General features: G+C 31.6%; 13 protein-coding genes and 1 long non-coding RNA gene across 25 annotated transcripts in view; 8 read left to right on the top strand and 6 right to left on the bottom strand.

The window, feature by feature from the left end:
- Positions 1-4,138: 4,138 nt before the first annotated feature.
- On the bottom strand, positions 4,139-6,395 carry LOC140841704 (putative late blight resistance protein homolog R1B-23). 2 transcript variants are annotated; one of them, XM_073209331.1, is made up of 2 exons: positions 5,454-6,395; positions 4,139-5,377 (listed from the first exon to the last, which is right to left on the bottom strand). In XM_073209331.1, exon 2 carries the CDS (start codon positions 5,087-5,089, stop codon positions 4,283-4,285), a length of 807 nt encoding a protein of 268 aa, XP_073065432.1. In that variant the 5' UTR covers positions 5,090-5,377; positions 5,454-6,395; the 3' UTR covers positions 4,139-4,282. The 2 variants fall into 2 exon arrangements, with proteins under 2 accessions (XP_073065432.1, XP_073065433.1); XM_073209332.1 differs by having other exon boundaries at positions 4,139-5,374.
- A 10,804-nt stretch (positions 6,396-17,199) lies between these two features.
- Positions 17,200-22,628, top strand: LOC140841702 (protein PSK SIMULATOR 1-like). Of its 3 annotated transcripts, none has more exons than XM_073209328.1 (13): positions 17,200-17,444; positions 17,642-17,892; positions 18,468-18,793; positions 18,880-18,972; positions 19,065-19,155; positions 20,023-20,116; positions 20,917-21,023; positions 21,133-21,202; positions 21,369-21,481; positions 21,562-21,678; positions 21,753-21,829; positions 21,920-21,964; positions 22,053-22,628. In XM_073209328.1, exons 2-13 carry the CDS (start codon positions 17,650-17,652, stop codon positions 22,429-22,431), a joined length of 1,755 nt encoding a protein of 584 aa, XP_073065429.1. In that variant the 5' UTR covers positions 17,200-17,444; positions 17,642-17,649; the 3' UTR covers positions 22,432-22,628. The 3 variants fall into 3 exon arrangements, with proteins under 3 accessions (XP_073065429.1, XP_073065430.1, XP_073065431.1); XM_073209329.1 differs by having other exon boundaries at positions 17,202-17,359; positions 21,372-21,481; XM_073209330.1 differs by having other exon boundaries at positions 17,205-17,359.
- Positions 22,629-25,451: 2,823 nt separating this feature from the next.
- On the top strand, positions 25,452-105,517 carry LOC140841701 (tubby-like F-box protein 5). 4 transcript variants are annotated; one of them, XM_073209326.1, is made up of 5 exons: positions 102,738-102,835; positions 103,505-103,879; positions 103,983-104,070; positions 104,379-104,508; positions 104,588-105,517. In XM_073209326.1, the coding sequence occupies exons 2-5, from the start codon at positions 103,532-103,534 to the stop codon at positions 105,258-105,260; spliced, it is 1,239 nt and encodes a 412-aa protein (XP_073065427.1). In that variant the 5' UTR covers positions 102,738-102,835; positions 103,505-103,531; the 3' UTR covers positions 105,261-105,517. The 4 variants fall into 4 exon arrangements, with proteins under 4 accessions (XP_073065428.1, XP_073065427.1, XP_073065425.1 ...); XM_073209324.1 differs by having other exon boundaries at positions 102,738-102,998; XM_073209325.1 differs by having other exon boundaries at positions 102,738-103,011; positions 103,521-103,879.
- Positions 39,739-41,024, top strand: LOC140840571 (uncharacterized). Of its 2 annotated transcripts, none has more exons than XR_012120022.1 (2): positions 39,739-40,467; positions 40,805-41,024. It is a non-coding gene; the product is annotated as an uncharacterized lncRNA (long non-coding RNA). The 2 variants fall into 2 exon arrangements; XR_012120021.1 differs by having other exon boundaries at positions 40,766-41,024.
- LOC140840570 (uncharacterized) lies at positions 41,575-50,167 on the top strand. 2 transcript variants are annotated; one of them, XM_073207750.1, is made up of 5 exons: positions 41,575-41,643; positions 48,708-49,053; positions 49,232-49,264; positions 49,485-49,566; positions 49,692-50,167. In XM_073207750.1, the coding sequence occupies exons 2-5, from the start codon at positions 48,719-48,721 to the stop codon at positions 50,028-50,030; spliced, it is 789 nt and encodes a 262-aa protein (XP_073063851.1). In that variant the 5' UTR covers positions 41,575-41,643; positions 48,708-48,718; the 3' UTR covers positions 50,031-50,167. The 2 variants fall into 2 exon arrangements, with proteins under 2 accessions (XP_073063851.1, XP_073063852.1); XM_073207751.1 differs by lacking the exon at positions 41,575-41,643 and adding an exon at positions 48,059-48,127.
- On the top strand, positions 57,104-59,095 carry LOC140840569 (uncharacterized). The gene is made up of 5 exons (XM_073207749.1): positions 57,104-57,172; positions 57,752-58,097; positions 58,276-58,308; positions 58,529-58,610; positions 58,736-59,095. Exons 2-5 carry the CDS (start codon positions 57,763-57,765, stop codon positions 59,072-59,074), a joined length of 789 nt encoding a protein of 262 aa, XP_073063850.1. The 5' UTR covers positions 57,104-57,172; positions 57,752-57,762; the 3' UTR covers positions 59,075-59,095.
- On the top strand, positions 67,035-68,250 carry LOC140840568 (uncharacterized). The gene is made up of 4 exons (XM_073207748.1): positions 67,035-67,133; positions 67,312-67,344; positions 67,566-67,647; positions 67,772-68,250. Exon 4 carries the CDS (start codon positions 67,775-67,777, stop codon positions 68,108-68,110), a length of 336 nt encoding a protein of 111 aa, XP_073063849.1. The 5' UTR covers positions 67,035-67,133; positions 67,312-67,344; positions 67,566-67,647; positions 67,772-67,774; the 3' UTR covers positions 68,111-68,250.
- Positions 75,206-77,138, top strand: LOC140842082 (uncharacterized). Its single transcript, XM_073209901.1, has 5 exons — positions 75,206-75,253; positions 75,835-76,177; positions 76,364-76,396; positions 76,587-76,668; positions 76,800-77,138. The coding sequence occupies exons 2-5, from the start codon at positions 75,846-75,848 to the stop codon at positions 77,136-77,138; spliced, it is 786 nt and encodes a 261-aa protein (XP_073066002.1). The 5' UTR covers positions 75,206-75,253; positions 75,835-75,845.
- On the top strand, positions 87,450-89,488 carry LOC140840567 (uncharacterized). The gene is made up of 5 exons (XM_073207746.1): positions 87,450-87,515; positions 88,096-88,441; positions 88,567-88,599; positions 88,820-88,901; positions 89,028-89,488. Exons 2-5 carry the CDS (start codon positions 88,107-88,109, stop codon positions 89,364-89,366), a joined length of 789 nt encoding a protein of 262 aa, XP_073063847.1. The 5' UTR covers positions 87,450-87,515; positions 88,096-88,106; the 3' UTR covers positions 89,367-89,488.
- Positions 105,518-106,882: 1,365 nt separating the features above from the next.
- On the bottom strand, positions 106,883-108,421 carry LOC140840566 (transcription factor bHLH63-like). Of its 3 annotated transcripts, XM_073207745.1 has the most exons (5): positions 108,123-108,421; positions 107,847-108,035; positions 107,614-107,748; positions 107,310-107,513; positions 106,883-107,188 (listed from the first exon to the last, which is right to left on the bottom strand). In XM_073207745.1, the coding sequence occupies exons 1-5, from the start codon at positions 108,327-108,329 to the stop codon at positions 107,123-107,125; spliced, it is 801 nt and encodes a 266-aa protein (XP_073063846.1). In that variant the 5' UTR covers positions 108,330-108,421; the 3' UTR covers positions 106,883-107,122. The 3 variants fall into 3 exon arrangements, with proteins under 3 accessions (XP_073063846.1, XP_073063844.1, XP_073063845.1); XM_073207743.1 differs by lacking the exon at positions 106,883-107,188 and having other exon boundaries at positions 107,216-107,513; XM_073207744.1 differs by lacking the exon at positions 106,883-107,188 and having other exon boundaries at positions 107,216-107,513; positions 107,847-108,029.
- Positions 108,422-116,207: 7,786 nt separating this feature from the next.
- LOC140840564 (zinc-finger homeodomain protein 2-like) lies at positions 116,208-117,566 on the bottom strand. Of its 2 annotated transcripts, none has more exons than XM_073207741.1 (2): positions 116,632-117,566; positions 116,208-116,456 (listed from the first exon to the last, which is right to left on the bottom strand). In XM_073207741.1, the coding sequence occupies exons 1-2, from the start codon at positions 117,520-117,522 to the stop codon at positions 116,406-116,408; spliced, it is 942 nt and encodes a 313-aa protein (XP_073063842.1). In that variant the 5' UTR covers positions 117,523-117,566; the 3' UTR covers positions 116,208-116,405. The 2 variants fall into 2 exon arrangements, with proteins under 2 accessions (XP_073063842.1, XP_073063843.1); XM_073207742.1 differs by having other exon boundaries at positions 116,371-116,456; positions 116,595-117,566.
- A 3,850-nt stretch (positions 117,567-121,416) lies between these two features.
- LOC140841700 (alkylbase DNA glycosidase-like protein mag2) lies at positions 121,417-125,052 on the bottom strand. Its single transcript, XM_073209323.1, has 2 exons — positions 123,675-125,052; positions 121,417-121,932 (listed from the first exon to the last, which is right to left on the bottom strand). The coding sequence occupies exons 1-2, from the start codon at positions 124,832-124,834 to the stop codon at positions 121,911-121,913; spliced, it is 1,182 nt and encodes a 393-aa protein (XP_073065424.1). The 5' UTR covers positions 124,835-125,052; the 3' UTR covers positions 121,417-121,910.
- Positions 125,053-126,234: 1,182 nt separating this feature from the next.
- Positions 126,235-132,660, bottom strand: LOC140841699 (uncharacterized). Its single transcript, XM_073209321.1, has 16 exons — positions 132,364-132,660; positions 132,106-132,267; positions 131,448-131,627; positions 131,222-131,279; positions 130,846-130,896; positions 130,404-130,486; positions 129,992-130,079; positions 129,482-129,523; positions 129,319-129,393; positions 129,132-129,200; positions 128,539-128,654; positions 127,942-128,054; positions 127,409-127,488; positions 127,108-127,228; positions 126,560-126,626; positions 126,235-126,464 (listed from the first exon to the last, which is right to left on the bottom strand). Exons 1-16 carry the CDS (start codon positions 132,615-132,617, stop codon positions 126,332-126,334), a joined length of 1,692 nt encoding a protein of 563 aa, XP_073065422.1. The 5' UTR covers positions 132,618-132,660; the 3' UTR covers positions 126,235-126,331.
- A 901-nt stretch (positions 132,661-133,561) lies between these two features.
- Position 133,562, bottom strand: part of LOC140841698 (succinate dehydrogenase [ubiquinone] flavoprotein subunit 1, mitochondrial-like) — a 5,430-nt gene continuing 5,429 nt past the window's right edge. The window contains exon 16 of the mRNA XM_073209320.1: position 133,562. This exon is cut by the window's right edge and continues 388 nt beyond it. The gene's annotated coding sequence lies outside the window, so the exon portion shown is untranslated.

Raw genomic sequence — 133,562 nt, 5'->3', positions numbered from 1 at the left:
AGAATTAAAGTTACAAATATCTTATTTAAAAAATAGACTTGATAGTTGATAAAATATATCAAAATAATTTTAAACTCGAGTTTAATAATTTAAAAAATAAATCATCTTAAAACGATAAATCTATCAATCAAAAAAAAAATGCATCTTTTAATTTTTTAAAAGAATGTTTAATTTATTTTAATATGCATTAGATTAGTTTTTGAAAAGAATAAAGTAAATATGTTGTCGGTCTACTTGTTTTTTACTTTATTTTTACTAGTAATATGGTTAATAAATGCTCATAATAATATTAATAAAGATTTTTTTTTACAAAAAAAAAAGAAAAAGCACAAATTCAAGAATTTTGCTTATGAAAATTTAAAAAAAATCATATTCCAAATATTACTTTTAAATTAATAATATTAATAGTAAAAATAATAATAATAAGTGGACCGATACGCACGCAGCTTTTTTAAAAAAAAACTAAAGCAATCCATATTTAAATAAACAAAGATTTTTTTTAATAATAAAAAATACAATTTCTTCTTAAAGATAAATTACATAATATTTTACAAATAATATTTTTTTTTTGAAAAAAAATTGGCTGCTCGGTTCATTATTATCGATGGTCTATCTTTTAAATTATTGATCTTCAACTCTTATTTTTTGTATATGATCTCGATTCTCGAGTCACTTTTTTTAAATAAGAGATTTGCCAAGTTCTAAAATGAAAAATTTATTTTTTTAAAAAAAATAATAAAAATGAGATGCTAAAAATTGTAAAATGTTAAAAATTATCAGATTGAATATAATGTTAGAAATTATCGGATTTATTGTTACTTCTTACAAATTTTAAAATGTTAAAAATTAACGCAAATAAAGCCAAAGATAGAGTGAATGTTGGCGAATATATAATTTTTTTTTAAAATATTAGATATGTATCTAAATGACATTTAGGGATCGGTACAGAATGAAAGCCATGGCAAGACAAATTTGAAGAGGAGTCACGTGGGATACTGGTAAATAGCAACGTTCTGAAAAGCTAGACACACGTCTGGAAGAGCGGATGTCGCGCTCCAAGTATTTCAATTTTAAGCGACATTAACACATATTTAAGTGTGATTTTTTTTTAATCTTTGGTGTACTTGTAATTATTTCAAAATAATAAATAAATAAAATAATACGTAAATATGATAAATTTAATTTTGATGCATTAATTCTTATATTTAAAAAGCATAAAAATCTCAAAATTACTTTATTTGTTTTTGCAACTAGACCACATTAAAAGATGTTAAATATTTGCCAAATCATTATTAGACATGTTTAATCATAATTAAAATTTAAAAATAAATATCTAAATTATAAACATAATTTATTATTCTAAAATAAAAAGACATACCTTCAAAATAAAAAAAATTAAAAATTATAGAAGTGATTAATTGTATTTAAGTACACTTAATTAAACGTCTTAATTACACTTAGTTCGATCAAATTACAGCTTAACCGTTTTTTTTCACTTTTCTCGAAGCGGGGCGTTTTTGTCGAGTTTCAAGCTTAAGCACGAGAACGTCGGTAAATAGTAATAAATAGATAACGCAATGTGCAACAATCTTTTGGGACTTTTGAGCCCAAGAATATTCAATGCATGTATTACATAACATAATTATGATTTATAACAAAGTTTTCTTTAAAAAAAAATTGAAACAATTTACATAACAAAATGATTTTACGTAAGAACAATAATTTTACGGTCCTTTGAAAAAAGACAAAAATTTGTGTGAGACGGTCTCACAGGTCGTATTTTATGAGACTTATCTCTTATTTGAGTCATCCATGAAAAAATATCACTTTTTATGCTAAGAGTATTACTTTTTATTGTGAATATTGGTAAGGTTCACATATCGATCCTATGTCTCTCTCACGTAAGGGTAGATATGACAAATACTTGGGTTCTGGACGGTTTTGTCAAACCCGAGACCTGATATGACCCTGAGAACCCGACGAGTTCGATTAGAGATAACAAATGATCGGTTTCGGAATGATTTTGTCAAACTCGACACTTGATCTGATCTGACCTGACCCAACAATCTGATGCGTTCAATTCGGGTTGGAGCCGTGGATCCGTCAAATTTATTTATTTTATATATTTTTTCAAATACAAAATAAAAAGTTTAAAAATTAATTAATCATTAAAATTATTTTTAAAATTTATACTAATAATAAAATATTATCAGTTAAATCTATCCATTTTATTCAATTAAAAATTAATTATCAATTTTTATTTAATTAATAATTAATAAAAATGTACAACGGGAAAACAATTAAACTTAAAACGATTATAAATTAAATTAACTTATTCGTTGTTTCGTCCATCATCATCCCCAAAACTAATCTTGCTTCTCTCCCTCTATCTGATTTTCGAACTTATTGAGAAATGAGAGTACAAAATAAGTGATATGGTCGTCACTCATTAAGTGAGAACCGTCCAATCACATAAATAGCAAATTCACATGATTTTCAAAAATAAAATAAACATATCATGCATAACAAAATTCATATCACTTGCATAAACGTAAGCATATCTTGGTCTAGACACTGAGATTCCTCCATTTTCCATAGCGTATCAGTCCTTAATTTTTCTTCTTACAAGGGGGCGATGCCATGTAACAATTACAAGCCTACAGTGTAAGAGCCATAAACATATCTCATATTGGGATTCCTACTCATATACAGTTGATTCCTCACAGTGCCAAAACATAAAACATACGACAATCATATCAAGAAAGAGTAGAATAAGAATTTCACTCGACTGTAACTTTCAAAAAACAAAGCAATGCATAATCGAAATTTATACTTTTAAGCTCATTTACCTTATATCTGGATGAAAATGTGAAGAACGATTTCGTTGCTTGGATTTTCAAATCTTCCTTGGATTTAGACAACAGCAAAACTTCGATACTCGGTAGAACTTGGGGAGAAAACTCGAAATCTTGAGAGCACTTTGAGAGTAAATTCTCGAAATTATGACTGAATTTTGGGTGTGAATTTTCGAATGTGATAAGGTGGTATTTATTGGCGACGAGGTGAAAATCTTACTATAATTCAGTTAATATTTATTCCAAAATTTTGAGATAATTCTCCCATAATTCAAGATGTTTCTTCCATACATAATATCATATAGTGCTTGGAATAACATTTCACCAATTAATTTTCGAATTTTGATGTTGGACTGGATGGTTGAATGTAGACTGCTTTCTTGCACATAGTCATAATATACATAGACTGCAATGAAATTTGCTAGCTTGCTTGTTGAAAAAAATCGCACTATATGTAATATTTTCTTCCATATTTGATAGATATCTCAGCCTTGATTTTCGAGATTAATACATGTATTCTACTGTATTTCAAATTTCATGTATTTATTGGTGTGAAAATTTTGAATATCATGTATTATTTAATATTTTCAAATTTCTTATTATTTAACATAATTAGAAGATTTCGAAAATATAATCTTATACGTGTCTGTGATTAAATAAATAATTACATCTACAAAAATTTGATTTCTCACAATTTCGCACACAAGATAGATCGAATTCGGATCGGAAATGAGCTAAAACTAGAGTTACTAATAGAGGGATGCGAGAAATAAGGATATATTTATGAATTAGAGAAAAACTTATGTGAGACGGTCTCACGGGTCATATTTATGAGACAGATCTCTTATTTTCGTCATCCATGAAAAAATATTACTTTTTATGTTAAGAATATTACTTTTTATTGTGAATATCTGTAGGGTTGACCGTCTCACCGATAAAGATTCGTGAGACCGTCTCACAAGAGACCTACTCTATTAATTATCCCTCCAAGCTGAAAAAGAGATACTAGAGGAACTAGTCTTAATTTATCTGCACAAACTCACAATCCACCCTCCAACATGTAACATCTCGAAATTATCAAACACGATGTATTTTAACTTTTGGATTCAAGTTTAAGATTCAAACAGTCCGCGAGAACACGATCACCTGGAAGCAAGTCGCAATGGAAAGTATGAGATTGCGAAAATGATTTACGCGATAAAATAACGTAACGTAACTCTTCGAAAATAAAGGGTTCTTGGACAGTGAATATCAGAGCAAAGACACTCAAAGTTGTTCAAGGTTGGTTCTTTTCCAAATCTAATTATTTGTCCAGCTTTATCTCTTTCTTGGATGCAGTTGCTTTGCTTGTCACAAAATGTTACAGTATGTTAATAAATTGTTTCATGGTTTAGCCATTCCAAACTTTAGTGCCCTTGAAACCACGTTTACCAGCAAGAACCAGAAATATTGAGCTTAAGCTCTTCATTTCCCATCTCCAGTTGTTCTTTTTGGATTTGAAGAGCTGAATCTGCTACAAATTTTCTGCACGAATGTATGTCGATGCTCTGTAGTGTTGAAATATCTCCTAAGCTGGATGGGAATTTCTTAAGTTTCCAGCACTTCTGTATAACCAGTTGTTCAAGCTTGGGAAAATGCTCGCTCAACATGTTCCATCTATGAATTTGTAGCGCTTCTAGCTTCAAGAATTTGAGCTCCTGGAACTCATCCTCATTGGTCTTCCATTCTTTTCCATCAAACCAAGTATACAGCAATTTCAGAACCTCAAGTCTCGGTAATCTCCCTATCATTGACATCTCTATTGAAGACAATTTGAATTCACGTAGAGTCAGTTTCTTAAGACTTGCAGGAAAGTTGATAGTGTCCGGATACTTGAACTCGCTATCTAAGCCGGATATATGGAGTGATTCAAGCCGAGTAAGGTAATCTAGCACAAGATATCTACGACACCTCTCTATAGAATCCCACAAAGGTCTAGTTTCACATTTCAGCCTGCAAAGGGAGGGTAAGCATTTCAAGATTTTCTCATCATTCTCATGAACAATTCGAAGATTAGAAATGCTTTCCAGGCTACTCATTTGCACGTCCTTTTCCACAATTACGCATCTAATGAAAGATTCACTGAATTGTGCATGCTTTCTGATGCGAAGATTTCTCAATTTCAGAAGCGTCTCTGGGATTTCTATGGTTCCATGGCCATCAAGAACAAGAAACTCTAGTTTTGAAGGCTCCATATTGATGGAGTTATGTAGTTTACCATCAATTTCACTTCCATGTATCTCAAATGAACCAGCTGCTCGACTCCAGTTAGATCAAGATCTTCTGCTTTTCGCAAGTCCTCAGGACCTTCTGGTGTGGACAAATCCAGGACCCTCAAAAGTTTTAGCCGGGAAGAAATTAATGTAACATCTGGCCAATAACCAAACCAAGAGCGGACGTGATGACCAAAAGGTCTTGATTCGGTATGTATGGAGTCATGGTGGATAGAAAGGCGGTGATGCCGCTCATATATTGAAAATCTACTGCAAAATTACAATTATTCATCAGCAACCCTCAGTATAGTATGCTAAAGTTGAAAAGAAAGTGAAAGAAGCTTACTGTTTGATCAAGTTTAGAAAGTTATCTTCTTTTGCTTTTCTCAAGCACATCTCACGCAATAAATCATGAATGTTACATGATTTGATTCTACCATCTGGTCGTCTTCGGGATACTAGCAATAGACCTCTATTCCTTATCTCCATCAGATAATATTCTGCTACCTCATATAAGCTCTTCTGTCCTTGTTTTTGAACAAACCCTTCTGCAATCCACAGCGATATTAACTTCCAACTGTAGGATCATCATACAGTTTCTTGGCTAAAGTGGTCTTGCCAAGTCCAGGCATTCCGAATATGGAGATGATTTGTAGCTGTTTCGGTCCTCAAGTTAATTGATCAGCAATTTTTATTATCTCATCTTTGAATCCTATGATGTAATCAACTCCAGTTAAGTTTTTTATTTGTGGTTCTGTCTCTACCTTGGGATCTCTAGAATTTCTTGGAGCTGCAACAGCATAATTATTCTTGATTTTAGGGGAGAGATACCAGATAGGAATATCTCCAACCAAAACTGAGTTGATAATATATCTGGAATCAGCTATCTTCATGATTTCTTCTAACCCGATTGAGGCAAGCTTAATCTTTGCAATGATATCAGAAATCCTCAGGGTAAAATACCAGATGGGGATATCTCTGGCAAGAAATGAGTGGATGAGGTATTCGGCTTCATATGTCATATCTCTGACTCGTTTCTTAAACTCTATATGCTGCTGCTGTCACGCCCCGAGATCGGGGTTAGTCGACACCGGCGTTATCTCGCAATCACATAATTGCAAAAACAACTAGCCTCGTAGTACAGCATATACCAAACCAGTTTATTATCATAAATTTCCCAAAAGTTCAACGTCTTTACAACTCAGAAAGAAATAGAAACATGCGGAAGCGTAAATACGAAATACTGAAAACATAAGACTGAATAATCAATCGGTCACGAATTAGACTGCTTCTTCACCATCTCCAAAAGTATTCTTGCTCCTCATCCTCAATTTGATTCTCATCCTTATCTGGGTGGGAAAGTAAGGGGTGAGTATTTCGGGGAAAATACTCAGTAAATGGGGGCCCAATCGGGCATGAAAAATATCGAGATTATACATATACACGAATTATCACAATTTCAATATTTAGCATGTCGAATCAGATACAAGAAAAAAAAACGGATACAGCACTGAAATCATCTCATTTTCTATGGTTTTTAACTGATCAGTCCCCTATATGTTACTCCTCTAAGGGGCGAGGCCAAAGGAACGGTTATTATAACCCACCGCATCAGGGCCTAAACAAAGATTTCAAAGTTCGGAATTTCCTTTACCATTTCTAAATCGAATCATTGTAGTGCTTTTACAAATACTCAACATGCTTTCAATAAACGAAAATTCAAAAAAAAAGGTTACATACGAAGCAGAACGAATATATCATGCCGATATAATTTTCAAAGTCATAGCTATTTTCGAAATATATTATGCCAAATGAAGTAGTAGCAAAAACCCACTTACAGTAATCTGACTGCTCAAGGAAACGTAAACGTGAACGGTGAGATTGCGGCAGAGCTTTGTTACTAGAGGGCGAAGAGCTTCGAGAATACGGTGCTGCTAGAGAGGATTTCGAGAATTTGAGTGTGTAAGTTTCGAATGAGGAGCCCTCCTTTTTATAGGCGCAAATAATCTTCTACAAGGTAAGCTCTGAAGTCGCTCCACGAATGACGCTGCGTTGATGGCTCCACGAATGACGCTGATGGCTTAATCAATGGTGATTGCACTAACCTCTCCCGGATGAATGTGGCCACTTTTTGGTTCAAGGTGCTCACTCGAGATTTATGCTGAAATGGAGTGATTTTGGCTGTCTTTAAATTGCAATTGGTGCATGTTGCATGGTCATCACAGCTGCTCCTTCAATATTTCGAGGAATGATCTCAAGAGCGTTAACACCTTTTGCAGATTATTGATTTCATCCCAAACATCAATAATCAGATCACTCTTCTGACCCACCAAATGCTCAAGGTCATCGAGTAAAGTATCCACGATAAAGAGAGAATCGATTGCAGTGTTTGAAGCAGCACAATTTGGCTTCTTGAAGACTGCGATGCAATATCCTTTGATCTTCGTTTTCAATAATTGAAACTTTTTGATCAATCTAGGGAGAGATATATCAATCCGGCTATGAATCACCTTCATCTGTAAAAAAATACAGATAAAAGAAAATTCCAACCTCGTTAGCCACAGCCTCAATATCCTTCATTAAACATCTGGTTTCCTTAAGCTCAGAGCACCGAAAAGGTTCATCTCCAAGAACTGAAATGAGAAACTTCAGTTCCTTCTGCAGAACTTCTATTTGATCTTCAGCATGTTCAATCAAATTTGAATGAGAGATACAACCTGCTCCACAATGTCCAGGAGAAAGTCGAGAAAGCTAGCCAGAAGTTCACTTGTTGTTCTGCAGTTGTCAGCCGACTCCATCTCTGGAACTGTGAAGAATTCCCTCAGCCTTTCAGTGAAAGACAAAACCATTTTGGGAAAGCGAGAGGTGTCTCTTGATTCTTCAATACGGTTCAGTAGACCCGTCGACCCATGGTCACTGGAGCGAGTCTTCAGTACGTAGCGAAGGACAGCATTGATATGGGATCCGTTCCACCTAAAGGTATTAAACTTCTTGAAATCATTAATGCTCAGACGCCGCAAAATATGGGGGAGTTTTGAACTGTCAAGAAGATCCATTCTTCCCCTGGCTCTTTCTTGCTACAAAATATTTGACGTCAGTTGGCAAAGTTGACCGGAATAATCATGGCTGGTTTTGGTGGTTGAAGTCCCATAAAAAGTTCATAAAAAAAACTTTTAACAGCATCAACTGGTGTGGAAGAGCTGAAAAGGAGAGTAGATTTGAATGTATTATTTCCATCTGCCACCCCTATAAAATACATTAAACCAACCCACCCAAATTGCTGTAGAGACATTGAATATGAGCGAACCCAAGTTTGACTCTCAAATCTATATCTATCTAAATATATGAATGTGAATTGTGAATTTACAAAAATGTCCTTACCTTCATTTACACACTTCATATTTAATTTTTTGTTGTTTTCCATGTTTTTCATCTATTAATTAAAAAAATTTAAAATAAATTAAAATAAAATCAATTTACATAAATGTCCTTACCTTCATTTACACATTCCATAATAATTTTTTTTGTTGTTTTAATTAATAAAATTTAAAATAAATTAATATAAAATAAATTTACATAAATGTCCTTACCTTCATTTACACACTCCATATTTAATTTTTTTGTTGTTTTTCATGTTCTTCATCTATTAATTAATGAAATTTAAAATAAATTAAAATTAAAATAAAATTAAATATGGAGTGTGTAAATGTGAATTGTGAATTTACATAAATTGAAGAAAAATGAAATTAAAATAAATTGAAGAGAATGAATTTTAGTCTTTTCTAATCTATTAATTAATTGAATCTAAACTAAATTAAAGAAAATAAAAAAAAATAAAATTTAGCATCAGCCTTCATTCTTCAGTAATACATGTTTATTTTTTGTTTTTTTTCCATATATTAATTAATTAATAAAATTTATAATAAATTGAAGAAAAATGAAATTTAGCCTTCATTTTATTGATGAAATTTGCACTCCATTATTATTATTATTTTTGATTTTATATGTTTTTCATCTATTAATTAATGTAATTTAAAATATATTGAAGATAAATGAATTTAGTCTTCATTTTTTGTGATGAAATTTGTACTCCATTTATATGAGACATTTATATAATCCTGAGAGGGGCTGACCCAGTTATTTCAGGAGTGAAAAAATACTTTTTTTTTCACGATTCAAGTCAGATATGAGGCATGTTTCACAAAATTCACTCGTAAACAACCTCATAGGAGTTTCTGAGTCCATTTTATTTTTAACTTAAATAAATTAACATCTATGAATAACGTAAATAATAATAATTAATATACTTCTCTTCGCTTTTTTTTTTTCCATATATTAGTTAATATATTCTAAAATAAATTGAAGAAAAATAAATTTTAACCACCAGTTTTTAGAATGAAATTTAAATTAAGCCTTCATTTTTTGGAATGAAATTTACACATCATTTTTAAAAAATAATATCTTTAATAAAATTTGAAATAATAATAATAAATACATATTCTATTGTTTGTTTTTTTCCCAACTATCAATTAATTCTAAATAAAATTGAACAAAATTACATTTAGCCACCATTTTTTGAAATGAAATTTATACTTTATTTGTTTTAAAAAATATATCTTTAATATAATTTAAAATGAATAGAAGAATAATAAAATTTACAATATATTTTCACAGAATGAATTATATCCTTATTTTAAAAATAATTCTTTTTGTTTGACTTCTCTTTTTTTTTTTTATGAATTTTTATAGTTCTCCAATTTTTGAATTGGTTTTATGTGTGCCGGTCTCAAGGATATATCCTTCAGATGGGTCACAGGTCAATTTTTTGAGTGAAAAACAATGATTTTTCATGATTAGGGTAGGATATGAGACATGTTCCTGTGAAACAGCCTCGTAGGAGTTTTTATGCAATTTTTATTTTAAACTTGAGTAAATTAATATCCATTAATAACTTAAATAAACACGACTAATAAAATTGAAAACTATAATAAAATTGTGTCAGTTTACATTTATGTCGTTATTTTCGTTAAATAATATTAATAAATAAATGTCTTTTTTTGTTCGTTTTCAGGTATTAATGAATTTTATAATAATTGAAGAAAAATGAAATTTTATTTTTGGAATGAAATTTACAGTTTTTTTTTAAAAAAATTATATCTTTAATGAAATTTAAAATAAGCGACACAATGTCAGCAGCGTAACTCACGAAAACTTCACAGGAGTTCACTCATCCCAATGCTACTCTCACTCTTGCACGCTTCACCTAACAAAACTGAATGATAGTGAAAGATTTATCTTTTAGTTCGAAAATAGCTTAATATTTATGTCAAAAGTTATATTTGTTACCCACGACGCAATATTAATTTATTATAATTGTGATTTATCGTGCAAAGCCCTATACTAAGCAAATGGTGAACATAATGAAGATTGCATTGACGTGCCTGTCAATTTGCCAAATTGTAAAACCCTATGCATGACAAATACAAATAATTGTTTTGTACAATAAGAAAACACTTCAAAAGAATCAAAATGATTTTAAATTATTTTATGTGTAATAATTACTCTTATATACATCAAATGAATAGAAAAAGAGAAATAAAAATGAATTCAAATCGTTTTTATGTAAAACAAATTACCAATACACAACCCAAGTTTTAGATCACAATAAAAAAAATGTGATCATTACTTTACTTCTTTATGTTACATGTATAGAATAACAATTACAATTGAAGATGAGAATGAGATCGCAATAATAACATTATTTGGAAAAGTTGCGGCGTCTTTTGTTGGATGTTCTATTGAAGATTTCATTCAAATTCATGACCATATATAAGATAAAACAAACAAATGATTTTATATCTACATAAATATTGCATCTAACAATAAAAATTTTCAATGCAGAATTTACCAAATAACCCATATAAAGATTCGCTAAATCAACCAAGCTCCAAGCTCCACACATTCTTGTTCAAGTTGGATAATTCAGTAGAAAAACGTGATGAAATGTTAAAAATTGTGGCAGAAGCTATTGAGATACATGACAATTATTCAACAACATATGTCAATATCAAGAAACGGAGATCTCGGAAGATTATCAAGACAACTAAATAAGGCAATGTAGTACCAAAGGTAGAAAAATCAAATGAAATAAACATCAACAAAAACATGAAGATCCATGAAGACGAAGATGAAATAGAGATTCGAGATGAAGAACCAATTGCCGAGTACAAAAAAAAGAGATAAGAAGATAAAACGACGGACACAAAAAGATTTCAAGAAGTCTTCAAATCAAAGACAAGAAAATGTGATGATTTCGATTGTAACCAAATAATTACTTATTTATCTATTAAAAGTTATTCTTATTTCAAAAATAATTTAAACATATTTATATAAAATTATCATATAAAATTATTCTATTTCTCAACGTGCAACGCACGTGCATTTATCTAGTCTAATCTAAATATATGAATTGAATTGTAAATTTACATAAATATCCTTACTTTCATTTAATATTAATCATTAATACATATTTTCATATTAATCATTAATACATATTTTCTTTTTAATTTTCTATTTCATAAAATTAAAATTAATTAATTAAAATCTATCTATATCTATATCTATACTATACTAATATAAATATGTGAATTGAATACATGTTTTCTTTTTCATTTTCTATTTCATAAAATTAAAATTAATTAATTAAAATTTAAAATTATCATTTAATATTAATCATTAATACATATTTTCTTTTTCTTTTTCTATTTCATAAAATTAAAATTAATTAATTAAAATCTATCTATATCTATATCTATACTATACTAATATAAATATGTGAATTGAATACATGTTTTCTTTTTCATTTTCTATTTCATAAAATTAAAATTAATTAATTAAAATTTAAAATTAATTAAAATTAAATTAATCTATCTATTATATGAATTGAATTGTGAATTTACATAAATATCCTTACTTTCATTTAATATTAATCATTAATACATATTTTTTTTTTCATTTTCTATTTCATAAAATTAAAATTAATTAATTAAAATCTATCTATATCTATATCTATACTATACTAATATAAATATGTGAATTGAATACATATTTTCTTTTTCATTTTCTATTCATAAAATTAAAATTAATTATTTAAAATTTAAAATTATCATTTAATATTAATCATTAATACATATTTTCATATTAATCATTAATACATATTTTCTTTTTCATTTTCTATTTCATAAAATTAAAATTAATTAATTAAATCTATCTATATCTATATCTATACTATACTAATATAAATATGTGAATTGAATACATGTTTTCTTTTCATTTTCTATTTCATAAAATTAAAATTAATTAATTAAAATTTTAAATTAATTAAAATTAAATTAATCTATCTATCTATACTAATCTATACTAATATCTATATATGAATGTGAATTGTGATTACATTGACATCAAATTCACACAAAATCACTTTATTTTTTTTTTCAAATTCACAGAAAATCACTTTATTTTTTTATATTACAATTTGTCATATTAATGGTGTTATTTAAGTCATTTTTTATTTTAGTTTAATAAGATCATTAATAGTGTATTTAACTCAATCAAACTAACTATTATTTTAATTTACTTTAAATTTAATTTTAAATACTTAAATTTATACATTGCCGTCAAATAATAATAGGAAGACAAAAGAGATGAGTCGGATTGAATAAAAATAAAGTATTAATAAATATTAAGGTCATACAAAATTTCTTTCTCTCATTTAGAATAAAAATATTTTCAGACTCCTCATGTGTCAATAGAAATATACGATTGAGAGAAATATTTTTCTGTAATAGATTTCAAACACTGTTTTTAAGTTATTTAATCAATTTTTTTATAAATGCTGCTAAATAAATATTATTAAATAATATGCTATATTTGATCATTTTTTGTTCTTGCAATGAGAGGAGTTTTTTTACCCTAGCGTTAACATGTTTGATTGTTATATGTCATTTGTATTGATCATGTAATTGTGTTTGCAACATAAATGGTTATTTTTCAATTTTTTATTATTAAGATATTTTGTTATTTTTTTAAACACATAATGCATGTTTTCTGTTTGCTTAGATTACTTAGTTTAAAGTGAGTTAGAAAATATTAAAAAATTGAAATATTTCTTCGTTTTTACCTTATGTCTCAAAATATCAAGGAATAATATTTTTTATTTATTGGGACAAATATATTTCTAAACTTCTGTCTATAAATCAATATTTAAATTTTTTACGACATTATTATATTATCTAATCAATTTTTTTTACTTAGATTGATAGAAGGCATTTTAATTTGAGTTTTTATGTTCTTGTTTATATTATTTTTGTAATATTATTTATTATGAAAATAATAGGTGAACTACAAAAATTGGTAGGTCTAAGAGTCCTCAGGTAACGACAAATATGGATAAATTATTAAAATATATAATATCCAGTAGATTTTTGGCATGCGCTTTTGTTCTAATTCAATGATTATGCATGATTCTAAATTTTCATTATATCACAAGTTAACGCATGTTTTGTTGTTGCTACATATATTTTGTCAATAGTCTAATATTTTTCTATGGTTTAAGAAAAATTGTGTGACTTTGTATTATATTTTTACAGCTGCTTTTCTAAATAGTTTTATTATGATTTCAAGGCACCATTTTTCATTTGTGTTTTTTAAAGAAGTTGAATGAATATCTATAAAACGATGACATTAATAAGACGTCTTCTCTTTATTTTAAAAAAATATTGGAAAATTTATACAAATTGTAAATAATATGGGTTAATATTTAATTTGAGAGTGATTTATGCTTTTTATTGTTCGTATATACTTCAATTTCTTTGTTATTGTACTAAATAAATTATTTTTAAACTTTGAGTTATCATTTTTTTTTTCTTATCGAGATTGTTTGTGTTATGATTTTTTTATTCGTTTTGGTTAGTATTGTTGGCGGTAATTGATTTTTCTGATATTATATGATGTGTCTTGTTGTTTATATAAAAATAAGTATGAGAGTACACCAATCAAACCACGTATTTTGGGTCTTCTATTCTATGAAGAGAATAATAAATGGTTTCTGTGAATAATATAATTTCTTGGTTTTTCATATATATAGTCTACGAAATGCGTCAAATTTTGAACAAAAAAGTTTCGACAAACATAGGATGAAAAAAAAAAGACATGTTAAATAAAAAAAATATGTTGTGTATTGCTATGTTGGGTGCGATAATTGTCCCTGTTTGGTAGAGCGGTCGAACCGTGATGCTTGAGCTGCTGTGCAGTTTAACAGATTTGAGTTGCACAATTACTACTAGCTATAGTTTTTGGTAAAGCGACAAACGCTCAGTCTTACAATCGGTATCAGAGCCAAGGCCACGGGTTCGATTCCCATTGATTGCAATGAGTGCAATTATAGGAGGAAGATTGTTGGGTGCAATAATTGTCCCTACTTGGTTGAGCGGCCGAACCGTGGTGCTTGAGCTGCTGCACGGTTTAAAAGATTTTAGTTGTACCATTACTACTAGCTATAACTTTTGGTAAAACGGCAAGTGCTCAGTCCTACACACTATGTCCTAATTTCTGTATGATATAATTCAAACACATTTTTTTATAGATATTTGAAATTAGGTCCAACTAAGTAACATGAAACAAATACATATATATTAAATCATATTTAAAGCAAAATTTTAAGATCAAGAATGATTCAGATTTAAATTTCAACGAAGCACAATGAAGAAGAAATTGAAGAATTGTATGTGTACATTAAGTGTTATATAATGATTATGTTGCTACTTCATGGTTGTGCGACATATAAATGTCAATATTTCTCAATAAAATAGTTTTTCAAAAAGAAAAAATTCTTCAGAAAAAAAAATACATGAAAAACAAATTGTACGTAATTTTCATTTTATTTATAATGGTATGAGAACAATTCTAAAGCTTTGTTGACACAATATAATAGATGAATTCTGTGCATTTCATTGAGACATCGAGCCAGTTTCACTTTATTTCCTCCAATATTATCTCAATATATTTCGAGGTGATACGAGATTGTTTTTGTCTCTTTTTTTAGTCAAAGTGTCTAACCAGCTAATTCATAACATATATGATGTAGCATAGAAAACTCCTTGTCAAGTAAATTCACTTAGCCAAATATTGAAATTCAAATAAAATTCTACAATATTTCATCAAATTAATTTTGACTATCGTAAAATGCTCATGAAATCTAAATGATTATATTATTAGATGAGATATTGAATAAAACAAATACTTTGACATATATTAGAATGATATCTCATATGCATATTTTAATTACATTATTCGTATCTATTCTCAAGATTTTTAAAATACAATAAATAATTTTGTATGTCGTTCTACAAGATAAAATATTATAAAACAAAATATAAACTCGCTAGAATAAAATTTGTTTTGTTTCAATGAATAATATAATATTATGTTCTAAACGCAACAAATGAGATTGAAACTATATCATCCTCATGACATGATACACGCAATCATTATTGCAAAGCTTCCAAAAAATGACGATCAAAGATGATTTTCTTGAATTGTGTCAAATTAAATGAGGACACAATTCTAAGATATAGTCATTTGAAGAGATTTCAAGTAATTTTTCTCACAGTGATTGAGAAATAGTTGTTGAAAATTTATTAATCTTATAGCTATAGAAGATCAGATATTTGCTGAGCATATCAAAATAGTTATATGCATATTATAACAAACTACGACAAAGACAGGGGCGGATCCACTGTAGGGCCGGAGGGGGCCACGGCCCCCCTGAATTTTTTTTATTTTTTTTACTATGTAAGATATATTTTATTATTTAGTATATATATTATTTGACCCATCAAAATTTTAAGTATCTATAATTAGTCTAATGGTTAAAGACTTTCGAGGTTTACACATATGGTCCATGTTTAATTCTTTTTATACGCTGTTTTTTGACATTGTTCTGCAATTTTTTTTTTTGAAAACCTAAATAACGGGCTTTTACAAAGTCCCAACTTAAAACCTTTATAGTTGGTTAATACAAACACAATCAAGAAAGCCATTTGAAATAATAACCTTTTGCAAAACATCTGCTATATTGTCGACTGACGAGTGAAATATTGTGGGACGCGAGTTCGGAGACACATCAGAAGGAAAGACAAGGATTCTTGGAATTTTTTCTACATTCAGGAATTGAGGTAGACCGGGCCCCCCAAACATATCATTCTGGATCCGCCCCTGGACAAAGAGTTGTTGAGTTGTCAAAATCAACCAAGAAGTATATTGGAAAGTGTGTCAAGTGGATAAGATAATTTCTCTGATTCATATACCGTCTATATGGTCATGATTTTTTATTTTTTATGGCTTAGTTTGTTTTATTTGATAAATGTTATTAACCATGTTTTAATTCATTTAAATATTATCAAAATTTCGTACATATATTTTCAGCAGTTTAAGTTTTTACGTGCAACGCACGTGCATTTTTCTAGTTCTTATAAATATAAAGATGGATTAAGCAGCTCATTTTGCTCTCCACCTAACTTCTATAAGATAATGCCTCTTCTCGTCTCGTTTGAGTGTGATGAATAAAATATAGACAAGATGCCAGCTTTCACCTGATGAAGAAATCTATTCTTAAATAAAATGGATAGAAGCTACAGGTCTGCCTCCTGCTTATTGAACATGTAAGTTATGAACTTTAAAAAAACATCCAAAATAAACGCAACTCCTAAACGCTATTATGTATTTCTTGGCTTCTTTCTTACATGCTATAATATATGTGAATAACTTTGGACAAAAATCTTCATGAACTAGTAACCTTCCATTTATAGTGGAGAACATCCTGTTTTAATAACCTTAATCTCATCACTTACGAACCTACATCGACAACCACTTATATTCTAAACATGTGTACGAACCCGTAAAAGCGAAAAAACCATATTTTAATAAAAAAATGGTTATAAATAGAAATGAAGAACAATAGTTTAATGTTGTCCGTGTCAAACGTTTTTATTACTTTTAACAATGATTCAAACGTTCCAAGTCAAAGCAAGTAGGTAGCATGGTTGGCTGCCGGTTTCCTATTCTTCATTACCATTTACCACTCCCATATCTCAGAGATATCGCTTAAATTTAATAGAGAAAATACAACACCAGCACTCATCTTTTCAATAGCAAATTCTTTCTCTTCCTCGTTGTACAGCACAAGGTTCTTGCGTAAGTATTTGTGATATATTTGCTGGTGTTAGTTTTTTTGGCAGTTCTTGGCTTGGGGTGGACTTTTGACGCGGTCTGTTTCAGGGTATTTTCTCAATTTTCAACTGCTAAATTATAAACCCGTCTTCCCAATATCGTCATTTCTCATTGGGAATCAACAAAATAATTTTGGCAATTTTGTTTTCCCTTGTGAGTTTTTCCTGTAGTTTTCATGAAATCTTTTGCTGTGGTTTTTGTGGTGATATATGAAGTATAATTGTATTGGGTTTTGCTTCAAGACAGAAGTAAAGATGGGAGGGCGGAGTTCGAAGCAGTCTTCAACAAAGAATCCTTATGCTGGCAGGAGCACAGGTCAAGAGAAGCAGTATTCTCAGAGGCAGAAACGGCGAAATACAATGGAGGAGGGTCAAATATTAGTGAAAGAATCCCAGAAATTGCCAGCTCCATATGGAAATGTCAGTAATGACGAATTTTATGATGGGATTCCGCAGTATAGGAGGAGTAGTTTATCCCTGAAATCAAGATCATTAAGGGTAAATAATTTCTTCTGCTTTCTGTTACTATGAGTTGGATCAGAGTGGATAAATTAAGCTTTTCTTACTTTGTTTCCCATTATAGTGATTAGGGTCGATGTTAAATTGCCGCTCTACGCGATAAAGCTTTCGAACCTGAGACCTATGCTTGCTCTGAGTTGATTGGTTCTAAGTATGTTTTGATGTCTAACATTAGCATTCTGGAAATAAGCTGCCTGTTGAAACTTCTTGTTAGCTACCTGCATATGTGTATGCCGTTGCGATGATTGTATAAATCTCTTAGTCATTTTAGTTTGTCCTGTGCAATGAATGAATCGTTCAAAGGATCCTACTTTTACTAAGCTATCCATAAGAAAGTAGGCGAAGATGGTGTTTGTTCATTAAATTATTGAGTTTAAAAGAGGAGGATTCAAACTCACCATTCCTGTGGTTCGAGATTTTTAGAGCAATTTAAATTCTTTCAGAAATGAACAAAATTTTGCAATTTTTTGAAATGAGAGGATAAATTGGTTTTAAAATGGCCCTATTTTGTAATATCTCCTCTATTGAGAATATCAATATTCCAAATGTCGCAGGTTTCGGAAGTGAGTTCTCTTTTGGGGAGAGCAGGCAGTGTTGGCCTTGGAAGGGCTGTTGAAGTTTTAGACACACTAGGAAGTAGTATGACCAATCTTAACTCGAGCCGGGGTTTTGTTTCTGGAGCATCAACCCAAAACAACGAACTCTCAATCCTGGCATTCGAGGTTGCCAATACGATTGTTAAGGGATCAAACCTTATGCATTCGCTTTCAAAACGAAGCATACGAAAACTAAAAGACGTGGTGCTTCCAGCAGAGAGTGTTCAACAATTAATATCAACAGACGAGGATAAACTTTTGAAGATTGTTGCCGCAGACAAGAGGTTGGCAATAATGAAACATGATTGTTATTTGTTAATTTTGTCTTCTTCGATAAAAAGAGAACGCGTTTAAGTTTACTTTTACACAGGGAGGAGCTGAAAGTTTTCTTGGAAGAAGTTGTTCGCTTTGGAAATCGGTGTAAAGATCCACAGTGGCATAATTTGGACCGCTTCTTTGAGAAGTAACTTATCTGTATTTATCTACGTCTCAGAATCTTATGTTGGTCGTTCGTTTTGAATTTTTTTAATGAGTGGACGCTAATTACTTTGTCAGGCGTAGTAGCGATCGTAATCCTCAGAAGCACTCGAGAGAAGTAGCAGAATCCGTGATGCAGCAACTGATGACTTCGGTTCAACTGACAGCCGTTAGTATTATCTTTCTCCGCACCATATCTGGCATGGCAACTTCTAGTTTCACTAGATTTCTACCCTCAGTTGCTATTAAGTTTCTTGTGATTTTTCTTCGAACTTGAAGTCCTAAAGTAGCATCCCACAGCTAGCCACTTGGGACACATGCTTACGTCTCCAAGAATTATTAAGGATTCATGGACAACTATATATCAAAATTCCTTCTTTCTATATAAAGAAAATCATGTGAACACTTCCGTTTTGCAACCCGTAACAATGTCATACTTCCCGGTTTCTTAATTTTCAGTCATGATATTTGAACAAAATTTCAGTGTACGAACGTTTTCGTTCCTTGATATATTCCTAGTAAAATGCCTTGGCAGACATATTTTTGGTCATGAATGGATATTTGAGAAATTAACAATCAAAACTTGTGTTCATGTCTGACGATTCTCAAAAGATTTTATATTTTTCTTTATCTTGAAAAGAAAGACTTCATAACGTTGACGTGAATTGTTTACTGGAGTCTGGATAAAAAATTTTATGCTCACATAGACTGTTCCCCCCCCACTTGAATACGTATTTTTGTGATATTTGACCGAATAGACTACGTTGGTGTTCAGGAACAAACTCAAGATCTTTGTCCAGGTGGAGTGAGATTCAATGTTTTTTTTTTTTTGGGTCTGTGAGACTTCAAATTTTGTTAAAAATCACATAAACTTTGAAATTTTTGTTATTTGAGAGGAGCAATTGCCTGTATTCTTCCCCTCTTTAGTCTGTCTCTGTTGGTGTTTTGGTCACCACTGACGATAATATAAGAATATGCTTCATTCGTTTGAGTTGCCACCGGAAAGATTGAACAAAGCACTTCTTTTTGTCATCAGGAGCTATACCAGGAACAGCACGGATTAGAAAGGTTTGAACAAGATTTTCTTCTCAGGCGTCTGGAAGAATTTAAAAACAATGCTTCACAAAAAGGTCACTCCTTGATCTTCAGTGCATAATCCTTGTACATGTTCTTTTATTCTAGTTTTACTTTTTTTATTCTAATTTTACTTTTTTTCTCAATTTACGTGGATGAGGAATTGTCATTTCTTATATGTAGTGATGACCGAGTGAGATGAACCCCGTCTATATAGCCTTGACTATTGAGAACAAAACATGTTAGTAGTCATTCTAACATTCAAGTCAGTCAAGTGAATACACAAAAGAAAGAGAGTACGATATAGATGAAAGTATAATGAGTGCCCACTGATCATGACTCATTTTTTCTTTTTATTTTTTATTTTTTTATTTTACCTCTGGTGGGAGTATCTATGAGTTGCTGAGATCGTGAATCATCTCGAGATGCTCGGGTAGTGGCCACCGTGTGGGAATGTTGTCAATGTTATGATTTCCACACGAGCTGCGAACATTGGGTGAGAATGGATCTTTGGATTTTAGGTGGACAAGGTCAAAGATCATTTTGATTCAGTCCTGTTACGTTGCCCTGGCTCGGCCCGGGCTGATAGGAACAGAGTAATCTTTCCTTACCTGCACGGGTTTTCCGGGTGGCTATGTGACCAGGGTAGCGCTTGTGATCTTGGGTAAGCATTGACATTATCAGAGCTAACTCCCACCCCAAGACACCTCGAATTTCGGGCTGACCTTGACTTGGTCTTTACTCCTATGTCGGAGTCCAAGGATGACCCATATCAATAATGGTTTTCATTCTTTCATCACATTTATGTCAAAACAGTGAAAACTTCGAGCTTACACGGTTATCATGTACATTACAGGGGATAGGGACCACAACCTAATCATTATGGCAGCAGAATTGAAAAGCCAAAAGAAGCTTGTGAAAAGTTTGAAAAAGAAATCGCTTTGGTCCAGAAGAATGGAAGACGTAATTAATCCTGATCTTTGGCTCAGAAAAAAATAGTCAGTTTAAGGGAACCAAGATTAAGACTAGAAATGTAAAATTTTTCCCACAGGTTATCTTTATTTGATGGCAGGTAATGGGGCAGCTTGTAGATATTGTGCTATTCTTGAACCAGGAAATAAACAATACGCTGGGCAATCCAGGTAAACTCCAGTCTTGAAGGAGGTAGTATTATTCAGTATGAGACGAGTATCTAAGATTTACATAAAATTAGCCCTTCCGGGGCGTCCGGATGATGAAACTTTGTGATAAGTTAAATGGTCTTTCCGCCTCTCGTTTCTTCTTGTCAACATGTCTTCTTTTGATCAGCAGTAGTAGAAGGAAGACGACCAGAAAATGGATCGCACAGTAGCCAGCAGACATTGGGGGATGCTGGACTTGCCTTGCATTATGCTAACATCATTCTTCAAATTGATTCGATTGTATGCTACTACTATTGTTATTTATCTTTTCCACATTTTTCGTGTATCAGCATTTCTTAGCTCGCGTCTTGCATGATCAGGTAGCTCGTTCTAGTTCTGTGTCTCCAAAAGCCAGGGACACTTTGTATCAGAGCTTGCCACCAAATGTCAAAGCTTCTTTGCGATCCAAAATGCAGTCTTTCAAAATCGAGAAGGAGGTATTCGTTGGAAAACTAATGACTGGAAACGAAGTTTCTATACATATTTAAATTCTTTAATGTCTTCTCCGCAGCTCACTGTGACAGAAATCAAAGATGAGATGGAAAAGACTTTGAGTTGGCTCGTTCCTACTGCTACGAACACTGCTAAGTAAGATTCTAAACCTTGTAAAAATAATTCTTCCTCGTTTTGCCCATTTCCCACAGTTCTTAACAATGCCTCATTGATTTTGTATCATAGAGATCATCATGGATTTGGTTGGGTTGGAGAGTGGGCCAACACAGGGTGAGTATTTTGATGCTGTTTCAAATATAACGTCAAGTATTGTCTTTGTCATCGAAATGGAAAAAAATTACGGCGATTTTGAATGCAGGTCAGAACAGAATCGCAGGACAGCTGCTGCTCCAATTGATGTTATGAAAATTGAGACGCTACAGCATGCAGACAGGCAGAAAACAGAAACTTACATTCTTGATCTCTTGTTATGGCTAAATTATTTGGTTAGCCGATCCAAATCTAGGCCCAAGGCCATTGGCATCGCAAAGATAACCCCTCTCAAGGAATCTGAAGAACAACCAATTGACATGAAAAACGATTCAGTTTCATCACCATCTTTGTGCAAGGACGATCAAGAGCTGATACTTGACAAAACTGACACTAGACTTGGTGATGATACACCGTTGGATGTGATTGATAGGGTTGAGATTGAGTTATCACTAGCAGATGTTGATTATGGCGGTTCTTGGTCATAACTGATGGATGATACCTATCTTTGGAACAACTAATGCTTGATTGAGTGGTACCATTCAGTTTCATGCAATGACTTTGCAGCAAGAATTGGTTATGTTGTGGTTTGTGCAGCATTGAATCTTGTAAAGAAGATACTCTGTGAATAGAAGGATTCTTTTTGTATATTTTTATCAATGTTGATACGTCTTTTGTATGTTTTCTTGACTATCGTTCACTTTTCTTCAATATCCTAGACCAACTTTTCTACAAATCCGATAAAACTGAATAACTACAAACGCTAATATTCAAAACAAATTAATCAATCAAATCTCAACATCAACCTAAACAACAAATAACAGCAAAGGAAAAATTAATAATAAGTTCAGAACGTAAAGAATTCCCGCCACCAGAAGTTCATAAAGACTCGGCAACATCCTTTAGTCTCAATAATTTTTCAACCATTTTCCCCTTCTCAACTGAGCTATCAACAACTCTATTCAGTTTCTTCAAGCAAACATCGTAGTCGACCTTATATGGTGTCCCCCACAGATTATCCACATAATCTGTAAATGCCTTCAACAGAGACGAAACCTAGCTTAGTTTCTGCTGAAATATACGTTTTCACCAGCATTTCTGCCGCCATTTCAGAGCTGATTTTATAAAATCTTTCTGTGGCATGGCTCCACCGGAAACAAAGTAAATAGGTAAACGAGGCTCTCCACATCAGAGGTGGGGCAAAGCTTACCATGCTGGAGTGCATGACTAGAAGAAAACTGCGAGTTCAATGAAGGGCTATCTTTATCCTCCAACACGGCACGTCTACAGAATCTTTCTAAATCAGCTCGAGCCACATGTCATCTTAAAATAAAACTTTATTTTTTCTTTGAGTTGTTGAAGGTGGTACATGTTTGTATGGTGAAAGGCAGTTGAGAGAACTACGGTATTTTGGATTTTTTTTTCTTTTGTACTGAATATAATGACCATAATTTGTCGATGTGTGAAATTAGAGTGTCTTGAATTAGGCTGAATTTCTCCCACCAGTTGATACTTAGTTTTATGCATGTGTATATTCTGACAGAAACTAATTGCATTTGGCGGGGATCATGCTGGTGGCAACGACAAGATAAAGCAGTTGGTGCCCGATATCAAGATATATTGTGGCTCTGTTGATAATGTACAAGGATGTACTAACAAAGTTGAAAATGAAGATAAACTATATAAACCTTGGGGCTGATATCAATATGTTGTCTCTTCATACTCCAAGGTATTTTTTGCAGAGCTTTCTTTACTGAACTTTAATGGCGGTTCCTTCGACGTTGCGAAATTTATGGAACTGTTCAGTTATGAATTGATGAGAAACATTCATAACATTACCACATACTGTCAATTGATTACTTATCTTGCAACTTAGTTTTGTTCTATTCATACCAAGACTACATTAAAGTATTCATTCTGATCTCATCACTGTTAAATGATTTTTTCCATGTGACTTCTTCTTACGATGGAAACTTGTATCTGAAAGCTTGTGCTCTCTTTTATTTATGGCTTTGATTGAGTATGTAAGGGCGCTGTGTTTCCGCTAATGCCAATCCTTGTCTTATCATTGTGACTCTATTGATCCCTTTAGCCATTGTGTCTTAAAACAGACACGGATTATCCAAATTCAGTTTGTGTTTTGAGAGACTCAGTGACTTTAAAAAAATCATCTTTATGCATGAAACTTCTTAAGGATCGCTCATCCCATATCTGTCCTAAGTCAATCACGTTTAACTTTAAATTTTTTATGTAATAAGTCCGAAAAAGAAAATGCAATATATTATTGATATGACTATTACTGATCAAATCTTTTAAATCTTAGTCGACAATATAATTTCATGTCTACACAATCTTAAAATCTGTTTCATTCTTGAAGGAGAATCACAACCGGTCATCCGGTCATCCGATCATACCTTAGCTTTAACTGCTACAAACTTTAGCAATATTTTATTAATTTGGCCTTAAAATAAAAAATTTTTCTGTTAACTTTAGTAATATTTTTATTAATTTAACCATGATAGATACGTACATACAGCTAAACAAAAGCGTGCAAGCGCTGTCGAGAACACTCTGTGCTTCACTCTCTTGAAAAGGAGCTGTTGTCTTCTATCGACTCCCACATCCTGGCCATCGCTTGCTCTCCCCTCCGGCAAGAAGACGTCGAATAAGGCAGTGGGTGGCGGTGATTTTTTTGTCGGGTTGTGAGAAATGTAGATAAATTTGTGAAGCCAATCTGGAGTTGCATTTACCCATTTGCCTCCGATCTGTTTCTGCCCTTCTCTGATCTTTGTATTTTCAAGACTCCGTCTTTGGTTCTTTGTTTTTTCCTCGAGGTTAGTAGTGAGTTTCTTGGATATTCTTTATGGGGTTTTGAGAAAAATTGGATCTTTTTGTGTTTCTTGGACATTTGAAAGCTTGTTTCTCTTTTCCTTAGTGTACGGTTCTTATTTGGATGTTTGTGGTGATCTACCTTTGATGTTGATTAATGAATGAAATGATGAAAGTTCGCAATGTTGTGTGATTATTTTTGTGTGATAATATTCAAGATTTTCATTTGTCCTTTTCTGGGATTATATTATCATCAGTTTTCAAGTAGTTAGCATTTGATCTGTTTTTAGGTAGTTATATATATGTGATTTTCTTGGTTATTTGAAGAGGTAGAAATAACTTAATGGGATCAGTTGTTTTGGAATTGCAAATCAGCTGCCAAAATGGAAGAAAATAATGATTGATTGATTATTTCTTTTATCTGCCCCATACCCCAAAAGCAAGAACGCCGTTTTTTTTTTATCACTTTCATTCAATTTGTTGTAAATAAATTATAAATTAAAGTCCGGTACTATCTGCTTAATTGAACGGTATAGTGAAGTAAATGATTAAAATGCCGCTCAAGAGCATTGTGCGGGAGCTAAAGGAGATGAAAGATGGGATTGGTGGCATATCAAGGAGAGGGATTGAGGCGAAGCATTGGTGCAGCCGTACCTGATCATTTATAGCTCCTGATGCGATGCAGGAAGGACAGTGGGCAAATTTACCGCCTGAGTTACTTTTGGATATCATTCAAAGGGTTGAAGAGAATGAGACATCTTGGCCTGCTAGGGCTGTCGTCATTTTTTGTGCATCGGTTTGTCGATCATGGAGGGATATTACAAAGGAAAATGTGAAAACTCCTGAAGAATGTGAGAGGCTCACCTTTCCCATTTCCTTAAAGCAGGTTTTTTTGAACATCTGTTTAGTTTTTGTTTGATTTGGTTTATTATGGTTATGATGATCATTTTATCTTATTATGAATTTTCCCATTCTTTTTTTTTTTTTTTTTGCATTTAGCCGGGGGCCACACGATGCTCCAATACAATGCTTTATCGAGAGGTTATTATACCTTATACGTCATGCTTATATATATATACAGTTTTGATATGCTGCACACCTACCGTGCACACCTCATTGGTGCTCACATAGGTGTGCACGGTAGGTGTGCAGCATATCAAAACTGTATATATATATAAGCATCACGTATAAGGTATAATAACCTAAAAAGCAACCATAATTTATATAAGTGAAGCACACTAAGGACAAATAATTATCAATATAAAATATTTGTGACTAATTCATCAAAACTAATGAAATAATAATACTGATAATAAAAAATAACCTATAATATTCAATTTAAATATTATTTAACCTCCTAGAGAACTTTTTTATCTTTTGTACTATTTCATATATAATTATTTATTTTCTTATATCTTCTTGTGATACTATAATTTATTACTTAATTAGAAACTACAATAAAATATAATTACGAAATTGCATTAAAATCATAAAATAACATTTAGAAAGAAAATTAGAAAGGATAAAATATTTAAGGTTAGTATAAAGATGGATTATTCGAGAAAATTAATATAGGAGTTATATTTTATTTTTGAAGTGATATAAATTATTACAATCAAGAATAAAATGTAACTCCTATTGATATAAATTATTACAATCAATTTATATTGTAGAGATAATTCATTAGCATTTGTTAGATTATATATTATGTGGAATAATTAGGCTACTAATTAATTATATATTAGGTGAAATAAACTAAAAAATTTGATATTTCATTTTTACACTTATAACAATTAGAAATTTACAAATATATCTTTATTGAATATTTGGATTTGTATTGATAAGGAGATCATTTTTATCTTTTGAAAATTGAAAAAAACATGACCAATTATCTACACTTTTGTATGTATATAGATAAAAATATATATATTTATTATCAAACATATATTCATTTTTAATGAATAGATTTCTCATAAATTGTGTAGAAAATTTCTATGCAATTAATTTAACAACACACAATTTAAAGGAATAATAGAAAATTTACAATGAAAAACTTCGTTATTCTTTTACACTTTTTTAAGTATAATAGTTAAATATATATTATTTTAATATTTTTAATGACTTTTTTAATTAAATCTATTCTTTTAATATTTTTTTCTAAGAATTATGTATCAAGAAAATGTTATTTCTCTAATGTATTTTTATTATCAAATATCTATTCAATTTTTATGTAATATTATTTTCAAAGTTTCTTATGTTGCAATTTTTTATTAAAAAATAAAAACACTATTATCATCTTCATGTATTTAATGATTGTGTACAAAATTTTCATGAAATTAATCTAACAACACACAATTTGTAGGAGAGTGAGTCTCATATGAGACCGTCTCACGGATCTTAATATGTGAGACGGGTCAACCGTACCCATATTCTTAATAAAAAGTAATACTTTTAGCATAAAAAGTAATATTTTTTCATTGATGACCCAAATAAGAGATTCGTCTCACAATTACGACCCGTGAGACCGTCTCACACAAATTTTTGCATTTATAGGAATAATAAAAATTTACGATGAAAAACTTTGTTATTCTTTTTTACATTTTTATAAGTATAATAGTTAAATATATATTCTTTTAATATTTTTAATGAAAAATATATTTTTTATTAAAAGATCTATTCTTTTTTTAAAAAATTAAGAATTATATATGAAAAAAATATTATTTTTCTAATGTATTTTTATTATCGAATATCTATTCAATTTTTTATGTAATATCATTTTCAAAATTTTTTATTTTACAATTTCTATTAAAATAAAATATTATGATCCTCATGTGTTTAATGAGTTCAAGACAATAAACGCATCAATTAAATAAATAATCAATACATTACAAATTCAATAACCCCAATTTGTCCCTGAATTTTATATAGATTTTCCAACAATGTTCATGCAATTAATACAAACAATGCATAGTTCTTGGACAATGTAGTAAAATCACAATGCAAAAACATTTGCCCATCATTTATACTTTTATAGGTATAGGTATATAGATATAGATTTATAAGTATATAGATACATTATAATAATGCTCTAAAGTCAATTAATTATTAGTAATGATGAGACATTTATGTCCTATTATTTTTATCTTTACATTACAATAATAATAAGTTTTATTTAATTGAAGTTTGCACGAAGGATATTTTTGTCAAAGCACAATCGAAAAACAATTTCAATTATACACACTTTTATAGGTACTAGGAAAAAACACGTGCAAAGCACGTGAGAACTGAGAACACACCTCTATTGTTGATAAAGTTGCTAAAAAAATGAGTTAAGAAGAGATTAGTAGTTTTAAACTAATTAATGATTTTCATATATTTTATTTGGTCAAACAATAAAATGTAATATAATTTATACAACATGTATTATAAAGTGAAAATGTTATTTGTTCAAAAGTGTTTTGAAATTGTTAAAAAATATATTAGTAATCAATCGTAAAAATATAACATAGAATTGATGTCAAATAAATATGAGTTAAAAAAAATAGAATCCATACTGTTGATCACGTTGTTTTACCACTATTTATTTAATTTAAGAAAAATAAAAATGTAATGTAGATAATGCATTTTATACCTTAAACAATCTCTTCTTAACTCATATTTTACCACTATTTATTTAATTGAAGAAAAATAAAAATGTAAGGTAGATCATGCATTTTATACCTCAAACAATCTCTTCTTAATGTGTCAATCTTATCTTATTGTATATTTTTGACTTTTCTCTCTCTCACGATTTTTTCCTTTGTCATTCGTCTTTTTTTCTTCGTGAAAGAAGCAATATCATCATCATCTTCAATAACAATTCTTGTGAGATTGTCGCCATCAATAATTTACATTTTCATATCTTTATTTTTTGATGATTCTTTTCTTGGACGACTTCTCTTTTTTTGTATTTTTTTATGTCGAAAATCTTTTCTTGCGAGAGAAGCAATAATTTTATCATCCTTAATCTTCATTTTTGTATTGTCGTCGTCTTCTATTATTTGTTTGTCAATATCGTTAATGATATTTGTTGGATATCCTCTTTTATTTATAATTTCTTCTTGCTCAAAATCTATTGATCTCTTTTTGCTTGGATTGTTGTTGTTGTTGAAATTTGTACTTGGATTTTGAATGCCTTCAATTACAAATGCTAATGTTGCATCTTTGATTTCAACCGACTTGTCCATTTTGAGAAGAAATGTATCTTCTTTCTCTATTTAGTGTCTCTAAATGCTTGTAGTAGTATATTAATGAAGTGTTGTCATCCTATAGATAAAGAATATTTTATTAGTAATTGATAAATATATATATTCTTTGTAAAAAAAATCATTATTTGTATACCTTAGTAATGGAATCGATATAATCTTCAACGTTGCAGCCAATAAAAACATTTGCGACATTTCCGAACAATGTAACCCTTGCAGTGTCAGTGTCAGTGCCATCATTTACGCTCGTCGTTATTCTATATCTACAACAACAATTTAATGTAAGGCATTCTTATCAACTCCAGTAAACTTATATATATAATATTTAAATGTAAATTTACCTTGACACCATATTGATATTGAAGTCTATGCAGTTATTTACAGCTCCGAGTTTTCATTGTTTTGTTGACTGATTTTGAACAATTACTACATGCTTCGTACCATGGATTCGCCTTATTTTCTATCTCATGTATGTATGCCTTGAAGCAATATAATTTGTTATGCATTTACTAATAAGTGAGATACATTAAGTCAAATTAAATATCAAATTGTGATTCCCTATCTAATGTTTTATAAATATCATTTATAAAATATTTTCTCCATTGAATAAATATAAAAAAAATCGTGAAGTAATAAAAATAAATTGAATAATAAATGATACGTAACCTTTGGCAGGATATTAATCTGATTGCGAATTTGCCTCAAAGTAATTTTTTCAGGTTCGTTAATTTGATGTGTCATCCATCATTCTTCTAGACCTCTATCTTTGAAGTTGTTACCTAACCTGTAGTAGAATGATTAACATAAATATATTTACAAATTTTTGAATCGTAAAAAGAATAAATATCAATATTATAGTTTTGTTAAAAACAATCGAAAATAATCATACCATATATTTATTGTTTCTTTTTCTATGCAAGATGGATTTGTGAACATTGTTGTTGTTGATTTGAGTTGAAATTTTCCTATTATAAGTCATAAGGAGAAGTGGCGAGTAATGCTAATGAATAATTTTTGGAAATATGTATTATGAAATTTTAAAAAAATTTACCTTCAAATATATCTCTTTTCAAATTACAGAAAGTTATAACCAGTTTATTCATCTCTATCTCTTATAGAAATAGTCCTTCGTTAATAGCAAGATCATCCCATAAAGTAATTGTTATAGTATCTAGCCTATAAGAAGAGGAAAAAATAGTTAAAATCAGTAAAACCATATTTATTAAATCATATATCGTAAAATTTTAATACTAAAATAATGCTTTGAATAATATTAGTTTGCATTTTTTATAAAGACATATAGATAGAATAAATACTCACGAAAGATTTATAAGTACTATCTCTCTTCTATATCCGCTGATGTTCATATTTTTTTGTGAAATTTATTAAGCTGACGAACTTCCTTCAGAACACCAATTATATTTGCAAAATTTTTACATCATTTGATAAATTCATTACATAAATCTAGAAAATTTTTATTGTTCGCATAAATCGATACATATATCTTCATTAGTATGTGATTCTCTCCTCGCATCATTGAACAATGTAAATCCAGAAGTCACATTGGAACAAGTGAATTGAGTTTGTAGTTCGTCAATTGTCGTCTTTGTTTGAAAAATCAGTTCTATCCGTTTGTTGACATTCCAAATCAGTTCTATCCATTTGTTGACATTCGGATAGTTATTGTTGACTTCTTGAATAATCAGATCGGAGATGATGTAATTTTTGTTTATCTTCAATTGATCTTGAAAAAAATCTATTGTGTTCGAGAACATTATTCCATGTATTTTTGTTCCCTTCAATGAAAACGGAAAATGTTTTTTTTTTATTATTTTAACAAAAATTTAAAATATACATGAATATGGAAGAAATTACCTCTTCGTCCACAAAGATCAGTTTTTTAATAGGCTTCGAATTTGATTTGGCGGATATTTGGTTTCCATGTCGTACTACTTTAACTTATATGGAAGCATTGTTTTGACTCGGTTGCAACGAGATGATAAGACATATGTGCAAGGTGTCCATTCGAGATATATGATTTTGTACTCTATAATTGGCATGTCACAAAAAATTTTGAGAAAGAAATATATTAAACAATAATAATAATTTAAATAAATTTTAAGTATATTGTAAATAATAGAAATTGATAGGTATTTGTCTACCACGTTGTGATTGAAATATAATATATTGGCATGGTACAAAAATCGAATTCAAAATGTTTGGAAAATGAAATAAGTACAAATATTTAAAAACAATGGAACCTTGGGTTACAAAATTCGATGCTTTAATTTCTCCAAGTTTGTCATCCAATTCATCGACTCTATTCAACAAAAATACATTTAATAGAACGCACGAAGAGGAAAGACTACCTGGCAAATTTTGATTTAAGGAGTTTCAACTTTGAATGAATATCCACCCTATTATATTGTACCTCCAAATCCCCAACCTTCTCCAATGTGGTGTTATTTTGAAACGCTTTTGGGCAAGCTTGTAGAGAAAATTACTATGTATTTTTGTGGAATTCTTTTGAAAGCATTACACTATTTATATAATTATTAATATAATATTAGAGTTTTATTAGAATCCTTCTTATCTTGTGTTTAAAAAATCCTTCTTATCTAGAATTCTTCTTATCTTGTATTAAAAAGAAGAGTTAGTATCATGTGAGACTGTCTCACGGATCATAATCTGTGAGACGGGTCAACCCTACCCATATTCACAATAAAAAATAATACTCTTAGCATAAAAAGTAATACTTTTTCATGAGTGACCCAAATAAAAGATCCGTCTCACAAATACGACCCGTGAGACCGTCTCACATAAGTTTTTGCCTAAAAAGAATCCTTCGTATATATCTAGAGTTCTACTGAAATACAAAATCAATTAATAAAGATAATATAATTTTATTTAAAATTACATCTAGAGTTCTTATCTTGTGTTAAAAATAAAAAGAATCCTTCTTATCTACGTGAGTTCTACCGAAATAGAAACTCAATTAATAGAGATAATATAATTTTATTTAAAAATATTTAATAAATTGTTATAATCATGTTAAAATAAGTTTATGTTTTTCAGAAATTTTAACGCTTATTTAAAAATATATATTAAAATTGTAGCTGGTGAAATTTTATTATTATACAAATTACATAAGTAGTCCTACTTCAATTAGTAGTTCGTTTATTAAGTTTTAAGTAGATATATTATAGCTATGACGTATCAAATCTAAGATCAATCAAATCAATTTTGCTAATCTCTTTTTAATACACTTCTATACTATATTATCTTAGAAAACTTCTCAATTTAAAAAAAAAACTTTACGGTTAGTATTTAAAACTTCTCAATTTAAAAAAAACTTTAAGGTTAGTATTTTTAACGCATAAAACATTTCTTTTTTCTACCATAATATTATTATTATTGTTATTTTTATTGAAATTAAGTTTAATAGAAAAATTGATTTTTTGTCATAAACAACAATGTGTGCAAACATTATTAATTGTTATGTTACACGCAACGCGTGTGCCTCAGCTGCTAGTATATATTAAATTTTAATGACTTATAATAACTAAATTTGATACATATAATATTTTTGATAAATAAAAAATACTGTTTATCTCGAATTACAAAATTGTATCTTTTTATTTACAACAAATTATCATTATGTGTTTTTATAAACTAAAAATACTTTTTTCTCGAATTACAAAATATTCTCTTTTTATTTAATACAAAATATTATCAAACCAATCTTAGTACAGATTGTGAAAGCATGCCCTCCAAACATACCTTGGGCCAAGAATTTTTTTGCGGCCTCCGTCAAGTGTAAACCATCCCAACCAATGAATAAAGAAGGATATTCGCAAATTTTTTCTAGAGGATGTCAATGGGTCCGGGTTTTACCCAAACCCGCAATGGACTCGTATGTATGGGGTGGGTTTGGACATACTAAATGGGTCATGGGGTGGGTCTCGGGTCCAATTTTTCAGACCCGTCCGGATATGGGGCGGGTCATGGGTTTTATAATACCCGCCCCATACCCGCCCCATATATGTAGATATAAATATTCTAGGGTTTTAGTTTTGTTAATTTTTATTTTTTTAGTAGCTCACCTCAACCATAACGATCTTAGCTATTCCTATGTCAACTGTTGCATTTGAATCTGCTTTTAGCAATAATGGAAGAATAGTTGGTCATCATCTTATTAGACTTAAATATTGCATACTCGTTGATTTTATATTGATATGTTTAAATTATGTTATGACTTATTTTTGAGGATGTTAAGATTTTTTTGAGAGCTAATAACTCTTTTTTATGTAATTTTTTATGTCATGAAAATACTTTGTTTGTTATTATTAAGTGTGGTCGAAAACAGAAATTAATTTTCCACAATTTTGTATTTAGAGGCTTGTCTGTTTCATAATTTAGTAATGTGAGAAGAAATATTACTTTTTTATTTTAAAAAAATTCGGGTCTTGCGGGTCTCGCGGGTCTACCCGGCCCCGTTTCGTATTCGAGGTGGGGTGGGTCCGAAGAATATTTAACCGGGGTGGGGCGGGTAATGGGTCAAAGTTTTTTTCATGGGGAGGGTCTTGGGTTTAGCCATATCCGTCCCATACCCGCCTCATTGACATCTTTAGAGGGAAGCCTCCCGAAAAAAGAGACAACCCCATACAAACATCATTAAAAAAACCTTTTCAAATTCTCAAAAATCATACTCGTAATGATATCGAATTTCTTCTTCCTTAAAACAAAGTATATGTTTTTGGTTGTGGAACTTGTCTCATTGCCTTGGTTATGCCCAATAATCGGTATCAATAGAAAGATTATGACGAAATATTTTCGAATATATGTATTTATTTCTAAGTTTTGACGACGTACGGTGAAAAACTGGTGGCAAGCGGCAAAGGATTTAGATTTGTATGAAGAGGAAATTTTAACGGGGGAGGAAATTTTTATTAGAGTGGAGATAATAATAATAATAAGTGATAAAAATGATTTTTTTAAAATTACAAAAAAAATTATTTCAAGCAAATTTAATAATTTTTATTTTCAACAAATATGTAGATTTTCGTGAGAAAAATATTTTCACTTTATCTATAATATTATAAAAATATAATAATAATCAAAGTATTTTGGTATTTTTAGGGAAAAATATGTTAATTTTAGGTATAATAATAAAATATTTTAATATTTCAATCAAAATTGATTATTATTTTTTCAACAACATGTAGACGAATTACTTTCAACAAACATGTAGATTTTCTTTGGAAAAAATATGTTCACTTTATCTATAAATAAATAAAAATATATAAAATAATAAAAATCAATGTATTCACAGAAAAAAAATATGTTATCAAACTTGATCTTTATCCAACAAATACGTAGTTTGTCAATTTTGACCTCATCATAATAATTGATTTTACTAAAACAATCTTATTAAATTAATCAAGTGCATTTGTACAAAATAAGGAGAAAGTTCACATTTTTATAATATATATAATATAATATATATATATATATATATAGGGTTTTTATTAAAATTAATTTAAATTTAAAATTTTTTCAAAAATAATTGAAAAAAAACCTTTTCAAAACTACTGCAATCCGCGCTTACGGAGCGCGGATGCTGCACACGTGGATCAGCGTCCGCGCTCCGTAAGCACGGACGCTGGTCCATGTCAGCATCAGATAATATTAGCGACGGAAAATATATATTAACCGTCGTTAATAGTTGCGACAGTTTATAAACCGCCGCTGTAACGGAATCAGCGACCGTTTCGAAAACCGTCGCTAAATGCATCCCAAACCGTCGTTAAATGAACATAATTTTATAAGAGAATTTGCGCTGTGCGAAAAGCTATTTTTGTCGCAGTGAAGACAGAGGAAAAAAAACAAGAAATTCATCAAGAAATAGGGGTGTTCATCGGTCGGTTTTTTTTCTCTATCTTCATTAGGCATTAGGGGTATTCATCGGTCGGTTTTTTTTATTTCGGTTTTAAAAATATATGATCCGATATCCGAATTATTTTTCTTCATATCGGTTCTGTTTTCTACCAAAACAGTTCGGTTAGTTGGGTCGGTTAATTCGATTTTGATATAATTATTTAAATTAATAATATAAATATATGGTAAAATATAACATGTTTTCTTAGTAAAATCTTTAAATATAAGGTCTAAATTAATTAAGATTAGTTTTAATTATAATCTCATTATAATCCTGATCGACGATCCAATTATAATTTATGTGTGCAGCGTCCGCGCTCCGTAAGCGCGGATTACGCTGAAGCGTGGATTGCATTAGTTTTGAAAAAGTTTTTTTTTCCAATTATTTTTGAAAACAAAATTAAATTTAAATTAATTTTTATAAAAACCCATATATATATATATATATATATATATATATATATATGTGTGTGTGTATAGATATAGATATGTTCAGATTCCACGACGACTTTTGAATGTCTGATTTGTTATGCCACATTGATAGGATGTCACCCTCCTATTCTTTTCATTGAATAGGATGCCACACACAGAGGATGCCACACTGTAAATGTGCTAATCAATTAATTTAGAAAAACGAAAGAAGAAAAAAAAAAAGAAGAGGAAGAAGCAGCAGCATCTCCGACGTATAATTTATGAATCATGCATGGCAATAAACTTATGTCCTCCATTAAATGGCTCAATTTCATGAACTAGTTTACTTTACATGTATGCTTGAAATTATATGATAATGTTTTGTGCTATGTTGATTTAATTTTTTTTACATATAATTGTATGTGTTCTATATACATATTTAATTCATTTGTCAGCCGAATTAAGATATCAATTATCGATATAATTTATTTACGTTTTAATTTTGTAAAATTTAAAAAAATTCAATAACTTCTTCAAAGTTTTATGTTAGTATTATAATTTAATATTTCAGATAATTAGTTTTAGTTAATATTTTGATTATGTACGTATATATTTTCTGATAAAATGTATATACAACTGAATATAACAAAATGTAATGTAAAAAGTGATTTGTAAAAAAAAAATCACACAAAAAAATCATACAAAATGATAGGTGTATTGATGCATATCTTTTACCGTATAAAAAGAGAGCTGAACAAGTACAACATGACATTGTTTGATATATTATATAATACCAAAATTATCCTTAATACCTACAACTCGTACGTAATATATAAATACCAAAGTTTAATGAACTAACTCGGACATGTTCGGAAATATCCTCAATAATAATCGAATACACTATTTGTTAATGATGTTTTCTTTTTCCAGTGATTTTAAAACATATTATACATATAGCAATAATAAAATAATTAATTAATTAATTTCATTTTGCATGATAATTAGGTTAAAAAAAAGGTCAATAGAAAAATCGAACTATACTAATTTTTGTCTGATGTACTTTACTGTTGGAGGGATTGACAGGAGATTTTAATTAATTTGATTGACAGGATGGGTTAATCCTATCCATCCATTGGCAGTACTGTAGCGTACGATGGTTGTGACAGTACATCAGAGAATCACTCATTTGATGCTACAAGCCTACCCTATCATTTTGTATTCAACTTGCTCTAGCTTGCCCGACCCCTTGTTTGCCATTCATTAATTAGAGAACATCAAGTCTTGCAGAAAAATATTATCTCAATATATAAAATCAATTTTCATCGTTTTTTAAGTAATACTAATTTAATATTACACATGTTAATATTTTGGAAACATATTAATAACAACAATGATTATGTTAAATATGGTTTTATCATGTTAAAAAATATTTCTTTAAATTATATAAGATAAATATTAATAATTTAACCAATAAAATAAAAGATAATACACTATAATAATACATACAAGTAAAATAATTAAATATGAGATTATTAACAGTCATATATTAATATTTAATAAAAATATACGTAGGATCAAGTGTTTGTCGTTTTACCAAAAGTTATTTTACAAAAATTGCAATTCCTGCTATCAATGAGGATCAAACTCGTGACCTTTGTTATGATACCGATTGTAGGACTAAACATTTGTAGTTTTACCAAAAGATATATGTAGTTGGTGGTAATGATGAAACTCGAATTTTTTGAACCGCATATCAGCCCAAGCGTCGTGGTTCGATCGCTCTATCTTGCAAGGACAATTGTTGCACGTCAACAATATGCATAAAAATAATTTAAACGTTTTATTTCGTGGAAGATGATATATTCTAATCTTAGAATTTTTTAGCAGACAACATGACGTTGTAAGTATTAGAATTCGTTTTGCTCCAAGACGTGATGTTGGAAGACGTTGTCGTAGCCGACTAATTGTTCGTATCGTAAGGTTTATTTGAAAAAAAATTCTTATAATTTTTTCTTCTAATTTTATTATTATGTAATCGGAGAATAAAGATCTCTTTCATATATTGCTTTGATATTTGCAAATTTTCATGACGTTGTATTTGTTTTTTTTTTTTTTTACCCGAGATTCATTGGACAACGTTATTGTAATCTACATAGATTTTTCTTTTCTTGTTTTGTCATATTTCTATTAATGTATTATACATAATTAATTAAATTTTAGGTTTTAATTAGCATTTCTAACTGTGTATTATACAATTACTTGTGCTTTCATTTGGTGTTAAATTATAAAGTTAAACCTATGTTTTCCTACTTTAAATTAATAATTCCTGATCTCTTATTGATCGAAATGTTCATGAAACAAGCCTCATATAGCTTTGAATATATAAAAATTGATGTTGAATTCACTTCCAATTAAACAAAGAACAATAATTAAATGTTTTACGTTTCATTGTTAGCATAAATCATACGAACTCTTGTTCCAACGTTTGGCCTTTTATCATTTGAGTTACTTTCGGTAAATTTCATATTTTAAAATATAAAAATTCACTTTATAGATATTTTTTCGAGAAATTTGAAATCATGATTATGCATTTTTTATTACATAAATTTTACGTGCAATATTGGAACAACGAAAAATTATTGAATGTCTTTATGTATCATTTTTAGTGTAAATCTTATGCTTGACTTAGAGATATTCGATTTATTACTACGAGATTTGAATTTATAATTTTTATTTCCATTAAAAAAATTCTGAATTTTTTTTTAAAGTTTGAATTTTGGGGATACAAAATAAATATAACGAAATTTCTTATGCGAAATTATTGTATTTTATATATTATTCATACAAAACAAATATAACTTATTCATGCTTTTATATATTATATTATATATTCATACAAAACAAATTTCTTACACATGTCACTTTAAAAAACTAATGTTAATCTAGTATAGAATGTAGCCAAAAGTACCCATTCCAATTGTAAGGGCATGTTTGGTTATTTATAGGTTGAGAATTCTAGTTAATATAGAAAAGGCAAAAACTTGTGTGAGACGGTCTCACGGGTCGTATTTGTGAGACGGATCTCTTATTTGGATCATCCATGAAAAAATATTACTTTTTATGCTAAGAGTATTATTTTTTATTGTGCATATGGGTAGGGTTGATTCGTCTCTCAGATTTTTAATCTGTGAGACGGTCTCATATGAGACTCACTCTATAAAAAAACGTCGTATAAGAGAATTAGATTCGTGCGTATCCAAGTAATATTTTGAAATATCTCTAAAATATAATTAACGATTCGATATGATTTTTTATCATTATCATCAAATTTGATGTTTGTAGTTTTAATGAATATAATCTTTAAATTGAGGAATATGTGTTTGTACGTTACTCAATTAGTTTGGCAAATTGATAGTTAAATCCCGAATTAATTATGATTTATGAAATCCAAAATATCGAATGTACAAAAATATTAAATATTGGACATATGTTTTGAATTTGTATTAGAATTTATTTTGACTTAGCCGGTGTATTAATTTTGAATTATAATGTGATAAAGTTTATTTATGGCCACGGAAGGAAATGTTCTGTAAAGACTAGCTGCCTGCTTATGTTTACTTTTTAATATTTAGCAGATTTTTGAGGAATTTTTTTATATTAATTTTGATGTTATCATTAATTTTAAACTTAAAATTAGATAAAATTCGAAACAAACTTGCACTAAATTTGTATAAGATTAAGATAATTTTGTATCCTAATAAATTAACCATTATTTTAATTTTATCTAATTTCAAAGTTAATTAATATGTATCACTTGATTTTTGAGAAATATTAAAATGAAGCTTCCCGTACCAAAAACCAATATATGGTAAAGATAGTTATTTATTTTGTCCAAAAGTTTCTTTTTTTGATTATTTTTTTATCAAATGTTTACGATAGAAAATATACAATCACGCCAAATTTGTAGGGGCAAAGGAAAGAGTTTCAATCAATCAATAAATACAATTATTACCATAGCTTATTTTCAACTTCCCGAAAATAAATATATATTCTTTTTAAAATCCTACCATATCAATTCATCATCCTTAAAAGATTTGAAACTTTCTTATCCGAGCTTTGATTATCTTTTCTTAAATAAAATTAACAGAATGAAAAAAAGGGAATTCTTTTATAAAAACCCGTTTAGGGGGTCTAAATCCATCCGAGCGGTAATCTATTTTCATGTATTTGAATTTTAATAAAGTATGAATCAAAAGCTATTTGATTGTGCTTAAAATTTATAGCTTCCAATTTATTAAAAATTAAAAAACTATATATATATCAGAGATGGATTACACAAAAATAATTCATATATAAACTCTTTGTATATTAATTTCTAATAAATTAAGAATAATTTTATTAATGAATTTCAATTTAAAATTTAATAATTAATATATAATTATTGTCGGTAAGTATAATTTCTATCTCAAAAGCAACATTGCTTTTGGCTTATGTGCTACGCAATGTGAACCCAATACCTTTGTGACACGCGGCCTGCAGCTCCTGTCCATTACAAGGACACCACCTCCCCCTCCAGAAAAGCTAATTCGGTCATTTTTGTTTTGTCGAAGAGTTGCAGGAGGAGATGAACTCCGAAAGAAAAATGTCTCAAATTGTTTTTTTTTTAATATGTTTTACACATTTGTTCAGTACAACGTCCGCACTATCCCGAGTTCAGGAGCAGTCCCTCACCACCCATGGAGTCCAGGCCCAGTGTCGCACTAGCTGCCACCTCTGTTTGGTTACAAAATCTGTAACGGCGTACAATGTTCAAAGGAATTATCAGAAAATGTTTATTTTTGTTGTATATATATAGATTTAACTCTCATTTTTTTATTTTCATACTTTAGCAGCTCTTGATGGCGGATGAAGAATCTCAAGATATCTCTGGGGTTGGTGGAAGCCCCGAGAACACCGATTGTTCTCCAGAAACCATAGCAACCATAGCTCGGGTTCCTGACGTTGCTGTTGAAAGTGACTCCGAGGAGTTTGATAAGCTGAAGAAAGTTTTCGAAGAAATGTGTATCCGACTGGACAACGTTCATAAATTTATGCTGGATCTAGGTAATTATTTTTTTGCTTTTCAAGGCGTTTGTCTTGCTGCTATATCAAACACTTCTTTTTTTGTGTGTCACAACCCATGGTTCCTTACCTTTCTTTCCATTATTTCTGCAATTCCGAGTTTGGCCGCACTCGGTTTTCTTGCACACGAATGGATTGGTCTAATGGAAAATCTTGACACTTGCCTAACAAAATTGAATGCTCTTCGTCAGAATACGTTAGGGCTAGGGGGAGAATATTTTTCTTTGGTGAAGAATTATTATTCTATTCTAACTGGTCGCAAGTATTCTTACGTGATAAGGTATTTACTGTTGATTGTGGGTGTGGTGATCATTATCAGTTTCACTTCTTCCGTCGCTGCTTGGCCGCATGTGATGATATGCAAAGGCAATGGTCAATCTGTATTTGACAAAAAAGGATTTAATTAGGTCTAGCTTAGTTTGTTATGTTTAAATTAAATCGCTTGTGCGATAAGTTTTTATATCAATTTCTGGTTTTTTGTTGAGTCGAGTTTGTGTATCTGTTGATTCTCAAGTTTTATCAAAAATTTATTTCCTGGCTCTTATTAGTAAACTTGCTCTTATAAATATCTGATATTTGGATTATATTCTTGAATAATGCTCGTGAGGTTTTCTGATATATATGAAGTATCGATATATCAATTAATTTTAAACATAAAAGATTAAAATAATTTTGTATCACAATAAATTAACCGTTATTTTAATTTTTATCTTTCAAAATTAATTAATTTGTAGCACTTAATTTTTGAGAAATATTAAATGAAGCTTCGGTACCAAAGACCAATATATGGTAAAGATATTTATTAATTTTGTCCGAAGGTTTCCTTTTTTGATTATTTTTTAATCAAATGATTCCTATAGAAAATATACAATCACGCCAAATTTGTAAAGGACAGGGAAAGAGTTTCAATCAATCAGTAAATACAATTGTTACCATAGTTTATTTTCAACTTTCCGAAAATAAATAAATAAAATTTTAAAATTCTACCATATCAATTCATTATCCTTACAAGATTTGAAACTGTCTTATCCGAGATTTGATTATCTTTTCTTAAATAAAATTAACAGAATGAACAACTACGTACTTCAAACTAGGCATTATTTGTGATTTAATTTAAGTGAATTGGCGGCGGCAACAAAGTCTGAATCCATCCGAGCGGTAATCTCTTTTCATGTACGCGTGGCAGCTTTTTTACTAAGACCCAATTTTTTTTATAGCTAATACGAAATATATATATATATATATTTATTTATGTATATATATGACTCAATCTAATAACATAAAGGACTAAAATTACACTAACCCAAACATACCAGAAGAAAATTGAAAAAATCAACTTTTTCAATGAAAACTAGTTCTGTTATCGTGAAATTAATGTAACAGGAGAACAAAAATTAATACATTCTTAGATGTGATAACAATTTTTAATAAAAATCTTTAAAAAAATGTTAGAAACCAGGTTAGAGAGTAACTGATACTGAAAAAATGTGCATTTTTTTTATACAAAGTTGAATTATCAGATTTTTCAAGAATATAAGAAGCTGGCGAGAAATAATTTTGCAGGAATTTTACATAATTCCAAGTCAAATGTCAACCACATTGTAAAAAAAAATCATATAATTAAGCGACGACCAGACAATGCTCGCGACTCTCATTATCTTTTGTACGAGTATTTATTATTAGCAACAAAATTGGAAATATAAGCTAGCCGATTTAATTAAAAAAAATGAGGACCAAAAAATAAAGTTTATCCTATTTATTTCTAACCGGTCTAATTAGGCCAACTGTATATTTTGATGTAATTAATTATTATTTTACAAAAAATAGTTTCTAATAACACACATATAGATGAGTTGGTCTCATGTGAGACCGTCTCACGGATCTTAATTTGTGAGACGGGTCAACTCTATCGATATTCACAATAAAAAGTAATATTCTTAGCATAAAAAGTAATATTTTTTTGTGGATGACCCAAATAAAGACCCGTCTCACAAAATACGACCTGTGAGACCGTCTCATACAAGTTTTTGTCTATATTATAATATATATAAGCAAAAACTTGTGTGAGACGGTCTCACGGTCGTATTCATGAGACGGATCTCTTATTTAGGTCACCCATGAAAATGTATTACTTTTTATGCTAAGAGTATTATTTTTTATTATGAATATGGATAGGATGACTCGTCTCACAGATTATGATCCGTGAGATGGTCTCAAATGAGGCTCACTCTATATATATATATATATATATATATATATATATATATATGAGAAATACAAGTAAATTTAAATTAGGATCCAGAAGAATTTAATTTCTTTTATCTGGATTATTTAAATTATATAATATTACAATGGAATTAAAGAAAACAAATTTTTTTTGGTTGTCATTTTTTTTAAAAATTATGTGGACAATTTTCATTTTAAGTGTGAAGAACTTGGTAAATGATCAGTTATTTGATCAAACGTGTTGTTAAACAGCCGGCGTAGATTAATATTACATTCGTGATTCCTATGTTTTTTTTTCCTTAATAAAAATGTTTTTAATTTTGAAATTTCTCATGATTTATATCTTTATTACCCCCTTAATACAATTTAAACATGTAAAAAGAAACTGTTTTTTGCAATCCTGGAATTTATAAAATTGATTAATTAAGAATCCAATTTTCAGAGCACTGATATTAATTTAGGGCATATCTGGTTTTATTTTCCAATTAGAAAAATTCATTCAATAATTGAAATTTGCAAAGTTGAAACAGCATATGCACAAGAAAAATGGCCAATAGGCAACAGACCAAGCTAAATACAACTTTCGAGATTATTTTTGGATGGAAATCAATTGGATTTCAGGCTACAGTTTCAATTCAAGCACTCTACTTTTTATCTCTTGCATTTGAACGATCTTGAAATTAATCGGAACGAGAAATTATCATATGCTGAGGAAAATAAAGTGTTTAACAAAGTAAGATCGTTTTACATAAAACATAATTTCATTTTACGAGTGAGTCTCATATGAAACGGTCTCATAGATATAAATACGCGAAACAAGTTGACCCAAAACAACCAAATACGTGTGTGATACTAATCATGTTAATTTGGTCAAAATATGTGGGACCTAGACTATCTTCGTTAATTATTATGTGATAATAAAAGCCGTATTATCCCGATTACCAACCACACACAGAAGATAACCGCTCGGAGGGCGCGAGTAATAATGCAGTATATTATAACCAAAATAAAAACAACATATATAGTAATGAATGATATACATATACATGTATGTTCATGTCAAAATCTCATGCAAAGATATTTTGTAATGCACGTGGACTGTTCTCGATTGGGCTTAAGTCTTTTCACGGTTATCCCATTACACATTACTCATAGAACTTCTCCAGTACAGGCACTGGAGCTTTTGCCTCCCCAGGATTAGAACTCAAGACTTTCTGGACTTATATAGATCTTGGCAGCAATCCTGGTACCAGTTGATCTAGTAGATCTTGGGAGAAGAACAAACACTTCAAACTAGGAATTATTTGTGATTTAATTTAAGTGAATTGCCGGCGGCAACAAAGTCTGAATCCATCCGAGCGGGAATCTCTTTTCATGTATTTGAATTTTCATAAAGTATGAATCAAAAGCTAAATATTTGATTGTGCTTAAAATTTATAGATTCGAATTTATTAAAAAACTTTATATATATCAGAGATGGATTGCACGAAAATAATTAATATATAAACTCTTTGTATATTAATTTCTAATAAATTAAGAATAATTTTATTTAATGAATTTCAATTTAATAATTTAATTGTATTATTTATATTGTATTAATGTAATTATAATTTTGTTCGATTGCATTACAACTATTAATTATAATTTTTTTATATTTATATTTTTAATATTGATCACATTATAAAATTACTAATAGAAATACTAATTAGAAAGTAATAATAAATATAAATTTTTGATCTTTGAAAAGATTTTTCAAAGTTCATATTTTAAATATAATTATATTATTTAAATATGAGAATGGGTTAATATTATTGTAGTTAATAGTGATAAAATTATAATGTATTTTATTACACTTGTTAAAAAAAATTATAAGTGTTTTAGTATAAAATATTATATAATTACGCTATAACTTCGATCTCATTAATATTATCTATAATAATAATTTATAATAGGTAAATAAACTAATTACTGTAAATGATTATATTGTCTTTACTAAATAATAGTAGCATATAATATTTCTTTAGTAGGATAATATTATATGATAATAATATTAAAAAATATTATTTAACGAATAATAAATAAATACTAAAAAAATTTAATTTTGTTATTATTATTATTACATTAAGCTAATATTAATACTATTAATTGTTTCAATAATAAAAATTTTATTTATTGGATTGTAGTAAAAATAATTCAAACAAATTTAAATTTCATGTAAGTATTAGAACTGAAAATCAGTATACCCAACCAAGTATTAATTAGATTTTCATTGTATAAATTAATGATAGTAAATGTTGAGTACTTTGTCCTAGGAAAATGTACCAAAAATAATTGCTCCAGCTTGTATTTTTTCATATGCGATGTATTTTATTTATTACGAGCTATTAATAAAAAATTTGACTTCGATTTATATAAATTATCACTTAATAAATTTTATAACATAAATTTGATCCGGCAGCGCATCATGTACACATATTGTGCAAGAATACGTTAAAACGTGATTAAAGTTAAAAATACATTTACAAAGATATTGGGACTTGGGAGGTCTCAAATACCTTCACTAAATAATAGTAACATATAATATTTTTTTAGTAAGATGATATTATATGAAAATAATATTAAAGAATATTATTTAACGAATAATAAATAAATGCTAAAACAAATTTAATTTTGTTATTATTATTACATTAAGATAATTTTAATAATATTAATTGTTTCAATAATAAAATTCAGTCAATCGAATTTAGTTCAGTCAATCAACGAACAATAATAAATATAATGAACAAAAATAATAACGTTACCTCTTAATATTCGTTCGTATGAAATAAATGATAAAATAAACGAACAATATAATAACCTATCAATGTCAAACATTCTTATAAAAAAATACATTATAAAACAACATTAATTCAATAATAATAAAATAAATTAATACCTGACAATTCTCGATAACAAAAAATTATGAACACAATGTCAGGCCGAGAAGAATTATAGCTAACAAAAAAAGTAGCGGAAAAATCGAAGCGAGGAAAATATAAATTTTTGCGCAAATGAATCAGAAGGAATGCCGAAGACTGGTGCACCGAAAGGTTTACGCTCAGTGCAATTTATAAGCAGAAGTGGGTCATGGATTCTAAGAATCCGTAATATACTGTCACAGATTATGAATCCGTGAGAAATCTGTGACTTAATTATTTATTTTTTAAAAAAAAAATTGAATCCGGACATTTGATTTACGAATTGTTATATTTTTACAAAACTTTCGGGTTTGCAATATTTTATTACATACTTTTTAAAATTATATTAGTTTTTTTAAAAGACCATATCAATAGCATGTAAATTTTTTAATTAATCATCATAGACTCATAGTAAACGATCCAAACCCAGCCAATTTAAATTTTTTAATTAACCATCATACACTCTTTATATTAAATTTAAACTAATATTTTAGTATAATAATTTGTAAAGTTACTCAACATGTATATGACATAGTGATGTAAATTTTCAAGGAAAAAAGAATAAGTCGGTGTATTTCTGCTAATTAAATTTAATTATTGTGTTTTAAAGAACGTTTCGGTATAATGATATGCAAGTAAGATTAAAAATATAATTGTGGTTAAGTGATGTGAATTCATCTTTATTTTCATTAAGGTCTTGTGTTCAATTCCTCTTATTGGCGTTAATACTAATATTTTTATTTGTCAACTCAACAATGAGCCAAGCTCGAGCTTACGATTTACCTAAAGGAGCCGAGCTCGAGTTCGAGCCTACGAGCTACCTAAAAAAGTGGAGCCCGACCTCGAGCTCATGAGCTTATTAACGAATATATTTGCGAGTTCACGAATCCCATATTCGCAGGTTTGAACTTGATTTGATTGAATTGTTGATTTCAAGAACGAGCTCGAGTTTGGCTTGATATGATTAACAAACGAACTCAAACGATCTTTTTATAGAGCCGAGCTCAAAATGACTCGCAAGCGGTTTGGTTCGTTTACATCCCTAGTATTAGATTATATATGTCACTTTAAAAGCTAATGTTAGTCTAGTATTGAATGTAGCCAAAAGTACCAATACCAATTGTAAGCCAGTAAGGGTATGTTTGGTTATTTATAAGAGAATTTTTGTTCATATAAAAAAATGTCGTATAAGAGAATTAGATTCGTGTGTATCCAAGTAATATTTTGAAATATCTCTAAAATATAATTAACGATTTGATATGATTTTTTATCATTATCATCAAATTTGATGTGTGTAGTTTTAATGAATATAATCTTTAAATTGAGGAATATGTGGTTGTACGTTACTCAATTAGTTTGGAAAATTCATAGTTAAATCCCGAATTAATTATGATTTATGAAATCCAAAATATTGAATGTACAAAAATATTAAATAGTGGACATATGTTTTGAATTTGTATTATAATTTATTTTGACTTAGCCTGTGTATTAATTTTGAATTATAATGTGATAAAGTTTATTTATGGCCACGGAAATGTTCTGTAAAGACTAGCTGCCTGCTTATGTTTACTTTTTAATATTTAGCAGCTTTTTGAGGAATCTTTAGATTTTTTTGACCAAATGATTACTATAGAAAATATGGGAGATGATCCTCTACTGTGGAGAGAGAAACAACATACCGTGTTGTTTGTACTGTCAAAACTTCTTCTTTTTTCTTTTAACTTTTGTTTCCCTCATTTTGGTTTGGTCAATTAATTAAATAGGATAAGATGGATAAAAATAATTATTATATATTAATTTTTAAATAATCAATTAATTCATGCAAGATGTATTACTGTTAAATTTTTTTAAAACTCAGAAAAATTAAATTAAACCAAAATCTCACGATATAATAAATCAGTGATAAATTAATGATTAGCTTTACTTAAAAAATAAATCTAAACAAAAAAATTTAACTAGGGGTAAATTTTTAAATAATTATTTATATTAAATTTTTGTTAACTTTATTTTTTATGAAATAAAATATATAGTTTAATTTTATTAAGTTTAATGATTTTAAAATTAAATAGTATTATATTAATAATAATATTTTTACTGGTTGTAACAATCTTTTCGTATCATTTATCTGAATTAACAATTTTGATTTAACAATAAATGGATACAAATAATACAAATACATCATTAGTTTCCAAGTATTTCACTTTTTCAAAATAGTATAAAGATGAGACCCACTCAAATAAATATATATATTTTTTAAAATCCTACCATATCAATTCATTATCCTTAAAAGATTTGAAACTTTCTTATCCGAGATTTGATTATCTTTCTTAAATAAAATTAAGAGAATGAAAACAAGGGAATTCTTCTATAAAAACACGTTTAGGGGGAGAGAAGAACAACTACGTACTTCAAACTTCAGTGAATTGCCGGCGGCAACAAAGTCTGAATCCATCCGAGCGGTAATCTCTTTTCATGTATTTGAATTTTAATAAAGTATGAATCAAAAGCTATTTGATTGTGCTTAAAATTTATAGCTTCGAATTATTATTATTATTATTTTTGTTGTTGTTGTTGTTATATAAAAAATAGTGACAAAATATGTATTTTTTATTAAAAAAAAGTGTGAAAAAAATATAATATTTTTGGATGAAAAAATTGGAATGATCCCTTTGCAGCCTGCCGGGTTCGCCTCCACCTCTTGAAAATGGTTTTCAAAAACCATTTCTATATTTAGGATCCATGTAGGTTTGTTTTTTTTTTCTTCATCCTTTTTGTTTTTTTTGTTTTTTTTTAATTAATGTACGTTTAGTTAACATTAAAATTTAATATGATTATTTTAGGTTAGTTAAAAACTTTTCCAATTTTTTTTGTTTAGTAAATAATTTTATCTAAATTCTAGCTATATGATTTTATTTCTGTTGCGTATTAACCAATTACTAAAAAGATGCAATTATTCAATCTAATTATTATTAGTAAAGCACGTCATATTTAATTCTATAAGCATTAATCATTAATGATATATATTTTTATGTTAATTAGGATACACTAAAATGTCTTGTCTCCTTCGACACCGGTTGAGAAACAACACTAACAGAACCATCGACCTGAGGGAGATAGACTTTAATGGCTGTTGCACGGGAGTGATACGGCTGGAACCACACGAAACGAGAGGCAACTTCCCAGCTGCTATGTACTTGAGGCACGGTTACAACCGGCGCACCATATATAAGATTGTCATTGCTGTCGACAATGACATGGTATTTGGTTTCCTCATTCCCATCTGTTTTGTTGCATACTTTGAGCTAATCTTTGACATTGACGAGGGCAGTCATACGTTGATCGTGTCTGGTATCGAGGCACAGTCGACGGATTACTTTCCCTGTTGGTACGTCCCCGTCCCATGCATTCCCTAGCTCTTATTTTTCTCCTTGGCCATAAACGATTCAAAGTCAGAATCTCTAGATGCAGTTCATCTCCTATTAATCAAATGCTGAACGTTTTGTTTGGCTTTAATTTCTAGCTTTTTCTACCAAATTTTAACAATTTCTTACATCACTGTTCAGGTGTTTGCCTTTGTGGAACTGTTTTAAAGATAGGTACGAAAGATGGTACAACAAGCATCTCGTTCTCATATATTAATGTTTCCTATTTTACTTGCAAAACACTAAACTACGCGACCATTGTCTTAATTAATTATATGCAAAAAGTTTACAATTACACAAATTCCATTTCCACATTCTCTTCTTCAAATTGCATGTATATATGAATCCTAGTGTACATGTATATACTAATTGCTTTGGCTGGCGGCTTAATCAGTGGCAGGCTAACGGACTATGTTTTGATCAGCGGATTCAAGGCCGTTAAAGCTAAGAAAAAGAGACGTCTCCGCTCAGGCCAGGTAAACCGCATAATTTATGCATTTAATAAAAATAATTCACTGTTTTTTTTTTGTTTGTACCCAATAATTAACATCAACTTCTTAAAAATTGTATTCTTTTTTTTAAGAACTAATTGTACATGTAGGAAATGATGAACATTTATGTGATGATTAACTACGACGGAGAACGGAAGAAAAATGACGAAGGCGGCTTTATATGGTCCAGCGGGGCTCATACCAAATGGAGAGGTATTTCAATCGATAAGAATAATATAACCCTAGATGGAGTGGCCGATCAGATTTGCGAGGCTCTTGGTTTGAACGCTTCGCAAACCAAACTTAGCTTCTGTCATTTGCCAGAAAACTATGCTACACATCCCTCTTACATTCAAGACTCGCGATCTTTGAAAGAATATTTAACCTTTTTTCCGAGAATTTACAAGACCATACCCAAGCTGCACGTAAAGATGGTCTCAAGTACGTGAAGTATGCTAGAGATGATCGATTCAAGGTCAAATTTTTTTGGTTGTTTTTTTTATTTTTAAATTATGTGGACAATTTTCATTTTAAGTGTGAAGAACTTGGTAAATGATTAGTGTTATTTGATCAAACGTGTTGTTAAACAGCCAGCGTAGATTAATATTACATTCGTGATTTCTATGTTTTGTTTCCCTTAATAAAAAGGTTTTTAATTTTGAAATTTCTCATGATTTATATCTTTCTTACCCCTGAAACAATTTAAACATGTAAAAAGGAAACTGTTTTTTTGCAAATCCTGGAATTTATAAAATTGATTTATATCTCGTTATGTGAATGAGAGTATACGATGAGTTAAATTGAGTGTTTATATTTTATTTTATTTTCAATGTAGTTCTTGAAAAATTAGTATTTCTATAATTAATGGTAGCGTCTCGTATTTTATGAGACCAACTTTTGTTTTTGTGTTGGAGGAAGAGAGCTTATAATTGGGTTTCGGACCGGAATCTCATCCCAAATTTAAAACTTTGGTGTTAAATAAACTACAAATTATTGAATTCCATATAGAATAGAAAAAAGACATCAACTATGTTATCATAAATGTTATGCACCTAATAAAGTTTTTTTTTTTAAAAAAATTATAATTATATATAACACAACACTCTTGTGAAACGTCAAACATGTTAAATTTGTCAGATGGATGTCCGACCCAACTAATGAAAATTATTGTTTTTTTATGTCGAAAATATTATATTTCACTGTAAAATATCATTTTTTGTTAGTTATTTTAAATGTAACTAATTTTATAAATGAGGTTATGTCTTTTTTATGAATTTTCACCAGGATGCTGATTGATGAAATTCAACCAATATTGTTTTTTCAAGTTTGTGTGTATATATGTAATACAGATATATAAGATCGTTTTTACATAAAACATAATTTTATTTTGCGAGTAAGTCTAGAGATGTCAATGGGACGAGTATGAGGCGGGTTTGGCTAAACCCAATACTCTCCCCATGAAAAAAACTTTGACCCATTACCCACCCCACCCCGGTTAAATATTCTTCGGACTCACCCCACATCGAATACGAAACGGGGCTGGGTAGACCCGTGAGACCCGAATTTTTTTAAAATAAAAAAGTAATATTTCTTCTCACATGACTAAATTATGAAACAGACAAGCCTATAAATACAACATTGTGGAAAATTAATTCATGTCTTCGACCACACTTAATAATAACAAACAAAGTATTTTTACAACATAAAGAATTACATAAAAAAAAGAGTTACTAGCTCTCCAAAAAAATCTTGACATCCCCAAAAATAAGTCATAATATAATTGAAACAGATCAATATAAAATCAGCGAGTAGGCAATATTTAAGTCTACTAAGATGAGGACCAACTATTTTTCCACTATTGCTAAAAGCATATTCAAATGCAACAGTTGATATAGGATCGAAATAGCTAAGATCGTTATGGTTGAGGTGAGCTACTAAAAAATGAAAATTAATAAAATCAAAACCTTAAAATATTTATATCCACGTATATGGGGCGGGTATGGGACGGGTATTATAAAACCCATGACCCGTCCCATATCCGGACGGGTCTAAAAAATTGGACCCGAGACCCACCCCATGACCCATTTAGTATGTCCAAACTCACCCCATACACGTGGGTCCATTGTGAGTTTGGTAAAACCCGGACCCATTGACATCCCTAAGTAAGTCTCATATGAAACAGTCTTATGGATATAAATACTTGAAACAAGTCCACCCAAAACAACCAAATAGTCGTGTGATGCTAAACATGTTAATTTGGTCAAAATATGTGGGACCTAGAATATCTTCATTAATTAATATGCGATTATCTGATTACCAACCACACATAGAAGATAACCGTATGAGGGCCTGAGTAATAATCTAGTATATTATAACCAAAATAAAAACAACATATATAGTAATGAATGATATATGTATACATATATGTTTAGTTAAAATCTCATGCAAAGATAATAGGAAAAATAGTAGGGCTTTGTGAGACGGTTTTACAAATCTTTATCTGTGAGACGGGTCAACCCTACCGATATTCACAATAAAAAGTAATACTCTTAGCATAAAAAGCAATATTTTTTCATGGATGACCCAAATAAGAGATTCGTCCCACAAATACGACCCGTGAGACCGTCTCATACAAGTTTTTGCCTTCATTGAATATGATTTATTTGACACTACTGATTTTTTACTCACAAAAACTTATATGAGTCAGTCTCACAAAATGAGTCAATTTTGTGAGACATGTATTCTATTTAGATCATTCATGAAAAAATATTATTTTTTATGTCAAAAGTATTAATTTTTATTATAAATATGAGTATGATTGACTCGACTGACGAATAAATATTCGTAAAAATCGTCTCACAAAAGACTTAGTCTTCTACACTAATTATTATTCACTTTAAATTCCATCTAATAAAAAATAAAGCCAAGCATATATTCTTTTCCTCAATATAATATTAGAAATTCATTTTTCTTTTTTTTAAAAAAAACTTCCAATAACATATCCTAAAGGTTTACCCTTATTTAAATCTCATCGTCTCCGTTGAGTTTCTCTAGCAAATTTCTTGAAAAAAAGATGGTGATGCATAGGAATCCCAGGAAAATTTATGGTGCATGTTTATCGGCTAATGTTGTCTTATGTCCCTTAGAAATCAATCTTATCATTTCTCTGCCACCGGTCATGTATCAGCGGAGACAATATTAACCGTTAAGATCTGACGTCACTGTTTTACGATCAACCTAGCCAATCAGATCAAGCGACACAACGTCGGCAGTTGGACACATGAGAACTTCTAATTAGGTAACTCATCTCAGTATCACTCTTACTCATACACGTTAAACCCAACATATACATCAATAATTTTCAAATAAAACTAGTATTATATATGAAAGACCAAATTTTTATTTTATTACTATATTAATTTCCTGATACGCTTTTCGTATATTATATAAACCTTCTTTTAATTGCAAATAATAATAATAATAATAACAGAAAGAATTATCTCTGTGCGGAAAAAAAAATTTACTTATATTTAAATGAGCGAGTCTCATGTGAGACCGTCTCACGGATCTTAATCTGTGAGACGAGTCAACCATACCCATATTCACAATAAAAAGTAATAATCTTAGCATAAAAAGTGATACTTTTTCACTGATAACCCAAATAAGAGATCCGTCTCACAAATACGATCCGTGAGACCGTCTCACACAAGTTTTTGTCTATTTAAAAATCGAAAGTAGCTAGCATAATGATTTTAAGTTTTAAATGAGTATTATTCAAAAAATTTGCTTAAATCAATACTACAAATATAATAATAATAATAATTGATCCAAACATATAAGTTCATACTTGAACCGCATAAAAAATTATAATAGCGATCATCTTTAGATCTTATATGCAAGAATAATGGAGACAGACGACTGAACTAAATCGGAAAAAAATAAATTATCATTCGCTAATAGCAAAAAAGGTTAGTTTTATGAAAATTAGATTTTGAGATCATTATAAATGAGATGAATCAATCAATTTCAAGTAGGCAATAAGCATAGATGTGCTTTATTGTGGTAAAAAAAATTAGCACTCATAAAACAAAAGGCTCCCAATATAAAATCAATTATTTTTATAATCCTATATTTTTAAAATCACGTACAAAACTCCCGAAAACTGGGAAAACATATGCCTGGATCATTGAATTTATATTGGGTATAAATTAAACATGTTCTGTCATGGCCAAAGGAATAAAATAAAGGATATAATTAAATTAAGCATTGAGAACCTTTTTTCCAGGGCTTCTGCTTTAGTGTAAGTGATAAAAGTGAGTGTTTAATAAAGTAAGAATCTACACAACTTTGTTAAGAGTTGAAACATGTTGAGAAACAGGCGCCTCGGAGAAAAGTAAACGATACAACTTGGTATGGTATATCAAATTTGAGCAATTATATATTATTATATTGCCATTTGAAGGGCCATAGAGATCAACAATTGGTTCTACTTGCACAACTATCCCTGGTTCTACTTACTATTAAAAGAATTGATTTAAAAATAAAGATTTCAAATTCATATAAACGTTTGGATAAATAAATTCCACGTAGATTTCAAATTTTCAACTAAATTTTCAAATCTATCTCAATATAAAATTGTTGGGATCGAGAAAGAGTTTAGAGGGGGTGAATGAACTCTTTCAAATTTTCTCCTTTAAAAGGTTGATTTCAACCGTTGTCGTAGCCTTTTTAAAACTGTTGTTAAAGCATGTGTTGTTAAATGGTTCGCTCAAAGACAACGGTTTTTAACTGTTGTTGTAGCTGCAATTTGCAATGGATTTTCAAAAACAGACGCAAGTAAAATACGCGACGGACTTTTGAAAAACAATTAGCGACGGTTTAAAATTAGCGACGGACGACATGCACAAACCGTCGCTATTTAGCGACAGTTACTGCATGAATTCCGTCGCTAATATTTTAGGTAAAATAAAAAAAAATAATTTTAATAATTTAATAAATCTATGTTGGAATTGGTAAAATCATGTAATTAGAGATAAAAATTTTAAGTGTTGTGAAGTGATAAAATTGTGTAATAGATAAAATTTTAATTGTTGTGAAGTGGTAAAATCGTGTAAAAGATAAAAATTTTAAATGTTGTGAATTTGTAAAATTGTGTAAGAGAAAAAAAATTTTAAGTGTTGTGAAGTGGGTGGAAGAAAATGGAGCGAATTTGCTGGTATTTATAGAAAGTGGGTGGAAGAAAATGGAGAGAGTTTTAGACGGTATTTTCAAAAGTGTCGAAGTGTGAGACCCCGAGAATAAAATAGTATTGATGACATTTTCGTAAATAAGTTGAAAAATATTCAATTTATTTTCATGGCATTTTCGTAAATAAGTTGAAAAATAATAAATTAATTTTAAGAACGAAATAGTAATTAGTGACATAGCTGATCATATGAAGTCCAAATGATGTGAGATTTGTATATAACATAGAAAACTCAAAGATATAGAAGTTTCATGTTTTGAGTTTTGAAAAATTTGATCGTTTGACTGGTTCGAATGGATATACCGATGTTAAAATATTAAATAGTATATATTATATTATATTATATTATTTTATTTTATTAATATAATATAATATTAAAAAATAAATAAAAATTACAAGATAAATTTGAAAACAAACGTAAATGAATTATTTTTACAGAAAGTCTACAGAGGTGAGAGAGAAATAGAGATTCAATTTTGTTTTTCGATCGTGTGACTTATCGATTTATCCAATCGACGAACTGACTTCAGTTTTGGAATCGTTGACACGATGTCTTCGATTTGAGGTATAAATTTTATATTTTTGGAGCTTTTGAAAATCGTCGATTTTTGGAATAAATCCGATAAATTGTTAAATCATACAGAAATTGAAAATTGTTGAATAGTGTATGATTTTAACGAAGAAAAGATGATTATAGTGATGTTATTTTGAATTATTTTCACTTTATTATAATTAGGGAATTTTAATCGTTGGACTGATTGAATAATTATTTGTCAGTTATTATTAATTCGGATAAATATATACGGTAGAATAACCGACAAGAAACTAAGTTTTGAAGTCGTAATTGAATTATGTTATGATTTGAATTTGATATGAAATTTTCAAAGTTTCAAAAGATATTTGAAACTTATATTGTTGAATTGAATGATGTTATTGATTGAAATAAGACAAAAACTTGTGTGAGACGGTCTCACGGGTTTTATTTGTGAGACGGATCTCTTATTTGGATCATCCACTAAAAAGTATTACTTTTTATGCTAAGAGTATTACTTTTTATTGTGAATATGGGTAGGGTTGACCCGTCTCACAGATTAAGATCCGTGAGACGGTCTCACATGAGACTCACTCTTGAAATAAATGTGTTATCGATGTAGATAGATCATTATACTGATATCTTCAAGCTACATCGACTGGAACGAAAAAGTGAGGTATGTTACGACCGGATAACATACGGCAGGTATCTGTATTATATGATATATGTTTGATTGATTGGATTGAGATGACATGTCTATATGCCCTATTTGTTGAGTTTATGTGGCATACATGACTTGCACGTTGAGCTATGATCCTTGGATACCTTGATATGATTGGATTTGATTCTGGGGTTTGTGAACACAATACTATGTTTTGAGAAATATTCAAGGAAGCTTTCCATACCAAATACCAATATATGGTAAATATAGTTATTTCTTTAGTCAAAAGTTTTTCTTTAGATTTTTTTGACCAAATGATTACTATAGAAAATATGGGAGATGATCCCCTACTGTGGAGAGAGAAACAACATACCGTGTTGTTTGTACTGTCAAAACTTCTTCTTTTTTCTTTTAACTTTTGTTTCCCTCATTTTGGTTTGGTCAATTAATTAAATAGGATAAGATGGATAAAAATAATTATTATATATTAATTTTTAAATAATCAATTAATTCATGCAAGATGTATTACTGTTAAATTTTTTTAAAACTCAGAAAAATTAAATTAAACCAAAATCTCACGATATAATAAATCAGTGATAAATTAATGATTAGCTTTACTTAAAAAATAAATCTAAACAAAAAAATTTAACTAGGGGTAAATTTTTAAATAATTATTTATATTAAATTTTTGTTAACTTTATTTTTTATGAAATAAAATATATAGTTTAATTTTATTAAGTTTAATGATTTTAAAATTAAATAGTATTATATTAATAATAATATTTTTACTGGTTGTAACAATCTTTTCGTATCATTTATCTGAATTAACAATTTTGATTTAACAATAAATGGATACAAATAATACAAATACATCATTAGTTTCCAAGTATTTCACTTTTTCAAAATAGTATAAAGATGAGACCCACTCAAATAAATATATATATTTTTTAAAATCCTACCATATCAATTCATTATCCTTAAAAGATTTGAAACTTTCTTATCCGAGATTTGATTATCTTTCTTAAATAAAATTAAGAGAATGAAAACAAGGGAATTCTTCTATAAAAACACGTTTAGGGGGAGAGAAGAACAACTACGTACTTCAAACTTCAGTGAATTGCCGGCGGCAACAAAGTCTGAATCCATCCGAGCGGTAATCTCTTTTCATGTATTTGAATTTTAATAAAGTATGAATCAAAAGCTATTTGATTGTGCTTAAAATTTATAGCTTCGAATTATTATTATTATTATTTTTGTTGTTGTTGTTGTTATATAAAAATAGTGACAAAATATGTATTTTTTATTAAAAAAAAGTGTGAAAAAAATATAATATTTTTGGATGAAAAAATTGGAATGATCCCTTTGCAGCCTGCCGGGTTCGCCTCCACCTCTTGAAAATGGTTTTCAAAAACCATTTCTATATTTAGGATCCATGTAGGTTTGTTTTTTTTTTCTTCATCCTTTTTATTTTTTTTGTTTTTTTTTAATTAATGTACGTTTAGTTAACATTAAAATTTAATATGATTATTTTAGGTTAGTTAAAAACTTTTCCAATTTTTTTTGTTTAGTAAATAATTTTATCTAAATTCTAGCTATATGATTTTATTTCTGTTGCGTATTAACCAATTACTAAAAAGATGCAATTATTCAATCTAATTATTATTAGTAAAGCACGTCATATTTAATTCTATAAGCATTAATCATTAATGATATATATTTTTATGTTAATTAGGATACACTAAAATGTCTTGTCTCCTTCGACACCGGTTGAGAAACAACACTAACAGAACCATCGACCTGAGGGAGATAGACTTTAATGGCTGTTGCACGGGAGTGATACGGCTGGAACCACACGAAACGAGAGGCAACTTCCCAGCTGCTATGTACTTGAGGCACGGTTACAACCGGCGCACCATATATAAGATTGTCATTGCTGTCGACAATGACATGGTATTTGGTTTCCTCATTCCCATCTGTTTTGTTGCATACTTTGAGCTAATCTTTGACATTGACGAGGGCAGTCATACGTTGATCGTGTCTGGTATCGAGGCACAGTCGACGGATTACTTTCCCTGTTGGTACGTCCCCGTCCCATGCATTCCCTAGCTCTTATTTTTCTCCTTGGCCATAAACGATTCAAAGTCAGAATCTCTAGATGCAGTTCATCTCCTATTAATCAAATGCTGAACGTTTTGTTTGGCTTTAATTTCTAGCTTTTTCTACCAAATTTTAACAATTTCTTACATCACTGTTCAGGTGTTTGCCTTTGTGGAACTGTTTTAAAGATAGGTACGAAAGATGGTACAACAAGCATCTCGTTCTCATATATTAATGTTTCCTATTTTACTTGCAAAACACTAAACTACGCGACCATTGTCTTAATTAATTATATGCAAAAAGTTTACAATTACACAAATTCCATTTCCACATTCTCTTCTTCAAATTGCATGTATATATGAATCCTAGTGTACATGTATATACTAATTGCTTTGGCTGGCGGCTTAATCAGTGGCAGGCTAACGGACTATGTTTTGATCAGCGGATTCAAGGCCGTTAAAGCTAAGAAAAAGAGACGTCTCCGCTCAGGCCAGGTAAACCGCATAATTTATGCATTTAATAAAAATAATTCACTGTTTTTTTTTTGTTTGTACCCAATAATTAACATCAACTTCTTAAAAATTGTATTCTTTTTTTTAAGAACTAATTGTACATGTAGGAAATGATGAACATTTATGTGATGATTAACTACGACGGAGAACGGAAGAAAAATGACGAAGGCGGCTTTATATGGTCCAGCGGGGCTCATACCAAATGGAGAGGTATTTCAATCGATAAGAATAATATAACCCTAGATGGAGTGGCCGATCAGATTTGCGAGGCTCTTGGTTTGAACGCTTCGCAAACCAAACTTAGCTTCTGTCATTTGCCAGAAAACTATGCTACACATCCCTCTTACATTCAAGACTCGCGATCTTTGAAAGAATATTTAACCTTTTTTCCGAGAATTTACAAGACCATACCCAAGCTGCACGTAAAGATGGTCTCAAGTACGTGAAGTATGCTAGAGATGATCGATTCAAGGTCAAATTTTTTGGTTGTTTTTTTATTTTTAAATTATGTGGACAATTTTCATTTTAAGTGTGAAGAACTTGGTAAATGATTAGTGTTATTTGATCAAACGTGTTGTTAAACAGCCAGCGTAGATTAATATTACATTCGTGATTTCTATGTTTTGTTTCCCTTAATAAAAAGGTTTTTAATTTTGAAATTTCTCATGATTTATATCTTTCTTACCCCTGAAACAATTTAAACATGTAAAAAGGAAACTGTTTTTTTTGCAAATCCTGGAATTTATAAAATTGATTTATATCTCGTTATGTGAATGAGAGTATACGATGAGTTAAATTGAGTGTTTATATTTTATTTTATTTTCAATGTAGTTCTTGAAAAATTAGTATTTCTATAATTAATGGTAGCGTCTCGTATTTTATGAGACCAACTTTTGTTTTTGTGTTGGAGGAAGAGAGCTTATAATTGGGTTTCGGACCGGAATCTCATCCCAAATTTAAAACTTTGGTGTTAAATAAACTACAAATTATTGAATTCCATATAGAATAGAAAAAAGACATCAACTATGTTATCATAAATGTTATGCACCTAATAAAGTTTTTTTTTTTTAAAAAAATTATAATTATATATAACACAACACTCTTGTGAAACGTCAAACATGTTAAATTTGTCAGATGGATGTCCGACCCAACTAATGAAAATTATTGTTTTTTTATGTCGAAAATATTATATTTCACTGTAAAATATCATTTTTTGTTAGTTATTTTAAATGTAACTAATTTTATAAATGAGGTTATGTCTTTTTTATGAATTTTCACCAGGATGCTGATTGATGAAATTCAACCAATATTGTTTTTTCAAGTTTGTGTGTATATATGTAATACAGATATATAAGATCGTTTTTACATAAAACATAATTTTATTTTGCGAGTAAGTCTAGAGATGTCAATGGGACGAGTATGAGGCGGGTTTGGCTAAACCCAATACTCTCCCCATGAAAAAAACTTTGACCCATTACCCACCCCACCCCGGTTAAATATTCTTCGGACCCACCCCACATCGAATACGAAACGGGGCTGGGTAGACCCGTGAGACCCGAATTTTTTTAAAATAAAAAAGTAATATTTCTTCTCACATGACTAAATTATGAAACAGACAAGCCTATAAATACAACATTGTGGAAAATTAATTCATGTCTTCGACCACACTTAATAATAACAAACAAAGTATTTTTACAACATAAAGAATTACATAAAAAAAAGAGTTACTAGCTCTCCAAAAAAATCTTGACATCCCCAAAAATAAGTCATAATATAATTGAAACAGATCAATATAAAATCAGCGAGTAGGCAATATTTAAGTCTACTAAGATGAGGACCAACTATTTTTCCACTATTGCTAAAAGCATATTCAAATGCAACAGTTGATATAGGATCGAAATAGCTAAGATCGTTATGGTTGAGGTGAGCTACTAAAAAATGAAAATTAATAAAATCAAAACCTTAAAATATTTATATCCACGTATATGGGGCGGGTATGGGACGGGTATTATAAAACCCATGACCCGTCCCATATCCGGACGGGTCTAAAAAATTGGACCCGAGACCCACCCCATGACCCATTTAGTATGTCCAAACTCACCCCATACACGTGGGTCCATTGTGAGTTTGGTAAAACCCGGACCCATTGACATCCCTAAGTAAGTCTCATATGAAACAGTCTTATGGATATAAATACTTGAAACAAGTCCACCCAAAACAACCAAATAGTCGTGTGATGCTAAACATGTTAATTTGGTCAAAATATGTGGGACCTAGAATATCTTCATTAATTAATATGCGATTATCTGATTACCAACCACACATAGAAGATAACCGTATGAGGGCCTGAGTAATAATCTAGTATATTATAACCAAAATAAAAACAACATATATAGTAATGAATGATATATGTATACATATATGTTTAGTTAAAATCTCATGCAAAGATAATAGGAAAAATAGTAGGGCTTTGTGAGACGGTTTTACAAATCTTTATCTGTGAGACGGGTCAACCCTACCGATATTCACAATAAAAAGTAATACTCTTAGCATAAAAAGCAATATTTTTTCATGGATGACCCAAATAAGAGATTCGTCCCACAAATACGACCCGTGAGACCGTCTCATACAAGTTTTTGCCTTCATTGAATATGATTTATTTGACACTACTGATTTTTTACTCACAAAAACTTATATGAGTCAGTCTCACAAAATGAGTCAATTTTGTGAGACATGTATTCTATTTAGATCATTCATGAAAAAATATTATTTTTTATGTCAAAAGTATTAATTTTTATTATAAATATGAGTATGATTGACTCGACTGACGAATAAATATTCGTAAAAATCGTCTCACAAAAGACTTAGTCTTCTACACTAATTATTATTCACTTTAAATTCCATCTAATAAAAAATAAAGCCAAGCATATATTCTTTTCCTCAATATAATATTAGAAATTCATTTTTCTTTTTTTTAAAAAAAACTTCCAATAACATATCCTAAAGGTTTACCCTTATTTAAATCTCATCGTCTCCGTTGAGTTTCTCTAGCAAATTTCTTGAAAAAAAGATGGTGATGCATAGGAATCCCAGGAAAATTTATGGTGCATGTTTATCGGCTAATGTTGTCTTATGTCCCTTAGAAATCAATCTTATCATTTCTCTGCCACCGGTCATGTATCAGCGGAGACAATATTAACCGTTAAGATCTGACGTCACTGTTTTACGATCAACCTAGCCAATCAGATCAAGCGACACAACGTCGGCAGTTGGACACATGAGAACTTCTAATTAGGTAACTCATCTCAGTATCACTCTTACTCATACACGTTAAACCCAACATATACATCAATAATTTTCAAATAAAACTAGTATTATATATGAAAGACCAAATTTTTATTTTATTACTATATTAATTTCCTGATACGCTTTTCGTATATTATATAAACCTTCTTTTAATTGCAAATAATAATAATAATAATAACAGAAAGAATTATCTCTGTGCGGAAAAAAAAATTTACTTATATTTAAATGAGCGAGTCTCATGTGAGACCGTCTCACGGATCTTAATCTGTGAGACGAGTCAACCATACCCATATTCACAATAAAAAGTAATAATCTTAGCATAAAAAGTGATACTTTTTCACTGATAACCCAAATAAGAGATCCGTCTCACAAATACGATCCGTGAGACCGTCTCACACAAGTTTTTGTCTATTTAAAAATCGAAAGTAGCTAGCATAATGATTTTAAGTTTTAAATGAGTATTATTCAAAAAATTTGCTTAAATCAATACTACAAATATAATAATAATAATAATTGATCCAAACATATAAGTTCATACTTGAACCGCATAAAAAATTATAATAGCGATCATCTTTAGATCTTATATGCAAGAATAATGGAGACAGACGACTGAACTAAATCGGAAAAAAATAAATTATCATTCGCTAATAGCAAAAAAGGTTAGTTTTATGAAAATTAGATTTTGAGATCATTATAAATGAGATGAATCAATCAATTTCAAGTAGGCAATAAGCATAGATGTGCTTTATTGTGGTAAAAAAAATTAGCACTCATAAAACAAAAGGCTCCCAATATAAAATCAATTATTTTTATAATCCTATATTTTTAAAATCACGTACAAAACTCCCGAAAACTGGGAAAACATATGCCTGGATCATTGAATTTATATTGGGTATAAATTAAACATGTTCTGTCATGGCCAAAGGAATAAAATAAAGGATATAATTAAATTAAGCATTGAGAACCTTTTTTCCAGGGCTTCTGCTTTAGTGTAAGTGATAAAAGTGAGTGTTTAATAAAGTAAGAATCTACACAACTTTGTTAAGAGTTGAAACATGTTGAGAAACAGGCGCCTCGGAGAAAAGTAAACGATACAACTTGGTATGGTATATCAAATTTGAGCAATTATATATTATTATATTGCCATTTGAAGGGCCATAGAGATCAACAATTGGTTCTACTTGCACAACTATCCCTGGTTCTACTTACTATTAAAAGAATTGATTTAAAAATAAAGATTTCAAATTCATATAAACGTTTGGATAAATAAATTCCACGTAGATTTCAAATTTTCAACTAAATTTTCAAATCTATCTCAATATAAAATTGTTGGGATCGAGAAAGAGTTTAGAGGGGGTGAATGAACTCTTTCAAATTTTCTCCTTTAAAAGGTTGATTTCAACCGTTGTCGTAGCCTTTTTAAAACTGTTGTTAAAGCATGTGTTGTTAAATGGTTCGCTCAAAGACAACGGTTTTTAACTGTTGTTGTAGCTGCAATTTGCAATGGATTTTCAAAAACAGACGCAAGTAAAATACGCGACGGACTTTTGAAAAACAATTAGCGACGGTTTAAAATTAGCGACGGACGACATGCACAAACCGTCGCTATTTAGCGACAGTTACTGCATGAATTCCGTCGCTAATATTTTAGGTAAAATAAAAAAAATAATTTTAATAATTTAATAAATCTATGTTGGAATTGGTAAAATCATGTAATTAGAGATAAAAATTTTAAGTGTTGTGAAGTGATAAAATTGTGTAATAGATAAAAATTTTAATTGTTGTGAAGTGGTAAAATCGTGTAAAAGATAAAAATTTTAAATGTTGTGAATTTGTAAAATTGTGTAAGAGAAAAAAAATTTTAAGTGTTGTGAAGTGGGTGGAAGAAAATGGAGCGAATTTGCTGGTATTTATAGAAAGTGGGTGGAAGAAAATGGAGAGAGTTTTAGACGGTATTTTCAAAAGTGTCGAAGTGTGAGACCCCGAGAATAAAATAGTATTGATGACATTTTCGTAAATAAGTTGAAAAATATTCAATTTATTTTCATGGCATTTTCGTAAATAAGTTGAAAAATAATAAATTAATTTTAAGAACGAAATAGTAATTAGTGACATAGCTGATCATATGAAGTCCAAATGATGTGAGATTTGTATATAACATAGAAACTCAAAGATATAGAAGTTTCATGTTTTGAGTTTTGAAAAATTTGATCGTTTGACTGGTTCGAATGGATATACCGATGTTAAAATATTAAATAGTATATTATATTATATTATATTATTTTATTTTATTAATATAATATAATATTAAAAAATAATAAAAATTACAAGATAAATTTGAAAACAAACGTAAATGAATTATTTTTACAGAAAGTCTACAGAGGTGAGAGAGAAATAGAGATTCAATTTTGTTTTTCGATCGTGTGACTTATCGATTTATCCAATCGACGAACTGACTTCAGTTTTGGAATCGTTGACACGATGTCTTCGATTTGAGGTATAAATTTTATATTTTTGGAGCTTTTTGAAAATCGTCGATTTTTGGAATAAATCCGATAAATTGTTAAATCATACAGAAATTGAAAATTGTTGAATAGTGTATGATTTTAACGAAGAAAAGATGATTATAGTGATGTTATTTGAATTATTTTCACTTTATTATAATTAGGGAATTTTAATCGTTGGACTGATTGAATAATTATTTGTCAGTTATTATTAATTCGGATAAATATATACGGTAGAATAACCGACAAGAAACTAAGTTTTGAAGTCGTAATTGAATTATGTTATGATTTGAATTTGATATGAAATTTTCAAAGTTTCAAAAGATATTTGAAACTTATATTGTTGAATTGAATGATGTTATTGATTGAAATAAGACAAAAACTTGTGTGAGACGGTCTCACGGGTTTTATTTGTGAGACGGATCTCTTATTTGGATCATCCACTAAAAAGTATTACTTTTTATGCTAAGAGTATTACTTTTATTGTGAATATGGGTAGGGTTGACCCGTCTCACAGATTAAGATCCGTGAGACGGTCTCACATGAGACTCACTCTTGAAATAAATGTGTTATCGATGTAGATAGATCATTATACTGATATCTTCAAGCTACATCGACTGGAACGAAAAAGTGAGGTATGTTACGACCGGATAACATACGGCAGGTATCTGTATTATATGATATATGTTTGATTGATTGGATTGAGATGACATGTCTATATGCCCTATTTGTTGAGTTTATGTGGCATACATGACTTGCACGTTGAGCTATGATCCTTGGATACCTTGATATGATTGGATTTGATTCTGGGGTTTGTGAACACAATACTATGTTTTGAGAAATATTCAAGGAAGCTTTCCATACCAAATACCAATATATGGTAAATATAGTTTATTTCTTTAGTCAAAAGTTTTTCTTTAGATTTTTTGACCAAATGATTACTATAGAAAATATGGGAGATGATCCCCTACTGTGGAGAGAGAAACAACATACCGTGTTGTTTGTACTGTCAAAACTTCTTCTTTTTTCTTTTAACTTTTGTTTCCCTCATTTTGGTTTGGTCAATTAATTAAATAGGATAAGATGGATAAAAATAATTATTATATATTAATTTTTAAATAATCAATTAATTCATGCAAGATGTATTACTGTTAAATTTTTTTAAAACTCAGAAAAATTAAATTAAACCAAATCTCACGATATAATAAATCAGTGATAAATTAATGATTAGCTTTACTTAAAAATAAATCTAAACAAAAAAATTTAACTAGGGGTAAATTTTTAAATAATTATTTATATTAAATTTTTGTTAACTTTATTTTTATGAAATAAAATATATAGTTTAATTTTATTAAGTTTAATGATTTTAAAATTAAATAGTATTATATTAATAATAATATTTTTACGAGTTTGTAACAATCTTTTCGTATCATTTATCTGAATTAACAATTTTGATTTAACAATAAATGGATACAAATAATACAAATACATCATTAGTTTCCAAGTATTTCACTTTTTCAAAATAGTATAAAGATGAGACCCACTCAAATAAATATATATATTTTTTAAAATCCTACCATATCAATTCATTATCCTTAAAAGATTTGAAACTTTCTTATCCGAGATTTGATTATCTTTCTTAAATAAAATTAAGAGAATGAAAACAAGGGAATTCTTCTATAAAAACACGTTTAGGGGGAGAGAAGAACAACTACGTACTTCAAACTTCAGTGAATTGCCGGCGGCAACAAAGTCTGAATCCATCCGAGCGGTAATCTCTTTTCATGTATTTGAATTTTAATAAAGTATGAATCAAAAGCTATTTGATTGTGCTTAAAATTTATAGCTTCGAATTATTATTATTATTATTTTTGTTGTTGTTGTTGTTATATAAAAAATAGTGACAAATATGTATTTTTTATTAAAAAAAAGTGTGAAAAAAATATAATATTTTTGGATGAAAAAATTGGAATGATCCCCTTTGCAGCCTGCCGGGTTCGCCTCCACCTCTTGAAAATGGTTTTCAAAAACCATTTCTATATTTAGGATCCATGTAGGTTTGTTTTTTTTTTCTTCATCCTTTTTATTTTTTTGTTTTTTTTTAATTAATGTACGTTTAGTTAACATTAAAATTTAATATGATTATTTTAGGTTAGTTAAAAACTTTTCCAATTTTTTTTGTTTAGTAAATAATTTTATCTAAATTCTAGCTATATGATTTTATTTCTGTTGCGTATTAACCAATTACTAAAAAGATGCAATTATTCAATCTAATTATTATTAGTAAAGCACGTCATATTTAATTCTATAAGCATTAATCATTAATGATATATATTTTTATGTTAATTAGGATACACTAAAATGTCTTGTCTCCTTCGACACCGGTTGAGAAACAACACTAACAGAACCATCGACCTGAGGGAGATAGACTTTAATGGCTGTTGCACGGGAGTGATACGGCTGGAACCACACGAAACGAGAGGCAACTTCCCAGCTGCTATGTACTTGAGGCACGGTTACAACCGGCGCACCATATATAAGATTGTCATTGCTGTCGACAATGACATGGTATTGGTTTCCTCATTCCCATCTGTTTTGTTGCATACTTTGAGCTAATCTTTGACATTGACGAGGGCAGTCATACGTTGATCGTGTCTGGTATCGAGGCACAGTCGACGGATTACTTTCCCTGTTGGTACGTCCCCGTCCCATGCATTCCCTAGCTCTTATTTTTCTCCTTGGCCATAAACGATTCAAAGTCAGAATCTCTAGATGCAGTTCATCTCCTATTAATCAAATGCTGAACGTTTTGTTTGGCTTTAATTTCTAGCTTTTTCTACCAAATTTTAACAATTTCTTACATCACTGTTCAGGTGTTTGCCTTTGTGGAACTGTTTTAAAGATAGGTACGAAAGATGGTACAACAAGCATCTCGTTCTCATATATTAATGTTTCCTATTTTACTTGCCAAAACACTAAACTACGCGACCATTGTCTTAATTAATTATATGCAAAAAGTTTACAATTACACAAATTCCATTTCCACATTCTCTTCTTCAAATTGCATGTATATATGAATCCTAGTGTACATGTATATACTAATTGCTTTGGCTGGCGGCTTAATCAGTGGCAGGCTAACGGACTATGTTTTGATCAGCGGATTCAAGGCCGTTAAAGCTAAGAAAAAGAGACGTCTCCGCTCAGGCCAGGTAAACCGCATAATTTATGCATTTAATAAAAATAATTCACTGTTTTTTTTTTGTTTGTACCCAATAATTAACATCAACTTCTTAAAATTGTATTCTTTTTTTTAAGAACTAATTGTACATGTAGGAAATGATGAACATTTATGTGATGATTAACTACGACGGAGAACGGAAGAAAAATGACGAAGGCGGCTTTATATGGTCCAGCGGGGCTCATACCAAATGGAGAGGTATTTCAATCGATAAGAATAATATAACCCTAGATGGAGTGGCCGATCAGATTTGCGAGGCTCTTGGTTTGAACGCTTCGCAAACCAAACTTAGCTTCTGTCATTTGCCAGAAAACTATGCTACACATCCCTCTTACATTCAAGACTCGCGATCTTTGAAAGAATATTTAACCTTTTTTCCGAGAATTTACAAGACCATACCCAAGCTGCACGTAAAGATGGTCTCAAGTACGTGAAGTATGCTAGAGATGATCGATTCAAGGTCAAATTTTTTTGGTTGTTTTTTTATTTTTAAATTATGTGGACAATTTTCATTTTAAGTGTGAAGAACTTGGTAAATGATTAGTGTTATTTGATCAAACGTGTTGTTAAACAGCCAGCGTAGATTAATATTACATTCGTGATTTCTATGTTTTGTTTCCCTTAATAAAAAGGTTTTTAATTTTGAAATTTCTCATGATTTATATCTTTCTTACCCCTGAAACAATTTAAACATGTAAAAAGGAAACTGTTTTTTTGCAAATCCTGGAATTTATAAAATTGATTTATATCTCGTTATGTGAATGAGAGTATACGATGAGTTAAATTGAGTGTTTATATTTTATTTTATTTTCAATGTAGTTCTTGAAAAATTAGTATTTCTATAATTAATGGTAGCGTCTCGTATTTTATGAGACCAACTTTTGTTTTTGTGTTGGAGGAAGAGAGCTTATAATTGGGTTTCGGACCGGAATCTCATCCCAAATTTAAAACTTTGGTGTTAAATAAACTACAAATTATTGAATTCCATATAGAATAGAAAAAAGACATCAACTATGTTATCATAAATGTTATGCACCTAATAAAGTTTTTTTTTTTTAAAAAAATTATAATTATATATAACACAACACTCTTGTGAAACGTCAAACATGTTAAATTTGTCAGATGGATGTCCGACCCAACTAATGAAAATTATTGTTTTTTTATGTCGAAAATATTATATTTCACTGTAAAATATCATTTTTTGTTAGTTATTTTAAATGTAACTAATTTTATAAATGAGGTTATGTCTTTTTTATGAATTTTCACCAGGATGCTGATTGATGAAATTCAACCAATATTGTTTTTTCAAGTTTGTGTGTATATATGTAATACAGATATATAAGATCGTTTTTACATAAAACATAATTTTATTTTGCGAGTAAGTCTAGAGATGTCAATGGGACGAGTATGAGGCGGGTTTGGCTAAACCCAATACTCTCCCCATGAAAAAAACTTTGACCCATTACCCACCCCACCCCGGTTAAATATTCTTCGGACCCACCCCACATCGAATACGAAACGGGGCTGGGTAGACCCGTGAGACCCGAATTTTTTTAAAATAAAAAAGTAATATTTCTTCTCACATGACTAAATTATGAAACAGACAAGCCTATAAATACAACATTGTGGAAAATTAATTCATGTCTTCGACCACACTTAATAATAACAAACAAAGTATTTTTACAACATAAAGAATTACATAAAAAAAAGAGTTACTAGCTCTCCAAAAAAATCTTGACATCCCCAAAAATAAGTCATAATATAATTGAAACAGATCAATATAAAATCAGCGAGTAGGCAATATTTAAGTCTACTAAGATGAGGACCAACTATTTTTCCACTATTGCTAAAAGCATATTCAAATGCAACAGTTGATATAGGATCGAAATAGCTAAGATCGTTATGGTTGAGGTGAGCTACTAAAAAATGAAAATTAATAAAATCAAAACCTTAAAATATTTATATCCACGTATATGGGGCGGGTATGGGACGGGTATTATAAAACCCATGACCCGTCCCATATCCGGACGGGTCTAAAAAATTGGACCCGAGACCCACCCCATGACCCATTTAGTATGTCCAAACTCACCCCATACACGTGGGTCCATTGTGAGTTTGGTAAAACCCGGACCCATTGACATCCCTAAGTAAGTCTCATATGAAACAGTCTTATGGATATAAATACTTGAAACAAGTCCACCCAAAACAACCAAATAGTCGTGTGATGCTAAACATGTTAATTTGGTCAAAATATGTGGGACCTAGAATATCTTCATTAATTAATATGCGATTATCTGATTACCAACCACACATAGAAGATAACCGTATGAGGGCCTGAGTAATAATCTAGTATATTATAACCAAAATAAAAACAACATATATAGTAATGAATGATATATGTATACATATATGTTTAGTTAAAATCTCATGCAAAGATAATAGGAAAAATAGTAGGGCTTTGTGAGACGGTTTTACAAATCTTTATCTGTGAGACGGGTCAACCCTACCGATATTCACAATAAAAAGTAATACTCTTAGCATAAAAAGCAATATTTTTTCATGGATGACCCAAATAAGAGATTCGTCCCACAAATACGACCCGTGAGACCGTCTCATACAAGTTTTTGCCTTCATTGAATATGATTTATTTGACACTACTGATTTTTTACTCACAAAAACTTATATGAGTCAGTCTCACAAAATGAGTCAATTTTGTGAGACATGTATTCTATTTAGATCATTCATGAAAAAATATTATTTTTTATGTCAAAAGTATTAATTTTATTATAAATATGAGTATGATTGACTCGACTGACGAATAAATATTCGTAAAAATCGTCTCACAAAAGACTTAGTCTTCTACACTAATTATTATTCACTTTAAATTCCATCTAATAAAAAATAAAGCCAAGCATATATTCTTTTCCTCAATATAATATTAGAAATTCATTTTTCTTTTTTTTTAAAAAAAACTTCCAATAACATATCCTAAAGGTTTACCCTTATTTAAATCTCATCGTCTCCGTTGAGTTTCTCTAGCAAATTTCTTGAAAAAAAGATGGTGATGCATAGGAATCCCAGGAAAATTTATGGTGCATGTTTATCGGCTAATGTTGTCTTATGTCCCTTAGAAATCAATCTTATCATTTCTCTGCCACCGGTCATGTATCAGCGGAGACAATATTAACCGTTAAGATCTGACGTCACTGTTTTACGATCAACCTAGCCAATCAGATCAAGCGACACAACGTCGGCAGTTGGACACATGAGAACTTCTAATTAGGTAACTCATCTCAGTATCACTCTTACTCATACACGTTAAACCCAACATATACATCAATAATTTTCAAATAAAACTAGTATTATATATGAAAGACCAAATTTTTATTTTATTACTATATTAATTTCCTGATACGCTTTTCGTATATTATATAAACCTTCTTTTAATTGCAAATAATAATAATAATAATAACAGAAAGAATTATCTCTGTGCGGAAAAAAAAATTTACTTATATTTAAATGAGCGAGTCTCATGTGAGACCGTCTCACGGATCTTAATCTGTGAGACGAGTCAACCATACCCATATTCACAATAAAAAGTAATAATCTTAGCATAAAAAGTGATACTTTTTCACTGATAACCCAAATAAGAGATCCGTCTCACAAATACGATCCGTGAGACCGTCTCACACAAGTTTTTGTCTATTTAAAAATCGAAAGTAGCTAGCATAATGATTTTAAGTTTTAAATGAGTATTATTCAAAAAATTTGCTTAAATCAATACTACAAATATAATAATAATAATAATTGATCCAAACATATAAGTTCATACTTGAACCGCATAAAAAATTATAATAGCGATCATCTTTAGATCTTATATGCAAGAATAATGGAGACAGACGACTGAACTAAATCGGAAAAAAATAAATTATCATTCGCTAATAGCAAAAAAGGTTAGTTTTATGAAAATTAGATTTTGAGATCATTATAAATGAGATGAATCAATCAATTTCAAGTAGGCAATAAGCATAGATGTGCTTTATTGTGGTAAAAAAAATTAGCACTCATAAAACAAAAGGCTCCCAATATAAAATCAATTATTTTTATAATCCTATATTTTTAAAATCACGTACAAAACTCCCGAAAACTGGGAAAACATATGCCTGGATCATTGAATTTATATTGGGTATAAATTAAACATGTTCTGTCATGGCCAAAGGAATAAAATAAAGGATATAATTAAATTAAGCATTGAGAACCTTTTTTCCAGGGCTTCTGCTTTAGTGTAAGTGATAAAAGTGAGTGTTTAATAAAGTAAGAATCTACACAACTTTGTTAAGAGTTGAAACATGTTGAGAAACAGGCGCCTCGGAGAAAAGTAAACGATACAACTTGGTATGGTATATCAAATTTGAGCAATTATATATTATTATATTGCCATTTGAAGGGCCATAGAGATCAACAATTGGTTCTACTTGCACAACTATCCCTGGTTCTACTTACTATTAAAAGAATTGATTTAAAAATAAAGATTTCAAATTCATATAAACGTTTGGATAAATAAATTCCACGTAGATTTCAAATTTTCAACTAAATTTTCAAATCTATCTCAATATAAAATTGTTGGGATCGAGAAAGAGTTTAGAGGGGGTGAATGAACTCTTTCAAATTTTCTCCTTTAAAAGGTTGATTTCAACCGTTGTCGTAGCCTTTTTAAAACTGTTGTTAAAGCATGTGTTGTTAAATGGTTCGCTCAAAGACAACGGTTTTTAACTGTTGTTGTAGCTGCAATTTGCAATGGATTTTCAAAAACAGACGCAAGTAAAATACGCGACGGACTTTTGAAAAACAATTAGCGACGGTTTAAAATTAGCGACGGACGACATGCACAAACCGTCGCTATTTAGCGACAGTTACTGCATGAATTCCGTCGCTAATATTTTAGGTAAAATAAAAAAAATAATTTTAATAATTTAATAAATCTATGTTGGAATTGGTAAAATCATGTAATTAGAGATAAAAATTTTAAGTGTTGTGAAGTGATAAAATTGTGTAATAGATAAAAATTTTAATTGTTGTGAAGTGGTAAAATCGTGTAAAAGATAAAAATTTTAAATGTTGTGAATTTGTAAAATTGTGTAAGAGAAAAAAAATTTTAAGTGTTGTGAAGTGGGTGGAAGAAAATGGAGCGAATTTGCTGGTATTTATAGAAAGTGGGTGGAAGAAAATGGAGAGAGTTTTAGACGGTATTTTCAAAAGTGTCGAAGTGTGAGACCCCGAGAATAAAATAGTATTGATGACATTTTCGTAAATAAGTTGAAAAATATTCAATTTATTTTCATGGCATTTTCGTAAATAAGTTGAAAAATAATAAATTAATTTTAAGAACGAAATAGTAATTAGTGACATAGCTGATCATATGAAGTCCAAATGATGTGAGATTTGTATATAACATAGAAAACTCAAAGATATAGAAGTTTCATGTTTTGAGTTTTGAAAAATTTGATCGTTTGACTGGTTCGAATGGATATACCGATGTTAAAATATTAAATAGTATATATTATATTATATTATATTATTTTATTTTATTAATATAATATAATATTAAAAAATAAATAAAAATTACAAGATAAATTTGAAAACAAACGTAAATGAATTATTTTTACAGAAAGTCTACAGAGGTGAGAGAGAAATAGAGATTCAATTTTGTTTTTCGATCGTGTGACTTATCGATTTATCCAATCGACGAACTGACTTCAGTTTTGGAATCGTTGACACGATGTCTTCGATTTGAGGTATAAATTTTATATTTTTGGAGCTTTTTGAAAATCGTCGATTTTTGGAATAAATCCGATAAATTGTTAAATCATACAGAAATTGAAAATTGTTGAATAGTGTATGATTTTAACGAAGAAAAGATGATTATAGTGATGTTATTTTGAATTATTTTCACTTTATTATAATTAGGGAATTTTAATCGTTGGACTGATTGAATAATTATTTGTCAGTTATTATTAATTCGGATAAATATATACGGTAGAATAACCGACAAGAAACTAAGTTTTGAAGTCGTAATTGAATTATGTTATGATTTGAATTTGATATGAAATTTTCAAAGTTTCAAAAGATATTTGAAACTTATATTGTTGAATTGAATGATGTTATTGATTGAAATAAGACAAAAACTTGTGTGAGACGGTCTCACGGGTTTTATTTGTGAGACGGATCTCTTATTTGGATCATCCACTAAAAAGTATTACTTTTTATGCTAAGAGTATTACTTTTTATTGTGAATATGGGTAGGGTTGACCCGTCTCACAGATTAAGATCCGTGAGACGGTCTCACATGAGACTCACTCTTGAAATAAATGTGTTATCGATGTAGATAGATCATTATACTGATATCTTCAAGCTACATCGACTGGAACGAAAAAGTGAGGTATGTTACGACCGGATAACATACGGCAGGTATCTGTATTATATGATATATGTTTGATTGATTGGATTGAGATGACATGTCTATATGCCCTATTTGTTGAGTTTATGTGGCATACATGACTTGCACGTTGAGCTATGATCCTTGGATACCTTGATATGATTGGATTTGATTCTGGGGTTTGTGAACACAATACTATGTTTTGAGAAATATTCAAGGAAGCTTTCCATACCAAATACCAATATATGGTAAATATAGTTATTTCTTTAGTCAAAAGTTTTTCTTTAGATTTTTTTGACCAAATGATTACTATAGAAAATATGGGAGATGATCCCCTACTGTGGAGAGAGAAACAACATACCGTGTTGTTTGTACTGTCAAAACTTCTTCTTTTTTCTTTTAACTTTTGTTTCCCTCATTTTGGTTTGGTCAATTAATTAAATAGGATAAGATGGATAAAAATAATTATTATATATTAATTTTTAAATAATCAATTAATTCATGCAAGATGTATTACTGTTAAATTTTTTTAAAACTCAGAAAAATTAAATTAAACCAAAATCTCACGATATAATAAATCAGTGATAAATTAATGATTAGCTTTACTTAAAAAATAAATCTAAACAAAAAAATTTAACTAGGGGTAAATTTTTAAATAATTATTTATATTAAATTTTTGTTAACTTTATTTTTTATGAAATAAAATATATAGTTTAATTTTATTAAGTTTAATGATTTTAAAATTAAATAGTATTATATTAATAATAATATTTTTACGAGTTGTAACAATCTTTTCGTATCATTTATCTGAATTAACAATTTTGATTTAACAATAAATGGATACAAATAATACAAATACATCATTAGTTTCCAAGTATTTCACTTTTTCAAAATAGTATAAAGATGAGACCCACTCAAATAAATATATATATTTTTTAAAATCCTACCATATCAATTCATTATCCTTAAAAGATTTGAAACTTTCTTATCCGAGCTTTGATTATCTTTCTTAAATAAAATTAAGAGAATGAAAACAAGGGAATTCTTCTATAAAAACACGTTTAGGGGGAGAGAAGAACAACTACGTACTTCAAACTTCAGTGAATTGCCGGCGGCAACAAAGTCTGAATCCATCCGAGCGGTAATCTCTTTTCATGTATTTGAATTTTAATAAAGTATGAATCAAAAGCTATTTGATTGTGCTTAAAATTTATAGCTTCGAATTATTATTATTATTATTTTGTTGTTGTTGTTGTTATATAAAAAATAGTGACAAAATATGTATTTTTTATTAACAAAAAGTGTGAAAAAAATATAATATTTTTGGATGAAAAAATTGGAATGATCCCTTTGCAGCCTGCCGGGTTCGCCTCCACCTCTTGAAAATGGTTTTCAAAAACCATTTCTATATTTAGGATCCATGTAGGTTTGTTTTTTATTTCTTCATCCTTTTTGTTTTTTTTTGTTTTTTTTTTAATTAATGTACGTTTAGTTAACATTAAAATTTCATATGATTATTTTAGGTTAGTTAAAAACTTTTCCAATTTTTTTTGTTTAGTAAATAATTTTATCTAAATTCTAGCTATATGATTTTATTTCTGTTGCGTATTAACCAATTACTAAAAATATGCAATTATTCAATCTAATTATTATTAGTAAAACACGTCATATTTAATTCTATAAGCATTAATTATTAATGATATATATTTTTATGTTAATTAGGATACACTAAAATGTCTTGTCTCCTTCGACACCGGTTGAGAAACAACACTAACAGAACCCTCTGCCTGAGGGAGATTGACGTTGGTGGCTGTTGCATGGGAGTGACACAGCTGGAGCCACACGAAACGAGAGACAACTTCCCAGCTGCTATATACTTGAATCGCGGTCACCGCAGTACCGTATATCTGATTGTCATTGCTATCGACAAATGCTTGGTATTTGGTGCCCTCGCTCCCTTCTGTTTTGTTAAATACTTTGAACTAATCTTTGACATTGACGAGGGCAGTCATACGTTGATCGTGTCTGGTATTGAGGCACAGTCGACGGATTACTTTCCCTGTTGGTACGTCCCCGTCCCATGCATTCCCTAGCTCTTATTTTTCTCCTTGGCCATAAACCAATCAAATTAAGTCAGAATCTCTAGATGCATTTCATCTCCTATTAATCAAATGCTGAACGTTTTGTATGGCTTTAATTTCTAGCTAGCTTCTTCTACCAAATTTTAACAATTTCTTACATCACTGTTCAGGTGTTTGCCCTTGTGGAACTGTTTTAAAGATAGGTACGAAAGATCTACAACAAGCATCTCGTTCTCATATATTAACTTGCAAAACACTAAACTATCCGACCATTGTCTTAATTAATTATATGGAAAAAGTTTACATTTCGACATTCTCTTCTTCAAATTGCATGTATATATGAATCCTAGTGTACTTGTATATACTAATTGCTTTGGCTGGCGGCTTAATCAGTGGCAGGCTAAGGGACTATGTTATGATCAGCGGATTCAAGGCCATTAAAGCTAAGAAAAAGAGACGTCTCCGCTCAGGCCAGGTAAACCGCATAATTTATGCATTTAATAAATAATAATTCACTGTTTTTTTTTTGTTTGTTTGACCCAATAATTAACATTCACTTCTTAAAAATTATCTCTTTTTTTTTTTAACTACTAATTGTACATGTAGGAAATGATGACCATTTATGTGATGATTAACTACGACGGAGAACGGAAGAAAAATGACGAAGGCGGCTTTATATGGTCCAGCGGGGCTCATACCAAATGGAGAGGTATTTCAATCGATAAGAATAATATAACCCTAGATGGAGTGGCCGATCAGATTTGCGAGGCTCTTGGTTTGAACGCTTCGCAAACCAAACTTAGCTTCTGTCATTTGCCAGAAAACTATGCTACACATCCCTCTTACATTCAAGACTCACGATCTTTGAAAGAATATTTAACCTTTTTTCCGAGAATTTACAAGACCATACCCAAGCTGCACGTAAAGATGGTCTCAAGTACGTGAAGTATGCTAGAGATGATCGATTCAAGGTCAAATTTTTTTGGTTGTATTTTTTATTTTTAAATTATGTGGACAATTTTCATTTTAAGTGTGAAGAACTTGGTAAATGATTAGTGTTATTTGATCAAATGTGTTGTTAAACAGCCAGCGTAGATTAATATTACATTCGTGATTTCTATGTTTTGTTTCCCTTAATAAATAGGTTTTTAATTTTGAAATTTCTCATGATTTATATCTTTCTTACCCCTTGAAACAATTTAAACATGTAAAAAGGAAACTGTTTTTTTGCAAATCCTGGAATTTATAAAATTGATTTATATCTCGTTATGTGAATGAGAGTATACGATGAGTTAAATTGAGTGTTTATATTTTATTTTATTTTCAATGTAGTTCTTGAAAATTTAGTATTTCTATAATTAATGGTAGCGTCTCGTATTTTATGAGACCAACTTTTGTTTTTGTGTTGGAGGAAGAGAGCTTATAATTGGGTTTCGGACCGGAATCTCATCCCAAATTTAAAACTTTGGTGTTAAATAAACTACAAATTATTGAATTCCATATAGAATAGAAAAAAGACATCAACTATGTTATCATAAATGTTATGCACCTAATAAAGTTTTTTTTTTAAAAAAAATTATAATTATATATAACACAACACTCTTGTGAAACGTCAAACATGTTAAATTTGTTAGATGGATGTCCGACCCAACTAATGAAAATTATTGTTTTTTTATGTCGAAAATATTATATTTCACTGTAAAATATCATTTTTTGTTAGTTATTTTAAATGTAACTAATTTTATAAATGAGGTTATGTCTTTTTTATGAATTTTCACCAGGATGCTGATTGATGAAATTCAACCAATATTGTTTTTTCAAGTTTGTGTGTATATATGTAATACAGATATATAAGATCGTTTTTACATAAAACATAATTTTATTTTGCGAGTAAGTCTAGAGATGTCAATGGGGCGGGTATGAGGCGGGTTTGGCTAAACCCAATACCCTCCCCATGAAAAAAACTTTGACCCATTACCCACCCCACCCCGGTTAAATATTCTTCGGACCCACCCCACATCGAATACGAAACGGGGCTGGGTAGACCCGTGAGACCCGTGAGACCCGAATTTTTTTAAAATAAAAAAGTAATATTTCTTCTCACATGACTAAATTATGAAACAGACAAGCCTATAAATACAACAGTGTGGAAAATTAATTCATGTCTTCGACCACACTTACTAATAACAAACAAAGTATTTTTACAACATAAAGAATTACATAAAAAAAAGAGTTACTAGCTCTCCAAAAAAATCTTGACATCCCCAAAAATAAGTCATAATATAATTGAAACAGATCAATATAAAATCAGCGAGTAGGCAATATTTAAGTCTACTAAGATGAGGACCAACTATTTTTCCACTATTGCTAAAAGCATATTCAAATGCAACAGTTGATATAGGATCGAAATAGCTAAGATCGTTATGGTTGAGGTGAGCTACTAAAAAATGAAAATTAATAAAATCAAAACCTTAAAATATTTATATCCACGTATATGGGGCGAGTATGGGGCGGGTATTATAAAACCCATGACCCGCCCCATATCCGGACGGGTCTAAAAAATTGGACCCGAGACCCACCCCATGACCCATTTAGTATGTCCAACCTCACCCCATACACGTGGGTCCATTGTGAGTTTGGTAAAACCCGGACCCTATGACATCCCTAAGTAAGTCTCATATGAAACAGTCTTATGGATATAAATACTTGAAACAAGTCCACCCAAAACAACCAAATAGTCGTGTGATGCTAAACATGTTAATTTGGTCAAAATATGTGGGACCTAGAATATCTTCATTAATTAATATGCGATTATCTGATTACCAACCACACATAGAAGATAACCGTATGAGGGCCTGAGTAATAATCTAGTATATTATAACCAAAATAAAAACAACATATATAGTAATGAATGATATATGTATACATATATGTTTAGTTAAAATCTCATGCAAAGATAATAGGAAAAATAGTAGGGCTTTGTGAGACGGTTTTACAAATCTTTATCTGTGAGACGGGTCAACCCTACCGATATTCACAATAAAAAGTAATACTCTTAGCATAAAAAGCAATATTTTTTCATGGATGACCCAAATAAGAGATTCGTCCCACAAATACGACCCGTGAGACCGTCTCATACAAGTTTTTGCCTTCATTGAATATGATTTATTTGACACTACTGATTTTTTACTCACAAAAACTTATATGAGTCAGTCTCACAAAATGAGTCAATTTTGTGAGACATGTATTCTATTTAGATCATTCATGAAAAAATATTATTTTTTATGTCAAAAGTATTAATTTTTATTATAAATATGAGTATGATTGACTCGACTGACGAATAAATATTCGTAAAAATCGTCTCACAAAAGACTTAGTCTTCTACACTAATTATTATTCACTTTAAATTCCATCTAATAAAAAATAAAGCCAAGCATATATTCTTTTCCTCAATATAATATTAGAAATTCATTTTTCTTTTTTTAAAAAAAACTTCCAATAACATATCCTAAAGGTTTACCCTTATTTAAATCTCATCGTCTCCGTTGAGTTTCTCTAGCAAATTTCTTGAAAAAAAGATGGTGATGCATAGGAATCCCAGGAAAATTTATGGTGCATGTTTATCGGCTGATGTTGTCTTATATCCCTTAGAAATCAATCTTATCATTTCTCTGCCACCGGTCATGTGTCAGCGGAGACAATATTAACTGTTAAGATCTGACGTCACTGTTTTACGATCAACCTAGCCAATCAGATCAAGCGACACAACGTCGGCAGTTTGACACATGAGAACTTCTAATTAGGTAACTCATCTCAGTATCACTCTTACTCATACACGTTAAACCCAACATATACATCAATAATTTTCAAATAAAACTAGTATTATATATGAAAGACCAAATTTTTATTTTATTACTATATTAATTTCCTGATACGCTTTTCGTATATTATATAAACCTTCTTTTAATTGCAAATAATAATAATAATAATAACAGAAAGAATTATCTCTGTGCGGAAAAAAAAATTTACTTATATTTAAATGAGCGAGTCTCATGTGAGACCGTCTCACGGATCTTAATATGTGAGACGAGTCAACCATACCCATATTCACAATAAAAAGTAATACTCTTAGCATAAAAAGTGATACTTTTTCACTGATAACCCAACTAAGAGATCCGTCTCACAAATACGATCCGTGAGACCGTCTCACACAAGTTTTTGTCTATTTAAAAATCGAAAGTAGCTAGCATAATGATTTTAAGTTTTAAATGAGTATTATTCAAAAAATTTGCTTAAATCAATACTACAAATATAATAATAATAATAATTGATCCAAACATATAAGTTCATACTTGAACCGCATAAAAAATTATAATAGTGATCATCTTTAGATCTTATGCAAGAATAATGGAGACAGACGACTGAACTAAATCGGAAAAAAATAAATTATCATTCGCTAATTGCAAAAAAGGTTAGTTTTATGAAAATTAGATTTTGAGATCATTATAAATGAGATGAATCAATCAATTTCAAGTAGGCAATAAGCATAGATGTGCTTTATTGTGGTAAAAAAAATTAGCACTCATAAAACAAAAGGCTCCCAATATAAAATCAATTATTTTTATAATCCTATATTTTTAAAATCACGTACAAAACTCCCGAAAACTGGGAAAACATATGCCTGGATCATTGAATTTATATTGGGTATAAATTAAACATGTTCTGTCATGGCCAAAGGAATAAAATAAAGGATATAATTAAATTAAGCATTGAGAACCCTTTTTTCCAGGGCTTCTGCTTTAGTGTAAGTGATAAAAGTGAGTGTTTAATAAAGTAAGAATCTACACAACTTTGTTAAGAGTTGAGAAACATGTTGAGAAACAGGCGCCTCGGAGAAAAGTAAACGATACAACTTGGTATGGTATATCAAATTTGAGCAATTATATATTATTATATTGCCATTTGAAGGGCCATAGAGCACAATGCTAGAATTGTGATACCAAAACTTTATCCCCGTCGAAAGTGACATCTACCCCAAAATAAATCTTTAATTTTTTATTTTTATAAAAATATATATTTCGAAATCCTTAAGATTTCATTTAAAAGAATTGATTTAAAAATAAAGATTTCAAATTCATATAAACGTTTGGATAAATAAATTCCAAGTAGATTTCAAATTTTCAACTAAATTTTCAAATCTATCTCAATATAAAATTTTTGGGATCGGGAAAGAGTTTAGAGGGGGTGAATGAACTCTTTCAAATTTTCTCCTTTAAAAGGTTGATTTCAACCGTTGTCGTAGCCTTTTTAAAACTGTTGTTAAATATCATGTGTTGTTAAATGGTTCGCTCAAAGACAACGGTTTTTAACTGTTGTTGTAGCTGCAATTTGCAACGGATTTTGAAAAACAGTCGCAAGTAAAATACGCGACGGACTTTTGAAAAACAATTAGCGACGGTTTAAAATTAGCGACGGACGACATGCAGAAACCGTCGCTATTTAGCGACAGTTACTGCATGAATTCCGTCGCTAATATTTTAGGTAAAATAAAAAAAAAAATAATTTTAATAATTTAATAAATCTATGTTGGAATTGGTAAAATCATGTAATTAGAGATAAAAATTTTAAGTGTTGTGAAGTGATAAAATCGTGTAAAAGATAAAAATTTTAAATGTTGTGAATTTGTAAAATTGTGTAAGAGAAAAAAAATTTTAAGTGTTGTGAAGTGGGTGGAAGAAAATGGAGCGAATTTGCTGGTATTCATAGAGAGTGGGTGGAAGAAAATGGAGAGAATTTTAGACGGTATTTTCAAAAGTGTCGAAGTGTGAGACCCCGAGAATAAAATAGTATTGATGACATTTTCGTAAATAAGTTGAAAAATATTCAATTTATTTTCATGGCATTTTCGTAAATAAGTTGAAAAATAATAAATTAATTTTAAGGACAAAATAGTAATTAGTGACATAGCTGATCATATGAAGTCCACATGATGTGAAATTTGTATATAACATAGAAAACTCAAAGATATAGAAGTTTCATGTTTTGAGTTTTGAAAAATTTGATCGTTTGACTGGTTCGAATGGATATACCGATGTTAAAATATTAAATAGTATATATTATATTATATTATATGATTTTATTTTATTAATATAATATAATATTAAAAAAATAAATAAAAATTACAAGATAAATTTGAAAACAAACGTAAATGAATTATTTTTACAGAAAGTCTACAGAGGTGAGAGAGAAATAGAGATTCAATTTTATTTTTCGATCGTGTGACTTATCGATTTATCCAATCGACGAACTGACTTCAGTTTTGGAATCGTTGACACAATGTCTTCGATTTGAGGTATAAATTTTATATTTTTGGTGCTTTTTGAAAATCGTCGATTTTTGGAATAAATCCGATAAATTGTTAAATCATACAGAAATTGAAAATTGTTGAATAGTGTATGATTTTAACGAAAAAAAGATGATTATAGTGATGTTATTTTGAATTATTTCCACTTTATTATAATTAGGGAATTTTAATCGTTGGACTGATTGAATAATTATTTGTCAGTTATTATTAATTCGGATAAATATATACGGTAGAATAACCGACAAGAAACTAAGTTTTGAAGTCGGAATTGAATTATGTTATGATTTGAATTTGATATGAAATTTTCAAAGTTTCAAAAGATATTTGAAACTGTAACGAACCGTACTTTTTACCATTCAAAATTTGCGGAAAAATTAAAATTTTTCTTTAATATAAAATAATCTTCAATATTTGCCATAAAATACCACAACCAAATCCCCCATAAGAAAAGGTTGTCAAAAGATTCGTTCATAAAATATTTGAAATTCAACATCACCAATAAAATCTGCTAACAAAAAACTTGCTCAAAACATCTCCCATCACATCATATAAATCAGAGTATTTTTAAACTTAAAAAAAAAAACGTAAACACGGCAGTCCACGGGTTTAGCCTTCCGCTCAGTCCAAGCCTGCCACTTGGTCGCCACCTCCTGTCTCCACATCAACATAAGCACCTGCATCGATCAAGTCTAGTGAGTCTAAAGACTCAACACGTATAAACTGGGAATAACGAGTATTACATAATAAAACCACATACAACTTCAAAATATAACATATATACTTGAAACTTAAACTTTGCGTAATAACCTTGAACTCTAAATAAACTTAAACTTTCATAATAACTTTGAACTCTCATAAACTTCTTTGAACTTGAACATACATACTTTGAAACTTGAACTTGAATAATAGCTTGAACTTAGCATAATAACTTTGAACATACGTACATACATACTATGACGTGCCATCATCATAAACTTTCATAAACATACTGCATACTTGAACATACTTGAACATACGTAACTTCATCATTTTCGTAGAGGATGTTTCAAAGCAAGTGACCCATAACATAATAAATTTCTGATCAGACAAACCACAGTACTGGGCTGACAGGACGTATCCACTGCCACATACATGAGATCCCTGTTCATAATTTAACAGGCCAGTTGATCCACGTTCATAATTTAACGCTTCACAACCACGATCTAACCCGTTCATAATTTAACGGGCGGATTGGTCCCCGTTCATAATTTAACGCTTTCCAATCCTAACTTCAAACCCGTTCATAATTTAACGGGGTGGAGAGGTCCTCGGCTACGTTCACCGACTTTCAAACCCATTCACTTTTGGTCACAAGACATTTAGCATACCTCAAAAACTTCAAATATTTTCTTTGTACGTCATACATACTTACTTGGCGTTGAGGGATTCGTTGGACTTCGATCGGGGCCGTTGCTGCACATACTAACTTGCATGTCTTAGACGTAGGTACTTGAACTCACCACCAAAGTAAAAAAAAAAAAAATAGCTTATGACCTTCTAGTTCGCTCCGGACTTGACCTCGTATAATTATCGTACTAAACCATGACATAAAACCATAAAAACAAATCCTATATTTTTACATAAATAAATTTTAACCATGGTGCTAAACCATGATATAGAACCCCGAAGCAAATCCTAAAAAAATTTAAAAAAAAAAACATTTTTTTAAAAAAAATTTTTTTTTAAAGGGGTACACGGACCCCGTGTAGGGGTCCGTGTACGGGTCCGGGTAGGCTCGAAAATTTCGTATTTTTGAAGGAAAACGGACACGGACTCCGTGTAGGGGTCCGGGTACATACTGGACATGGAAATTCACGAAAATTCAATTCATTCTTTCAACCCAAGCCTAAGGAACATAAACCAACACCTCAAGACTCATCTTAGGATATTATTACATTGATTGAAATCCATACAAACACCCCAAGCATCGACAAATAACTTCAATACAACAATAAGCCGTAATTCGACATCGTTTCGCTTCCTACGACTTCTATTACATTCCAAGTCAATCCCGACCCAAACGAACCACCAAATAACATCTAAACACATCCCATAACATACCTAAATACAGTAGCACAAGCCCGGCGATGCCCAACGAAGCCTGCAACAAATATCTTCAAGAACATAATCAACATTCATAACTTTCTTGAAACACGATTTGAGCAGTCATACGAAAAACATCATAACTCACTCGTTTTTAATCCAAATAACTCGAATTTTATATCAAATCGAACGTATCGAAAAGATCTACGTTTTTGTAGTTAAAAGTTTTCTCAAAATATATACCGAAAAATTTCAGTTTTCGAAAGAACATCAAAACATGAGTTTTCGGATCTAAAATTTGTTCAAAACATATTCAATACATTTCTTGCTCAAACTTCTACATCATATATACATTTTTATGCTTAAAAACAACTCAACACATAATATGACATGATCGATGCAGCAAGAACAGATTATACGTGCCTTTTGATATTTAAAAATACCGTAACGGACGATACCGAAGCGGAGATGATACGGGAGATGATCCGGGACGAACTTTGCTCGATTTTCTTTGAATAAAACTTACTAAATCTTGCTGGAAAAATGCAGAGAATTGTACGTGCTTGTTGAAGGGAAAAAGGGGAAGAGAATATAATGGAGTTGATGATTGAGAGTTTGCACAAAACTTCTCATCCTCCTAAGTCAAAGAAATGAATTAAAAATGCTTTTGGTATGTGTGTGCTTTACGTGTTAGGTGTGTGTGAATATGTGCAAACTATTTTTAAATATTTTAATGTGTGTGTGGTGTGTAGTAACCCACATAATTAGTAAATATAAAGGGTATGTTTAATTTAAATAAATCATGCTACTAAAAAAATGTTAAACCAAATATCAAGTTAATAAAATTCCAATCTCATAATAAATTTACTAAGATCCCCTAATTAAAATAAAATCCTCATTTGAAAAGCTTTAAAGTTTTAAAAATCTCAAAATAACTTAATATTTAAATTAGGCTTCAAAAATATTAAAACTTCATAAATCATTTAAAATGTCTCAAACATAACTTAAAATAAAATACCATTTTCAAATTTACTAAAAATCATCCCGGTCTCCTTTCCTCGATCTTGCCTCGAATAATCGTCTGAAATATAAAACTCGAGAAAATGCTTTAACGTGCATTAAATAAACATAAATAATTAAAATACTAAAATTTCATAAATTATATGAAAGCATGCATTAAAATCATTTAATAAAATATATAAGGAATTTAATAACTTGCACTCACGTGGTTCATGTGGACTTCTAATTTTCGAGACATCACAGAAACTTATATTGTTGAATTGAATGATGTTATTGATTGAAATAAGACAAAAACTTGTGTGAGACGGTCTCACGGGTTTTATTTGTGAGACGGATCTCTTATATGGATCATCCACTAAAAAGTATTACTTTTTATGCTAAGAGTATTACTTTTTATTGTGAATATGGGTAGGGTTGACCCGTCTCACAGATTAAGATCCGTGAGACGGTCTCACATGAGAGTCACTCTTGAAATAAATGTGTTATCGATGTAGATAGATCATTATACTGATATCTTCAAGCTACATCGACTGGAACGAAAAAGTGAGGTATGTTACGACCGGATAACATACGGCAGGTATCTGTATTATATGATATATGTTTGATTGATTGGATTGAGATGACATGTCTATATGCCTTATTTGTTGAGTTTATGTGGCATACATGACTTGCACATTGAGCTATGATCCTTGGATACCTTGATATGATTGGATTTGATTCTGGGGTTTGTGAACACAATACTATGTTTTGAGAAATATTCAAGGAAGCTTTCCATACCAAATACCAATATATGGTAAAGATAGTTATTTCTTTAGTCAAAAGTTTTTCTTTAGATTTTTTTGACCAAATGATTACTATAGAAAATATGGGAGATGATCCCCTACTGTGGAGAGAGAAACAACATACCGTGTTGTTTGTACTGTCAAAACTTCTTTTTTTTTCTTTTAACTTTTGTTTCCCTCATTTTGGTTTAGTCAATTAATTAAATAGGATAAGATGGATAAAAATAATTATTATATATTAATTTTTAAATAATCAATTAATTCATGCAAGATGTATTACTGTTAAATTTTTTTAAAACTCAGAAAAATTAAATTAAACCAAAATCTCACGATATAATAAATCAGTGATAAATTAATGATTAGCTTTACTTAAAAAATAAATCTAAACAAAAAAATTTAACTAGGGGTAAATTTTTAAATAATTATTTATATTAAATTTTTGTTAACTTTATTTTTTATGAAATAAAATATATAGTTTAATTTTATTAAGTTTAATGATTTTAAAATTAAATAGTATTATATTAATAATAATATTTTTACTGGTTGTAACAATCTTTTCGTATCATTTATCTGAATTAACAATTTTGATTTAACAATAAATGGATACAAATAATACAAGACAAATACTTATGTGAGACGGTCTCACGGGTCATATTTTTTGAGACGGATCTTTATTTAGGTAATCCATGAAAAAATATTATTTTTTATGATGAATATGGGTAGAGTTCACCCGTCTCACAGATTGAGATCCGTGAGACGGTCTCACATGAGACCTACTCATAATACAAATACATCAATAGTTTCCAAGTATTTCACTTTTTCAAAATAGTATAAAGATGAGACCCACTCAAATAAATATATATATATTTTAAAATCCTACCATATCAATTCATTATCCTTAAAAGATTTGAAACTTTCTTATCCGAGATTTGATTATCTTTCTTAAATAAAATTAAGAGAATGAAAACAAGGGAATTCTTCTATAAAAACACGTTTAGGGGGAGAGAAGAACAACTACGTACTTCAAACTTCAGTGAATTGCCGGCGGCAACAAAGTCTGAATCCATCCGAGCGGTAATCTCTTTTCATGTATTTGAATTTTAATAAAGTATGAATCAAAAGCTATTTGATTGTGCTTAAAATTTATAGCTTCGAATTATTATTATTATTATTTTTGTTGTTGTTGTTGTTATATAAAAAATAGTGACAAAATATGTATTTTTTATTAAAAAAAAGTGTGAAAAAAATATAATATTTTTGGATGAAAAAATTGGAATGATCCCTTTGCAGCCTGCCGGGTTCGCCTCCACCTCTTGAAAATGGTTTTCAAAAACCATTTCTATATTTAGGATCCATGTAGGTTTGTTTTTTTTTTCTTCATCCTTTTTGTTTTTTTTGTTTTTTTTTAATTAATGTACGTTTAGTTAACATTAAAATTTAATATGATTATTTTAGGTTAGTTAAAAACTTTTCAAATTTTTTTTGTTTAGTAAATAATTTTATCTAAATTCTAGCTATATGATTTTATTTCTGTTGCGTATTAACCAATTACTAAAAATATGCAATTATTCAATCTAATTATTATTAGTAAAACACGTCATATTTAATTCTATAAGCATTATTTATTAATGATATATATTTTTATGTTAATTAGGATACACTAAAATGTCTTGTCTCCTTCGACACCGGTTGAGAAACAACACTAACAGAACCATCTCCCTGAGGGAGATAGACTTTCATGGCTGTTGCATTGGAATGACACAGCTGGAGCCACACGAAACGAGAGGCAACTTCCCAGCTGCTATGTACTTGAGGCACAGTTACAACCGGCACACCATATATACGATTGTCATTGTTGTCGACAATGACGTGGTATTTGGTTTCCTCATTCCCATCTGTTTTGTTGCATACTTTGAGCTAATCTTTGACATTGACGAGGGCAGTCATACGTTGATCGTGTCTGGTATCGAGGCACAGTCGACGGATTACTTTCCCTGTTGGTACGTCCCCGTCCCATGCATTCCCTAGCTCTTATTTTTCTCCTTGGCCATAAACCAATCAAAGTCAGAATCTCTAGATGCATTTCATCTACAAAATTTTAACAATTTCTTACATCACTGTTCAGGTGTTTGCCCTTGTGGAACTGTTTTACAGATAGGTACGAAAGATCTACAACAAGCATCTCGTTCTTATATATTAATTGTTTCCGATTTTACTTGCAAAACACTAAACTACCCGACCATTGTCTTAATTAATTATATGCAAAAAGTTTACAATGACACAAATTCCATTTCCACATTCTCTTCTTCAAATTGCATGTATATATGAATCCTAGTGTACATGTATATACTAATTGCTTTGGCTGGCGGCTTAATCAGTGGCAGGCTAACGGACTATGTTTTGATCAGCGGATTCAAGGCCGTTAAAGCTAAGAAAAACAGACGTCTCCGCTCAGGCCAGGTAAACCGCATAATTTATGCATTTAATAAAAATAATTCACTGTTTTTTTTTTTGTTTGTACCCAATAATTAACATTCACTTCTTAAAAATTCTATTCTTTGTTTTAATAACTAATTGTACATGTAGGAAATGATGAACATTTATGTGATGATTAACTACGACGGAGAACGGAAGAAAAATGACGAAGGCGGCTTTATATGGTCCAGCGGGGCTCATACCAAATGGAGAGGTATTTCAATCGATAAGAATAATATAACCCTAGATGGAGTGGCCGATCAGATTTGCGAGGCTCTTGGTTTGAACGCTTCGCAAACCAAACTTAGCTTCTGTCATTTGCCAGAAAACTATGCTACACATCCCTCTTACATTCAAGACTCGCGATCTTTGAAAGAATATTTAACCTTTTTTCCGAGAATTTACAAGACCATACCCAAGCTGCACGTAAAGATGGTCTCAAGTACGTGAAGTATGCTAGAGGTGATCGATTCAAGGTCAAATTTTTTTGGTTGTTTTTTTTATTTTTAAATTATGTGGACAATTTTCATTTTAAGTGTGAAGAACTTGGTAAATGATTAGTGTTATTTGATCAAACGTGTTGTTAAACAACCAGCGTAGATTAATATTACATTCGTGATTTCTATGTTTTGTTTCCCTTAATAAAAAGGTTTTTAATTTTGAAATTTCTCATGATTTATATCTTTCTTACCCCTTGAAACAATTTAAACATGTAAAAAGAAACTGTTTTGTGCAAACCTGGAATTTATAAAATTGATTAATTAAGAATCCAATTTTCAGAGCAGAAATATTAATTTAGGGCATATCTGGATTTATTTCCAATTAGAAAAATTCATTCAATAATTGAAATTTGCAAAGTTTAAATCATTTGTGTTGAGATGAAACAGCATATGCACAAGACAAATGGCCAATAGGCAACAGGGCTAAATACTAATTTCGAGATTATTTTTGGATTGAAATCAATTGGATTTCAGGCTACAGTTTCAATTCAAGCACTCTACCTTTATCTCTTGGAAATTGGTACTTTTGAGCATTTGAACGATCTTGAAATTAATCGGAACGAGAAATTATCATATGTTGAGGAAAATAAAGTGTTTAACATAGTAAGATCGTTTTACATAAAACATAATTTTATTTTGCGAGTAAGTCTCATATGAAACGGTCTCGTGGATATAAATACGTGAAACAAGTTGACTCAAAACAACCAAATACTCGTGTGATACTAAACATGTTAATTTGGTCAAAATATGTGGGACCTAGACTATGTTAGTTAATTACTATGAGATAATAAAAGCCATTTTATCCCGATTACCAACCACACACAGAAGAAACCGCCCTGAGGGCGCGAGTAATCATGCAGTATATTATAACCAAAATAAAAACAACATATATAGTAATGAATGATATACATATACATGTATGTTCAGGTCAAAATATCATGCAAAGATAAAAGGAAAAAAGATAAAGATATCAGATCATCTATATCACATTCTCGAGCAAACCAGGCGAAGCAAGATCACATAAATACCTTTTCTCCACCAATCATCTACTCGTATATCTTATTCATTTTGCTAAGGATTACGAACACACTGTGCCTTTTTCGACCTGCATCATCTCTTTGACAAGATTTCACGCCCCGAGACCGGGGTTAGTCGACACCGGCGTTGTCTCACAATCACGTAATTGTAAAACAACAAGCCTCGTAATAATTCGCAATAACCAGTCTTTTTCATAACAAGTAATCGTCTTTACAATGCGATGAAAATAAAATGCGGAAGCGAAATACATGATGATATATAAAATTAAAAGATAGGATAAATTCGACTGGTCTCAAATGGATTTGATTCATCACCAACCCCAAAAGTAATCTTGCTCTTCGTCCTCGATTTGTTTCTCGTTCTTATCTGGGTGGGAATGTAAGGGGTGAGTATTTTGGGAAATACTCAGTAAATGGGGGCCGATCGTGCATAACAAATACCAAGGATATACATACGAATAAATTATCTCAATTTCAATATTAAGCATGTTGAATCAAATACTAACAAAAATATAGATATAGCACTGAAAATCATCTCATTTTCTATGGTTTTACTGATCAGTCCCCTATATGTTACTCCTCTAAGGGGCGAGGCCAAAAGAACGGTTATTATAACCCACCGCATCAGGGCCTAAACAAAACATATCAAAGTTCGGAATTTCCTTTACCATTTCTAAATCAAATCATTACAGTGCATTTCAAATAATTCAACATGCTTTCGAATATTATAACTGATATCGAACAACGAATAATTCAGGGTTTTTTATACCAAATGGAAATGAATAAATTATGCCGATCGAATTTTCAAAGTCATATTTAATTTATTTCCTACATATATTATGATCACAAAATAAAAGAATTAAGTGTGCCCAAAAAATTTATATTCAAAAGTCTACTTTGAAAACAATTAAATAATGACTCATGTTGGTTAAAAGAATATCAATATTTTTAGTCACTTAAAATAACATTATTGGTGCAATTTTATATAATAAAAGAAAGAAACCCACTTACACTATAGAGAAGAAAATCGAGAATTGATGAATTTGTGGTGAGGTTTTGGGGCTTCGAGTAGCTACTGATCCAGAGACAACAACTTGCTACTGCACAGTTCAAAGATGATAGAGGGAGCTTCGTAAATCTGCTGCAAGAGAGATCCTACGGAGGCTTAAAAAAAATGGGCATAGATTTGCTTATTAGAAGGCTTCGGAAGTGGAGGAATTCAAGACTTCAAACCGTTGCGGCAAAGCTTCGAACTTGGGGCTGAATTTCGGCTTTGATCTTGACCGAAATAGGCTGTTATCACCTTCGAATATGGACCGGATCTTAGTCTGAAAAGTGGGCAGCAATTTGTTTCGAACCGTTGCGAAATTCTCGGGATTTTGGATAGCTTGTTTGATAGAGCTTCTCGGCTATTTCTGGATCAACTTCGGGCAGCAACTTGGCTCGAAAGAATGGGCAGGTACTCGGTTACGGCTGGGGTGTCACGCCCCGAGACCGGGGTTAGTCGACACCGGCGTTATCTCGCAATCACATAATTGCAAAACAACTAGCCTCGTAGTACAGCATATACCAAACCAGTTTATTATCATAAATTTCCCAAAAGTTCAACGTCTTTACAACTCAGAAAGAAATAGAAACATGCGGAAGCGTAAATACGTAATACTGAAAACATAAGACTGAATAATCATTCGGTCACGAATTAGACTGCTTCTTCACCATCCCCAAAAGCATTCTTGCTCCTCCTCCTCAATTTGATTCTCATTCTTATCTGGGTGGGAAAGTAAGGGGTGAGTATTTTGGGGAAAATACTCAGTAAATGGGGCCAATCGTGCATGAAAAATATCGAGGTTATACATATAAACGAATTATCACAATTTCAATATTTAGCATGTCGAATCAGATAAAAAAAACGGATATAACACTGAAATCATCTCATTTTCTATGGTTTTTAACTGATCAGTCCCCTATATGTTACTCCTCTAAGGGGCGAGGCCAAAGGAACGATTATTATAACCCACCGCATCAGGGCCTAAACAAAGATTTCAAAGTTCGGAATTTCCTTTACCATTTCTAAATCGAATCATTACAGTGCTTTACAAATACTCAACATGCTTTCAATAAACGAAAATTCCAAAAGGGTTACATACGAAGCAGAACGAATATATCATGCCGATATAATTTTCAAAGTCATAGCTATTTTCGAAATATATTATGCCAATTGAAATAGTAGCAAAAACCACTTACTGTATTCTGACTCCTCAAGGAAACGTAAACGTGAACGGTGAGATTGCGGCGGAGTTACTAGAGGGCGAAGAGCTTCGAGAATACGGTGCTGCTAGAGAGGATTTCGAGAATTTGGATGTGCAAGTTTCGAATGAGGAGCCCTCCTTTTTATAGGCACGAATAACCTTCTACAAGGTAAGCTCTGAAGTCGCTCCACGAATGACGCTGCGTTGATGGCTCCACGAATGACGCTGATGGCTTAATCAATTGGTGATTGCACTAACTTCTCCCGGATGAATGTGGCCACTTTTTGGTTCAAGGTGCTCACTCGAGATTTATGCTGAAATGGAGTGATTTCGGCTGTATGAGTTCCTCCACAATTGGTGCACTTCCATAGTGCATGGTCTTCACATTCTCCCCTCCTTAATGTAAGTTTCGTCCTCGAAACTTCGATTATCTTGTCCTTCGAAAAGGTAAGGGTAATGGTTTCTCATTTTCTCTTCGAGTTCCCAAGTGGCTTCTCTTTCGGTGTGATTGGACCATTGTCTTTTGACGTATGGAATCGTTCGTCGTCTTAGCACTTGGTCCTTGGCATCCACAATTCTGATCGAGACTTCCTTATAAGTAAGGCCTTCATTCAAGTCTCCCTCGATTAAGAGTGATTCAGCTTCGAGGATGTGGCTTGGATCCGAAACATATCTTCTTAGTTGTGACACATGGAAAACATTATGGATTCTGGACATACTCGGTGGGAGTGCCAATCTATATGCAAGTGTCCCCACTTTCCCTAGAATTTCGAAAGGTCCAACATATCTAGGGTTCAGTTTCCCGGGTTTGTTGAATCGAACCACACCTTTCATTGGTGATACTTTCAAGTATGCTTTATCTCCCGCTATGAATTCCACTGGTCTTCATTTCAAATCAGCCCAACTTTTTTGTCGGTCTTGTGCCACTTTAAGTCTCTCCTTGATTATAGCGATTTTATCCACTGTTTCTTGGATCAATTCGGGTCCAGTGATGGCCTTTTCTCCTACTTCATCCCAGTATAGTGGTGACCGACATTTTCGCCCATACAGAGCTTCATACGGCGTCATTCCGATGCTGCTGTGAAAACTGTTATTGTAAGCAAACTCAATCAAAGGAAAATGTTCACTCCAATTACCGCTAAAGTCTAGGGCACATGCTCTCAGCATGTCTTCTAAAGTTTGAATTGTCCTCTCTGTTTGACCATCGGTCTGAGGGTGGTAGGCCGTACTGAGGGTGACCTTAGTTCCCATGGCTTGTTGAAAACTCTTCCAAAAACGAGATACAAACCTCGGGCCTCTGTCTGACAAGATGCTGGTTGGAACCCCATGTAATCGTACGATGTTATTCATGTACAATGTGGCTAGCTTGTCCAAATTGTAGTTCATACGGACTGGTAAGAAATGCGCAGATTTTGTGAGTCTATCTACGATTACCCAGATGCCATCATGGCTTTGTCTAGACTTTGGTAACCCAACCACAAAGTCCATGGAGATATGTTCCCATTTCCATTCTGGAATTTCTAGAGGTTGAAGAAGTCCTCCAGGTCTTTGGTGCTCTGCTTTGACCTGTTGGCACACAAGACATTTGGAAACAAATGTCGCAACATCCTTTTTCATTCCACTCCACCAGAAATTCTTCTTTAGGTCTCTGTACATCTTGGTACTGCCAGGATGGACTGAAAATTTCGACTTATGTGCTTCTGACATTACTTCTTGTCGAAGGTTATCTATGTCTTGTACGCACAATCGTCCTTTCATCCAAAGGACTCCTTTGTCGTCGATCTGAGTGTCTTGAGACTTTGCTTCCTTAGCTTGTTCCTTAAGTTTTACTAGAACTGGGTCTCGATCCTGGTTCAACTTGACGATTTCTTGCAGACATGGTCGAGCGGAGATTGCAGCTAAGGTAACCTTACTCATATTCCTCCGACTCAACGCATCAGCTACTTTGTTTGCCTTACCTGGATGGTAGCTTATAGTCAAGTCGTAATCCTTCAACAGCTCAATCCATCGTCTTTGCCTCATATTTAATTCCTTTTGGGTGAACAAGTATTTGAAGCTCTGGTGGTCCGTGAAGATTTCGCACTTGGAGCCATAGAGATAATGTCTCCATATCTTCAAAGCAAAGACGACTGCTGCCAGTTCGAGGTCGTGAGTGGGATAATTTCGTTCATGCGGCTTCAACTGCCTTGATGCATAGGCAATCACTCTTCCTTCTTGCATGAGTACACATCCCAAACCTTCCTTCGATGCGTCACTGTAGATGGTGAAATCCTTATCTTCAGTGGGCAAGACTAGCACTGGTGTAGACGCGAGCTTTTCTTTCAATGTCTGAAAATTTTTCTCGCAGTTGTCATCCCAATTGAATTTAGAATTCTTTTGAGTAAGCCTTGTTAATGGTACGGCTATGGAAGAGAATCCTTCAACGAATTTCCTGTAATAGTTTGCCAATCCAAGAAAGCTTCTAATGTCTGTGGCGTTTCTCGGTTTCGGCCAATCTAGAATTGACTCCACTTCCTTTGGATCCACTGATACTCCTGCTTCCGATATCACATGCCCTGAAAAGGATACACTGTTTAGCCAGAATTCGCATTTCTTGAACTTGGCATAGAGTTCTTTCTCCCTTAAGATTTGTAGAGTGAGGCGGAGATGCTCTTCGTGATCTTCCTTGCTAGGAGAGTAGACAAGGATGTCATCAATGAATACCACTATGAACCGATCCAGGAACGGCTTGAATACTCTGTTCATTAGGTCCATAAAGGCTGCTGGTGCATTTGTCAGACCAAAAGGCATCACTGTCAATTCGTAGTGTCCATACCTTGTCCGAAAGGCCGTCTTTGGGATGTCTTCAGCCTTGACCTTCAATTGGTGGTAGCCCGTTCTCAAATCCAATTTGGAAAATACTGTGGCTCCCTTAAGCTGATCAAACAGGTCATCTATCCTTGGAAGAGGGTATTTGTTCTTGATTGTGATCTTATTGAATTCTCTATAATCTATACACAATCTCATACTTCCATCTTTCTTCCTTACAAATAGGACTGTAGCTCCCCAAAGGGATTCACTTGGCCTAATCTGTTTTTTTTTGTCTAACAACTCTTGGAATTATTCTTTTAGCTCCTCGAGTTCATCTGGAGCCATTCGGTACAATGCATTGATCATCAAGTAACGAATTTATTTCGAAATCTAATTCACAGTCAGAGACAATTCCAAGAAACTTTTCTGGAAAAACGTCCGAAAATTTTTGTATTATTGGAATATCTTCCAACTTCAGCTCATCTCCATCTCGTGCTTTGTTCACCATTACTAGGTAAACTTCTTCTCCCGATATTATGGCTTTCCAAGTCTGACAAACAGAAAAATGTATTTTTGTTCCTTGGCATCGCTATGGTATCTGATTTCTTCTTGGTTCGGGGTTCAGAGTTTGATATTCTTACTCTGGCAATATACTATTGCACGGTTCTTAGATAACCAATTCACCCCTAGTATGGCGTCGAAATCTACCGAAGTGAGTTGAATCAAGTCGGCACTGAATATATGTGAATTTATACTAATTTTATCTCATCTTGAAATTATCTCTATTACTATCTCAAAACTTAAAACCCATATAGAATATTGAAACTTAACTCATTATCGATCTATAGCTTATTGACTTAAATCCCGAAAAATTATAACCTAGTTGTTACCTCAAATAATTATTCTTTTACCAAATATTACTTTCATCAAAATCATGAGCCTACCACGCTCTAATACAAAGGAGTTCATTAAGTGTCATTCTCTTTGAATCAGTACCATAAAAGTCAAAACTTATTGTACTATATTTTTCTTGATACCCATCAATATCTCATAACTTATTTTATTTACGTAAGGTCATAGCCTACTTGTTATCCCAAAATAATATAAATTTCTTAATCTGATGATATTTTCTCACAAGATATTCCAATGTCCTACATATTTAAAGTTAGCGCGTAACATTCTTAATAACCCAAACATATTGCTCACACAATTAACTATCGACACAAAATCAACTTCTATAGTACAATATCCAAAACTTATGATATAATTCTTATATCAACCTTTCTCATATTAGTTTTCATAAATAACTTATCATCCTCGAATCAATTTTTTTTTTAATCTTAAATCAGAAGCTTAAGTCAACTTATCTCTGATAGGTATATTCCCAAAAATAAATAAAAATACTAGTTGTCCTCATAATACAATTCCATAAAATTTCAACAAATAGTCCCAAAAACGCGTTGAACGTGATTTTTCCAGAGATTTTCCAAAAATAGAAAGTTTAGACATTGTCCCGTGGATAGAAAGAATACGTCGAGAAGATTCTAGAACAGTCGATAGAGTTAAACTCCGAGTTTCCTATGAAAAGTTATAGGCTCTACGAAACTTTCCTAAAACGGCAAAAACGCGGTTTCGGAGGTCTAAACGAAGGAATTTCGTGATTTGGACTCCTACAACACGACATAGTCGTGAAAATCGCTCGTTGAGCCGTTTCGGAGGGGATTGCATTGGCCGATTTTTAAAATCCCACCGAAAATTTTTCCGAATAATTTTCTTCCCCAACCGGATTATGAACCTGGCGGTTCTGATACCACTTAAATGTCACGCCCCGAGACCGGGGTTAGTCGACACCGGCGTTATCTCGCAATCACATAATTGCAAAACAACTAGCCTCGTAGTACAGCATATACCAAACCAGTTTATTATCATAAATTTCCCAAAAGTTCAACGTCTTTACAACTCAGAAAGAAATAGAAACATGCGGAAGCGTAAATACGTAATACTGAAATCATAAGACTGAATAATCATTCGGTCACGAATTAGACTGCTTCTTCACCATCCCCAAAAGCATTCTTGCTCCTCCTCCTCAATTTGATTCTCATTCTTATCTGGGTGGGAAAGTAAGGGGTGAGTATTTTGGGGAAAATACTCAGTAAATGGGGCCAATCGTGCATGAAAAATATCGAGGTTATACATATAAACGAATTATCACAATTTCAATATTTAGCATGTCGAATCAGATAAAAAAAACGGATACAACACTGAAATCATCTCATTTTCTATGGTTTTTAACTGATCAGTCCCCTATATGTTACTCCTCTAAGGGGCGAGGCCAAAGGAACGGTTATTATAACCCACCGCATCAGGGCCTAAACAAAGATTTCAAAGTTCGGAATTTCCTTTACCATTTCTAAATCGAATCATTACAGTGCTTTACAAATACTCAACATGCTTTCAATAAACGAAAATTCCAAAAGGGTTACATACGAAGCAAAACGAATATATCATGCCGATATAATTTTCAAAGTCATAGCTATTTTCGAAATATATTATGCCAATTGAAATAGTAGCAAAAACCACTTACTGTATTCTGACTGCTCAAGGAAACGTAAACGTGAACGGTGAGATTGCGGCGGAGTTACTAGAGGGCGAAGAGCTTCGAGAATACGGTGCTGCTAGAGAGGATTTCGAGAATTTGGATGTACAAGTTTCGAATGAGGAGCCCTCCTTTTTATAGGCACGAATAACCTTCTACAAGGTAAGCTCTGAAGTCGCTCCACGAATGACGCTGCGTTGATGGCTCCACGAATGACGCTGATGGCTTAATCAATTGGTGATTGCACTAACTTCTCCCGGATGAATGTGGCCACTTTTTGGTTCAAGGTGCTCACTCGAGATTTATGCTGAAATGGAGTTATTTCGGCTGTATGAGTTCCTCCACAATTGGTGCACTTCCATAGTGCATGGTCTTCACATGGGGTATTAACAATGACATCAACTGGACATCGAAACACCACTACAAGACTTCGAATTTGGCCAAGAAATTGACTCGAGAAAGCTGTTTTCCCAGCAGCTATTTTTCCGAAATCTGTAGGTACGGGGATGGAGTTTCCAGTATGTATCACTTCGGTTCAACTATATATATATATAGGCATGAATGATCAGCTCCAAGGTAAGCTCCTATTACTCCAAGATTCTTGCTGATTTCTTAGTCAAAGGGTGGTTACACTTCCCTCTTCTAAGTTGAACGTGGCCCTTTCTCGGTTCAAGTTCATGTCCGAGACTCACGCTGCAAATTGCATGTATGAAGCCTAGTGTGTACATGTATATACTAATTGCTTCTGCTGGCGGCTTTAGTGGCAGGCTAAGGGACTATGTCATGATCAGCGGATTCAAGGCCTTTAAAGCTAAGAAAAAGAGACTTCTCCGCTCAGGTCAGGTAAACCGCATAATTTATGCATTTAACAAATAATAATTCACTGTTTTGTTTGTTTGTTTGACCCAATAATAACTAACATTCACTTCTTAAAAATTGTATTCTTTTTTTTAAGAACTAATTGTACATGTAGGAAATGATGACCATTTATGTGATGATTAACTACGACGGGGAACGGAAGAAAAATGACGAAGGCGGCTTTATATGGTCCAGCGGGGCTCATACCAAATGGAGAGCTATTTCAATTGATAAGAATAATATAACCCTAGATGGAGTGGCCGATCAGATTTGCGAGGATCTTGGTTTGAATGCTTCGCAAACCAAACTTAGCTTCTGTTATTTTCCAGAAAACTATGCTACAGATCCCTCTTACATTCAAGACTCGCAAACTTTGAAAGAATATTTAACCTTTTTTCCGATAATGTACAAGACCATACCCAAGCTGCATGTAAAGATGGTCTCAAGTACGTGAAGTATGCTAGAGGTGATCGATTCAAGGTCCAATTTTTTTTGGTTGTATTTTTTTTAAAAAAAAAAATTATGTGGACAATTTTCATTTTAAGTGTGAAGAACTTGGTAAATGATTAGTGTCATTTGATCATATGTGTTGTAAAACAATTCGTGATTCCTATGTTTTTTTTTCCTTAATAAAAATGTTTTTAATTTTGAAATTTCTCATGATTTATATCTTTCTTACCCCCTTGAAACAATTTAAACATGTAAAAAGAAGCTGTTTTTTGCAAATCCTGGAATTTATAAAATTGATTAATTAAGAATCCAATTTTCAGAGCAGTAATATTATAATTTAGGGCATATCTGGATTTATTTTCGGATTAGCAAAAATTCATTCAATAATTGAAATTTGCAAAGTTTAAATCATTTGTGTTGAGTTGAAACAGCATATGCACAAGACAAATGGCCAATAGGCAACAGGGCTAAATACAACTTTCGAGATTATTTTTGGATTTCAGGCTACAGTTTCAATTCAAGCACTCTACCTTTTATCTCTTGAAAATTGGTACTTTTGAGCATTTGAACGATCTTGAAATTAATCGGAATGAGAAATTATCATATGCTGGGGAAAATAAAGTGTTTAACATATAGTAAGATCGTTTTACATAAAACATAATTTCATTTTACGAGTAAGTCTCATATGAAACGATCTCATGGATATAAATATGCGAAACAAGTTGACCCAAAACAAACAAATACTTGTGTGATGCTAAACATGTTAATTTGGTCAAAATATGTGGGAATTAGACTATCTTCGTTAATTACTATGCGATAAAAAAAGCCATATTATGATAGATTACCAACCACACACAAAAGATAACCGCCCGGACGGCGCGAGTAATAATGCAGTATATTATAACGAAAATAAAAACAACATATATAGTAATGAATGATATCACATTCTCGAGCAAATCAGGCGAAGCAAGATCACATAAATACCTTTTCTCCACCAATCATCTACTCGTGTATATATCTTATTCAGTTTGCCAAGGATTACGAACACACTGTGCCTTTTTCAACCCGCATCATCTCTTTGACAAGATCACAATTTCGTATCATTCCAAAATCATCTCGAATCCACACACATATAAAAAGGTAATCAATGGATTCAAGGCTCAATATGAAGTGAAATGTCATGCATCGATGCTACATATATTAGAAAAATAAGTGTGTGTAAAATATATTTTATTTTCATGGATAGATGATATCAAATGTCATAATATATATGTCACATAATCACACAAATATCATATAAATCATATTCAACACATATCAAACTCTACTGAAATCTACCGTATATTACCCAATCCTAATACACCTGTTTCGAGTTAACTCAACATTGAGGTGAATTAACTTCCGAGGAAATTTATTCTACAATGTTAGCGTACATATATATTCATCTCAACATCTATTTTCTTGATTATCTTTTATTTTTGATTTACTAAATTTTGTTTCTTATTGTCCAAAATTTTCATAATGTTTTTATTTTTTTGAAAGGAAAATTTTCATAATGTTAAAACCCAATAATCATATAAATTTCTAAATCTAGCTTTAGCTAATTGCTAACTTTTGCAATATTTTATTAATTTTGACTTAAAATATAAACTTTTACTGTTTTAGTAATATTTTATCAATTTAACCAAGATACATACATATATGTTTTAGTACTATTTTATCAATTTCGTTCGATCCTATCTGTGGGGCGTTGGCCCACAGAATTTATGTGAAGATCCGATTTTTCTTCCCACTATTTAATTAACTAATGGCAAGGGAAATCTTAACATAAGATTTTTGTATTGTATAAAAATAAGACTTGCATAGTAGAGAATATTTTATGAGATATGTGGAGATACTATTGGACATGCAATATGGTATGGATATATTGTGTTTAAGCATGCAATTTTCGAATTTGAAGGAAATTCTTGCAAGAGTGAATATCATGCAGATTAGAAGGATTGGGGCTTGATTATTGCTTAAGATTTTCGAAATCCTCCTAGATTAAATGCCTAATTATTGTGGTGGATAGATACATGGTTACTTGGAAGAAAATAATCAAAGATGGCTCAAAATCCTCCCCAAGTTAGCATCACTATTTTCGAACCAATCAAGGAGAAATGAATCAAGGATTTAATCTCACAAACTTGGTAGCTGAATCTCGAAAAAGAGCAAGGAAATTGGAGGTCAAGCATTGAGAGACTTGAGGCCTAATTGGGTAAGATTTGAATACCAAGTAGAGCACCCTCCCCTCACCTATAAATAGGCCAACCCTCCTAGCCATTCCTTACACCAAAATTTCGAAACCCATAGCTGCAATTTTCGCAAATTCAGCAGATCCCCCTAGCCGAAATACTGCACAAAAACCGTCCAAGGAACCAAGCCGAAGCGCTGCCCGAGTAAGGAGCACGAAGCGATCCACCTTTCAAGCCAAGCACCTACGTTTTTCGCACAAATATTTATTGTAAGTGGGCTATTTTTTTTAAACTTTAAAATCTCGAATTTATGCATACATGTTTTCGATTTTTACAAGAAAAAATAAATAGTCGAGTACAATTTTCTTTCTACTCTTTTCTTGTATCGTCATACGAATTTAAAGGCACTGTGAGGAGTCGACTGTATACGGGAGGGAATCCCAATCACGAAGTACCCTTACGCGGTGGGGGACATAACCGCTATACGGCCTCGCCCCCTTAGAGGAGTAAAAATTAGGGACTGACGTCAGTAAACCGTAGAAAGTAGATGAGTCGCACTGCTGTGTCAATGTTATGCATGTTTATGAAGTACGTATGAAACTCATTATTTATGTTTCGAAATTATGCATGTTGTCTTTATTGTGCTCGATTTTCCCCCACTTGCTGAGTATTCCCAAATACTCACCCCCTTTACAACCCTTCCCAGATAAGCCCGAAGAAGAACTCGAGGATGAGGAGTCCGAACAGTTCTGGGGATGGTGAAGGCTAAAGGAATCTAGTTTAAGTTATTTTATTTCAGTGTTTACGTTTCCGCATTTAAAACTCTGTCGTCTTATTTATTTCGGTGATTTTAAAGACAATTGTTACATTTTGAGATTTCGATATATAAACTGGTTTCGGTTTAAACTGTACAACGAAAGGCTTGTTGTTTTCAATTTGTGTGATTGTCAACGACGTCGGTGTCCATCTCGAGTTTCGGGGCGTGACAATTTAGATGGTTCAGATTTAATAATATTTGTGATTTTTTTTAAAAAAAATGGATCTCACGTAGTTGGGGCTAAAACATGTACGGTGAAATATTCCCAATTTAACCAAGATAAATCTCTCTATATCACTTTCTTGGAAAGGAGCTGTTGTCTTCTGTCGACTCCCACATCCTGCCCATCGCTTGCACCCCCTCCGGAAAGAAGACATCGAATAAGCCGGTGGGTGGCGGTGATTTTTTTTTTTGGTAGTGAGAAATGTATATAAATTTGTGAAAGCCAATCTGGAGTTACATTTACCCATTTGCCTCTTATCTGTTTCTGCCCTTCTCCGTTCTTTCTATTTTCAAGACTCCGTCTTTGTTTCTTCGTTTTTTTTCTCGAGGTTAGTAGTGTGAGTTTCTTGGATACTTTTTCTGTGGTTTTGAGAAAAATTGGATCATTTTGTGTTTATTGGACATTTGAAAGCTTGTTTCATTTTTCCTTGGTGCACGGTTCTGATTTGGATTATTGTGGTGATCTGTTACCTTTGATGTTGATTGATGAATGAAATGATGAAAGTTCGTTAAGTTGTGGGATTACTTTTTGTGTGATAATATTCAAGATTCATTTGTCCTTTTCTGGGATTATATGTTTCTCATCAGTTTTCAAGTAGTTAGCATTTGATCTGTTTTTAAGTAGTTATAGATATGTGATTTTCTTGACTATTTGAAGAGGTAGAAGTAACTTAATGGGATCTGTTGTTTTGGAATGGCAAATCTGCTGCCAAAATGGAAGAAAATAATATTTTGTTCTCTCTTTTATCTGCCCCATACCCCAAAAGAAAGAACGCCTTTTTTTAATTTATCACTTTCATTCAATTTGTTATAAAGTCCGGTACTATAATTGAAGGGTCCGTATAGTATAGTAAATGATTAAATGCCGCTCAAGAACATTGTGCGGGAGCTAAAGGAGATGAAAGATGATATTGGTGGCGTATCAAGGAGAGGGATTGAGGTGAAGCATCGGAGCAGCCGCAACAGATCACTTATTGCTCCTGATGTAGGTCCCTTTGAGCCAATGCAGGAAGGACAGTGGGCAAATTTACCGCCTGAGTTGCTTTTGGATATCATTCGAAGGGTTGAAGAGAGTGAGACATCTTGGCCTGCTAGGGCTGCTGTCATCTTTTGTGCATCGGTTTGTCGATCTTGGAGGGATATTGCAAAGGAAATTGTGAAAACTCCTGAAGAATGTGGGAGGCTTACCTTCCCCATTTCCTTAAAGCAGGTGTTTTTGACTGTTTAGTTTTTGTTTGATTTGGTTTATATGATTATGATGATTATTTATCTTATTATGAGTTTTCCCATTCTTTTTATTTTTTGCCATTTAGCCGGGGCCACGGGATGCTCCAATACAATGCTTTATCAAGAGGGATCGTGCGACTTCCACATACCGACTTTACTTTGGTTTGACCCCATGTAAGTCATTTTGTTTTTATTTTCCTGAATATTCTATTGCCTGACTCTGGAGTTTCCATGAATTCAGTCTTCAGGTTAATCAGAAAATTTTACAAAGATGCAGTATGCATTGGCATTCTTGCTCGATTGGGAAAATTACACGTTTAATGTACTGATTCTCATTGATTTGTTACTTTGATATTTATTATCGTGTCATATTTCAAAGCGTACCTTCTTGAGCAAAATTTTGATGTGATTCAATGCTTCAGTCCATTTATATGTAAATATAGATAGCAAATTCTTCTAATTATTGTGTGATATAATTCCAGCCGAGGACAAGAATGATAAACTACTGTTGACTGCAAAAAAGATCAGAAGGGCAACAGGCACGGACTTTGTTATCTCTTTGGTTGCTGATGATTTTTCTCGAGCCAGCAGCACCTATGTTGGAAAACTTAGGTAAGTCTTTTCTGGTCACTTGTCGAAAATGTACATGTTAGATGTTTGGTGTTAACTGAACGAAAAATGATGAAATCAGGTCTAATTTTCTTGGGACCAAGTTCTCCATATATTGCAGCCAACCTCCAAACGATGTTGGTGTTCAGCCTAAAACTCCACAAAGCCGAAGATTCCGCGCTAAGCAAGTATCTCCAAGATTACCTGCATATAACTATGTTATAGCCTCCATTTCATATGAACTGAATGTTCTTCGCACTAGAGGTCCTAGGAGAATGAACTGTGTCATACATTCAATTCCTGTCACTGCAATCCAAGAAGGTGGCATTGCACCGACACCAACATCATTTTCACAATGTGTCGATGACAAGTCTCCCTTCATATCAATTTCAAAAGGAAAGGAGCTTGCTGCAGATTTCAGCTCACCCAACCTCTCAAATATACGTGTATCAGAACAGCAATTTGTAGAGGCTCTTGTTCTGAAAAACAAGTCGCCTAGATGGCATGAACAGTTGCAATGCTGGTGTCTCAACTTTAAGGGTCGTGTCACTGTTGCATCTGTAAAAAATTTCCAGCTTGTAGCATCTGTTGAACCTTGGCTTAACGTGCCTGCATCTGAACAAGAAAAGGTCATTTTGCAATTCGGGAAGATTGGGAAAGACATCTTTACCATGGATTATAGGTACCCAATTTCTGCGTTTCAGGCCTTTGCAATCTGCTTGAGCAGTTTCGATACTAAACCCGCTTGCGAATAACCTGGTGGACCTTGATGATCGTTGCTGCTCATGGACACTTTGGTTAATTTCCAGAATGGAAGGTAAATTCCACTCTGCATTGCCATTTTGTAGTTGAGAACTTAGCCTTATAGAGTTATCAATCTGTTGGCAGTTCAGAGGATGAGACACTTTTCGTGATATATGTTCGGATTACATAACAACTTTTGAATGTCTCGTTTATATGCCACACTGATATGATGCTACCCTCCTACCTATTCTTTTTATTGAAGGTTGCTATAAATATTCTTGCGCTTATGGTTGCCTATGCACTATAGGAATCGAAATTGTGAGCCATGACTAGATATTGAGGCCCATGAATCAAACCAAGACTCTGACACGAGCTTATGTTATGTATACCTAACTAAAGCCGTCTTTTGCGAAATACTTTTTCCTTTTTGCCATCTGCCATCTGCCATCTGCTACTAGATTGGCTCTTGATGTTTAAGCAACATGCCTCTTGTGACATTATTTTTTCAGTTACTAGCGCTCTAGCTCATGCATTGTCTAGAAATATTGATGGATGTATTGCATGCATTTACATTTAATATCAGTGTAAAGATGGACATTGTGCGGGTTCGGGTTCGGGTGATGCTAATGTTGGTTAATTTGAAACTAGCTGGTGTTAGATGATACATGTCGCTTTAAAAAGCTAATGTTAATATATAGCAAAATAACATTGAATGTAGCCAAAAGTACCAATACCAATTAAGGGCATGTTTGGTTATAGTTCAAGTACCTTTGTTTGGACACTTTTGGACTCATTATGTCTACGAGTTCTTATTTTATATTTAGGTTGTTTATGAACGTATGTAATGGATTTTAAATTAGTGCAAAATACCCCTTAAATTCAAATAATTCAATCTAATTATAAATATAAAAAGTATATAAATAGGTGGAAATCTCAATTATAATCGCATTTTTTCTCCTCAAAATTTCAATTCGATATTATTGTGGTAAATTGCATTTCTTCCAATATCAAAAAACATAAAACTTCATTTGTAGAACTAAAAGTCTTTTAAAACCCTGTGGTTTCTTATAAAAGAAAACACTTGTGTGAGCCGGTTTCACGGGTCGTATTTTGTGAGACGGATTTTTTATTTGGATTATCCATGAAAAATTATTATTTTTTATGCTAAGAGTGTTGCTTTTTATTATGAATATCGGTGAGGTTGACCCGTCTCACAGATAAAGATTCGTAAGACAGTTTCACAAAAAACCTACTTTCTTACAAAAATATTCCTTATACGAGGATATATGTCTGATTTTTTAAAACACGAGATTTAAAATATTCGATACGTCCTTGGGTTTTCAAGGGTGCGATATGCTATTTTTCGAAACGATTGCATATGAAATTCAAGGTCCACTAACCACATCCGGTATATGGTCACATGCAACACAAGAAGTCTTGATAATAATGGTCCAGTTGAAATGAAATTGATTAAACAAGCAAAAATGGACCGCTTTACAATAACTACTCCTCAACCTTTTCTCACATTCACTTCAATTTGTTCAGTACCTGCCAACTCTGTTACCCTTTTAAACTCGAAGCAACAAAAAGAATATAAAATATCGATATTATTTATCTTTCAATGAATGGGTACATCAAGATCAAGTCACGACTATGCCCGTGCTGATACAAAAGGAACATGTATTTGTGTGTCACATTGAAATTTGGACAATACAGACATATTTTAGGAAGTTGCCTGTGGCAAGAAAAAAGAATGTCTGTGCTGCAGCTAGCTAACTAGTTCTTCACTCCAATCCAAGGCGGAGATCGAACCGGCGATTAAATTTCAAGTGTAATTCATTTCGAAATATATATATAGACTTGTTTTCATTAGTTAATGAAAGCCAACATTGAACAGATTCTGCCAATCAACATCCCAACCAGGTAGCTGTTGTATTTGCTGCAAATGAAATTATGTCTTCCTCGTGTAAGTTAATTTAAACCGAAAAGTACTGAAATGTGAAAATTTTAAAAATAAAAGAATTGATAATAAGCGAGTCATTGTTCAAGAAATTACGTACAGGGATGCAAGAAGAATCGAGTAAAGGATCAGGGAACATCTGAGGCACCATTTGAGATTGATCCAATTCCATATCTGTGCCACCACAACTTGTTGTTCCCTCCTGCTGCATTGGATCATAATCGAAGCACGTCGAGTTGGCTAATAAATTATCGATCCTCGAGTCGAATCTTGGGTTTGAAGTAGCCAGTTTCATGGAAAGAAACTGCAAGACGCATTGAAATTATTACTGATAATTGATCCAAGAAATTGTATCAAATTTGAATTCTTGGAGAAAACCGAAACATCTGATAAATAGTTAATACCTCAACTTGCTTTTGTAGAGACTGGACATAGATGATTATCTCATCAAGCATGCCAGCTTTTCCAGTAACTTTGTTGCATCCAGGGACTAATTCCTGCAGACACTTCATTTTCTTGCTGATTTTTTCCCTTCTTGCCTGTGAAATATCAGTAAATGTTCAATCAAAACATAATATTTCCACCAAGAAATTGTTAAATATCGAAATCATTACTCAAAGTTACTAATTATGCATACTCTTTCTGCTAAGCTGTGGCTATCGGTAGCCTGGCCGCGTCGTGCCCGAACATGAATATAATCAGGTTTCTGAACCTCGGAATTAGTCTTTGAACTTGCCTTAGAACAAGTGTTTGCTGAAGTTTCTTTATCAGCTTTCGCAGTGATCTCCGATTTCACGTCTCCCGATTCCTCAACATCAAACTGCAACTAACATAAAAAATGCTAGCATTTGAAAGATTCCCACATGCGAAAAAGTACAGGAAAATACAGTAGAGTACAATACAATAGGGGTACCTCGGCTTTTCTCTTCTTGATGGAACATGAAGCGAAAGCAGCATGACCGGTGGTTGCATTCTGCCAGCAGTGGGACACCATTTCTGGGTGATCAACCACACATTGTAGGTTCATCCGATCATTTTCTAGATTCAACCAAGAATTATTCGGCTTGTGATAAAAGCGCTGGAGCGTCTTCTTTTGTTTTTCAATCGCGCTCACGTCCATGAAACTTTCTGTGATTTCTTAGGAGATTCAGATGGTGTTGTAATAGAGCTCTGTTCAGTGTTTGGCGAAGTGTTCTTGATGGAGACTGGTTGTGTGTGGCACGGTGGAATCTGAGGCTAAAAATGAGGGGTCAAAGGGATTTTATAAGTGCCAAAATTATACCTCACACGTAAATACCAATTATCATATACGTGATAAAATTTGTTTATTTTAATTATCACCGAAAAATGAATATTTAATGGCTTATGTGAGCTTTTGAGTAAGATATTTGTTGGGTGCAATAATTGTCCATGCTTGATAGAACGATCGAACCGTGATGTTTGAGCTGCTTAACAGTTTAAAATATTTGAGTTGCACCATTACCACCAGCTATAGCTTTTGGTAAAGCGGCAAGCGCTCGGTCGTACAATTGGTATCAGAGCCAAGGTCACGGGTTCGATTCCCATTGATTGCAAGGAGTGCAATTAGTGAGAGAGATTGTTGGGTGCAATAATTGTCTTTGCTTGGTAGATCGATCGAACCGTGGTGCTTGAGCTGCTGTGCGGTTTAAAATATTTGAGTTACCATTACCACCAGCTATATTTTTTGGTAAAGCGGCAAGCGCTCGGACCTACGATATTGTTATTTCTTCAAAATTTTCTTGAAATGTCAAAAATCGTGAGAGCAAGGGTGGTAGACCATTTCTTGGATTAAATATAACATGTATATTGATTAGTATGTCATTAAGTCTTATAGATCTTTTGTTGGGGTAATATTTATTGAATTTCGTCAACATAAACGTATATCTAAGAGAGAGACATGAATTCGAACCCACGTAAAAGCGAAAAATTCCTCCAACACCCCGGATGTTGTAATAAAAAAAAATATTTGTTGAGTTTCTCATCTATGTGATTTTGTCCTTCAAATGCATAGCCCGAGTCCTTTTTTGGACATAATTTTTAATTAAGATATTTTTTGTTTCTTTTTATTTGAACCGACCAATCAAGATCTTTGGTCTGTATCCAGACCCGATGAAGAAATGGAAGAATGACTCCGATCTAGTTTATGGCAAGAATAATAAGTTTTTAGATTTTAGGGGTATTTTTGAAGAAAAAGAAAAGATGAAACATTGAGATATCAAAATAATTATAAGAATAACGTTTGTTTAAGTTTGCTTAATAAGGTTTAATAAATATTTATTATATAAGCATGTTTAGGTTCGATAAAAGCCCGAATAAATTCGGGAGTCGTGAATATATTCGTTAAATAAAGTTTAAGTTCGACTCGATCATAAACGAGTCCAACACAAACATTCAAGAATTCGGCTCGACTCGATTGCATAAGTTGAAGGGTTTATTTCATCCTACCCATGTGGACATTGCCCCCATGGTAGGATGGATGGCCAAGATTTGCCCATGTATATATATGATATTTTTTTTTCGAAATTGTATGTGTGTCAAGATCTTATCCGTTGAAGTGAGGGTAGTGCCCACATAGGTAGGATCTCATTAACCCAGTTGAAGTGCGGTTCTTAAAATTTGGCTAACAAATAAATTGAATAAATTATATATTATTATAAAATTATATTTTTTTTATCCGAAACAAACAGTTGATCTATATAATTGACGTCTGAATATTCAAGATTTAAGTATATGTATTGATATTTATACAGTGCACATACACCACCATACATTAAAAATAACAAGAGGGAATGGCAAGATTCCACATGCTATGTTGTTTAGAAGTGAAAAAGAATATTAATAAATTCAAATAAGCTACAATTCTTACACAGCAAAATCCTTTGGACCAACACCAATATAATAATATTACATGCTCAACATGAAGACATAGACATGTGATATAGTGGATAAGAAGAGTGAGAAGCAACAAATTTCATATATTTATTAAATAATATTAGTTTCTATTCATATATTTTCTTATTTGAAATTATTTTGCAATATATGACTGGTCTGGTATACAACTTTATGTGAAAAATACGTCTAGATTATCAGAGTGTACTTGGATCAATGGATTTCAAATATATGTTATTTCGAATCTCTATTTCCAAATCAAATCTTTCATCAAAATTTATGTCATTCGAGATGACTAAATAGGGAAAAAAATAATATTCACAGTTACAAATAATTTTAGATTAAATATTCGAATAATTTTATCTTCGTCCTTTTTATAATGATCTCGAAATAAAATTGAAGGGATCGGAGAGGGACAAGATCACTTTAGTTTTTTTTTTTAAATTTTTAAGATCACTTTAGGTTGATGGTGAAATATGCCAAGAAAGATTTAGGGGCCATAAGTCTTTTTAGAATACTACATTTAAAATTATCTTCAATTGTCGCATATATGAGCAATAATGGAGAATTTTATATGGAATATAAATTATAATGATATACACGGTTCAGGTATGAAATCGAGTTGAAATAAATTCCCATCACCTGCATATGTTTGTCTCCCTTGGATCCGATTCAATGGAAATTTACTCTATTTTAAAGGGGGAAAAAGTTTTAAAAAATTCTAACTTTAATTTTCTAAAAGAGGTCTAAGCTTTTGAGATCTTGGCATAATAAAGAAAAAAAGATTATAGTTTTTTGAAAAATTTATGGATACCAGAAAAAATATTCAAGAAAAATTCTATGAATTTGTAAATAAATATAAAATTCACATTTTATTCTTCAATTGGTTTGAAATGCCTATCAAAATTCCTTAAATATCCATTTTCAAATTCTGTAAATTCAGTTACAAAGAAATAAATCTCTAGAATAGGAAACCATTACTGATTCTTAAAAAAATTCAACTAATCATCTTCCTTTACATAGAATTAAATTATTTGTACAAAATCAAAAAATTAAAGCAATTCCTATATATATACATATATATATATATATATATATATATGAGATATTGGCAAAATTAATATAAAAAACATTATAACACAAATTAATTTGACAAATACAAATCTAAATATCATAGGAAAACAATTAGATAGGTATTTACTAGTGGTCTTTGCACATACGCGTTGCATGCATACGTGCTCTACAAAATTAAAAAAAAAATTATGATTTTTTAAAATTATTAATTAATGAGGGATATAAAGAAATATTACTTTGATGTAATTTACCCATTCCAATAAAGGGTCCTACTTTGATGGCCTTGGTTTCTCTAACTCTTTGTTTTGAGGAGAAAGGACATACTACATACCTAACCGATAAGCCTTGTAGAACCCCACAAAAAAATTTAGGCTTATGAATCCACACACCATGTTGATTTTGGATATATGACAATGAGTAGGTCTTTTGTGAGACGGTTTCACGAATCTTTATCTGTGAGACATGTCAGCCTTACTGATATTCATAATAAAAAGTAATATTCTTAACATAAAAAATAATATATATTTTTTCATGGATAAACCAAATAAGATGTCTGTCTCACAAATATGACTGCCCCACCACAATATTGTTTTGGTTTATTTACTAATTAGTTATTCTTGGAAAAACTAAACCTATTGTTTGGAATATAAGTAACACAACAAGTGAAATGATATCCTAGAACTTATAGTTTCATCATATATTATGACTAAATATTTAGATGATGTAATACATATCAAATAATACTTTGAAATATTATATAAAAAAGTCATATTTCATTTTGAAGGTCGACAATTTTCTCTATTTATCTTCTGCTGGATCATATCTGAGAGAAGTTTCGAGCTATCTTTACGATGCTACTCAAACCATTTATTTTTCAAACCTTGATATATATAATCTCAAAGGTTTATGTATATGTCCGCATTAATGAATCCTAAATCATGGAGAAATATTTCTATATATTTTGCAACTGTGTGTATGATAATCACATGGCATTGGAAAGTTTTGTCTTTCACAAAATTCTCTTGAGGGACTATCGACAGACATTCCCAATGTTAAGTCGATGAAATAATACAAGCATATAATCCAGAAATGCCTAAGATTTCATACAAAATCCGCGACCAACACCCCCATGTTTTATTGTATTTGAAGAGGAAAAAGATCAGATTTTTTTTAAAAAAAAAGACAGATTAAGTTCGATTCTAACATTAACGTTGATACATTTTTTGTTTCTTTCTTTTTCCCAAAAAAATACTTTCTACCACAAAAACTTCACGTTTTCTAAATATGAGAACTATTTCCTGCATAACATAAAAAAGCCTCCTTCATTTCTATTATATTCTCATCATTTTTTTTTCCGTTTTAAATATCATTATTTCGATCAAACGCACGTGCTTTGGTTGCTAGTACTTAATTTCTACCGCAGTTTCGATCCATCCGTTACATATAACATCTCATCTATTATTCTGTAATTTTTAATTTGTTAATCAAATTATAAAGACGTAGAGTTCCGACATGCATAAAAAACGTTAGTGGTAGAAGTGACCCTCTTTGTGCAAATGTTTCATGAAGTTCATGTAGTCATCCACATTAACAATTTCATCCATTTGAGCTATATGTGTGTGTGTGTGTATATATATATATTTGGGGGGTTGTTTTGTCTGGATTTAATACCATGGGAGATGAATCATAAATAAAATAAAAGAATTTGGAGCTTATTGCTGAGAAATCGGCCCCCGTCTTTGGCAATTTGCCATAAAATTTTGGGTTAAATAATGCAATTGTTTAGGGTGTGGTGCAACATGAATAGACAAAGGCTGTAAGCAGGGCCTGCTGATTGAAAAGTCCCAAGAACATGCACCCCCATAAATTAATATCTTATTTTTATTTTATTTTATTTTATAGTTTTTATTTTGTACTTGTTTTCTATTAAAGGATTTGAAACGACTCCATTTTAAATTTTTTAAAAAAATATTCCATCTTATATGATGTTCTAACATTACATGATATGTTTTAAGATTTTCCAAAAACTTACAATTATTTACATTCGGTCAATGCAATAAAGGAAATATTGCAACTTTAGTTTTAGTAATATAATTTGTCAAATTTTAGTTTTCATGTAGTAACTTCAATTTTTTTTGGTCTTTTTTTTTGTCTGAAATTATTAAATCTATAGAATATGATTTATTTGGCACTGGATATATTATTCACATTAAATTTCATCTAATAAAAACTATGCCAAGCATATATTTTATTCCTCAATATATTATTAGAAATTCATTTAAAAAAAAAAAACAGACCTCGAAGGACATATCCTAAGGTCAAGGATACCTATGTTGTCTTTTGTTTCAAAATACCATCTCTCGTACTACATTATTATCTATGGTATTTCCCAGAATACTTATTAAATATATATCTGTTAGTCAAGACACAATTTTATTTCATTATATTTGTGATGGCGCAAAGTGCACTTACTTGGGTGCTAATGAATAGGAATGTGAGACCCATGAGTCCAGATAGGTGCGTGTCTATCTGCTAGTATTGTCTCGTATAATTGAGAGATCAGTCTTACCATTTTCTTAATGTGTCTTAGCAAAGACAATATTACCCGTTAAGATCTGACGTCGCTCTTTTACGGTCAACCTAGCCAACCAGATTGAGCGAAACAACGTCAGCAGTTTGACACACAAAACTTTTCAGGAGGTAACTCATCTCAATACCACTCTCTTTCATAAATGCTTAACACATCATCTATAATAATACTTTTCAAATTAAAGCTAGTAGTATATATGAAAGATCAAATTTTTATTTTATTCGTATATTAATTTCCTGATACGCTTTTCGTATACTATATAAACCTTCTTTTAATTGCAAATAATAATAATTATTCATCAAATCATATTTATTTTTTTTTTAAACATAAACCGATTTGAATTCGTGGGAAATATTTGAGGTGTTAGTTTTAAATAACTTTATTTCATATCGAAGGATTTGTGATGATATGGGTGTTCCTGTGGGGATAAATCGGGTTCCTCTTTATTCCGCAGGACGAAAACGAAAAAAATCGGGTTATATGATAAGGGAAAATTTTCTATTAAAATTCTTTCGACGTTCAAATTAGAGACGAGAAAATGGAAACAAGAAATAAGATGTCGACTTCTCAACCTGGATACCAGGTCACCTTGACGAGTTTCTTAATAAGATCGAAAATGATTTAAATCCATTATCAGAAATTAACTTATGTAATAAATTATTTTAAAATTAAAATTGATCAAATTTTAACATTAAAACTGCAATAAAAATAATTGAGCTGCTTGAAAAGTTTTATATCTAATCTTTAAAACTATTTATTAATTTATAATTCCTTTATTTAAATTTTAGCTTATTGAGTGGGGAATTTTTTTACAGTTATCTTCCGACCAACGATTTTTTAGTGGGATTTAAGTCTCCTTTCAAAAGGCTGCAAAATCAAAAAGTTTCTTTAGATTTTAAATGAATGGAGATAAATATTTAAACAATTATCAAAATAATTTAATTTATCTATGTACCATTCATTTACGGACATATAATTGAACAATATAAATTTATCCTCTTCCAAAAATCCTAGTATTTTATTCAATTGTTTGATGTATCGTTCTTCATATTTCATTTTTTAAAATTTAATTATTATAATTGTATAAATTTTCTAATAAACATTAAACCCTCACGACTATTAATTAATTTCATGAAACATGAACAGATTAAAGTTTCCTGGTATCTCTGTCTCGAGAAATTTAAACGTGTTTCATGGGTTTTATTCAAGAAAAATTTTCAATAGTGTAAAAATATTAAATTAGTCCCTTTTTTGGAAAAAAAAAAATTAACTTTATTTATACAAACTTCCAACGCCAGGATTCGAGCTCATCAGAACTAATAATTAGGGTTTGATAATCTAGCTAACTCCATTATATATAGGAGAAATTTAATTAATAATTAGGTGTTAGCACCTTCCCAATCAAACAATCCAAACTGTATTGCAGCATTAAATCAATAGAAGTAATTTTTTATTACTCGAAAAGAGTTCATTGTAAATAACTTTTTAATATATATTACACTAAAATGATACTAATTGTTGTGATATCAGTTGGACATACGACGTGTTTCACCAGGAGAATTTCTTGATATCAGTTGGACATACGACGTGATATTTGACACTTTGCGATTTCGGCCATCTATATTGTCAATTCTATTTTTGGTCTGTTATCTTTGTTTTTTGACAATTTTAATCATTTTTCAATGTGTAGTGTCACATAATCACTCACGTTAAAAGCAGACTAAAAATGTCAAAAATGAAGATACAAGAGTATGAATGAATGATAATATACATTGCCAAAATCGCAAAACATATATGACTAAAAAACAATTTGATTGATGTGGCATCGTTGAAAGTGGAAGCTAGCTTCAGGTTATGGAGGTTGTGGCGATTCTCGTGGCGGAGGTGGTTCTGATGGTTCCGCGGCGGTTGGATCTGGATCTTGGGTGGGGTTTTCTTCAAAGAGGATCTGATCTAGGGTTTGCATTGGGCTGAAAATGGAAATCCCACGACGGGTCGAAAGGATTGCGTTCCTCAGTCTCTCCAAAGGAGCTGAATAAATATAATATAACAAAATCAAAACTCAGACACGAATTTTGAATAAAAATAATACTAACATCGTTATAATTTCACAAAAATATTTACTAGACACAAAATTATATTATGTTTTATAATAAATATATATGCACGCGTAAGTCATGTATGCCAGAAATTACAAGTAATCTTGGATGAATATTCTGCCTACAAACACAGACAAAACATATTCAATGTAATTAAACGATCCTCCCATGCATCTTTTTCAATTGTTGTGTTTATCTATAAATAATGTTAAAAATCTGATTTATAATTTTGTAAACATAATTTTCAATATTATAATATATGAATTTTTATAAATTTTAATTTGTGTCTTCCAAAGAATCAAATGAGAAAAAAGAAATTAAACTTTTAGAGGCAATGATGGAGGAGACTTCTGAATAGAAGTCCCGTTATTTAATGGACCCTCTTACTGGTTCATATTCTAACATGTATTCTTTCGGGAATCGATGAGGAGTTGACTTCCATCAACCGCAAAAAGTGTCATTCAATTCATTGAACAATGAACTCTAATTAATTAAACTTAAGAAAACGAACACAAATTTAAGCCTAAAATCGATGGTTCCTGCTGGCTGCTGACTTCCTCCTCTCCCTGCATTGCTACAAAATAATAAGAGCAAAATATTGGAAGTAATCAAATGAAATATAATATTGGCTTGAATAGTAGTTTCCATATTAGATGATGGCACACAAGCTGGCTAAAGATTTACTTAATATGTGGGATGTGGGACTTCTTGCCTTAAGTTTGTTTCTTCTTGTTGTTGTGCATCCATACCTTAAAAACTCGCCTTTTCACCCCAACTTCACGGCAAAACTTCTGCATTTCTTGATCATCTTCGTTTTGAAGGCTCCACCCCAGTTTAGTTGCGAATTCATGCATCCTGTCCTTCTGTTCTTGAGTGAATTTAGTCCTGAATCGCCTTTTCGATCCTGGAGAGGAATGTTGGATCAACGCATATCCGCCTGGTATGGGCTGGAACATGTCCAGATACTCGCTGGATGATTCTGCCTCCCCTAGTCCACCACTGTTTCCCTCATAATTCACCCTTGTGGGCGGCATAGAAGCGACGGTGGTGGCAAGATGTAGCTGGAATGCAGCTGCCGTGGTCGAGTTTTGTCTGCTGTTAAGTGTTGGGAGAGCTAGGAAATGCAACGGTCCCAGCCCGCTCGTGACCTCTTTCCGATGGAAGTTCCGGTGACAATCACAGGCTGCGCACTTGAGGGATTCTTGGGTTCCCTCTTCTCCACCAGGCATGAATTCTCTGCATCCATCCACCGCATAGTTTCCCGTGTTTGCAGCATGATTCTTGAGGCACTCTCTATAGGTAATTGATGTGGCACTGTTAAAAGGGGTGGAAGCTTCAGCTGGTGGAGATTGTTGTGGTGAGTCCTGTCTCAAAAGTGGTGGAGTTGGTGTCTTTGAACTTGACATGCCAACGGTTTTCGCGGTGGTTGGATCGAGATCTTGGGTGGGGTTTTCTTCATAGCCGAGCTGATCTAGGGTTTGCATAGGGCTGAAAATAGAGATCTCACGGTGGGTCGAAACCGTCGCGTTTCTTCGTCTATCCGATGGGGTTGAAACTAGATGTGCAAGAGGCAACTTCATTGATGATTCTTGGTTGTGTGGTGGGGGTATTTTTTCCCTTCTTTGATCTCTACGTTCCATTAAAATTCTACTTCTCGAGTAACAAACACAGATTTTTCTCTCTATTTTTTCTGTGTTCTTTATTGAATTCTACATTTAGAAACATCAACTAAATAAGCTCAAGAGTGCCGAATAAGTTGATTATAAACTAAGTAATATCTGAAGGGTTGGCATTATGGTTTCTTTTCATTTGATTTCGGCTTCTACTCACCCCAACCACTGCTTGCAGGTTGATTAATTAGTATAGGAAGTGCACAGTAAATTCTTTTCAATAAGTGTAAATATTGACGGACAACGGAGTTTTGAATATTTTTTTTTTTTTAATCCTCTTATGTTTGTTTTTCTGTTGAAATATATTGAAGGAGCTTTACTGATGAAACGAGGAAAGATGAAGGATTTTTACCTAAGCTTTTTATTTTGGTAGGGTTTGAAAAACGACAAAAACTTATGTGAGACGGTCTCACGGGTCGTATTTGTGAGACGGATCTCTTATTTGGGTCATCTATGAAAAAATATTATATTTTATACTATGAGTATTAATTTTTACTGTGAATATGAGTAGGATTGACCCGTCTCACATGAGACTCACTCTTAAAAAATATAGCTTGGACATTAAATGTCGGGCCACCACTAAAGAAATGCAATTTTAGGCAAGCAATTAAGCATGCTAAAACGTAAATAAATATATAAAAAAAAACCAACAGATTGAAGCAGGGCTTTAAGGGAAAAATGGGACTATAAAACCTAAAAATATAATAAAAGAAAGATGCTTAAGAAGTGTGAGAAAGGAAATGTTTGTCTCCCCAAAGAATAATACTTCAAGATTTTGCCGTAAAAGAATCAGCCATCCAAAGGAGAGACGAGGGGAAACGTGACGCAATTACGTACTTGAATTATTTGAGGGGAGAAATTTAGAAAAATTACATCTTACTTTAAAAAAAAACATATTAGCTTCCCCGCATGGATATATCTAACCAATTAATTGGTTGATTCACGAGATACTTGAGATATATATAATCGGATTTTTCTATGATACACATCAAATGTTACTCGATCCCCTTATGATTATATAGTGAAATTTTAATCATTTGATCATCCACACATTATGTCAACTTCCATTAAAATACGAGAAACTCGATCACATGATATAATGATTTTGAGGTAGTCGGCATAATACAAATCAAGGAGATGGACCTTAGCGCTTCCTCTCTATCCCCAGGTAGGGAATCCTTTGCATGGCCCGTTTTGAGATAGACCAACATTACAAAGGACGATACTACCATATAGAGTTTTGAGACACGCCATCATTACAAAACCACATCCCCCGTCCCGGGAGAATGGAGATAAAACTAAGACTGATTATTTCTCTTTTTGATGATACCAGCCGAAGTTGAAATAGACAAAATTCGGTTCAAATACAAAACAAATCAATTGAATTCGATGCACTAGATCTAGTGCATCGGCTTGGTATAAAAACCTTGATCACCATCTTCCGAATTACCATAGACCAACTCCATATAATCATCATATATACAAGATGAATTCGAATCAAGAATTCGAAATCCAGCTAATTTAAACATAAACGCATCCAAACAGATAGTTACTTATTATCACCACTGCCCAACAACCAACTTATTTAGTTAATTTCGTGTTATACATCAATAAAAATTGTCGTTTTACTATAAAAACATAGATCATAATGTCGATGTGCTGCTCACATAAGTAAAAATGATTAGAGTTATCATTCTGAAAAGTGATAAGTTTGGAATCTGTATCCCCATGTCCTACAAAGCAACCGACAAGAGAGGTCATTAACATTACACCACTCTTTGTTGTCTTGTTCTGTTTCGTACCAATATGTTATAAGACAAAAACTTGTATGAGACGGTCTCACGGGTCGTATTTTGTGAGATGAGTCTCTTATTTGGGTCATTCATAAAAAATTATTACTTTTTATGCTAAGAATATTACTTTTTATTGTGAATATCGGTATAGCTGATCTGTATCACACGTAAATATTTGTGAGAGCGTCTCACAAGAGACCTACTGATGTTATGAACCCCAATTTGTAACTAGCTATACAAGGGTAGAAATTAGAATAGAACATGAAGGGTTGATTCACAATATTAGATCTAATGATAACCACTTGTTCAAATTTCATTCACGTTTTTGGAGCAATAATGGTTACAAAAGGTGATGTAGTACCGTTCGATATAAGCTATACTGTACACATTGGTATTAAAATTCTGGAGAAATAATTAATGGTCAAAATACAAATAAACTCGACCTTAAAATCGACATCTATCACCCTAGCGTAAAGGAGGATTTTGGCCCTCGAGTAGGTGGATGTGTCGCACATATTACATTATTAGCCATCGTTCTACAAAAGCTGGTGGGTAGTTCTCTAACTACTTCACACAACTTTATATATATATATATATATATATATATATATATATATATATATATATATATATATATATATATATATAATCTAATCTAACATACATGTAAATATATCACTTCAATTGTGAATTTTCTTATATATCCTTGTTCATTTAAGTTTGCCTATACCACTTCAATTGTAAATTTTCTTATATGTCCTTGTTCGTTTAAGTTTGTCAATTAAATTATTAGGTTATCTTAAGGGTTTTTTTTTGTAATTCATTGCACATCTTAAATGAATTTGGACATTAATACACATTCCTCTTTATTTCTTAACTTTTATGCCAAAAAAATAATTTTTTTTACATTTCTTTGTAGCAAATTAAATTAATATGTCTTTTTAAGGGTTTTTTTTGTGATTCATTGTCCATCTTTGATAGATTTGGACATTAATCAACATTCTTCTTTATTTTCTAAATTTTATTTCATGTAAAAAAATTATATATTTCATTGTCCATCTTAAATGAATTTGGACATAAATACACATTCCTCTTTATTTCTTAAATTTTATGCCAAAAAATTATTTTTATACATTTACTTGTTCATTTAAATTAGCAAATTAAATTAATATGTCTTTTTAAGGGTTTTTTTGTTATTCATTGTCCATCTTTGATAGATTTGGACATTAATTCACGTTCTTCTTTATTTTCTAAGTTTTACGTAAAAAAAATATTTATTTACATTTCCTAGTCAATTTGTGTGATTCATTGTTCATCTTAGATATATTTAGATATTAATACACATTTTTCTTTCTCTTTTTCTAAATTTTAAACTAAATTTATGATATAATTTTTTCAAAAAATATATCAATATAATCCTTATAATAAATATGAATTATATTGATAGTTTATTATCGTTTGTTATATATTACAATTTTATATATAAATAAATTTTTTTAACTGAGTTTTACATATTATTTTATTCATATATTTTTTTACTATATATATTTATTTGAGTGGTATTATATTAAAATTTTATTTTTCTTAAATTATTAATCACAATATTAATTTATAAATGATTGATTCTGATACAAAATTAATTATCTATAATATTTATTCTAAAAAAACATAGAAAAATGTCATATAAATAAATAAATATATATGATTTATTGTCAGATGTATTTTTATGTATTGTGTTTTGATATATTTAGATTGATAAATACTTATAAACATGATGTTATTCAAACGAATTTAAACATTATCTAATTCTCGTTATTATATTTTTCGTTATTAGTCATCTACGTACATCGCACGTATACATTCCTAGTATATATATATGTGTGTGTGTGGTACGAATGTTGCCACATTCTAAAACATAGTAAAATGATATATATCACCACAAAATTGGATTTTTGCTATGAATTTGTAGTGAGAGTCGATGATGTGGCATGGTCTTGACCCTATTACAAAAATTTGTAAGGATGGCCTAGGATTCACTTGCTAGGATGTCTTGAGAATTTAAATTTTGGGATAATCCATCAAAAGCATGTTTAACTAGTTGAAGACCAACATGATACAAGTTGAGAAAAATAATAAACTTTCGAAATTTAAACAATGTTCATCGTCTTCTTGCGCATTTGCTAAAAGCAACGTGAAATGTTTATGAACAAGTACATGATATAGAGCTGATTGCAGCCCCTTCTAACCATGATTATCACTTGATGAGACAGAGCTATTGATCTCAACTCAAGTCAAATATCTATGGTTCATAGCTTCCAACGAATCTACAGATAGTGTTCACAAAGAGGAGCAGAAGAGAGATTTATCAGTAAAAAATTATATGGTGTGAGCTACCTTATATTATTAGCACCATGGATGCTGGGGTGTTTCCTTGCCACGATTCTTGAGAGAAAAGTTGCTCTACCTGTGTTGGAATTATTTTGTCATCTGACTATTGACCAGATCAAGGCAGGCAGTAATTAGAATTCTATTGTTTGGAATGGGCAGCAGGTCATTCTTTGTTTTTCAATGGTTCCAGATACATGCCCTGGAAAGAAAGGAGAAAAAAGTTAGGAACTAATAACCAATGTAGTGTGACACTGTGATTCAAGAAACACCACCAGGAGTTAATAAAATGAATATTTAAATTAAAATAGGCTACACGATTATCAAGAGGACAGTGATAGTTTTGTCACTAGTACTATAATATCTCATTCCAAATCGCATCTTGGGAGATGTTCAAATAGGTCTACGAGGCTATATAATTGATCCCTCCAGTAACTTAGGTCACTCATTTTCACAAAGAGGTGAGGAATATGAAGTAGGTGCGAGCGAACTTTGTCCTATAGATTCACGCTAACTTTTAATAATAGATCCCTGGTATCTAATGTAGCACATCCCTTTATACCATTTTCTGTACAGTAACAGTCAGTAGGCTCTCTATAAGAACATAACTGAATCCAAATATTGCAAAAGGAAAGGAAATTATCACTTCAATTTTTTCTCATCCTCACACACCAACACGAAAATTGCTCCAAATTCTCATCTATTTTACGAGGTATGATAGGATTTCACCTCAGCCTCCTTTATTTAACAAATCAAAATCCCAGCTCTCTTTGTCGCAACAATCTACCATCCTAGAATTTTGTGTTTTATCTGAATATTTTGAAGAATTCATACCTATTCCTTCTCAATGAACACTCACTCAATCCTTTACCAGAATGGAAAAAACTGCATCCCACCATCACAAATGTTGCTATTCTACATGCAGAACATCCCCGTGTTACATATATTTTTCTATTTCACAGAGAATGGACTTGTCATACAGAAAGCACAATAACAAAGGGTTAGTACATCAAGTGTGAATTCTTAGGTGGCAAGATTGTTCTTGCATTTGCATTCCAATGTCCTCATTTACTCACTGTATCATTTTCTGCCCGAAAAGTAGAGCTCAACTGTCTCTTGAAACAAGATGAATTCAAATGTCTTAAAATAACACAAGTTTCTGGATTTGCAATATTTAAAACTGGGGCAAACGTTTGTGCATTTTCTATACACCCTCATTCACTGAAAACAAGTCAGACATAACTTTGATTAATTGTTTGATCATGTTATTCAGCTTCTCAACAAGCAATTTTACTAATCTTGTCTCATCCAGTCATATGAGATAACTCTAAATAAACATTGTTTAAAGCTCTATTAACAATCTTAAAAAGAACAGAACCCTTACAGCAGAAAAGACAATTGTACCACATCATAGTTCTGGAACGAATTCTGGGACTCACATTGTGATCAGATAACTAAAAGAACCTCTTTTCAATCCACACAACATTTCATTGTAATCAACCAATAAATAAATACACAAAACTGAACACATATGAAGTCTATATAATAACTGAATCTCAGTTAATAATTTGATGATACGTGTGTGCATTTGAAGGTTGACAGTTTGGCACCTCGGGTTCTCAATATCTTCCTGTAGATCATAGTTAACATTAATTACAACCTATTAACTAGAATCAAACATTGGAAAACTCGAAGTAATCCCAATGAGAGAACTCCTCCAGTTTATTTTGAAGTAATCAACTCCTAAAAGGTTTTAACCAGCTATTAACATTCAGAATCATCCAACAATCATTAAGATGCTTTCTACTGAAAAGCAAGTTATTCATTTGTTCCATAGGCACTGATAATGAAAAGAAACTGCTATAAAAAGCAGTTTTTTTGACATTTAAATTCAACAAGAGTTCGAGAGAGAGATATTTAGGTTTTAATCTAGGTAATAACTACCCGAGGCTTCCAACTGATTCCACAAACTGCAATTGATGTAGATGCTGCTGCCCATCTTGTGACGCTTCAATCTGTTGTAGAGGCTGCATGACATTATCCTCTAATACAACTGCAGAACCAAGACTAGGGGCACCCTTTCCCTCTACGACTCGCCACATGTACCATGCCCCGACAGACCTATAAGGCCTCCACTTCTCACACAACTGTTCCATCTGTGAAGGTCTCGGTAACTCTTCCAAACCATGCAACAACTGAACACCTTTCCTAACCCCTAAGTCGCTCACAGGCAAAACATCCGGCCTGTGCAGGGAGAATATCATGAACATATGTACCGACCAAGAACCAATCCCCTTAACCATTGAAAGCAACGTGAAGAGAGACCTGTCGTCCATTTTTACAACGGTTTCATCTGATAAAATTCCGGACTTGTACTTATTAGCGAGGTCATGCAAGTAGCTGGACTTACGACCAGAGACACCGATTTGCTTTAGCTGCTGAGAAGAAAGGGCGAGGACAGAATCAGGGCAGACAAAGTCTTCACCGCCACAAAGGGAGACGAAACGTGTATATATGGAGGTGCCAGCTTTATAAGCAAGTTGCTGGTAGAGAATACTCTTTGCGAGGGCAAGGAATGGAGGATGATGGGACTCAAATTGGGGAGGTGGGAGGGTTTCGATTATCGGAACAAGTAAAGGGTCAGCAGCCCGGAGGTGATGCAGGGCCAATTCAACTTCTCCTTCGGCAGATAAAGGTTTGATTACCTGAGGAAGAGCTCTGGAGGCGCCGCGCCGCCGGTTCCTAGAGGTGGTTGGCGTAGTGGGAGTGGCGGAGGATGCGATGATTGCTGAAGAGGCCGCGGAGGAGGACTCTTCGGAGACGCCGGTTTGAACCGGCGCCGGCTGGGGATTCTCCCCTGAAGTTAGGGTAGGGATGGAAAGTTTGCGAATTTTTTGTGGCCGAATTGGAATTTTGGAAGGGTTAAGAGTGCTATGGGCGATTTCGGTATCGGCGACGACCGGGGCCCGGGGAGGAGACACGGACACGTAATCCGTTCGCTGAATTGCAGAAGAGTGAGTTGCAGCAGCTTGGCCGGCGTCGATTTGGAATTGAGCTTCTTGTTTTGGTGGGGTTTCGATGGGGGTTTGGGTTTTCTCACCCATGTCAACCAAGCCGAATGGGAATGGAAGGGGGCGGGGCAGCGGCAGCGGCAGCGGCAGCGAGAGCGATAGCGGTCGCGTAGAGATTGGGTTCGGAGAAGAAAAATTCAGCTCAGATACGAAATGAGAATGAGCCACGTGGTCATGTCCTGGGCGGTCAACGGCCAAGTAAGACCGATGAGACTCGGTATATCTCCTCCATACTTCTATTGCTTGATTGATTGAAGTGTCATTTATTAAATACAAGTTTACTAAATTTTTTATAGAAAAATTTTACATGTTTTATTTTTTTAATATGTTTAATCAGAACATTGTTTTATATCTCAAATGAATCAATATTTTATTTCATTTTCTTATTAACAATTGCGTAATATTACTTTATTATATAATAAAAGGTTTTCAAAATTACCAAGTCAAAAGTCTAACCAAACGGCACCAAATCATTAGCACAGCAAAATATTTAGGCAAAAATTTGTATAAGACTGTCTCACGGATCGTATTTTGTGAGACTCATCTATTATTTGGATCATCCATGAAAAAATATTACTTTTTATACTAAGAGTATTACTTTTTATTGTGAATATTGGTAGTGTTGACTCGTCTCATAGATAAAGATTCGTGAGACCGTCTCACAAAATACTCACTCAAAAGTTTGCATGTTAGGATCTCAGAAAGTAATCTCCAAAAAAAATTTCAAAACCAAAAATTGTTTTGTAAACTTGAAATAGATACATAGTAATCTTATGGGGGGGACGGTTCAATTAAAAAACATATGGAATATTAAAATGGCTAAGCAACATTAGATTTATCAAAAGGACACGTGAATAGATTCAGCATATGGTTAAGCCTAATCGGAGCCCATACCCAAACAAAATTAATTGATTGAACAAGAAAGTTTAAATAATTTAAAGTATGCTAAGAAGCAAGAAGATGGGAGATGGATTAAGTAAGCGGAGGTGTGGCGTGTTAAACTAAGAAGAGCAAAGGTTGCCATCGAGGAGCGTAGGTGCGGAGCTCGGCTCTAGGGGGCGAGCTCATTGGTGTCAACTTGCCTCGAGATGGCTAGTTTGTGGGTGCATCAGAGACGAGTAACTCCCTGTCTCGCGAGTATGGTCCTCCACTTCCTATAAATGAGAGGCACGAGGATTTTATTATTCGTTCACTGTACTGATTTTTTAGTAGCATCATTTTGTTTCTTTTTTTATGTATATTCAGTCGTTGACTTGAATGTTGGAAAGACTACATCAGACATCTTTCTAACAGTTTGCTCGTGATTTCAGATTTAAACCACGTCCAGAGCCTCAACTCGAATCAGTTTAGATTGTAAGAATCGGACCCAACATTTTTAGTGAATATCAAATATAAAAATATGAAAATATGAATTGCGCATTGGAAAAGTAAAATAACGAACAAAACTTGTATATCCTAAAGTGGTTCCAAGGAGCACTTTAAGAGACTAAATCACAACGACAAAGGTATATAAGGGAGTTAAATTGAACATCAAGACTGTTGTTTGATATCTTGAATGACCACACGTGCGGCATTGCGTCCTGGAGCACCCATTACTCCGCCTCCTGGGTGGGCACCGCTCCCACACAGATACAATCCTCTTAGTGGGGTTCTGTAATTCGACCTACATTCAAGTTGAACCGAGGATTGTTACTGTTTACTGCCTTGAATGCATAGGCTCCTAAGCCAGAAGATGAAACAATATAGAGGCGACGTTACCATCTTTTCACGGGACGCATCAGAAATAAGGAATCTAATCCCATTGCACCATGAAAGATATTTCCTCCTGTCGAAATTAGCAAAGGCGGAGTTGCGGTAATATCAAGAAATCAGAATAAGCAAAACTATAGAGAAAATTAATTTAGCTAGGAAATTATTATTTTAATTTAGCTAGGAAATTAATTTTAATCAGAAAAAAGCGTGTCAATTGATACATACCCTCATGCTGCTTCCAATGACAACTAATCACAACATCTAAGAACAGTAAGCCCATATTATTAATCTGACGGCTATAGAGCAACCAAAAATAATGACTCGGGAGGAGACGAAATAGGAATGCCTACAGGAAGATTGAGGATAGTCATGATGCGCAGACTAATTAACACATTGACATACTAAGCTGAAGAGATTCTCAAAAGTTCAGAACATATACGTGCTTTGATGTAATGCAGCATATTCAGAAGTCTGATGAGATCAAACAACTGAATACTCATCTATTTATGGAAAGATCGTTCAGCCTAATTCCTGAAGTAAATGGCAGCAGTTACCTGTCAAACCAATTTCTCTTTCAAGATCTGGTGGAGTTAACATGTCATAGTCGATAACTGATGAACGAAAACCAGGGGCATATTCATCAACTAGATTAAAGCATCTTTCAGCAAATGATTTCTGCAGCAAATATTTGTGAAATGAGAAACAATTTCAATGAAATGAGAATGATAGAAGATATACTGGCATAGGAACAAGCTAAATTCCAAAGAAATGGAGTAGCAGAAACCCGTAATTCCATGAACTATAATTGGGCTAAACTTTTGAAAGTCAAATACAGTAAATACTAAATAGACTAACCCGGTATGCGGGATCTTCCCAACTCCCATCCACTGGTGTATAAGGTGTGTACTGAATAAATAGGTTAATGACATGTTTGCCTGTTAAGAATTGCTCATATTCAATTAACACAATTCTAACTGCAAAGTAAAAATACAGCTCGTATTTTTTGTTATTTGCTCACAAAATGGGAGGAAAGAGATTAAACAAAGAGGTGGAAGAGGACTATTGGTTCGCAAAGATAAACTGAAGCTTTTAATCTCGAACAATACATAGACATGTATACAAAAGTCATTATTATGCAATATTTTGTGCAAGGCATGAGGCTAACCTGCAGCTAATTTGTCAGTTGACTACTAGCTACAATTACCAAAATGGAAAAGTTGTTCAAAAATTAATAATAGTACAAGTAAATATGACAAACCTTGAATACCAACGAGCAAAGCATAAATGACCTACAAACTCCAAAAACTAAACACTTTCTAGAAAGTTTAATATATATATATATATATATATACACACACACTCCGCAGTTGTCAAGGATATTTAGGTACCGGGTGGCGAAATAGTCTTGTCCAGTACAGAAGGGATTGTCATCTCAATTACAGGTCTTCGAGAAGGTATCCCATTCATAGACTCCAGACAAGCAGAGTTGATCTCGTCCATACTGTTTGAGTGAAAAAAATCAGGAGATTTAACCGTGTTCATCAACCAAGAATACTAGAACCATCCAATTTTGCAACTATTCCTTAAGTTTTGAAATTAATAAGACAAAAAAATGAAAAACAAAGGAAGTTATGTTTTAAAATACAGAAGCACTCCAACCAGGAAATGTGTGATACATACGTGAAACTTGTCACAGATACGAGCATTAACAATGCGTGGAATCATCATGCAACAATAATTAGTTGAAATGACTCGGTATCATCATTTGGAGGCTCATTCCTCAGCCCTTCGTATGGTGAGTGCTGGACTTAAAAAATTGAACCAACCAAGGTTTTGGGCCATTCCAAGTAAATATCACGTTTAACTTGGCATCAAATGATCCATTTTCTTCTATACTAACAACTTTTTTGGAGGACATACAACATGTGGCAATAGAATGATAAATCTGACACTTACAGCAAACAGAACTAGAATTAGTGAAATACCTCTCAGAACCAATGTGTATCGTACCCATATGCTGAGGACCAGAATCAGGACTACTTGTCTTGCAGCATTGAAACTGAGGCAATTTGTCAACAGCCAGATTTATCTTTGTGGTTGCCTGTTACAAGGAATAATGACACCCTGAATTTCCTTTCACTTCATACAAACTTGCAAAATCAGAAACAGTGACAGAAAAAACTCCAGGGGAATCAGTTTCATAGAACTGCTATTGAGCTTTATAAAGAAGAAATTAAGAAAACGCTTTATAAAGAAGATCAGTTTCTGGAAGATACTTAAAAGCTTTCGAAGATACAACTAAGGGGAATTGCAAGAAAAAATTGAGAAAACAGTTCCAAGGAACTACTACTGAGCTTTTATAGAGACCATAAGTTGAAAAATATCCAAATTTAAATAGTTATGGATTTCTGACACAATCAATACACTTTTGCAGAAAAATCAACAATGAAGAATTCCATGAAAAGCATATAAATAGTAAATCCTACCAGCAAATAGGTAGTGTTAAAAGAAATCGCGTGCATTTAGAACCTAGTTTAATGCCAATGGATAATCATTATTCATTGCCCAGTAAACTTACAGAACTGTAATCTGAATTCTTGATGGCACGAAGAAAATCGTCAGGAAGTACATCATGTGGCACAAATTCCTGAGAGATAAATTGTAGTCCGTGTTATTATCTATTGCATGTATTTCTCTCTATAAGAAAAATTGAATGCTGGAACCACAATATGCACAAAAGATATAAATAAAGAATAAAAGTTCACCGTGAATGTTCTGTATGGAGTAGCATTTGAAAGAACGACTGAGGAATACACTTGTGTATCATCAGCCAATAAAACCTAAGTGACCGAAAAAAAAACCGAATTTCAAAATTTGTTAGGATATAGTTTTGAAATGAATCAACAGGAAAGTCATGTAGCAAACTACCCCGCACGCTCTGCCCGAGTCCTCAATCATCAATTTTGAGACCTAATGGTAGAGAAGAGTAAGAAGAACAAATTTTAACACACCAAGGAAGGAAACATGATGATCCCAAAATAGAGAACATGCAAAGAATTAAATAATTGTCCTTGGTGCTAGTTTACTCATTCAATTCAGTAACAAAACAATGAATGTCATTCCATCAACCCAAACATAAGAGAATGAAAGCAGTTACAATCATTGGCAGTGGATGCAGCAACAACGATGCGAATAAGAAAGAACCGCCAATTTTAATTCATGAACATGGTACTGTTATTGATCACAATAAGTTAAAAAAAGGATATAAAATCATTGTAGTGAGTTGTATTAAATTGTAAAGAAAAATTCACCAATAATTTTATGTAAATTAGGTCAATGATGTCAGATGTTACATATAAAAAAAAAGTAAGTAATCATCTTAAAAATGTTTTTGATACAGTTCAGTTGAGGTACAAATCTAAGTCTCCACAAACTTACTTCAGCTTCTGTTACTATCGTGGCACCAGCTTCTCTAGCAGCCCTACTTATGGCCAAAGACACAGAGCCCATCCCACCTTCAACATAGCTGCAGTATATCATACAGAAGTGAGAAGAGAACGAATTCTAAACAGTGCAGTTGTTTGTAAATAACATCAGAAAAATTTGTAATTTTCTTTTTAATTCTAGGCAGGTGAACAGGATATGATAAAGATTAAAATATCTGACAAAATAAGTTATTCACTCTTAAAACATCAAATGTATCTTTCTACACTCTTTTCCAGAAAATGAAACAAAAATCTCATCTCAAACATAAAATACCACAACTTCCAGAAGCAACAAGGGTGGATAAATCTTTGCAATATGTGTGCAATTTCCAGTGACCTTGTCATGCCTTTAAAGAGATACTCACGACCAAATTGCGCGATCACCATCAGTTTCTCCCATCACATGATGCAGCAAAACATATCCACTTCCGGGAGTATTGACACTTCCCTGTGATACAAATGGAAGGAACATATCAAATAAAGTTACACCAGTTTTATAGTGCCTACACAGCGTGAGGTCTGTAATTGTTGAAAGTGAAGGGACGTAGAGGAATAACTTCAGAGAGGTTTTTATGTTTCATTTTCTCTTTATTATTTTAAGATAAGCAGGAATCTTACTCATCTCACTTTATTTTATTTTTCTTGAATTTAAATGGCAAGGTAAAACTACTTCCAATGTTATATCATAAGACCCTTGTTGGTGATTAGGAAAAAAGAAGAATTGTAGGGATCCTCGATCAAACTAAAAGTCCATTGAATAAATTGGCTTTGAATAATAAATAAGCAACTGATTAGAATATAACTTACTGTGGTCCCTATAACTGCATCTGTTCCAAGTGTTGCCTTCAGGACATCACTCTGTAAATAATAAGTCAAAGTCAGGCATTTAATAGTGCGCCATAATCCTTTTGTTTCTAAAATAAAAATTACAAAAATCTTATTATCATCATAGATATTTAAGCATGTGGAAATTCATAGGTAAGGTGCCCTTTTAGGTTATCAGTTACAAGATGTATAAATAAAGATACATAACAAGTTCAACCAGCCATCCAGGTGATTATATTCTGAAATAAGGACATGGAAAGGAAACGACAGATTAAAAAGCACTCCATTAGGTAATTTTAGTATTTTCATTCACAAATATAGAGCATTTTAATAGAGTGTGACATTATCATTTGACTACCTCAAACCAGTTGTTTAAAACCTTAGATGCAGGAGACAGTAAGAGGTCCATAAAATCCCTGAAATAGCCAAGAGGTGTGATTAAATTAAGCACATATGCTGGATTTGTTGTAACGGTTATCCAGCCTCCTCTTTGAAATGAGATAGAATCCGCAAAATGGAATGCTTTGATAATTGATAAGCAAGGCAAGATATCAAAGAATTTGAAGAAAAGAATGTAGACTCACAGTAATTCCTGTTGCCCCATGGCAAGCGCTCGTCTCAGACAATGAGCCCAAAAAACTGATTTTTCTAATTTATTCTCCATTCGAGCATTAAAAGATGATATTTCTGGCAAATTTTCAGGTGGTGATGAATCCAGAAGTGGGTCCATGAATTTACAGAACTTCTCTAATTGATTTTCATACCTAGAAATTAAGTGTAAACTTCAAAACAAATATAAATTACACTTATATTACCCAAAAACATAAATAAGAGAAGACGATTTCAATTTACAAGATAAGTTTGCACTCAGTTAAAAAGCAAAAAAAAGGAGTGAAAAGTTAATTTAACTTGTGAGTCAAATTACCATCGTCAACAAAATTAGTGACAACTAGGTGATTGAAAAACATAGCCGACCCACGATTTATGGGCAACTTAAATCCGGAAAAAACTGATAATGTCACCTTTCTGTCAAACATAAATCGGGATTTAAGACAGAACAGGTCTGTTGACTGTTGTAGGCAGAATAATTTCATGAGACCTCCGTTTTCAGTGATCAAACCACATAACTCACATTCCAAACAAAATCCTATCCTTCAGCTCTGGTAAACAGTATTTCATGGTATTGTATCCATCAAAACAGGACAAAAACTTTCAATAAAAGATGACAGCGGGCAAATGTACCTAGGATAAGCCTCCGCATCTCGTTTGGAGAACTTGGAAATCTCAGAATAGTTAAGCTCCTTATCAGGACCAAGCAAAAGGTAGCGCCCATCGAGACAAGGAGTAAATGAAGACGGATTCCTCTTCAAAAACTTCAATCCATGCCTCGCTAACTCCAATTCCCTAACATGTCAATAACAACTCCATAAATGAAAATAAAACAACTTCAAACAACAGAACAGAACAAAATCCATCTGATTCAAGTTAAGCGAGAGAGACTTGATAACTGATGGGCGGAGGAGGCTCTGGAGGTAGCTACAGCGGGAGAACTTAAATCCAGGGACGAGTTCCTCGGTAACCGCCGCTCCGCCTATGACGTGGCGGCGCTCAAGGACTGCGACCGAGAGACCCGAGCGAGCGAGGTAGGCCGCGGCGGTGAGGCCATTGTGACCGCCGCCGATGACGAGCGCGTCCCATTTCTTCTCCCCCAACGCTCGCGTGGACGTCGCAGCCGTACTGAGGTGCCTCCACATTTCACCACACGCTGTCGCTTTCGTAAAATCTTTTATGTTTTTTGCTATTCTAGTCTATGGGAGTTTTTTTGTAATGGCTCCACAAAATTACGTAATTATGGAATATTTAGTTTAATTGATTAATTTTGTCTCTTAATAATGGGATTAATAGTTATAAATCATGTTCATCACCAAATTATTAATATAATTATTAAATTTTATAATTACATTAATAGACACACATGCATGTCATCAGAGAATTTTTGTTTCAAACACATGGTTATAAAATTTAATATAATATCAATCATTTTATTATATGACTTGGACAAAAACACTAGGTAGGATGTATTCAATTCAAAGTTTTGATAACTTTTAATAATTTTTTCAAATGATAAACTTTTATGAATTTGATAGATTTTTTGGTCATCCATGCAAAAGTATTATTTTTTATGCTAAGAGTGTTATTTTTTTGAATATCGATAAAGTTGACACGTATCTCAGATAAATATTCGTGAAACCATCTCATAAGAGACCTATTCTTTCATCAAATATATGTTTTTCTGGTTTTTTGAGAAATAACCCATGTATTGAAATATAGGAAAAAGATTACTATTCTTACTTAAATGCTCCCCAAAGATATCAACATTTTAGGGTACAGACGCTTGGTCGATGGCACTTTACTCTTCTGGCAAAGAAATGAATAATTTCATGTGGACAAAAATAAAATGAAATGTATGATAACTTTACTTATTTTTATAACAGCAACGTTGAAAAAAAAATTACATGTACTGTTTTATTATTATTTTGTAAAACATCATTCAAATAATTATGAAAATGACCCTTTTCTCTCAGCCTCAATTTTTTTCTTCATTCATTAACATTTATCGATTGGTAAATGATTTGAAATTGCATGTGTCAGACGTATATAAATAGATACAGGTCAATCTCCTAGATATCTACATAAAT

This window comes from Primulina eburnea, chromosome 9 (genome assembly GCF_022965805.1).
Source record: "Primulina eburnea isolate SZY01 chromosome 9, ASM2296580v1, whole genome shotgun sequence".
NCBI lineage: Eukaryota > Viridiplantae > Streptophyta > Magnoliopsida > Lamiales > Gesneriaceae > Primulina > Primulina eburnea.
This window is presented reverse-complemented; position numbering and strand designations above follow the sequence as displayed.

What these genes read in the sequence shown, in the direction of transcription:
- LOC140841704 (XM_073209331.1), bottom strand. Translation starts at nt 5,089, where the DNA reads ATGGAGCCTTCAAAACTAGAGTTTCTTGTTCTTGATGGCCATGGAACC.
- LOC140841702 (XM_073209328.1), top strand. Translation starts at nt 17,650, where the DNA reads ATGGGAGGGCGGAGTTCGAAGCAGTCTTCAACAAAGAATCCTTATGCT. An exon ending in CAATACGCTGGGCAATCCAG is followed by an intron (nt 21,203 to 21,368) that starts GTAAACTCCAGT and finishes TCTTTTGATCAG; the next exon opens with CAGTAGTAGAAGGAAGACGA. An exon ending in CTTTCAAAATCGAGAAGGAG is followed by an intron (nt 21,679 to 21,752) that starts GTATTCGTTGGA and finishes TCTTCTCCGCAG; the next exon opens with CTCACTGTGACAGAAATCAA.
- LOC140840570 (XM_073207750.1), top strand. Translation starts at nt 48,719, where the DNA reads ATGTCTTGTCTCCTTCGACACCGGTTGAGAAACAACACTAACAGAACC. An exon ending in ACGGATTACTTTCCCTGTTG is followed by an intron (nt 49,054 to 49,231) that starts GTACGTCCCCGT and finishes ATCACTGTTCAG; the next exon opens with GTGTTTGCCTTTGTGGAACT. An exon ending in GACGTCTCCGCTCAGGCCAG is followed by an intron (nt 49,567 to 49,691) that starts GTAAACCGCATA and finishes TTGTACATGTAG; the next exon opens with GAAATGATGAACATTTATGT.
- LOC140840569 (XM_073207749.1), top strand. Translation starts at nt 57,763, where the DNA reads ATGTCTTGTCTCCTTCGACACCGGTTGAGAAACAACACTAACAGAACC. An exon ending in ACGGATTACTTTCCCTGTTG is followed by an intron (nt 58,098 to 58,275) that starts GTACGTCCCCGT and finishes ATCACTGTTCAG; the next exon opens with GTGTTTGCCTTTGTGGAACT. An exon ending in TGGAACTGTTTTAAAGATAG is followed by an intron (nt 58,309 to 58,528) that starts GTACGAAAGATG and finishes CGGCTTAATCAG; the next exon opens with TGGCAGGCTAACGGACTATG.
- LOC140840568 (XM_073207748.1), top strand. Translation starts at nt 67,775, where the DNA reads ATGATGAACATTTATGTGATGATTAACTACGACGGAGAACGGAAGAAA.
- LOC140842082 (XM_073209901.1), top strand. Translation starts at nt 75,846, where the DNA reads ATGTCTTGTCTCCTTCGACACCGGTTGAGAAACAACACTAACAGAACC. An exon ending in TGGAACTGTTTTAAAGATAG is followed by an intron (nt 76,397 to 76,586) that starts GTACGAAAGATC and finishes CGGCTTAATCAG; the next exon opens with TGGCAGGCTAAGGGACTATG. An exon ending in GACGTCTCCGCTCAGGCCAG is followed by an intron (nt 76,669 to 76,799) that starts GTAAACCGCATA and finishes TTGTACATGTAG; the next exon opens with GAAATGATGACCATTTATGT.
- LOC140840567 (XM_073207746.1), top strand. Translation starts at nt 88,107, where the DNA reads ATGTCTTGTCTCCTTCGACACCGGTTGAGAAACAACACTAACAGAACC. An exon ending in TGGAACTGTTTTACAGATAG is followed by an intron (nt 88,600 to 88,819) that starts GTACGAAAGATC and finishes CGGCTTAATCAG; the next exon opens with TGGCAGGCTAACGGACTATG. An exon ending in GACGTCTCCGCTCAGGCCAG is followed by an intron (nt 88,902 to 89,027) that starts GTAAACCGCATA and finishes TTGTACATGTAG; the next exon opens with GAAATGATGAACATTTATGT.
- LOC140841701 (XM_073209326.1), top strand. Translation starts at nt 103,532, where the DNA reads ATGCCGCTCAAGAACATTGTGCGGGAGCTAAAGGAGATGAAAGATGAT. An exon ending in TTACTTTGGTTTGACCCCAT is followed by an intron (nt 104,071 to 104,378) that starts GTAAGTCATTTT and finishes ATATAATTCCAG; the next exon opens with CCGAGGACAAGAATGATAAA. An exon ending in ACCTATGTTGGAAAACTTAG is followed by an intron (nt 104,509 to 104,587) that starts GTAAGTCTTTTC and finishes TGATGAAATCAG; the next exon opens with GTCTAATTTTCTTGGGACCA.
- LOC140840566 (XM_073207743.1), bottom strand. Translation starts at nt 108,329, where the DNA reads ATGGACGTGAGCGCGATTGAAAAACAAAAGAAGACGCTCCAGCGCTTT. An exon ending in TCAAGAAGAGAAAAGCCGAG is followed by an intron (nt 108,036 to 108,122) that starts GTACCCCTATTG and finishes TTTTTATGTTAG; the next exon opens with TTGCAGTTTGATGTTGAGGA. An exon ending in CTCTACAAAAGCAAGTTGAG is followed by an intron (nt 107,514 to 107,613) that starts GTATTAACTATT and finishes TGCGTCTTGCAG; the next exon opens with TTTCTTTCCATGAAACTGGC.
- LOC140840564 (XM_073207741.1), bottom strand. Translation starts at nt 117,522, where the DNA reads ATGGAACGTAGAGATCAAAGAAGGGAAAAAATACCCCCACCACACAAC. An exon ending in TGAAAAGGCGAGTTTTTAAG is followed by an intron (nt 116,457 to 116,631) that starts GTATGGATGCAC and finishes ATTATTTTGTAG; the next exon opens with CAATGCAGGGAGAGGAGGAA.
- LOC140841700 (XM_073209323.1), bottom strand. Translation starts at nt 124,834, where the DNA reads ATGGGTGAGAAAACCCAAACCCCCATCGAAACCCCACCAAAACAAGAA. An exon ending in GAATCAGTTGGAAGCCTCGG is followed by an intron (nt 121,933 to 123,674) that starts GTAGTTATTACC and finishes CTTTCTTTCCAG; the next exon opens with GGCATGTATCTGGAACCATT.
- LOC140841699 (XM_073209321.1), bottom strand. Translation starts at nt 132,617, where the DNA reads ATGTGGAGGCACCTCAGTACGGCTGCGACGTCCACGCGAGCGTTGGGG. An exon ending in GGTGATCGCGCAATTTGGTC is followed by an intron (nt 130,080 to 130,403) that starts GTGAGTATCTCT and finishes GATATACTGCAG; the next exon opens with CTATGTTGAAGGTGGGATGG. An exon ending in CAAGACTATTTCGCCACCCG is followed by an intron (nt 127,489 to 127,941) that starts GTACCTAAATAT and finishes AATTCTTAACAG; the next exon opens with GCAAACATGTCATTAACCTA.